Raw genomic sequence first — 121,140 nt, 5'->3', positions numbered from 1 at the left:
ACCCTTTGAACCGTATAAAAATACATTCTTCGTAGCTCTGTATCGCCATGGGAGGATAGCCCCGGAAACCTAGTTGAACACGCTTGTCCCCCATCCATAGCAGCGGCCAGCTGGGGGGATGTCTGTTCTGCTTTCGAAGGGGCTGCGGTCCTTGCGTGGGGCCTGAGCTCTGACGCTGGGCTTTGCCAAAGCACTGACTGCAGCTCGCAAAAGTACCGCGAGTCTGCAAGCGAGAAGGGCTTGTCCAGGTCACGCTGGTCGTGGGTGGCCTGTGCTACTGGAAGTGACAGGAGCGGGACAGGAGACGATGGTGTTTATTTTTGTACTAGGAAATGATTCTAACTCCACTATGCACTCTTGCACCTCAAAATCCTGACAATCAGAATAAACACTGCTAATCCCACTGTACCTTCACTATCCAGCCCAGGCTTGGGTCATACTTGGGCATGGAACTAAGGCAAACAAGGAAGTAGTTTAGCAATTGAACAAATGCCTTTTGGCAGCTCTTTACCCTCGCAAACCCTCAAAAGAAGTGCAGCACACCCCTTACAAATGAGTTGTTTTGTTGAAATATAGTGTGATTCAGGCCCTCAGGCACACCATTGCCGAGGGCTATCTCCAGGGCCCAAAACATAGCCGGGACCAGCTGGTGTGCGTCCACCCTCCCCAGTGCATGCGTGCATGCGGCTGCAGGCAGGCATCCTCTGGGACGGGCTTGCTATGCATATGGTTTTAGCCATGCAAAAAAACTTTGGGGCGACACTGTTCAGAGGCACTGGAAGAAGGCACAAGGCAGATCCCTGCGTAGTCTGGGGAGGGAGACTCGCACTGCAGGTAAGTGCATAGAGCTGCCACTTGCTGAATGGTCCCAATTTTATTAGTTCAGTTCAATTTGAGATGATTAGAGACAGATTTCAGTCAAGCTATGGTACCACCTGGCCATGTTCACATGGGGCTCAGTAAAGCACTGGGAAGTGGGCCAACACCAGGTAACTACAGCCTCAAAAAAATCCCAGGGCTGTTTTTAGAGCAATCCTATAGTCTCATGCCTAAGGCACCGGCAGTCCTGTGCACTTGGGTCTCCATCTCCATGTCATGCTAGAGAAGCATTTATTTGAGATAAATTTTTTTAAAAAGCAAGCTTTTGATTCTTCCTTATCTCATCATGGCCTGCAAGGAGCTCTTGTCCTTGCTGGCTCCTCTAGATGGCAATATTGGAAAGGACAGCAATTGTCCATCACTGTGGTGTCCCTGCAGGTCCAGGCAGTGCAGAGGCTGCCAGTCCATCCTTGCTCCAGGGACCCTCTTCATCCCCTGACGTATTTGCTATGCCTTATACACCATCCAGCTCGAGTCTTCATCTGCAGAAAGGAGAAGAGTCCCCATTGCAACACAGACTGCTTTTACACCCCAAGCCCCTTTGCAGAAGCCACCACCTTCTCAAAGGAGGTGCTTGACTTCGTGACAGCCTTGTTGCTGCCTTAGCACTGAAGAAGGGGAGGAATTTGCTAACATAGGGTGCATCTGGCTGTCTCAGCGGCATACTGGTGGGTAGGCATCAACATGGAGGAGTCTCAAGGTGGTTGAGGTGACCTTGGGCTCAGACACTGTACATCTACCCTGCATCTTGCTTTCCTCTTTAAGGCCAGCTGCTTGTTGAAGTTTTTTTCCCTGTTAGTCTTTTTTTAGCATCAGGAGTTTAATGCTAGTGGTCACAAGCTGGTTGCAGGATCGGTTTTAGACCCTCGGAGATGAGATGCAGCCCTTGCTGGGGCTCCTGACAAGTATCAGAGCTGGTTCAAATCCCACACACAGCATTGAGCCTGCAAGGGCACCTTCCTCCACGGTGCTTCTCCTTCCAGGCTCCCCAGCTCTCACGGGTAGGACATCACCTGGGCTTTAAGCCATTCCTAGCACTAGAAGTTGCTGTCATCCACAGCCAAATTGTGGTCACAATGGCTGTTTGCACTGTTGCAAGAAGACTTTTCTCTCTGCTTGGCTTCTGCTCATCACAGCCCCAACGCAGTGTTTGTCACCAGCAGTGGGAATTACTCTGGAGTAAATATGTTGGTGAGATTAGGAGAGGAGGTGGGGGTAGAAGTGCCTCTCAGATGCTAGTGGGTCCAAATATATTCTTATAATACTAAACTGCAAAAAAATCTTTTGGCCACACGTGTCTGTGGTTGGAGAATAATTGGAAGGGGAGACAAGTACAAAGGAGATGAAGAAATGGTGTCTGATGAGAGAACCCAGAGGCTGTGGGAGTATTTGTGTACTCTCTGTGTCCGGTGCAAGCATAGCAACACTGCCCAGTGCAAACACTGCAGGTGCTTGCTGCTTTCCTCCTCCTCTGCTCTCTGCTGAACTGGGAGCGACGCAGGTGTCATTTAATATAAAGGCATTTACAACTCACCTGGCCCCTTCAACTGTGTTAGCATCAGAAGATGTGTTGCACCTTGCTGGCAGGAGCAGCACTGGGGTTAGCCTGGCTGCTGGGGCCCTGGTCTCTCTACTGTTATAGTTTGGCTTAAGGGAGAGCAGTGCAGCAAAGCAGCAGGTTTGATTTCCCCGGCCCTGGAACAGGCCCAATAACGAGTAAGGCAACGCCTTGGTGGGTTGGCTGCTGCAGACGTGAGGTGTCAGGGGTGAGGCTGTGACTGGAGAGCCCGAAGCTGGGGAAAGCAGAATTCAAGTCTGCAACTGCTTGGCATTGCAGGATGGTACCAAAGCTGTGCGAAGGTCTGCTCTCAGAATGGAGCTGGGGAACCAGGGGCTCTGGAGCGTGTTACCTGGGACACACAGCTCTTGCACGGGCCATCTTGGTGCTTTTCCTTGCTCCTGTCCTTACAGTCCATGCTGGGCACTTAGAGCCTGCGTCAGATGCTACAAGAGCACTTAATGACTGCAGGACACTCTGTAAGGTTCAGGACCCTGGGGTAGCAGAGCCTTGAATTCATTGTCCAATATTTAGACACGCACATATACAAAAGGATTTGGTCTTCATTAATTGGCTTTTCATAGGAAATACCACCAGCTGTCCATCTCCAAGGGGTGCCAGCAATGCTCCAGCCCCAAGGCGTCCATATATGGTTGCAATCTCTTAACCCTGAGTGTTTCGCAGAATAGTGTGGTCATAGCTACTTTTAAGGATATGTGTGAACATTGCTCCCTTTCCTGTATGCATAAGCTCCCAGGAATTCGGACAAAGATAAAAAGTGTATAAATTAACGCTGTCAGCTTTATGCAGCGTGTCAGCTTTTCCACCTGCAGCAGCAAGGTTAGTTACGCTAGCCTTCCCACACGGGCACTGGGCTGAGCTGGGAAGGCACCGCAGTGCAAAGGATGAGTTGTGAATAGGAAAATACCAACCAGCCAAGCATCAAAGCATTTCTCAATGTAAATGTGCCTAGGCTGACACAGCAGCAGAAATATTTTCCCTTGCCCTTCCTTCCCCTATAAGCAATGCTAAACCACCTCCAAGAGCTGCAGGTACCCGGCAGCTACCCCTGAGGCCTTTTTGTTTGTAAGGGACTTCTGTATCCTGAATTCTGCTTGATCTTTCTTCCAGGGACATCTTCCCCCTCCTCCCTGTTTCTGTGACCTGGTGTCCACAGCCCATGGCTAGCTCCTGCTCTGTTCATTCTTCAAACACAGCAAGAGGGGCTATTGTCCCCTTCAGTGTTGGCAACAGCAGTGGCCCTGCAACCCACTGACTTCCTCCTCTCCCCCATACTAGCTGCAGCCCCTTTGCCTCATTTAGGATGGGCTAATCACAGAAAATCAGCGGGGGGGAGGGCTCAGTACACATATTCTGTACCTGCCTTCCATCTACAGCATCTCCCCTGCCCCTCCTGCGGCACTGGCCTGTACAAAATGCACCTTTTCTGCTTAGCAGTTATGGACATAACCCTAAAGACAGCTGATGGGAATGCATCTTCCACATCCCCACAGCATCCTCATTCTCTGCAGTGCCTTGAAGTAGCTCCTCTGCACCCTTTGGTAATGGAAGGCTAAATCTGCCCTTCTGTGATAGTGCTCACTCCTAAAACTCACAGAGGTACAAGAGGAAGGGGAACAACAGATACAGCGTTGCTCGCTTTTCCCTTTCCCCGGGCAGTTAGTACTAATCAACGGTGCTTTTGGATCCATTGTGTGAATTCTCAGTGTCTCTGACGCTTTTAAGATCTGTAATAAGAGAGAATTGGAAATGCCTCTGGATCTCAGTGACAGAAGGGCCAGATTTAATACAAACTTCTTCCCTTCACCAGGTACTTTGCCATATTTTTTAGCTTTGGAATAGGCACGAACATTTAGATAAGCTATGTCTGGTTGAGTGGTCTGAGGTCACTATTTGTATTGGTGTCCATTTTTGAGGGTACGAAATCAGGTTCCTCCGATGAGGCAGGTCAAGTGCAACACTGCAAATGCACAAGGTATGTCCTGGTTATGTTTTCTACCCTGGGACTTCAGAGCTGTGTCTGCTGCTCACATGAGAATGCCCAAATTGTTACAAAAGGCAAATGGATTTCCCTGGTGACTTTGTTTCTGCTCTGCATGGGCTGGTTCACCAGTTGGAGCTTTGTTGCTGAGATATTTGCTGTTGATAAAATGCCTTAGCTCTGGGTCAGATGCCTTAAAGGGCTGAATTCTATTGTCCCGGCAGAGAGAAGCCAGTGCCGCCTGGCACAGTTACAGGCCTAAACTCGGCTCCCGTCAGTGACTTGTTGCTTCAGCTGGAATCTATCTCTGCTTCGATGACAGAGCTGATAATAGATTGATGGCACTTGTGACAAGGGTGTAGGGGTTGAGTAAAAAATTCCCTGGAAAAAATGGATCATCCTGGCTTTACAGATGCTGAATTTGAGATTCCATAGCAAGCATCAAGCCTCAGCAATGCTTGTAAGACTCAGTTGTATTGTCCTAAGGAGGGGACCCCAGCGGGGGATCAGGCAGTCGTGCCCAGGTGGCACTGGAGCAGTTGTGTTTGCAGCAGCACGGAGCTGGCGGGGCTGTAAGGCTCTGCTGATCTGGGGAGTGGTGGGCAACTGTAATGCTGCAGGCACGCCGAAATCAGGGCAGGATGCACTGGCACCTCAGGCTGGGAAGAGGAGCATCTGTTGGCCTCCCCGCGAATGGATCTGATCCAGGATACTGAGATGGTGGGGATTATGGTCCAGCTGAAAGTCCCGGACCACAACAAGCAGGACAGTTAATACCTGGACTTCTGTGGCTGGCCACGTTCCTGATGTAGCAAAATGAGTAAAGCCGAGGAACAGCGTATAAATATTTATAGTCCAGTTACCAGGTTTCGTGTTTGGCCTGCCCCTCTTGGCTCCTACCACTTGATGTTTGTGGCTCTGAGTTGCCAAGGACACTCGCAGGGTTGCTCAAGGGGCAGAAACGTCTCTGAAGGGAGCTGGGGCATTGCTGCGGCACCTCTCCGACGCAGCAGGGCCAGCCTGGCAGCACCCAGGGCACTGGCCCACTTGTTTCAGCAGCAAGAGCTGGTTCTGGCTGCAGTGCCACATCACAGCAGCACCCACCGCACCCGCCCAGCACCTGCATCCCAGCCAGAAGCTCTGGGAAGACAGACACAAGGCACTGATGAGCCCCCAAAAGTCAGTCTAGCAGCTTTTTTTCACTGACCAGCTCAGGTGTGTGTGAGGGATGTGGGAAGAGAATGCACAGCACCCAGAGCCCTTTTCCTCTTGGGGGATGGCTCTGTCACCCCTCGCTGTAGTGCGTTGCTCTCCTGAGAGAGGCTCCTTCATCAAAATCTAAACAGCCTCTGCATAACTCTAATGTTCTTCCTCAGATCCAGAGTCTCTATTGCCAAATATTTTCCCCGCTTGAGCTGCTGAGAGGGAAAAAAATCGCAATCTGTTTTACTGAAGATATTTATTTCAGTTTGGAAGTGGCAAGAAGACAGCTTCTCTATATCCAGGCATGTATCAGAGAGCTTTCTCTTGGGTCTCTTTCAGCTTTGACTTCAAACCATCTCTAAATCTCTTTTCTTCAGCAGAATTCAGCAAAGAAGTGAGCTGTCTGATTTTCGCATAAGAGATGATTCCCAGAAAACTTGGTTTAAACCAAAGAAAACACACCCATGGTCCCTTCGTGCCAGCTAACTAAATCAGTTGAAAATCCCATCTGAACTGGAAGGAGAGCAAAAGTCCAGCACAGATAAATCTCCTTCACAGCAGGGTAACATGTCTAAAATCTTTTGGTAGAGAAAGCTGCCTGACAGCTATTTACTGCGGCTCCTTCAGCACACTGAGCTCAGGAAATTGCATTCATAATTTCCTTAATGCCAAATGGTTTGTAATTTTCCCATGACTATTCCTTTTTTTTTTGTTGTTTGTGAAACAAAGCCTTTGAAAGGCATACTCAGATTTACTTTTTGCCTAACTATGAAGCTAACACGGAGCATACAGTTTAAGGGGATACTGTTCACTTGATTTGTTTGACATAGGAAAAAAAAATAGTTTGGCATAGGGAATAAAACCCCCCAGCCTTATTTGTGACTAAGCCTTCTGTAAATAGCCTTATAATTTTAATACAATCTTTTTTAACAAAGGGAAATTTGATCTGATAGAGAAAGTAAAAATGTGTGTATAGCCAGTGCTGTCAGACACAAGGACCAAGCAGAAAAAGCAGAAAGCAGAAAGGTGTGACCTGGCTTCTCTGTGTTATCATCTGCGTAGGCTTGAGCAGTAAGTGTGATTCCCAGTGCATCCATATACAAGAAAAAGTCTTGACTCTGATTTAGCCAGAGGCCCTTGGGTCAGGTGAGCTGGGCTGGAGTTCAGCTCCCGCCCCTGGGACAGATCACATCCATGTCCTTGGACAAGCAGCTTCTTTCATCACTTTGCCCCTGGTGTAGCCATGGGCACCACGTGGGTAGTTTAGGTTGGTACCTTGGAGCACACCAAATTAAATCCTCTACATGGCTTCAGCTGCCATTAACTGTCTTACTAAATAAAACTTTCACTGGCATTAATTGTGAGTCACACAAAAGCACTATGCAAGAGCCAGCAGAACATTTATTAAGACTCCCCAGCTTGAGGCTTTGCATTCTGAGAGCCGGGGACACACTGACAGTGGGTGGCAGAGAGGGCTGGGGTGCAACTCTTGCGTCCCGTCCCATGTCTGAGCGGAGCGGACTGGAAGTGGCTGTGGCAGCAGAGGAGGCTTGTGTGAGTCCCTTGCAGTGATGCCACATCTCCAGCTCTGCCTTTTGAACCTGAATCTTCTCCACGGGGCGCTTTCGTGTCTGAAAGCTTGTCCTTTTTCTGCCTGCCTGTTGTAGCAAAGCCTGCATTTTAAACAGAAGCCAAGCCACTTACATGTCTTTGATAACACCCCTCCCTAGGAAATGCGTGGGAAGCAAAAAGTGCTATTATGTCTTTCTGTACACAGGGGAACCTGAGGCAGTGAGGCAAAGTGAACTCCTCCAGCCCGGCGATGCAACAGGGCGACGGCAGCCACAAACTAGCTAAGCCAGGGGCTGCAGGCACTGAGCACAGCTGCTCCTTTCTGGAGTATATCCATAGTGTAGCCCGCAGCCCTGGAGCCAGGCAGGTAGCGCCCGAGGGACTGATGTTATGTGACTCAGCCAAAGTCAGGCAAGAGGTTTGTACCAGGATGAGGAACTTCATTTTGGTCTCCTGAGCTGTAGGCAAATGCTCCAAGTCCCAGCCCGTGCTGTGCCTATTGCTTCTCATGTTCATTGCAATGATCTAATCCAGTTGTATGTGTTTCTTCATGGTCCTCAGCTTTCTAACTGATTTGATTTTAGCTGCAGACTCAAGCAAAATGAAATTTGTCATGCTTTGAAAACCTCCTTTGCTATTAAAAATACTTATTTTACTTACATTAGCCTGTGGGTACCTTGAATTAATTAATTTTTTTCTGAGACTAAAATGTAAAGCTAAAATTAATAAAGGAGCCTAATTTCAGCCTGATGCCTGGAAGCCATCTTTTCAAATCTGGAACATGAAACTCCTGGAGAGCCTGACACCAAGGAAAAAGACCACTGTTAGGGTAATTATGTACAGTAAGATAAAGATAAACATGTTTTAGGTGTCCATAACACATACCATCACAAATCCCTTTGCTCATTTAAAAGTAAAAGCTTATATTGCTATCACTTTACCTTATTGCTATTAGCATCCTTTGTTTGTCAAACCAATCTGGATATGTATCCACCCAGTAAATGGTAATAGATAAAGATCAAGCTGACTGAAAGATAAAGACCAAGAACCAAAGCTCATCTCAAATTTTATCTGTTTTGCTTAGGCAAATACTCAAATATTTGATGACTTTCTGTTATTGTTGAACGGCTGGCCAAAGTATTTGCTGGAAGGGCCAAACTCTGGAAACACTTAAGCAAATTGTGACCCAGAAGTTGTTGAAGTCAATGGAAACCTACTTGTCCTCAGCAGACGGTGGCTGAAAACTTTCAGTCATAGCAGTAGTTCCGCAGGAGCAAAGTTATTTGTTTGCCCGGACTATTTCCCATGCTTCAGTCCATGGGCTCTGCTGAGGATTAGACAGGGTTTACACAAACCATGAGACCATTCGAGGTTGGTGTGTGGGGATGGGGAGGCAGAGGTGTGCACGCTCGCAGGGCTGCCACGTCCCATGGGTGTGTGCCCAGGTGGAGCGATGCCCGTGGCCGCAAGCTGCCCGCTGCTCCCACATCCCTGCCTGTGATCCAGCAGGCAGCGGAAACAACACCAGGTCCCAGCGCATGAATGTGGACAGAAATGCTGAGGTCCAAATGGCCCTGGAGCAGAAAACCTCAAGCCCTACCCTTGGCAAAAAACCTGGTGTGTTTGAATAGCCCCCTGCAGGCTGCAGATAAATAGCTGTGACTGCTGCCAACATTCCTTGAAAACTTTTATTGTTGCTGGAACCATCGTTTCTGTTGCCTTTTCAAAATGTAGCCTTGCTGGGGCCGGAGAGTCAACAGATGGGTCCATTTTTGTGGGGCCCTGGTACATCATCTTTTATAAATGGGAGTCATCTTTGTAATTTTCCATGCACGAGAGGAGCAATTTGTCCTGGGAAAAGCATTTTGTCCTCTGCCAAAGGACACCAAGCGGGCTGACACTGCCGCTCCTCTTAATCTGATAGCTGAGCCATCCCTGCAGTTGCTTTTTAAAGGTGGGGACAATCTCTAGCTAGATCCTCTCTCAATGTGCAGATTCTGGTGTCAGGAAAATCTGAGTAGCAGTGGTGCCTTGAATAATGCAGTCACTGTAATTATTCACAAGCTTATTTGACAGTGGTCTTTCTGCAGGCGATTGTCCAGTTTCTGAAAATCTCTTTTGATCTGTTGATCCAGGTTGGCTGATGGTATTGTAGGGCTAAGCTGCAGACATATTTTAACACTAAATGGTGGAAAGCTGAGTAGTTTTATGCATGTCACCCAACACAGCCACAACCCTTTTTTTTTGTGTCTTATTGTTTTGCCCACTAAATTCAGAATTTACTATGTCCTTTGCTGGTTTGCACAACAACTAATGAAGATGAACCCATTGATGCCCCTCAGCAGCAATTTAACCACTCACTCCCATGTATGTATGACATTTCCAAGCCCAGAATTACAGTGGACGCAAAGACAAACAGCTGACTGATGCCTCTTTTTTGCAGAGGTGCCCTTGGCAGCCTGGCTGCTCCCCACCAAGGATCACAGCACCCCTGGCTAACAGGTCGAAATTCTCTCATTTACATCAACTTGGAAAGCAGCGTGTTATGTATTTAAACTCTGTGGAAAAAGGGGTTACATCACTGATGTTTTAACCACACCATTATAAAAACCCCTACAGCCCCACCCTTACTTGCTCCCCGAGAGGAATGACTCTGAAATGTTTCAGCTTTTCCATTACTTTGCTTGTCCGGAGACTTTTTGCTCATGGCCTGCGAGGTAGTTAGCCGGTCGCAGGTGAGCCCCAGCTGCCTGCAGGGCGGGGGTTCAATTTGGCCACAAGTTATCCCCCACGGCAACACAACGGTGGGATGGTTCGGGGAGTGGCGACTGCTGTATCTCTTTCCTTGTTTTCCTTTTTTTTCCCCACTGCTCCTTTTCTCTTGGATCTCTTGAAGCGCCTCACTGCAGGGCGCTGCGCCTGCCTCTGTGCATCTGGCTAAAAACAGCCTCTGGAGAAATCAGAGGACGGCTTGAGGAGTGAGCCATCACCGGGGCCTGAGATATCAACTTTCCAACACAACTCTTCTTTCAACTTTTCATCCAGGAGCTCTGTGTGGGCCATGGGTGCCTTATATGCCAGTGGGAAAAAAACCAGCCCAAAACAGGGCATGGCTCCGGCTTCCATGTGGAGCCATGGGCAATCAAATAGATGGCCACAGAAGCAGCATGGGAGCACCCAGCATATGTGGCTGCCTCCACTAGGAAGGTTTCCCACTCTCAGAGGCTGGTGGGAGGAGGTAGTCGTGTTTATACAAAGTTTATCAGTTAGGCAAATAACAGGGTGGTGGCTCTGGGGAGCCAGAGCAGATGAAGAGGTGAGAGGGTTTGTGATAGAGCCGTTTCCCCAGAATGGCTACATCCCTCAGGCTGCAGCATTGGAAGGAAAAAAGAGCCCTTCCAGGCTGTTTTGGACAAAGGGGCAATGTTGCTTGTGAGAAAGGAGGTCTCTCTGGAGAGGGTTAATGAGGAGCAGTGGTAATTGCCCTCACCTGCAGCTGAGGAGGGAGTGGGAGCACCTGAGGGGAAGGGCTGAGGTACCAGCCCTGCATGCTGGGGAAGGAGGGTAGAAGGTCTCTGAAGAGCTTGTTCTGTTGGTATGGAGAGCTTCTGTGACATCCCACAGAGGACAGGTGAGTGGGGTAGTGCTGTCCCCTCCCATGGGGTGGTTGATGCCATTGTCAGCTCTGGCCTGGGGCCACCATGTGTGGGGTATGTCACCCCCAGTCCTAGCCTGGCATGTGGAAACCAGGAGGACAGTGAAATCCACCCAAGGGGCTCGTGAAAGTCATTCTGCACGGATTTACCCCAAAATGCACATGGCTTCCTTCCACAGAGCATCAACTTGGAATAATGGGCCCCATTGTGTGGAAGACTTTCCTCTCCTCTGTGTCTGTGGAGTGGTTTAATGTAAACACATGGAGACCCAAAGACTGATGCAAAACACATCTCTCTTCACTGGTGTGGACAAGCCTGTGCTCTGAAGTGAGCTCTTTGCTTTGGGGTAGCATCCTGTTCCATGGGGTTTCTTGCAGAGTGCTTGGCTGTGGAGCAGCCTCCCTGCCTGGCTCTATGAGCTCCACCATTTCCAAATAAAGTTTCCTAGCAGTTAGATTTGAGTGAGTAATTCAAATGACTCCGTTTTAAGCATGTCTGCTCGTAGCTCATTTTGTTTGGATAACTAGTCAAGGCTATACTGGAGCTTTGGAGTCCTTTTTTTTGCTGTAATGGATTATCTTCCCCAGCAAGCAATGGTGATAATGTGGGGTTGACTCACAGTTGCCTCAATCCTTTGAAATGAGTTGTGTCATTCTTGCATTTTATTCTTGTTTAATCTAATGCTTTGGCAGAGATTTTTGTAACACTATATTCTAATACAGTGATGCCCAAGTGCCTTTTACTTGGCTGTATTTGCATGCTGTCTTTGCTCTCTAAATCATCTTCTGTTCTTTTCCAAACAGAATAAAGCTGCTGTTGTGATATGCATGAGGTTAAGAGTACCAAAATTCTTCTCTGTCAGGTATACTGGTCATTTTAAGTCTGCAGATTTAAGGTCTGATCCTGCAAATGCTCACTTATTGTCAGGAGCAGCGATACTGAAGGTGGGGTAGAGTAGTTGCTCTGTGCCACGTGCCTTTGGAGACCTTTATTCTGCTTCTTTTTTCTGGACATGACATTGTGCCCATGGGGGCTGGCCGGGGAAGCCAAAGGGCAACTGGAGGATGTGGCAAGTATGGGATCGGGCCTTGAGCTGTAATTCAATGAGAGCAATGAGTTACTTGGATAACAACTTGCTTTGCTGTAATTGGTGAGAGGCATGTTAAATAGATCGATTAGTTATTTAGCTGCTACACTACTAGGCTGACAGACATATTGTCTTAGAGTTGTTTTTGATGGTAGCTGCTGTTTGGGGTTTGGCAGTGAAGTCTCTAGTTTGTGTTGCATGTGGAAGGCATCTCATCTTTTAAATAAGAGGTGGAGGATCCTTGTAGCAGCTTGATTTTCCCTGCAGATACTGGATGCTTGTTATGCTGCTGGTGGGCTGCAGGTACCTGTTGTCAGGTTTATTTGCTTACTAGTGCACTTGTGCTTCTCCAGGGTGAGGAATGTGGTTGTGACCTTCCAAGATGCATCTGCAAAGGTGCAGGATCAGTCCCCAAACACTCCTCTGGTGTCAGGGGCAACAACCAGTCTCTAGTGAAGGGGTGTTAATGAAGCTCCACTGGTACAGGCGCTCCTGGAGCAGGACCCCTGCTACTCCTGTGTCCTTCTACTTCTGCTTATGGCCAGAAGCAGGAAGGCTCTTCCTTTGAAGGAAGAAACCCTGCAGGAGAGGGCTGTAGAATAACTTGTCCCAGTGACATTTTCCTACAGCTGTGCAAAACCTAGTTTGTCTTTATATCCCCAAACTCCACAACTTCAGTTTCTCCTGGAGCTCTTGGCTTGATTTATCTAATTGGGAATGTTCTGTCTGGATGTCCCGTCCTTGAGGGGTCTTAGTCTTGTGATTTCTCATGAGTCCCAAAGCTCTGCAGCTGCAATCATGTAAGCAACATCATACCTCGGGGGCAGGGGGCTTTTGCTAATGTTCTTGTTGATCTGATGGCTGGTTACAGACAGCCACTACAGAAAAGTTCTTGCTGATGGTAAATAAGTTTTCTGCTTGTTGGGAGAGCTGTTGCAAAAATGAGCTAGAAATGGATGCCTTCGAAAGCCAAACGTAAACTTCAGTCCATAATGATAAATAATGTTGGTGTCTCACATCTGTATTTTATGCATGCCTGAAGTTGCTCTTGGCAAGTGGTGCCTGTCTGAGCCTTGAACCTCAGGGCAACCAGCATGTTCTTGTCCCTGCTAGGAACGTTGTTAATACAGATGATGCAGTATTGGAAGAATCTGTGGGATTTACCTGTTGAAAGAATAGAGGTACACAGAAATGCAAATACTTTTGTAAAGAGAGTGTGTTTGCTCTTATGTAATATTTGTTTTGTTTTAGTAAACAAACACAAATTTCTTGGCCCAAGTATAATGATCTGCTTTCCAGGGATACCAGTGGAGTATTCAGCATACCCACCAGGATGCCCAGCCTCCCCTGCCGTTAGTCAGAAGCTCTGTGGCTCTCCAAGGCACCACAAAAGCTTATTTGTAGTGTAAGAGCTCCAACCCAAGCACCTCCTCTTCAAAAAACAAAATTACTTGCTGGACCACATATCTAATAGCAGAAACATGGTAGAAAGTAGGACAAACTTGGAAGACATAAAAGTAGGGAAAAAAAGGGGGGGGGATAAGGGATGGTGAAAGGAGGGGGGAAAGAAGACAGACGTGAATGTTGTCAGATTTGTCTGGTGTGGTGCAGCACAAACTGGCAGATTTGTTTAAAAATAGGAATGACTTGCTACCTGGTAGTACTTTTTCTCATGTCTGCTTTGAAGAAAATATTCTCCTTTTGGCATCATTTTTGCTGTGCTCTCTTCAGCTGGGTTTCTTCCCTCCCTGCAGGCTGCTGACTTGAAATGCATCCCTTCTGTTTGTTTTCTGTCCTGGAAACTCTGTCTTTGAATGTGAAGGTGACATATTGTAACTGAGCTGCCAGGAAATCTTTAGCTTTGAGAGAGGGTACCTTGGACAAGATGGGAAGTTGGTGACAAATCTGCCCACAAAGTTATTTGTGCCGCGTTTTCCTTGTGTGAAACGACCTGGGAGCATGACCCCTAGCACTCTGCGGGTAGCAGGGCTTTGCTCAGCCCAGTGAGTCCTGTGGGTCCCAGTAACAGCACTTTGCTGTTGTGGGCAAGCAGGGGAACGGCTGTGCTGGCAAAGTGCCATCGCTGGTTGGGTTTTCCCCCCTTGGACCATGCACAGACCCTGGGAGGAGAAGGCTGTCCCCCCCCTCCAGTGGCTCCCCAGGCAGGAACGGTGCTATTGGCTGGACTAACTTTTTATTTTTTTATTTTTTGCAACCGCCTCCCTGCTATAAGTGGCAAAGCAGCCGCTGTCCTGTCAGCTGGACACCCCAGCCCAGCCGCGCTGCCCCTGGGAGGCTCGGCCCCGGACCGAAGCGCTCCCACGTCCATCCCACTGCCGAGGTGCCGTGCGGAGCCGCACGCAGAGTTCGGTCTATCCCTTCCCTCCTCCGGGCAGCAGCCGTCTCGCAGCAGCTCCCAGGCTCTCCGGCAGCCAGTAAGCACATGCCTCTGTCTCTCCGTCTCAAGCATCATCTTGCTGGGCAGGGAGCGTTTCAGCATCCCATGCTCCACATATCTTCGGGTTTCAGGGCTTGCGCTGGGTCTTTTCTCTGCCTTGTGACTGCTCTGCTGGGGAAGGGTTTGTGACAGCAGGGCTGGGGGAAATGGGAAGTCTGTGGGTATATAATGTACTTCTAAAACACTCTTTCTAGCAAGCAGATTCTTAATGGATTGCTGAGTTAACCTCAGAAACTGCCTCTGCTTCATGGGGTGTTTTGGGGTGGAATTTATCTAAATTCTTGCTTCTGATTTCTCTTGGATCTTCTTCTTCTGATACCTGTATTCCCTCCTGGAAGGTGGTGGCTTTGAAAGTACAGGCAGCCACTGGGATATAAATATAACTTTTTCCCTAGCTTCCCAGCTGGTGGGTGTTTAGGGAGGGTTTGCAATGGTACAGAGCTGTGTAAGAGCTGTCAGCTGTGTGTTTTCCTAGGCAGGTGATCAGATGTGCCCGTTTAAAGCTTTTAATGACAGCTGGGGAGGAACTAGCTGAAGCAGTGGCTGTTCCGTGGGCTCTCAGGTGATGTGGTGCTCTCAGAAAGCGAGGACTGATACCCTCTGAATCGTGAGAGCAGGCTGGCAGTAACAGAATTGGGGAACGTGGAATTGCAAGCTTTTACCTAATAATTATCACACCTTCCTCTTTCTTTCTGTATTGTGGAATACCAGGCAGCTGCAGAGTTTCTGACTAGCCACGCTTGCAGCTGTCCCCATGTGAACGCAAACACCTTTATCTTTATACAAATACTGCACCCCTGTGTCTATCTAGATTTGTGGAATCACTTGCATGAGTGAAACTGTTTGCCCATGTGTTTGCAGGGTGGGTGTTTCTGTCACCAATCTTTTCTTTAGCAATTAGGCAAAAGATAAGTGACCCTGGTCCTGTTTGTATTGTGTAAGCAGGAGCTAGCCTTTGGTTTAGGAATGGATGTGGCTGCTTTTTAAATCACTGAAATCTAGCACGTGAAAGGGAGGAAAGTGGTTAAAACAATCCACCTACTAATTAGTCTTTTATTTTGTTTTGAGAGGAAGAGTGGTGTTTTCTTTAAAAACAACAATAAAAAACTTCTGAAAGGAAACTGATTAAATTCTTAAGCCATGATGTACGAAGCAAAGAGTTGATCAAGCAACCAAATATGGCTTTAAAATTTAAACTTTCTTTTTTAATGATAAAAGCATCCACATACTTCACTTCAGTGACAACACCCTCCTCTTTTTCTTTTTTTTTTCTTCCCCCCAAGAACAGCATACTTGAATAGAAACCAGTTCTTAATTTCTCCTTAAAGAGTTCAGCATATAAAAATTCATTCTTGACTAATACCCGCTACAAAAATGAGAGTTTGGTGTTTCAGAGCTAACACCACAAATGCAAAAAACCGAACCAACCAACCTAAAAAACCCAATGCATGCACCCCCCACCCCCCCAACCCCCCCCAACAACCAAACACATACCCAAAACCCAAGAGCTCTGTGCAAAAGGAAGTTAATTGCTCAGAGTTTGGAGTGTGGCTCTGAAGAACCAATTCAGGGCTGGGGTTTTACAGCTGCTTTCTGACTTGCACTGCTCTTGGGGAGTTCTGGCTGGCAGAAGTCTGTAGGATTGGGCTCTTGAAGTGTTTCTAACAGGAGAAGTTATTCCTTGCTGTGAATGATAGCTTGCCTCCATGTATGCTGGTATAATTCTCTGCATGGATGTAAACAATGGCAGCTGTTCAAGAGGAGACAACATTTAGGGTACTCAAACACCTGAAAATAAACACCCTCCAGACCGTCTTGGCTAGCCTCTATTTCAGAAGCAGCCTTTCTATTGAACTGTACCATGAATGGAAAATCCAGACGTATGGTATGAAGCAGCTGGTGGGAGCCCTGTCTGGTCTCTGTTCACATCCATGAATAGGGGAATGATGCTGTAGGATGCCCTTTACCTCTGATCTAGTCCTATATCCCATGAATATGACTTACAGTCCACACCTACTGCACTGGGATATAATGAAAGCTTTAAGTAACTGCCTTCCTTGCCCCCAAGAAGTGATTTACTTCCTTTTGTGTAATACTGATGTGAAGAGAGGGTAGTTCTGTGTTATGGGATATCCCATGGCCCTTTCTGTGCTTTGTGCATGCTGGTGGAAACTTGCGCTCCTTTGGTGCGGTTCGGGTACTGCAGCTGTCATCCCCTTCCCAACTCCATCTCAGAAACACGTACTTGCTGTCGGTGCATACAGCTCCTAACACTGGGTGGGAGCTGGGATGTGGCTGAAACTTCCAATGCTTCAGTGGAGAAAACTAATGACGTGAGCCAGGAATAATATTGTCCCTTCAGCAGCAGCCTGCGTGAATGATGTCCTTTTAAGTTTATTCCCGCTCCAGGGGATGCACTGAGGGGATTTAAATGTCAATTTCTTAAGAAACCTTGGAAAATTCCTTTGATCTTTGCTGATGAGATGATCCATTCAGCACTTTCCCTTTTCGTGGTGCCGCTTAGACCTGAAGTCCCGTTGGCACTAAATGCAGCAAGGTAAACCTCCACCAGCAGCGTGCAGAGTTTGCTCAGGCTTTGGGTATGCTCCTAAATCAGATTAGCCTGCTGGAGAGCAACAGGCAGGTTCTGGCTGGCCCCTCTGGGGTCACACTGGGATGCAGGTGTCACCAGATGTGTGGAGGGCTGAGCCATGCAGCCTCTCACACTTGTGGTCCTCAGCCGTTGTCATGCTGTGCTCTGCAAAGCCAAGGTGGCAAAGCTGAGATTTCAGATGCGATTCTGTAGCTTTAGCTATGTGGAATCACTTTTGCTTTAAAAGGTAATGGAAATGTCTATACAATAAACCTTCCCAGACCTGACTTGTGGTTTTTATAATAAAAAATGCATTGTAAGTCAAAATACTTCAGCTTGATTCATTGGGATCACTTCTTTTTCTTTATTATGGAAGATGCAGACAGGGAGAGTAACAAAGCAGAAATGTCTGAGATCAGTCGTTTCATGCCTTATTTTGGCAGAAGGAGTGTGGGAGGAAGAAAGAAACCTCATGTTTCATTTAGATACCCTGATTTGGAGAGGAGTTTTAAGCAGATGGCTCTTGAGACACTAGGACTCTAAAGGATTAAATGCTATTTAGATAAACGCATACTTCTACTTCTGCAGCCTGGTTTAGAATGACTGTGCCGTATATTCTGGCTTCAGTTCTTTTATCCCTGGGTCCAGTAAAAACCCTGCTTGTAGCCACTTGGCCGGGTGTAGGAGCAAAGGCACTGGGGCTTCCCCGGGGTTCAGAGACAGGATGTAGCCCAGCATATTTTGACTCTGATGTGCTTCAGCTGGGGATTGTTGTAGATAGGCAGCCCAGAGCCAGCTCTGGGGATGTCACCACAGTGGGAATGAATTGGAGCTGAGAGGCCAAGGCTGGTCTGCGATGAGCATTTCTCCCTGCCAACCATCCACCTGTGTCCAAAGGGAGCCTGCCGACTCAGCAAATACTGTGGAAACTTTGGCTTTGAAATTATGTATAAGTTGGTGGAATAAAGTCCCTTACAGAAGGATTATAAGTTGCTTGGTGCAGGGAAGTAGTCCTGCAGTGTCTAAGGCAGTCACAAAGTTGGGCTAAAATGAGGGTTATGTGCTGGGAGGGATCCCATGGTGGGTGCTGCTGAGTCCCGCAAAACAGGCAGGTAACAAAGAGGGGAAGGGTGGTGGGAAAATGGAGCCCTCTCCCAGGCTGTTACCATCAGTCCCAGGGGATGCAGGTGCTGTGTGTACCACATGCTCACCCTCCCCAGGCCCATAGCCAAAAATCTCCTTTTGCTGCCTGAAGTATTTCCTGCAAAGGCTTTGCTCTGCTCCAAGATAGTATGTGGAAAGCCACAGAAGCCTTCTTGGTGGGGCAGTGTTCACCCTCACTGCACATCCCTGCAGCCTGTACTGAAGCAGGATTTGGCCCTTGATACTTTCAGAGTGATGTAGGCGTGCAAGCTGCCAAGAATGTCGCCAGAGCAAACTCCTATTGTCACAGCAAGAGAGCGTGGTGCTGTCTAGGGAAGGGACGGACGGACGGACGGACTGAAGGGTGGATGCTCTTGTGCTTCTCCAGCTTTTTCATCTCCCTCTGAAGAGATAGCAAATAGGGTTTGTGTCCTATGATGTTTAGGGGTTTGGAACTATTTGAAAGCAGGGCAAGGATTACATTATAGCCACGCTGGCATGGGATAGACAGGTCCTGAGGAAGCGCTCTTTCACAAAAGGGCCAATTAAAAAGTGCCTTGGAAAAGGTTGGAGAGCCAGGGCAGGGTTCCCAACAGTGACAGAGCTGCAGCCCAGGGTGGAAGGGCTGGTATTTTGCTGTGTGCCTGACTGGAAACTTTAAGGCAGAGTTACAGTTTTGGTTTGGATGCTGTTACAGAATTGCATTCCTTTTGTAAATAGGAAATTCAAAACCTCTTGACTTCAGATTGGTGTTTTCAGAAGACCCATTCATTCCACAGATGTACCTGATTTTTTTTTGTTCCTTGAGTTGACCCTAGTGATCGATGTAATTTGGGATACATCTCTCTCTCCCTCCTGCTCCGCAATTAAGTAGGCAGTCAACAGCCGTTAACTGTGAGGGATTAAAAGTGGTGCGACGTGGCTGTGTTTGTGGTCTGCTGGGATCAAATGCAGAACATCAGTTGCCACCCAGACCTCTGATGAAGAACAGGAAAAAACTATTCCTGCTGGGAATAAGGACCACAGGGCGGCTGTTTGGCTTCCTTGTTTCTAATCTTTTCACCCCTGGAAAGGTGAAGCTGGAGCAGAGTGGAAAAGAGGAGACTAAAATCTGCCTCACAGGACACTGCCTGACAGGTATAGCTTGAGTTTAATAGTTTGGACCAAAATGTTTCAGAGCCAGTTTACTTGTTGAAATGCAGAACTACAGTGAAATGAATCTGTTCTGATGTTCCTACTGTCATGCAGATGGGGAGGAAGAAATAGTTTTTTAAAAAGTTTAATAGTTTAAAAAAAGCAAAGAAAGCTTTCCCTCATGGAAAATCCTTCCACTCGTCTTCAAGCCATCAGAGACCTTCATGCTTCGTGATGCTTTGAGATAGGGGGAGCTTCACATCAAGTGATGCCTGGCTCCAGTGGTGTCTGCCTACTGAAATGATGGGTTTGAGAGACCACTGTTAGCAAGCAATTGCATGTGCTAGATATGCCGAGGGACTCCTGTTGGGAGGCATGGTTGGTACAGAGATCTATAATCCACCTATTTTGCTTCAAGCTAGCTTTAATGCTGAAGCAGCTGCCCCAGTATGTGAGGGCTCTTGTGTTACACCAGTGTCTAAGCAGCAGAGGACCTAGAGGTTCGGGCAGAGCAAGAATACTTCTCCCTTCTTTTGCTTAGCCAGAGACAGCAAAAATCCACTCAATCCTCCAAAACTCTGTCTTATGAACCTGTGTGCTGGACATACCTTTCTTCCTTTGCTAGGAAAAATACAAGTGGTTCATCACTCTAAACCCATGGCTGGTCCAGCCCACAGTGGTGGTTTTTCTGCAGGGAATTGGCTCACGGCTCTCCCCCAATGCCTTCATTTGGGAATATTCAGTTTTCATGTGCTTCCCGTGGTTTCTGACCAAAGATCCCCGTAAGGGTAACTATGAAACCACCCTAAATATAGCTCCCCCACTGCTGATAGGATGCTGGGGTGGGAGAAAATAATGTACTTTCTTTTAAAGAAATGCCCCAAATTGTGGGAACCATACTGACTTGGCAGGCTACTTGCAAGGCATTTGCTATTTGTTTAACTTGGGACCGGCTGCCCCTGGCAGTTGTTACCATCAGCCGCCTTTCTTATCTGCTCTTTTCTATAATAAACATTGGAGCAAAGGTTTGGAATTAGTCACTGCCTGCCTGCCTTTCCAGCTTCTCTCTTCTAACCTCACTTTTTGAACTCTCAAGCCTTTTTCACTTCATTCTGTGCCTCTTGGTTTGCCCCTCTTCTCACTGAACTGACGTAGCAAAGAGGTCGTTAAAATACCCTGTAGATGTGTCATCCCCAGGATTGCCTGCATCCCAGAAGACATGCTGCCCTGGGACAGCTGTGTGCACTCATGCTGCTGCTGGGTACTACAGAGATTTTTCTAGCATGACTTACCTAATCCAGTGGATGGGCTGGATGAGTTGTTCTGGCTGACGTCTGTCCAGTTGAACAGCCCGTGGAGGCAGTGTTAGGATCCTGAAAGCATCCTGGGGGCCTGGCACTGTGTCCCGCTCTTTAGTACAGCATTAACCGCAAAGCAGTCGGTGGTTCGAGGGAATGCAAACACAGACAGCACCTCCAGAAGCACAGGGCTGTGTGGTCCTCATTCGGAAGTCTGAGTAATTCCTACTGATTTGCTTCTACTTAAAAATTCCCTGGTGATCTCTAAGCATTGTCTTGATGTGGTCTTGCTTCTGACAGTACCATAGGAGAGGCAGTAATGAGCAGTCCAGGGTGCAAGAATCTCTCTCTCTCTGGTCTCATCTCACTTTAAAAATACACAGAGCTATATATTTCACTCAACACATGCAAATACTGTTTCCTATCTACCCTTGCTCTGCCGACTGAAAGCCAGTCATGCTTCTCCCCTGGGACAGCCTGCCAGGTAAATGCCACTTGATGTATAACGTATTTCAGTGCTGCCTCTGGAAAAGGCCCAGGTGATGGCATCGGAGCAGGATGGGAGAGCAGCCCACGTTCACGCCGCAGCGGCACAAAGACACTCAGTGGGGATGCAAATCTGTTTAGTTCTGTCCAGATTTGCTTTGTTGGATGCATGAGCATGTCATCCACCTCTTGCCATAATCTTCCCTTCTCTCTTACACCATTATCACCATAATGATTTTTAGCTGAAGGTGGAAACTTTGACTCTGGATCTGTCTCTGTGGTGGGATGGGTTTCTTGCAGTGGGTAGGGACACAGCCTGCCTGCTTTCATTTCAGGAGGCTGGACTGGGGGCTTATCCATGGATTACCTGTCTTGACCAATGTTTCAGCTTGCTGGATTGAGCTGGTCAGGTTGGAGTTTTTCTTTTTTTTTGCAAAAACACATTAGTAAAAAAAAAAAATCTAACTGAAATCCTTTGTTAGATGTAAGAGGTGATTTGGGCCTCTTCTGAGCTGTATCTTGGCTCAGGTCTAGGTGTGACAGGAAAACAGACACCGCTGATCTCTTTCAAGTACTCTGCAGGCTGCAGATCAGAGCAGGCAAATACCCTGGGGTTAGTCCTGCTTCCTGGGCTTCTTGGTGCCCTTTGTGCTGATGCATGTGATGATGAACGGGAGGAAATTCCTGCCCAAGAGCATAAACAGGCAGCAAGTCCTAAAACTGTCCTGTGTCCTCATAGTCCTGACACGTGAAATGAAGCTGATGATGGCTGGTGTTAGTGGATATGCCCGTGTCAGACCCTCCTGATACCTGTTTCAGGGAAAGATGTTTTGATCTCTGGCCGGAGAGGATTACAGACGGTGTCTGCCTGGTTGCTGTGATGTGCTGGAGGAGGCTATAACACCTGTCTGGTGTCTGGGGTGGCAGAGGGCTACCATGCAGGGTCACCTGCGGTGTGTGGGCGCGAAGGCCATGCCTCACACCTCCTTTTCTCAGTTTTGTGTCACTGGGGTCAGGCCTGAAGTCAGCTTTCCCTCTCACCTCCAGTGCTAACGCAGCTCATCTCCATAGCAATGGCTGTAAATACCGTGTGTCCGTGTCGTGCCCCCCGCCCCCCCCGCACTCCTATACCCCAGGCTGTGTTGATGCTGTAATGTGGTGAAGCTCTCTGTGTATTTCACTAGACACTGAAACAAACAACCAATAAATCTGTTATAAACCAATGAGTAATTTGTTTTGGTTACCAGGGAGATTGCCAAGTGCAAATTCGACCTGAAATAGCGATGAGCTCATCCCCTGAGCAGCGCCGGTGCCTGAGCTGGAGCAGCCGGACGGAAAGGGAGCCAGCACCAGTAACGCTGTCTGCTCCACCGACATTTGGACGCTGTGCGAGCTGTTTTGCCAGAGAGCTTTTTGCCTTGTAAACGAGATCATGCAGGGGATCATGTGTGAGGCTGGTTGCTGAGCCTGGGCTTTTACAATTCCTGGAAGTGTGGCGAGAGTGTGGAGAGCTCCGGGGGGTGGGTTAGGTGCTGCAGAGGCGGCTTCCTCCGCCGTCTCCCCTATCTTGGAAACCTCTCCCTGCACAAGGATTGTCAGGAAAACTTAGACTCTTGACTTGTAGAAAAGGGTTAGTTTTAAACAGCTAGTTAGATAGGTGTATCTGACGGGCAAAGCCTCTCCCCTGCCACGGCTCCAGGGGCTGGAGCAAGGACTTGGAAAAACCTCACCCTCTTCTGCAACATACCTGGGGCAGGAGCTTGAAAATTTGGACTCTGCCATTATTTCACCCTGAAGCATCCCCACTTTAAGTAGATCAGGACTTGACTTTTGAAGGGCTGATGCTAGTGGCAGGGTTTGGCAGCTTTCTGTGCCTGTCCATCCCTGCAGTTGCTCCCAGGAATAAGCCTGCAGGCGACACTAGGTGTCAGGAGGACCTGCGCTTGGACAGCCACTGCGGTTGGCTCCTGCCAGAGCCGAGACCTGTGTGATGAAGGTTGGGCTTGGAGCGGGCTCTTGCAGGCCTGCTGCTGTGCCAGTCGGAAACGCAGGACAAGGAGGCTGTGCTGCGCTTGGTCTCTTTGGCAGGGCTCCGATAGCACCCTGCACCTTTTTCTGCTAAGGCAGAGATGTTTCCAGAGGTACTTGCATTCAACGAATTCACATTTTCTGAAGAAATACAATTTTTAACTAAAAAAGCCTGTCTGTAGGAAGAAGTACTGCCTGTCCCTCTGCACTAGGATGCTGCGGGGGGGAGGCTGAGAAAGGTGTGGCAGTGGTCTCTGCTGCTCCCTTTTCTTGGTTTTGCTCCCCATTGCTGAGTTATCAAATACATGAAGTGATGTAGAAATACATCAGAATATCACCTGGCAGCTGTCTTGATAAGCAGTGCATAAACCACTTACCATGACCAGTGACTGAAAAAATAATTATCAACAGCACAAATGCAGACGAAAGCTGAGCCCTTTAAACGTTCATGAACCCACTCACATGACGCAAAAATACAATGGTTTTTTGGATTAGCTTTATAGCTTTCTGGAGCAAGGGATGAAGGCTGCATCTATAAAAAGGGCATTGGTTTCAGCAGGGGTGTTTTTGTACTTTGGAAGTCTTTTATTATAATTTCACAAGATCTGTGTTCTTGCAAGCTCCTTCCAGGCCTGTGCATGGATTTCTTCCAGCTCCTTTCTGCAGCCATGTGGGAAATGCTTTGATGACACAATCAAGTCCCCCAGCATCACGGGCAGCTCTGTCGCATTCAGCCATCAGCTCTAGGGAAGGACTTCATGAAACCCTAGTACTTGGATTAGGTCAGCAACTGAAAGAAGGTGATTTTAATGTGAGGAGCTATAACTGAGATTTGTGTGAGAGAGGCAGGAGTTCACCCCATGCACCTGCCTTTTATAGCCGGCAGAAAGTCGGCAAGGCTCTCGGTGTGCCTGGGCCATCCCAAAGGCTAGTTTTGAGTCTGCGTGACTGTGCTGTGTAGTGCAGCTCCTTCCACTGTGTACCCCATATTGCCCATAACTGAGCTGTCAGGTAGCTAAAAACACTGCCCTGGTGGTGTTTTATCTTTTGTTTTCAGCACCTCTTTGGAGATGAGGCACAGCATGTCTAACGTGTGCATAAATTGTTTGTATGTGGTGCTTGGTATTCCTTTATGTTGCCTCTTTATTATGGGGCCAAGCAGTGGGCATGAATGTTTGGGAGTGGGGCAGGCATCCGTGCAGGCCTGCAATGTCTCGCTTCCTCACGTCCTCCCCCAGCAGAGTGTCCCCACCCCAGTGTTTCACCTACTTGGTATCAAGGCGTGTTTGCTTTTTGGCTGTCTCTGGGCAACTAAAAACACTACTGTACTTTCTAGATCCTGGACTTGGCCTGGTCCAAGTCTAACCTTGCTCAACACTGGCATAAAGCAGGCAAAGCTTGCTCCTGCACTTGCTCTAGCACAGCTGAGAAGACAATTTGGCTCAAGAGGTGTAACTTTATCAAAGGGACAGTAGAGTCCTTGCTATTGCAGGAATCGGTGATTTGGAAGCCTCACCCTTTCCCCATTGTCCTAGAGCATTCCCAGCGGGACATGGGTTCTTGTGGGCTCTCATGCAATGTGGCTGCACAAGCTGGTTTTAAAAGAAAGTGAGCCACTGTTTCACATCTGCTTTAGCTTTTTGACAGTTTTCTCTGGCACTTGCGTGCAATTAGTGTTGCTTTTCTGTCACATGGAGCCGATCCTCTAATAGTTTGATTTGGACGGTAGTTTGACAGCTAGCAGCGATTGTATTGAGAAGGCATGTTTCTCTTTGCAGACTGTGTTACTCATTGCCCCTGAATTTATTGTCTCGCTGCTACTTGAAAAAGAAAACAAAATCATCTTTTGGGCCTGGATCCAGCCACAGAGCAGAGGATGGCTTAATCAAACACATAAGTGGTTGTACCAACTCCAGTTAGTTTATTTCTATGTTTAAAATCAAGCACTCTTCTAAGTATCTTATTTTTCTTATTCCAAGACTTGTGTTTAATAAATGTAACAGCCCATAGGCTTTGCCCATTGCTTCAGGAGTGAGCACTGATAGAAATGCTGTAATGTGCAGTGCTGCTGTGAGCCCTCGAGTGGGAGCATGGGAGAGGGGAGGGGACCTCCTCTTGGCTCCGAACACCCTGGCCCATCCCTGTGGAGGTGGGGGGTAAAGGTATTTCTTGTTTTAGCAAATGGGAGGCAAATTAAATTTAGCAGTTCAAATAACCTTGCCTGTCCATACTGCTTTGGGCTGAACTGTCTCTTGTCAAGTATTGCAAGTATTGTCTCTTGCCTACCGATTTTAATATTTCCAAAGACACAAAAGCAACTGAAATTTTGCTCAGTTACCAAAAAACTAGAGCGGGAGGGTGTTGTGGGGAGGAGAATTCCCCTGCCTGCCACCTCTGAAACAGCCTTCATCCTGCAGATGAGGACACTCAGCTGGGATGCAGCAATCCAGGGCTGGGCTCCTGCCCATGGGCCGAGAGCCGTTCTGGGTTGGGTCTCTCTGGTTTTGGCTGAAATTGAATCTTAACTCTGATGAAAAATTTAAAGATATTTGTTCCTTTTTTTTTTCTTTAACCGACCCCTTGGTGAATGCTTTTTAGTGTAGACCTTGCCCAGCTCTGATCTGACATGATTTCCAGGGAGACCTGGGATCCTTATCACTTTATGAAAAAAGAGATTTACATACCTGTATCACACAGGCACTTTGAAAATATTATCCCTGACTCCAGAGAAATGGCTCATACATTTTAATGCCGTTATTAGAAATTGAACTGACAACACTTACCCTCAGTGGAAACTGCTGTGCAGCTCGGGGGGAAAAATATGCAGAAAGCACTGGTGGAGACTTCAGAGAGCTCTCATCACCTTGAGATGTGTATGCTTTTGATGCAGTGTTTCTGCTGAATGAAAAGAACAAGGTTTGGTATACGCCAGAGAAAGGGGGAAGCACAAGTGCGTGGGCTGGCAGCACGGGGTGAGTCAGCAGCGGGGCTCAAAGCACCAAAACAGCTTCTGGACTGAAAGGCAGAGTGCGCCCAGGCCTTGCACAGTGGTGGGGAAACGTGGGCTGCTCTGGTCTTGTGGAGATGTGGCGCGCGGGTGCTTTATTTGCCGTCTTTGTAAGTAAAGAGAAACCGGGCTGGATGAGTGCTGGCTTAAATGGGCACGAGTGAAGTGCTGTTGAGATGCTCAGAGTGGTGAAAGATGCTCTTGGGAGGAGAAGCAGCAAGGAACTGCGGAAAAAAAACAAAACCAAAGCAGGTTGCTTTTAAAATAAATTATTTTTTTTTTTGTGGTAAATGAACTTGCAAGAATCAGCTGATCTCCGCTCCTCTCAGGGCACAGGGCCTCTGAGGAGGACTTCATGTTTTCTCTGGAATTGCTGAGCTGGGAGTCCCTTGCTCCTGAGCATGGAGGGAAGAAGAGGGACATGGCTGGCAAAATGACTGGCCTTTATCAGGGCTCCAGGCTCTTCTGGAAGTCTGGCTGACTTCTGGTTTTGCCTGAGTCCTTAGTCTCTCGCAGGTCAGTTGGGGAAAGAGCAGTCAAGGCAAGTTCAGTAGGATCAGTGCGAGCGGTCTCCTAGTCTGGCAAGGGCTCCAGCTTCCCTGCAAAATGGGAGAGGCAAAGAGCCTGGCTGAGCAGGGTGATGTGTCGTCGTTAAATGAGCAGGGCTTTAACGAGAGACTTGATGGGCTGATTTGCAAAATATTAATGTGAATGGTGGCTGAAGTTAACTCTGGCCACAAACTCAGCCTGGGCAAAGGGGAAAGTTAAATGGCATCTCTTTCAGCAGAGGAAGCGTGTCATAGCGCAGGACCAGAGCAAGGGGTCTGGGAAGGCTACACCACGGCTCTGTCTTAGAAGTGAGCGGGTGCTTGTGGGCATCCTCACCCCCCTCCGGTGGGTGTCGTCTTCATGGCTTGTCCTGGAGCACATCCCCTGGCGCGGACAGCGAGTCCCCGTGTGATGCGGTGTCAAACAAGCAGTTGTGAATTTGAAGCCACTCCAAGGTGAAGGGTTTTCACTTCTCCTGCCCTTGTTGCTGTTGGTGCAATGTGGCTCAGTCTGTCTGAGCCTTCGTTGTAAGTATCAGGGTGAGAGGAAGTTGACCCCTTCCTCCATTTTTAAAACACGCTTATCTGGAGTTGGAAATGAAATTAAACCCTCCCAAAGCAGGGATTTCTGAGAATAACTTTTGTGACTAATCCCACCCCATAGGCCTCACTGGAGGGGACTTTGCAGCTTTGTTTTTCCTTGTAAAGAATGCCTCGCATATGTCCTGACAATTAGTCAGAGTGCCCAAAAATACCCGTCAGCCCTGCAAGCTGATATCCTTCGGCTCTTGGAGCTGAGACAGACACAGGGTTATGCACTGTGGGGCTTTGGGAAGGGTTATTTTTAAAATGGCCATGTAACAAGGGTGATTTGGTCTGTTCAGCCACCAGTGCTGTCTAACAACTGAAGGTGTAGATAGCCAAATGCTAATCTTGCTCGAGGCGACTCTCCCGTGCCCAGGGTAATGGGCTGGTTGTCCTGCTAAACCCATATGCCAGGGCTGGCTCCTGTCAGCTCTAAGCTGGTGCTCAGGGCACGGCCCTGGGGCCTGTGCCAAGTTCAGGCGGTGCTTTGATGGTGTGCTGGATGCCAGGGAGTCTTCCCAACCAGCACGCCAATGCTCGGAAGGGCATGTCCTTCTCATTGAAGTGGTGGCCTGTCTTCACCCTTAGCCGGGCAGTGTGCTTCTGCCCAGCCCTTTTCTGAGAAGCCTTTGCTTTACCCATCTCTGACCACCTGAGTTGAAGTTCTCTATCCTCAGAGTCTCTCATGTGCTGAATTTCTGGAGGGTGCTTTGCCAGAATTGCTGTCAGTTCACAAACAGCCCTTTCTTCTCCTCCCCTGAAAATAAAGCTCTTTAAGGGGAAACACCAAGGCTCCTTGTGTGGGGTTTTGGCTTGGGCCACTGTGCTCTGGGGGCAGAGGGAGGATGTCTGCAGAACTGTCTGCCCAGCAGCTTTCCGGGAACATGGTGTTTTGCTAGAAAACATCACACTGAAAATGTTCCCAGCCTTTGGAGGAAAAGCTCAGGCATAGCCTGCAGTGCCCACCTTGAAAGTCCTTCTTGCTGCCAGGCCTTGTGGAATGAACACAGGAGGATGGCAGGGCTGCTGGAAACCCACGTGGGAGATGCTGGAGAGCATGTGTGTTGTAGCTGCTAATTTCTGACTCGTAGTGGATAGATTTCCAGGAAAGGTGGATGACCCAGCTTTCAAGCAGTGATGCAAACTAATAGTTGAACTTCCTTCTGTGCTCTCTACAGTGAGCTGTTTAACTTCACTGAGGGAGAGCATCGCTCAGCCTGCCACAGTACTTATGGGAAGTAATTGAAAGCAATTAGGCGAGCAGAGAGTGTAATGGAGGTTGTGAAATATTATTTCAGTGGTGGCTCACTAACAGCTTGGTGAAGCCCCTACATGAGCACTTCCTGTACGGGTATGGTAAGATTATATTGCTGTGAGTTGCTCATCAGACCTCATCTTTCCTGCCATGCTGCCCGGCTGGGATCAGTGCAGTATTTATTTGACAGGGGCTTAAGCTACTTTTCTCAGATCTAAGCCAGGGCTAAGCTATGGGGGGAAAGCCATGGCGGCCAAACCTTTGCCTCGTGTTTGACTCCAAGAGTCATTCCTTCTCCACATGGCAGCATCTAAACTTGAGCAAAGACAGACCCCTGCAGTCGGCCAAGATTGCCCTATGGAGCTCTGCTGTCCTAACCATGGAGCTTTGGGGTAATAACTTGGGCAATAACTGAGTTGCAGTGCAGCTTGCTTGGCCGCAGGGAGGGCTCCTCTGAGGACCACTCCAGTCCTGGTGGAAGCGCTGTTGGTAACCGAGAGGCATCGTACCCTTGCCACTGCTGAGGGCACAGTGCTGCATAGCTGGAGCACTGCAGCCAAAGCTCTGGGCGTTGCAGTGAACAGAAACCCCAGAGCTCTTCATGGGAGCTCTGAAGGCAGGGGTCTGGCCAGTGTGGATGAGACGCTAACCTGAAGACCTTCCCACTACTCCCATGTGACTGGACACACAGGCTGCTTCCCCCATGCCTGCTGGCTCATCTTCCCTGGTAAATGATGCAGGCCTTATTCCTGTTCCCTCGGCTGCTTTGCTCAAACTGTGCAGCACTGTTGGCACTGCTGGCCGGGTCTGTGCATGTTGCAGCTGCAAGGCTGCTGGGAAGGAAGAGGCGAATGATGTGTTTGAGGCTTTTTAGCCTGGTTATGGGCTTGATGCTGTTACAAGGCATCTGAATCAGACCAATCTTGGCAGTATATGTGGATCTTTCTCCCAGGAGTAGCAAAGGAAGCCTTTGTGTCTCCTTAGGGTTGGCTGATATCCAGGCACATTTAGACCTGTTATTCCCACTTTGCAGTTCATGCAAGGGGGTTGCAGACAGCCTGCTGAGCCTCGCAGCCTGCTGCCTGCACGCTCACTGCTCCCTTCTGCAGACTGAGTCAAGGCAGAAGGACGTGAGACACAGGGCTGGAGAGAGAAATGTGGCTCATGTTTAACCTAGTGCATTTAAGACACATACATTTGTCTTTCCAAGAGATTAAAAAATAAAATAAATCTGCAGCCTTTTGGGACTGTCTGCACCCTTTTGAGCTTGTAGTGGATGTCTAAATCTAACTGTAGGGACCACAGCAGGCACTCAGCATCCTTGCTGCTGGAAGATATGGCATGTTCTCTGTAATATAAAAGAGTCACAGGGAAGAGGGAGCAGGGATGCAACGAACTGGACCTTCTTGGTGCAGCTGATTCAAAGCCATTCCTCTGCAGCACCTAATAATGCTGCAGCCTCTTCTCACCTCAGTCCTCTGGAGGCTGTATGTCCCTGGGGCTGCCGCCATGGGTCTGTATGGTGCCTGTGCTCCACCTGTGGCGTCTGTTCTCCAACCCTGACAGACCCCTGACAGGGGACAGGAGCTGAACAAAGCTTTGGGTCTACAAAGCAGTTCTTGATTTATGCACAGACGTTCCCCCCCTAAGCCTTGGTGTCACTTGGCTTTCAGCAGCAGCCGGAGGTCTGTCGTGTCAGCAACAGGTGACGGGAAGAAGTGCTAGTCGGGAGTGTGTGTGGAGGGGAGCCGCAGAGCAGATGGCAGCGGGGAAGTAAATTTGGAGCTGCCATAGGAATAGTCCTGGAAACAGTCCAGCCTGTGGATGGAGGCAGATGGGAAAAACCTGGGTTATATCTCTTCCCAGTTTTGCTATTTTTCAGATGCCTTTATTTCCAGCTCCGTTATCTCTTGACCATTCTTTCCTGTCTGTTACTACACCCTCATCCTTATTTTTTTTCTCTCTTCTTATCCTTCCTTCTTTTCCCCCTTTTGTTCCTACTCATACTATATCTGAGTTCAGGAGGGGTTACCAAGCCTGTGCCCACCTCCTTACGAATCTATTCCCAATTGCTCTATCCCTACCTCCACAGCAGATCCTAAAAGCTTCCCTTGGCACTGAAAGGCTCGGCACACAGATCTGACCCAGCTGTGGGCAGGACTTCAGCATGGAAGAAAGCAAAACACTTCGTGCGCCTTCACCATGTGCTGCCCATTTCCTTCTCCGCCATCCCCTCTGAGCTGGCTGCCTTTCGTTCATCCCGTCTGGCACCGCAGAGTGTCCTTGCTGACGCGTTCATCCCCTCTGGCACTGCCGCGATGCCCTTGCTGGCTTTGCTCTGGATGCGCGTGCATCCTGTGCGAACCATGGTGTCTCTGTCCTGTGCCCATGTAAGTGCCTGCAGGATGCTTCAGGGGTGCGGAGGCACATCCTTGCGTGCAGAATGGGGAAAATGAGTCAGGTTCTGCGTCTTCTGAAGCATTTTTGTGATACTTTAAAAAGAGACTGTTAGCTTTTGAACTGAACTGGCTCTTATCCGCTCTTTGAAAAGACTAGGTGGAAACTCCCCATTTTGGTTGATGGGTTGTGGGTTACGTGCAGGGTCCCTAACTGGGGGGGGTAGCAGGGGCCGTCCCTCAGCAGCCTTCTCCGGGATGGTCTGCAAACACTGCTCTGCAGTGCCTTTCACCAGCGTGGAGCCAGTGCTGCAAGCGGTAAACACATGGGATACTGAATGCTTGGAGAGCTGGATCAGCCCCAGGTGTCGGTCCCGGGCCCCAGACCTGCCCAGCGTTTCGGTGGCAGTGAGGCTGTTGCCTCCTCCATCCCACCGATAGACCAGAAGCAAGTGCAAAGGCGGGCGCTTTCTTGTGTCCTCTGTCCTCTTAAGCCCAACTCCTTTATTGGCTGGCTTCTTGCAAACTCTGTCTTAATATAAGTTTCAAAATAATTACTTTGTTTTGTTTCTGCCTCAGTAGAGCCAAGGGGAACTTAACTGGGGTCTGCAATAGGTTGGGCAGGAGGAGTGCTCTCTGCTGTGGGGGAATGCATGTTGCATGCAACCGAAGACAGGTTTAAAATAAAAAACATCCTGAATCTGCTGTGCTGTTACTTAAAAGGAAGGAAGTGTGTATGCAAATGGTGGGTGGGAGCAAACCTGGATGTGGAGTGCAAACCCCCATTCGGCCTGGTGCAGCCCTGGCTGATGGGACTGTGCTGGTCCTGTGCTATCGCAGCAGCAGCTTGAGCTGGAGTGAGAGTGCGGAGTGAGTCCAGTGCCTGCCTGCATGACAGGAAGGGTAGGGGGTGATATGGGACTCTCATTTTATGGGGAGCATGGTGAATGGCTACTGTGCTTTCCTATGCAGCTTTACTGCGCATTGCTAAGTAGTGTGTATGGAAGCAGAAGGTACAGCGTTACCCTAAAAGGTGGACAGGTGCTCCCCTCCTGCTCGTATTTACTGCTGCCTGCTTCTTTCTTTGATGATGGTGACTAATAGTTCATCAATGCTTGGGTTATACCGGCTCTATTTAGGACTTTCTGCCCGTTGAGTGACAGCAGGATGTGTGAGCAAACTGAGACGCCTAGACCTTTTCTGGCAGGATTGTTAGGGCAAGAAAATACTCCTGGAAACCACAATGTGAATCATTTGTCTATCCGAGTGGATGACACTATGCTCCAGCCATGCCACTTTGCAGTCAGACCTGTGTGGTGGGATCAATGTGTCTAGACCAGCCCCCTGGAGCCCTGAAAACCTACAAGACAGGTTTAATGTTAAAAACATGAAAACCCAAGTCTGCACGCACAGCTTGTGCGCTCACCAACACATCTGTAGCACTCTTTCCTCTGGGGCCTGGGGGTGCATGGTGCCTTTGTGGAGCACCCTCTTTTTCCTGGAGGTTTCTGCTCCCTGCCATGTTTCACAGGGCAACGATGTCGCTCCTCAGCACTTGTGCTATACCTTGTACCACTAGTGTGTTTAATCACCTGGGCTTGTGCAGACAAAGAGGGGCTTGGGGAGGAGATGGGGATTGTCCAAGGTCATATGGCTAAAGCCAGCCAAGAAACCAAGAGCAGTCCTGTCCTCTCAACCATGGCTGTTCCCCAGCCTGTCCCTGCTGTGGTAGCCCAGGAGGCTACAAACAAAACGGCCTTTTTATTACAGACTGCTCTGGGGAATCACCAGAGGTTTTGCAGAGTGAGATGTACCATGAAATGCTTCTCCAGGGAGTTTCATGGTGAAGCTTCATAAGCATCAGCAAAGCTGGGTCTTCCTCCTGTTTTTTGGCCAGGCTTCCTCCTTCCCACTTCCTACAGCCCATGCCTGTTGTCATGCTGCAAACACACACGCATTTGTGCGTGTGAAACATTTTGGTGGCCAAGTGTCCATCCCCGCTCTCCACATGCCTCCGTGATGCTGTCAAACCACTGCTGAATTGCAGCCGCCTCTGGGGTGGGATGTGGCAGCTGCTGACATTGCACTGCGATGCTATTCTGCCTTTTAGGATGGGGAGCAAAGGATACCGTTTCTAATTGAAATACGAGGGTATTCTGGGGGAAGTAGGAAATGACTGCCAAGCGGGAGGGTGCCAATGCTTTGTGTAGGGAAGTAGGAAGGAATGAGAATGGTTAATGGTGCAAACTCTACATGCATTGCCAAAAATGAACTCATGTCTGTAAATATTACACTGCGTGCAGCAAGATTAGCACAGGAAAATACCAGTTGTTAGGGTTCCTGTTACCATCTGAATTATGCAAACAATTTGCTTGAGTTTATAGATGAGCTGGGGCAGAGTAACATTAGGTTTTTCCTAGCCAAAGTGTTTCAGTGTGCTAGTATTTTAGCATGTTTCCCAGCCTCAATCTGTTATGCAAGTGGATCCATGCTGTGCTCTTTTGGGACAGCATGCTGTCAAGTGTGGCCTTTTCCAGGCCACACTGGAAACTCAGAGATGTCAGGATGCTGGTGAGATGCTGACCTTGCACGTGTGCTCCCTAGGAGCCCTAAGATGGGTGTGAAGGCCCAGGGAGTCACTGAGCCTGGGGCTGGAGGATATGTACACTCTACCGTGTACGTGTGGTTAAGGAGCTCTTGGGACCTCCACAAGGGGGAAGAAAAGATGTTCCCAGTTCCTGGCTGTAGCAGGGCCACTTGGGCTGAAGATGCTGATGGCTGTTCAGAGGCCAGACACCACCACGATGGGCTCTGTGGAAGGAATGATAAACATTGGCTCTTCCCAGCGGCTGTCAGGGAGGTTAGCTGACTTTCCCACGGCCATGCAGTGAGTCAGTGTCAAGGCAGGATTAGCAGCTGGGCGTCCCTGGCCTCCGGCCCTGAGTGTGTGCTGCCACCAATTGCATAACATGGAGTGAACGTGTGGCCATGGAGCTGCTGCAGCCTGCGTGACCCTGTGGGAGCAAGCCCTCAACCAGAGTTCCCTCCGCTCCCTGTCGTGAATTGGGTGGAAATAGGTTGGTTGGAGCTATGGGGCTGGAGTCCTCCAGGGAGCTTCATGGACATGAGCAAAGAGAACAGAGACACCAACCAGTGCTTTCTATAAGCCACGTGCTGGGGAATGAGTGCAGCCATAATGTAAGATGCTAGGGAAGCCCTGTAATTATGAAACCCTGCTTTCGAAGCACTGCTTTTCACAGACTTGCTCACCTTAGATTGTTAATGCTTTGAGCTTCCTTAGGACCTGGAGGAGGACCAGGTATGGTAGCTTGACTGGCAGTAAGGCTTCAGCATGACCCTCATGTTGAAAGCAAGCCTAACCCACCCATGAACATATCCTCTGGTAGTTCTGTGGGCTCTCAGCTGGGTCCCCAGGGGTACAACCCATGTTGTTTCTGGGCCCTACAGCCAGGGACCAGCCCCTTGCTGGTTCCTGGAACCACAGTCCCTCTGGCTCTCATGGGCTTGTGATCCACCTCTTCCCTTCAGCAACCGCAGCGCAGAATTAATGTTGGGTCTATAATTTAGCTCAGGACTGTTATGAGACACAATCTAGCTCTAAAGCCAAGGCCAAATAGTACTAGCATGGGGTCAAGTTCCTGAGGCACACTCTGCCTTTGGGACTAATTTGGGTGCTGAGTAGCCAGGCAGGTATTTACATGTTGCCTACAGAGACCTAGAGGTCTCTGGATCCTATTCTTCTCCCTTGGATCACCTAAAATGGTAAGAATTTTCAAGGGGGATTAAGGTTGTGATCTCTGGGGAGGGGAGTGGACATCTGGTAGGAGTCCTGTCCATATTAATAGCCTCCGTTTAAATGTATGTTATCAAACGGGGCAGCTCCTAATCGGCCAAGAGACTGTGAACTCTGTTACCTAAGGGGCTGCCGGTGACTTTGGGCTGCTAGTCATGGCTTTCCACAGGCACACAGGTAAAGTGGATGTGCTGCCGGGTGTTGTGGGAGAAGCCCTGTGTGTGCAATGCCTGGTAAATGGGGAGCAAGGTTTTGCTAACAGGCTCTTGCACCAGCAGGGTGCTTTTGAATGGGATCTTAAGCCTTGGCAATCTGCAGCTGCAGCTAATGAGGGCAAATGGGCTTATAACCAGTGTGGGGGATTGGTGCTGGGAGCGCGGTGGTGGCCTCGTCTATTTTGTAAAATGCATTGAATGGTAAGAGTTTTTGTATCTGCTGCTGTGGGGAGGCTGGGGCTCACCTGTTATTTGAGGAAGGGTAGGTGAAAGTGGGGGATGATGCTCCTCCTTGCAGGAAGCTTGCTGTGGCAGTTATTGCAGTGAGCAGGGGGAACCCGGAGCAGAGGCAAGCATGCAGGAGCCCAGCCTGTAAACCCAGATGGTTTGCTCTTCTCTGGTGGGGGGTTTGTGGCTATCCCCTCTTCTTGGTGTTTGTCTTGTACATCAAACAGGCTGCCCCTCGCCAGTAATAGGAAAACATTAACTTTTCCTTCCCATTAACACTGACAGGAATCTTGAGTGTGTTTTGCATGTCCCCCGTGGCAAGCAGATGTGTTGTGGCTTCCCATCCGTAACTAATCTTCTCTAGCCCTCCAATTACTGACAACTGAAAGCTCTTCAGGATTTTTAAAAGCTTATCTGATTCTTAGAAGCTAACCATGTTTGTGTGTGTCCAGCATGTATTTACAGCCCTAAAAGACAATGTACAGTGGCAGGACCACTGCATCTCTTGGTGAGACATAGCCCAAGGGGTGGGCATACCTGGGGAGAGGGTGTCAAGTTTGGGGCACAGCTCTTGTGGGCTGGGCATCAAACTGAGCCTGGGGACAGTGGTGCTGTGAGACTCTGTTGGGAACATAGAACCTCTTTGGAACTGGGGAGGAAAGTCACAGCATACTCTTCAACTTCATGCTCAGCCTCCCAGGGCAAGGCATGAGCATGAGGCTTCATGCATGGCATGTAACTACTTTGGATTTGCTTGTGTGATGCAGATATACATTATGCAGGGTAGCTTTCTGAGTAAAATCTGACTTCTGTGGTATAATTTTTAAACATCTCAAAGGTGTTTAAAAAGAGCAACCCATTCAATTAAAATTCAAGATGACATTTTTTAACTTCAGCCCGTAAGACTGATGCTGTGACATCTTCTCATTATACTCCCAGCTATATCTTTCTTTTCTTTCTCATCTTCCTCAGGAAGGTGTTCTCTGGGGCGAGGACCCACGGATTTGATGTTGTGCTGTAATATAAAATACTGAAGTGTCTTCTGAGCAGATGCTGTGGTTGGAGTGCTGCCACCAACAAGTTATAGCACAGCATCCATTCCTGCACCCCACAGGGAGCCCTGCTCTCCAAGACAGCTGCAGTGGGTACTGTAGTGCCTGCCCTGGGGAGGTGAATCCTGCGCAGCAGGGGAAAGCCTCACGTTTGGTTTTTGGGGGCACCCAGGCATGCGAAGGGCATCCAGCTACTGAGGTGGGGGCAGATCCATGCATAGGGGGGAACACGATTGAGGAGTCTCAAAGGTCAAAGCTTAAGGCAGCCACAGAGTGAGTCAGCTACTGAACAGGACTGTTTTGCTTTAGCTGATTTGGTTGGTTTTGAAAGGTTTGAACTTCACAGCTTAAACTCTGCCTAAGTGCTCAGGCTTACTCTAGGCAGTGATGTTTTGCACACTGGGAGCCTTATGAGCCTTAGCTGAGCTCTGTATTAACTGCAAAAGCAAGCCCTGGGGGAAGTGTTTGCAGGGCTGGAGCAGTGTGTTTTTTAATAGCACGTCCCTACTTCCCCGGGGAACTGTGAAGATTTAGCAACGATTGGGATGTGCTCAGGCATGGTGGCAATAGGACCGTAGGGAATGTTTTTGGCAACTGCCTGAGGAACTTGGAGCCGTTCTTGTTCTAAATAAAGACGCTTCCATTTTATCAACAGACTAATTTTTGAATTAGAGAGTATGAGACTCGCACGTGCCCCAGCCTGGCAATGGGAGAGCCCAGCTCTCTAACTTGTTACTGCCAGCTCTCCCAGCAAAAATGACCTCTAAGTGATTTCTTTCTTCCCTTGTTGTCCAGGGCAGCGTGCCAGTGACCTTGAGGTGCAGTCCTGTGCGTCGCTTTGCATTTTGGATTAATGGGACCCTTCTTTTAAGGGTATTCCCTGGTATTTATAGCAAACCACGTGACATTGCATAGAGAAATGCTGATAATAGTAACTCAGGTGACAGACCAGGCGATGCCAGGGGCTGAGCTGAAATAGGCAGGTGTAGCCAATGCCTGGCTGTGCGGGGGGCTGTGTGTACTCAGTCTGCTGAGAAAAAGAAACCTGATGGAAAGACAAAAAGCAATTGCTCTTTTCCTTCCATATTGCCGTAGTTTATGCAGCTGTGTGTCGGGAAGAGGGTTAACACCTTCAGCTTCATCATCTTTCCTAAGTGGTAGCCTAATCTGTAAGGTTTAAATACAGTTTCCCTTGCTGTTTTTAGAGACCACAGTTTGAGCTCTTCCTTGGTGGTTTATCACATTTAAACATATTCCCTAGAGACATTAGCACACATCCTGTGCTAAGTGCTTTGCTTATCAGCTGTGCCTCAGCTCCCTTTGCAGAGTGCTTCGGTTTCATTCATTGTGCAAAACCACTGTCATGCTGCAGTTGTGGTTGCCCGAACTGGGAGGAACCAGCCCAGGGGCCATGTGAGACAGGAACCAGCAGGAGAGGCATGGGGTTTTGTTAATGCAATAGCTTTTGTGGGGTGGCACTTCTGAGGTCTGTACCCTCCTTCCGTCCTAAAGCTTGCCATGCTGCAGGGTGCAGCCACAGCCCCGATTGTGAGCACAAGCTGGGGCAGCCCTGTGACTGCTCCACAACATGGCATCAGCATGACTTGAGCTGTGTGGGAGCTGGTGGAGCCCAAACATTTGAGATCTTTATTTGAAAGATGGAAGGCACGGTTGTCCAAGGGCTGAGGGGCTGCTTTTGAAAAGCAGCAGATGCTCTTTGGGGACAAGTGGCTAACTGGCACCTCTGTGGTCAGGTAAATGTTGGGGTTGAATTCCAGTGGGTCTTCGTGCCAAACACCCTGATACTTGAGAAGGCCACCGGTCTGGCCAGCCACCCTCGAGCTGTAGCCAAATCCATCAGGGAGCTACATTTAGACAGCACCCTGCCAGGGTTGGTGGGAGAGGGATGCCTTGCTTAAAGGGGAGATAGTTTCTGGAAGTATTGCTGGAGTTTTCTTGAGCTCTTATTTTTATTGAGGGTCCTTTAGGCTGTTTAAGGATGGGCATGTACTGCAGGTACCCCTCTCCCCAGCAGCCTGTGCTCCCTCTTCTCACCTGCTTCTCTCCAGCAGAACATCCTCTGTGCGTGGACGTCAGCCTGGGCCGGAGAATAGTTCCAGTCTGTCCATACATTTCCTCAGTTTTCTAAATCCCTTTCTGTGGCCCCAGAGTCAAGCTGAAATGGGGTTTGGATCTGTGCATGTCCTCGGGGCATGTGATTCTCCCGAGGTTAAACAGGAGACACTTGACCAGGCTGTCAGCTCAGAGATGCTGCAGTCTGTTGCAAACATACAGCCAAAGAAACTGTGTTCAGATGACTTCCAGCCTGAAACACCTGTGGATACCGCTCTTGTTCTAAGCACACCGCTGTGAAATGAAGCACAGAGGTACAGCACTTAACGGTTTTAGTGGTTAGTTTGATGAGGGCTTACCCTGAGCACCAGGTTTTGCATTGCTGCAGTGTGGATATGCCACTGGTATGAATCCTTACTGTGTGCTCAACAGCTGCTGCACAGCGTGCACTAAATAAAAGCCCCAAGGAAGAGTGAGAAGAATGCATGGTTCCAGTGTGTCTTTAGTTTCATGGCTTGCCTGTTTCCCCAGACAGCAAAGGCAGGCCAGGGTTAATATACCTGGAAGCTCTGGAAAGTTAAGCTGTGGGGCTGTAGTGCAGCTGCAGGGTGAACAGGTTATTAAGGAGATAAACATCTCCAAAATCATGATCAGCTGCCAACCAGGCTGTATAAGATGTATTTAATTTTTTTCAGACCACAACAAATATCCGTTCTGTCTACCTTCAGTGAGAGGGGACAGGACAGCTTAGGGGAGCAGCAGTAGGATACTAAATGCTTTTTCCAGAGGGAAGCAGAGCTCTTACGTCTCTGACATTTGCTCCGCTCTGAGAAAATGATCTGGTGGTCCCAGCACAACCACTACCGCCTGCTTTTGGGGCTTTTGTGCACCAGCCCCTGGGTGCGCCGCTCCTGTGGGAGGGTTGTAGGAGATGGTCTGATGAGGGCTCTCAGCATGGCACGGGTGAGCAGAGACCACGAACAGCCAGCACCTTTGCTGGGACAATGTGGTCAGTGCATCTTCATTGCGGGCAAGGGGATAGAGGTGCCTTTCCCAGGTATCAATCAGGAATGGCACTGCTGAGGACAGAAAGCTCTGGGAAAAGCTGGAAGCAAATTCATGCTCCAGCCTATGTATGAAAGGGGCTTTTTGGTCCATGAGATGGCACAAGGTAGGCAGAAGCTGGTATGTCCGCATGTACAGCCCAGCTCCTGGGGCTGCCAGGCCCAGTGTTAATTGTCTGTGGAGCTCCAGAGCTGCTGCGATAAATGCATGTCTCACATTAGCACGTGATTTGTTACATGGGAACACAGGATTATGTTACTCCCTGAGCCATATGTTCATGATTACGTGTTCTAGTTGAAAGCAACCCTAAACCTGAGATCAGGAATGTTTCGATACCATTTGCCCTGGACTCTATGCAGTTGCATTTCTTCTAAATTAAACTCACTTGCCTGATAAAGCTTTGCAGAGCTGGCCATGGCTCACATAGTTTCCACGTTTCCCAACTGTTTATTTGTTTTATTTACTTGAACCGGTACAAACACAACCCTTGGCATAGTTGTCAGCAGGACATGGCCGTGTCCTGACCTTGGCAAGGCGGCATTTCCAGATCTCAGTCCCCATAGAGTGTGAATCCTGCCAGCTCGGCCTCCACCCTGCTTCTGTTTTAGGGGAAGGGGAAGGGTGTGAACCTGGTCCCCACCTCTGCTGCAGTCTCCCTGTGTGATGCTCCTATCCGGGACTATCTGTCCTGCCTTCTGAAAGAGAAATGCTCCAGCTTGTTCTGGCCCGACGTTACTGGAAGTGTGACAAAGAGGAGATGGCGAGATGACTCTTGGATTTTAAAATCTGCAAAGTAACAGTGTGACTCCCATCTCCTGCCCCAGCATCTTCCACTGCCTGTTCAGCAGCTTCCTGAGCCCAGATATGAGGCAGAAGAAGAGCTCTGAAATAATGGCTCCCATGCCAGTGTGGGGATTTCTCATGCGGACAGGTTGGGCCATGCAGCTGATGCTAAATCTAGGGTTACTGGGGTGTGGCAAGCAACCAAGAAAAAGCTGTGTAAACGGGTCCTCACACCGTAACAACACAGCAGTCGTGACTGCACAGCATCCTGCAGCCGAGGGCGAGCCCAGAGGGGTCCTGCTGATCGTCCCTTGCTGTGAGGGCACAGCCAGGGAGACAGAACAATGTACCATCCCTACACCCCAAAAGCCCGAAGCGCTGTTTCAGTTTATAAAGGTGCTGTGCTGTGGCTTGGAGCAGAGCGGCTGCAACGAGTGGCTGTTGTGCCGCTGAGCTCCATCAGGAGCAGGCAGCAAAGCAGCCCCTAAGCTCCAGGCCTTGGTGGGGTGGTCGGAGGTGAGGCTACGCAAAGGAGGTGCTAATGGCCTCCACCACCTCACAGCAGGAAGCAGCAGCAATTTATATTGCCTGACCGCATTCTTCTCCCATTCTTGCTCTGTGCTGGCGCTGCAGCTCTATCAGGAAAAGAATAATTACATTTCCTCTTGGCAGCCCCCCTTGCCAGACCGCTGCCGCGTCGCCCGTCCGGTTGCTGATGGTGCAGAAAGTTCAAGGCTGCGTGCAGGGGAAGCGGGGCTCTGCAGTGCTGGGGGCTGCGGGGCGTGAGCAGCAGGGCCAGAGACGGAGCGGCGTTTCTGGGACTGCACGGGCTTGTGTAACCCGGCCGGAGCTTTTGCAGCCCCCTCACAGGATCGTTGCTGGCTTCCTCGGAGGAAAGGCACAGGGAAACGAAGTGGCCTGGGAGGCTGAGACCGGGCGTGCAGGCTGGGGCAGGCACCTCCGGCCAAAGTGGAAAATCCTTTCGTCACGAGCCCCCACACCCGCTGATGTGCTGGCTCCCTGGCCCTGGTGGAACATCATGCCTTGGCAGAGACCTGCTGGCATGAACTGAAGAAGTATCTTTACATGTAGGGAGAGCTTTTCTTGTTTTTACCTTATGACTTTATATGTGAAAGCCTGGTGAAGAGGCAGCTGGAAGCTGCACAACTATCCAGCACGAAAAGCCTCAGAGGGCTGCAGCTGGCTGCAGGCTTAGGCTGGAAACATGGAAATCAGTCTGCTCTGCTCATGGTTGGCCGTGATTTCAGCGCACAAATTATGCGGCACCTCAGCCAGGGCCTTGCCGAGGCCTGTGGTGGGCCTGGCCGTAACGAACTAAGTGGCTCTCAGTGAGTGATTAGGTATCATTATTCTTGCTTGATGTGAAATATGTAAGTGAAACAGCCTCGTATCCTTCCTCTTAAGAAGGTGATGGGGAAAGGCTGGTGTGGGGCTCTGCTCTCCTTGCCAGCAGCTGTGCTCCCAGGGCGAGCAGACTTCGCCGCGGCGGGCTGGACCTCAGGAGGCAGAGCGCTGCGCCTTTTGTGTTTGGCCAGAGCCCATCCTGCCTCTCTGTAGGCAGAAATCTAGCATTTGTATCTCGGATGGCTATTAAGGGAACTGAAAATATTTGTGTTACTAACGCATTGCTCATGTTAACTGCAGCGGCAAGCACAGCGCTTCCAGGAGGCAGGGCGGCCCCTGCCCTTGCTGAGCGCCGCAGCGCAGCCAGGAGCTGGCCCACGTGGCCTTTCTCCATAGCCCACATTTTCTGAGGCTTCATGGTGTTTCTCTCTTTGTGTCCTAATGGTAATTTGTGACCTGGGAGGGGACATCCAAGCTGCCTTCTTTAGCAGGTGTACGAGTTTGTGATTGCTGTGACCGAACCCGGGTTGTCTACTGTACCCAGCCTCCCTGAGCACGATGGTTCATTAGCCTAAACTAGACCCTAAAGGCAAAGCTGGGGGCACCTGGAAAATGCCAGTGCAGTTGGTAGAGAAGCTGTTGTGTTTTATAAACCACTGAGCTGTCTGATGATAGCAAAATTGCCCTAATAGTGCTGGCACAGAAGCTGCTTATTCTACCAACAAGCCCTGGAGGAGTGTGACACCACCACATGCTCATTGCTGAGCCGTCCTCCTGGTACCTGCTCATTTGCACAGACCAAAGAAGCTGGAGCAATTATCAGGCTTCAGTGCCCTAACTTCACCCGCGTTCCTCTTGCAGGGCCTGGCAGTTACACTGTGGGCACCATGTCGGAGCGCTTTGACTGCCACTACTGCCGTGACCCTCTGCAGGGGAAGAAGTACGTGCAGAAAGAGGGCCGCCACTGCTGCGTCAAGTGCTTTGAGAAGTTCTGTGCCAACACCTGCATTGAGTGCAAGAAACCCATTGGGGCTGACTCCAAGGTGAGTGCTTAACAGTTAAGCGGGCGAGGAGAAGACAGGCAGATGCTGATAAACCTCCCGTTTGTTTTCCTGGCTCTGGTCTGTTTGTGAGCTTCTGTGTGAAATCACGTTCTCTTGCGAGTCCTCTGGCTGATAGGCCATGTGCTCCTTGGGCAAAGAGCCAGAGGCTTGGGGGCACTGCACGAGGGATGCTCACCACGGGCTGCTTTTGCACAGGAACTAATTGCAGGATTTAGATTCAGCCACGTGAACTGCTGAAAATGCTGAATCGTCCTGAAGAGAGTACTGCAGGTAATCCAGCCTGCGCAGGGCATGCAGAACACTCATCTTCTGGGGAAACCACTTGGGAACCTAGGGTCTGATTTCAGTCAGTTTGACAAATGTTTATTGCTTCATGTTTATGGCAATAAACACATGCAATTGAGCTGGAGGGAACTTGACAACCACAGAAGCCCATGCTTACAGAACCTCAAAACCAAAGCTGTTGGTTTGAAGCATCTTCTGCTACCCTGAAAGTCCAAAATGAATGTGATTCTAATTAAGCCCCTTGTATTAACGAGTTTGGTTAACTGCCCTTTCCTTAACTGCTTGCAGATGAGCTGCATCTCCAACCACCAAATGCAGACATGCTTAGGAACTAACATGCCTGTTCTTTACTGCCGAGGCTGGTGAGACTGTAGCTTGGTTTTAGGGCTGCTCGGTGGGAGAGAGGGGCTCATTTCTCATGCCATTTCTGTTCGTTCCAGGAGCTGCATTTCAAGAACCGTTACTGGCATGACAACTGCTTCCGCTGCTTCAAGTGCTACACGTCCTTGGTCAATGAGCCCTTCATGCTAAGGGAGAACAACAAGGTTTGGTGTAGCAACTGCACTGCCACCGAGGATGCACCCAGGTGTAAGGGCTGCTTCAAGCATATTATTGCAGGTACTGGTGCCAGTGATACGGGTACAACTGCTGAGTTCTGCTCTAGGGCAAAACCACAGAGGTTTATCAAGCTGCGGAGGCTGCAGTTAGGGCGGTAAGGGCTGGAGCACCACAAAGTGCGTAGGTTTTGACTGTTGCTCTCAGCTGTCCATTTTATGCAAGTGTTGAAAGGCCGCTTTGCAGTTAACGCTCACGTGGATAGTTCACCGTAGTAGTCTTAAACCATTTCTACCAAAAGCTTTGCTGTCAATCAAGGTTGTCTTCTCAGAAAGGCTCAGGCACCTGCCTGACAAATATTTTAAGAAAGATTTATAAGGTCCTGGCTAAAGCCAGCTACAGAAATTAACACCTCATCCCTTGTCCGTGTTATAATTGAATCCTGGGCATAGGTATGGACAGGTCTTGCCTACAGGCATGTTATATTGCACAGGGTGGGGAGTTTGTCACAAGCCTGAAATCCCACATAACAAGTTATTTCTGTCTGTTGTAGGAGACCAAAATGTTGAGTACAAGAAGATGGTCTGGCATAAGGACTGTTTCACTTGCAGCCAGTGCAAGCAAGTGATTGGATCTGGGAGCTTCTTCCCCAAGGGTGATGACTTCTACTGCGTCTCCTGCCATGAGCATAAGTTTGCCAAGACCTGTGCTAAATGCAAGAATGTAAGTCCTTCTGCTTTGCAAAGGCAGCAGCCAGAACTAGCCCTCACGTGTCTTTTGGAAGCTAGGACAGTAAACCAGTAGACAGATCATGCTAGAGCTGTACCAATACTTATTATCTTTCCTTGAGAGACTGGTACACACAGCTGGTGGTGTAATAACGTGAGCACCAATGGTTCCTGCAAGTTTCAGTACCTGAGCAGGGGCTGTAGAGTCATCTGATGGCCACTCTGCTGAAACTAAGTGGGCACCAGCCTTGCATGTGCTTTGGGGCTGGTTTAAGCTCTCTAGGAGGTATATTGCATATTCAAACAGTAAAACAGCATTTTATAAAATTGCTGCTTTACAACTTTGCAACTGATTAGTGTAGAACTGCAGCATCAATGCAGGTAAAAAAAACTATTACGAAAGCTCCGGGCATGCAGGATTGCAGGCTAGGGCAACTCAAAGTGTGCTGCACTGTTTAATTTTCATGAAAACATTCAAGAGATCTTATCCTTGACAAAGCCTTCCCACCCTGTGCCCTGTGCCTGCGTCACCTCCCCGCCTCCCTTTTGATCCTGAGACGCATCTCTGCTCTTTGCCTCCTAGCCCATCACTTCTGGAGGCCTCACTTACCAGGAACAGCCTTGGCATTCAGAGTGTTTCATTTGCTCCAACTGCAAGAAGCAACTGGGCGGGAAGCGCTTCACAGCTGTAGAGGATCAGTTTTACTGCGTTGAATGCTACAAGGAGTGTGTTGCTAAGAAGTGCGCTGGCTGCAAGAATCCTATTACAGGTATGTTGGATTAAATGCTTCAGGGCAGTGTGTACTTAAGGTCAGAACAGCGCTCCCCAAAGACACGCGGCTCAGAGGCTGCTAACACCAGGAGCAGGTCTAGTCTCCCAGTCCCAGCAATTTATATGCGATCTAACTATAAGCCACGTGCTCTTGCTGGACGGAGTCTGAGTTAGTAACTGAGCTCTTCACCCTCAAATTTACCTCCTTCAAAGCTTCCCCAACTAGAACTGTTCCCACCTATATCTTATTCTGGGAACCTGAAGTCTAAAAAGAGCAGTGTTTTATAGCTCCAAGTGACACTTGCTTCGCTTCTGATGCATTTAACGTGTAACAGTTACTGAATTGCAAAGCTCTGCCATGAACTGTGGGCACTATCCTGCCAGTCCTATGGGTTTCAGGCCATTCTGCATTTTAGAGCAGGGGCCTGAGCCTGTAACAACCAGGTTGGGCATTTAGTCCAACCTGTCCTTGCCCTACATCTTGATCTTTCATTCAGCTTCCCTGGAGAAAGAATCCGAGGGGAAAAAAAGCTTACTGCAGAGGCAAGCCACACAAGCCTTATGTTAATCTGCCTGCTTCTCTAAGAGCAGTGATACTGAGCAGCAGTGTAGTTCAGCTGCAGTTTTGGCTAGAATTTTAAGATACAGGTATGGTCCGTGAGACTGCAGAAGTGCAGGAGGCAGTAAGAATGGGATCTGCTGTTTGGTGGGCTAGCCCAGCCAAGGGAAAAGCTACTATCGCCGTCCTATAATTGTTTTCTCTCCTAGCAGGATTTGGAAGAGGAACCAGTGTGGTTAACTACGAAGATGAATCCTGGCACGATTATTGTTTCAAATGCACAAAGTGTGCCCGTGGTCTGGCCAACAAGCGCTTTGTTTGCCATAATGGAAAAATTTACTGTGCTGAGTGTCCCAAACGACTGTAAGAAGCAGACAGCAACTGCTGTAAAATGGATTTTAGAGCCCTGTTTTCCAAAACAGTCCTGGTAAAGGAGCAGGTTTTTGCATGTTAAGAATTTAATTTTTTTTTGTTTTTTTTTGTTTGTTTTTTTTTCCATTTTAGTATAAACTAGAGTAACTTCAATATACTGGGTTTGACTTTTGACGCTCCTGCAGTATAAACGCATGTAGCGTTGCAAAAATCTAACTTTGCTTCCAAGTAACTCTTAGTGTAGAGGTTTGAAATGCCGTTAAGATTTAGCATTAGAGCTCCACATACTACGTAATCTGCGTGTGGCTTAAACTAAAACAAAGCTAGTTTTAAACTCATCTGGTATACGTTTAAGCTTGGCACTTAAATGAAGTAGGTTTGACAAGGCATGCACCTCAGAAACAGAGATGCAAAGATTGCACCTGGGATCAGAGAGATCCATTATTATGCTTTTTACAAGTATCACACCATTAACAGCAGCACAATAATACAGACCTTCGCTTACCCTACCATTCCAAGTTGCAGCAAGTGTATGGAATGGCTTCATCTTACATATAACAATCTTTTGGCAGTACTATTTAGCTTTAGTTAAGCTTCCATAAACTTGTTTTAGTCTTGATTTCTGCATGGTTTGCCCAAAAGTTTTGCTCATCAGCTTTTTTTACATCATCGTTAAAATGTGGCTGTCTATATACAATTATTAAACCATTAACAAAAAGTAAATCTTTCAACTACAACAAAATGCACACACATTTAGAAGTGCCTTAAAAAAATAGCTCAGACAACACTAGCTCTCCTACCGTGTCAGTGTATGTTTTATGATTTAATAAAAATGAGACTAGTGCCTTGCTTGGAGTCCTATAGTCTGGAAAACTGTTTTCATTTTGCCCTTTTACATGATTGACACCTCTTACGGCTGAGCTACGGAAATCAGGGCTGATACATTGATACTGGCGAAGTAGAGTCAGCTGTTCTGCCATAGCACCTTTAAATATCTGAGGACCAAAGCAACACTTTCCATAAACTAAGTAATTTTTTAATGTATAACTGACACTAGACCATCTGCCAAGAACAGCCTGTGTGAAAAAGCCCTTTGGAGAACATATGTGTAGCCACTGTCCACACACAGCTCTACCACTACCCTTCAGCAACCCAAACGCTTTTTTCTTCCCCACAGCAGTGGCTGCTACCATACAGAAATATTTATTAACTGGATGCTGCTCTGGTCACTCCCTTTTGTTCACCAGCACCTACCAGAAACAAAGAACACTCACAAGAAAAAGGCAGCATCTCCCTGTATTCTTGACAGTCACTGCTCCAGTGTGGCCACGGAGCACTTTTAGATTCACTGTTAGAGCATAAAGCTGCTGGTGGTGCTACAAGTAAGAAGCAAATGCTTATGCTGAAAAGCGAGTTAAAGGATTCAACAGTTACGACCACATCATCGGCACGTACAAACACAGCAAAAGCCGAAGGCGTTAGTACAAATACCTTCCCAACCACACAAATGCAGTTGCCAAAGAGGCTACAAGCTTTGGGAATCTGCAGTGTGGAGCAGTTAGCGCAGTACCAGAGTGCATCTCAAGGCAGGTCAGCACGGCAAAGGGTTGGAGACTCCTAGTAGGGTGATGTTTAGCATTACAGAAATAAAGCATTGTTCAACTGCAAAGTTTATTTAACAGTGCGCATGTATTTACAAAGAGCTGTAACAGACCATTCAACAAATAATATCAGCACAGAAAAAATACCAGCATCTTTTTTGTTAGAATGATTGTCTCTGCCAGAATGAAACAACTATCATACAAAAATACATTTTTCTTTTTACCTAAGGCACTGCTCTAAAGTCTAAAACAGTTCTACCGTATTCTGACTAGCAAACAGTGAGAGTAAGAAAGCTCAGGGTTTCCTACTGTAACTGCTATGTCAAGGAAAGAACACATTTAGTTCCAGCAAAACCATTTGCATTTAACCACTGAAAACACAGCTGCCATTTGGATGATTCATTTGAGTTACAGTATCAGCCAATGGTTCATAGCAGGATTTGAGACAGCTATTCTTTACAGTCATCACTTACCCAGTATGTCTGTTACAGGAGACATAAGAACAAGTCTGCATTATTACTTTTAGTAGCAATTTTCAGAAGATGCTTATAGTTAATCTCTTCATGCTGTAAAAAGCAGGCAAGTTTAGGTTAAATAGATTACTTAATGCAGGCTTTAGGGGAAGGGAAAAAATAAGATGTAGCTTGCAGCCACTGTTATAAAGCTAGAACGGGAACACTTAGAATAATTAACATGAACAAAACATGATTTCAGTGGTCTAATACTGTTATGTACACAATAAAATAATACTTCCATGAGTGTAGATAAACTTAAATATGTAATTCAAAAGGAAAACATTTTTAAAAGCATGACATGTTAAACTGCACTATGACAGTCACATCTAGGTACTTGACATTTTTGTAACATAGTAGTGCATATGTAAAATGTTTTTATGTTTTCCAACAGATTAAAAAACATTAGCTGTGCTACAATACTGCGTTTTGAAACTGCCAATATTTTCACAGTAGAGAATAAGAAATTTTTCTTCTCCATTCAAAACTGAAGATATTAAATTTTGTGGTTTTAAATAGTATGTGAGCCACCAAGTAACAGCATTTTTCTAGAACATTACAAAAGGAGTTCACCTTTAACACACACTGAATGACTCTTATTTCATCAAGTGCCATTTTTAGGAATATGCAAAATCTGGCCAGTAGCTCACTGGAGAGCCTCCAGTGGCATGTTGCTGTACACGATACTGATGGCGGGGAGAAAAAAAGACTCAAACAGGTTAAAGTCTGTAAAAGGGAAACAAGTGATATTTAAACTAGGAACTCTTATCTAATGATCAGCTAAACAAATGGAAAAGGAACATCAGCTCAATAGTTTCTCTGAAATGTTTCAAGGTGCAAATCTAGAAGTTTGTCATCCCTCCCCTGCTGTTTTTTGTTTTCTGCAAACTTGAAGATGGACAAGGGTAAACAAGCAGCTTTTCAAAACAAGGCCTTCGGTACTTGATAAAGCACTGGATTACTTGAGTGCAATCAGATTATTTCCAGGTCTCTAGTGTTCACAGTTCTGTCCAGAGAGCAAAGAGAAGAAAACATTTAACCATCATAGCTGCGTGTGTGCCACATACGTCTATTACCACAGTCAGTCTACGTCCAGGGAGCGAGCACAGAACCACTTGGTTACTTACGGTCCAAATCAGCGCAGTAGCTTTTTTTCTATACTTATATTAGTTTTCAAAGTTAGGTACATAATTCTTAAACCATATTACATCTAAACATTTTCAAGGTCAAAATTAAAAGGCAATGCTTTCTTCGCTAAAAAGTTAATTATTTTGATCAGAACAAAGTGTGATCAGCAGTATCACATTACATCCATCTATTCCCAGGGCCCAGTTAGTCATGGCTTCAAGGAAAGTCTCGCTAACACTATGTCCACGGGACTAAAATTCACAAGACGCAGTGTGACAGAGGAGACTCAGGAAACAGTTCAGTCTAGAAAAGTGCTACACTTTAATCAAAAAAAGTGCTACACATCACTTAAGGAAAATGTGGATAGCAAGTCTTGTTTTTTCCACTACCATTCATTTCAACTGTTCACACAGTCATTTATCTCATGGAAAGAGACCTCCTGCTGTGAGTAGGTCCATTTGGGGTTTAGCTCCAACACCAGAGAAGTGTAACCTTACATAAACTAGCCTGCTGAAGCCTCTCTGACAGGCTACGCAGTACTGCATCAGGGTTTGGCTTCTCAAGTACATGTGGCTTCAGATGCAGCCCTGCTTCTTCCAGAAAATTCAGAATATTACGTGAGCAGCTTTATTACTCCTCCCAGAATGTAACACAAACATGTATGGAACTTAAGGTTGGTGTCACCCCCCTCAGTGAAGTGGAAGACTATTCTACAGTAAGTAGAGAAGACAGCTAATACCTTGCCAGAGCCTGAAAAGGCCTTGTAAGACCATGCAGCTCAGCATCAGAAAGTTACAGAACATGCCTAGGAGTGGAAAATTCTTGTCTGTATAGTTACATCAGACACCTTTTAAACTGTTAGTATCTTCAAAAGTAACATGTGCCATTCAAGTTATCGTAGAAGCAGCTTAAAATACAACAGATGGGCTTGAGTGCTGGTAGGAGGTACATGAGCTTCACGGGGCTCAGCTGTGTCTTTGGAAGAGCCTTAATGTCGGGCCTTAGCTGCTGTCAGGAGCAAGTCCCTAAAAAGGCATCAGTTGGTGACTCCTTTTGACAGAACGCAAGCTACGAGCACTAAAGAGCGAGCTTTCCCTCTGGTCTACACATTGGAAAAAGTGCCTTGTAAATAAGAAGCTTTAGTTAAGGCAAGGAGAGTAAAATGCAAGGAAGTTAATTACCTAGCCAGAGGAAGAGACAGATAGGGAAATCAGCTTGGATTACCTGAGGAAGCATTTATAGGTTTGGTCAATGAATTCACTGCACCATCTTCTTCAAAAGCCAGTTTGGGACTAGAAGGTATTGTAGCAGCATCATTCAAGTTTTGATTACAGTTACCAGCAGAGATGCTGTCTGAGCTCAGTTTGCTTGACTTGGAATGTACTCCAACGTCAATAAACTCCTCAAAAGTCCACGAACCAGATTTTCCATTAAGATTCTGAGTAAGTCCAACTGTACGATCAGCTTCGTTAACACCCAACTTCACTGAGTCACTGATAACCATTTCTTTTGCAGGATGGCTAGAAAGAAAAGAACGGATACTGGTGTTACAATTTCTGCATGTTTAACCTTTAGATTTATTACAGGCCAGCCAATTAGCAGTCTGCATACTTTGCAAAGCACTGAACATGCTGAAGGACATTCCCAGACAAACTCCTCCAGCTGTCATGCAGCATCTACCCTCCAGGAGCCAATGGGGAAGAATGACTCACCAACATATGGCTGCTTTTTATTATACTAATAGCCCTCAGGTAAGATCTGGCTCCAGAAATTTAATCTAAGCAAACAACAAGTTTAAAACCCTGCACAATTAAAACCATATTTTAGTAGTGGGCATGTGTCCTTTTCTCTCCAGTTAAGACTTTTTAAACAAAACTGAGCCTCAAAACACTAGCAATATTTAAAACAGATTTAAAATCTAAACCCAAATCAGAGCAATCAGTTGCCATTCATTCTTAAGATCGTGAAAATGTCTTTATATTCCATCACTGAAAGAATGAAATTAATTTATCATCACTTAATTAAAAAAAAAAAAGAGTTCACAACATCATTTCTAAATCATTAGCATTTAGATGAGCAAATGGAACAAGCATCAGAGGACAGATTTTCCAGTAGTAGATGGAAATGCTTTAATGTTCAAGAAGATAAAATTTGAAAAACTAAAAAAAAAAAAAATCCCCATTAAAGGGAGGCTTTTGTGCTGTATCTGATGTTTTAGTGCAACTGAAACTGTTCTAGAGCTTTCTGTAGGTTGTTCTTCCTTTCCAGTGTCATCCCCCTCCCTCTTGTTTAATGTTTTGTTAATGAAAAGAACTGCTAGCCGTTTCAAGGGAAAAGATTTCAAGCCAATGGCATTCTTTATGAGTAACACTGCCACGTTGCTGGCTGTGTGTCTCACTTCTTAGCAAAGCCAGTACTGTTAACATGGTGCCATCCAAACAAACAATTACCCTGAACTAACTGCCTCTGCATGAAGCAGTAAACTGACAGCACGCACACACCACATGCCTGGAGCAAGCCAGAGAAATACCACAAAGCTAGCAGGGTGCAAAATTTGAGGCAATGCTACATACAGTACTAGATTTAATTTAAAGACAGAGAGAGATTTCTAGTGTGACGGATAACTGCTCTGACAGTAAAGCAGCTGCCTACACAGACTCACCTGCAATCCTTTAATTCAGTAACAAGTAGAGACCCCTCATTCAAATTGCCTCCATTCATAAACACTTCAGTGGCCTTCAATTCTGACACATCTTGTTCCTCAGATTCTGTAGAGATCAAGCTATGAGCAGTCTCTGAAGAAACCTCTGCCTCCCCCTTGACTTCCTGGGCTAAGTCAATACCATTTAGCTTTCCTGAAAGTGGGGGGAAAAAAGAAAGAAAGGAAAAAAAAAAAAAAAAAGAGCTTCAGTAACAGAATTGCTATTTTAAATGAATAAAATACGAAGTGCCAAGACGACCTTTCCTAACAAACACTCGAGGCACTTGGCTTCAATAGATTAATTTCTCTATAGACAAGCTGCCTTTCATGTTGTTATCAACACGGAATTTGTTTTCCATCTTTAAAAATACACTTTATGAAATGAAACATACTGCCTGCATTTCACTCAAATCATTTTTGCATTTAATCATTTTGACTGTCCCTTGTGGCACGGAACAGGCAATGCTCTACCCTCTGTTCAAGCAGGGAGCCTCCCTGGCATTTCTGGGGCTTGCGTCTCAGACCATCACAATGCTATTACGTGAATGACCTTTTAAACAAGGCTTAAACATCACTGAGGCACTGACTGACACTTAGACCTGACTCATCAAGTTTCCTTACCTGGTTGATCAGCCTTCTCAAGACCCAACTCTTCCTCCTCTTCAATATCCTCTCCCTCCATAGCCTCAGAGGCAGACTTCCCTTCATTCTGCAACTGAATTGCCGGAGTGTTATTCAGAGTAACTCACTACCCTCTAGCGTTTCACAAATGGTTCAGCCACAGCTCCCACGCAGGACTGTTCTGCGCCCAGCAGTAAGGCCACACTAGTCCAAAGGCCAACAGACAATCAAGTCACCCAGCAACACATGCTCTGCTAAGCCAGAGCCTGTAAAAGAATGTGTGGGACCCACTTCCATCTCCTACCTATGAACTATTACCGAGTTCCTCTTCCCCTCATTTCTCCAAGGTGTATGCTAAATATTTATTGACTTACAGCTATATCAAGACTTGGGTCTTTGGATGTTCAGAGAACAACTACTCCTCCTCAATACAACAGGCATAATTTACCACAAACCTTAGGTCACTACATTAAGAAAAATACATCCAGTTTACTGTAGCAATCCAAGGGACATCCAAGATTTGCTTAAAGCAAATAGATGAAACCAGGAATTTCAGTTTTCTGGGCAAAAATAGCCCTAACAGAATGCATACAGTTAAAAAAAATAATCCATTACTAACCAGTGGTTTTTTTAACCAATCTGCAAGTGGTTTCTATATGCCTTGGAGGAAAAGGCATTTTGTCAGAACAAGCAAAGCAGAAGAATGTGTGCAATGGGAAGCTACTGAAAATTATTCTGGTACACCAGAACTTTGCACTTCACATGGAAGCCAGTTTGTGCAAGAGGAAGACGGGACACAACACAAAGGCTTCTCTGGGAAGGGTCTGTTCTGCCCTTATACAGATCCAAACAAAAAAGTACCTTGGATTCGTTTTGATCTGATTTTCGTGTTCTTCTCATTATTTCTTCAATTCTCTGTTAAAACAGGGAAAATATTTACAATGACAGAGAGAACTTTATATTTCAGCATTCTTGTTTAAGTTTTCATCAGCCATAATATGTTTTCATATTTAGTAAATTGACTACTTTATTCACTGTTTTTAAAGCTTACAAGCCAGAGTTGGCTTTTTAAAAAAAACCACACTACTTCTATTTAAACACATCTGAGACAGTTTACCTGTTCAGTTTAACACCTCAACCACTATTTTAGGCTAAGAAACCTCTCTCCTTTCAAAATAGTATACCTTTTTTCTTTCAAGCCTTTCCTGCAAATTTTGCTGCATAATTCTCTCTCTTTCCAGCCGCTGTCTTTCAGCCTCTTCTTGAGCTTTTGCTTCAGCTTCTTCTCTCTGAAAATAAAACAAAAAGAAGAGAGCATGCAGTGCACAACTCATTACCAAGAGTCAAAAGCAGAGCTGTTACAGAGATTCTGGTTCAACACAGACAGGAACATCAGACAATCACAATTTAGTATTACCATACATTGCAGCTAAATGCCAATTACCCAGCTACTGACATGAAATAGATATTACTATGACATTCAGAAACTGATCTGAAAAGAAAAACAATGTGCATGGTTATATTGTGATTATGCAAATGTTCTGAATGTTGTTGAGCTACTCAGTGTTCAAAGTATACTTCAGAACGAAGATTTGTCCAAGAAGGGTAATTTATAAAGTAACAAGACAGCAATTAAATTCTAAACATGGCAAGGTTGACTTAAAAATCTCGGCAGTCAGGTACTACTACCAAGATACTTGGTGCTGAACATCATCTGTTCCTTCTACACTGGAAAAATCTTTTCCAGTATGACTGGAAAGAAGACAGAAGCATTATAACAATTATTCTGAGTGTTACTAACTTAAACAAGCTTTCAAAAGAAACATACAGACACATGTCAATGCTATCCATGAGATACAGCTCTTTAAACAAAGAATTTCATTGTAACACTGCTTTAATTTTCAAAATTAATCTCATTTAAAGAAAGTCCACTTTCTGCAAAACAGCTTCCTTCAGTTAGAAGGATGCCTTTGTAAAGGTACACAGATACTAGCCATGGAAGACTTTTTAGCAACCGGAAAAGCAGACTTGGAAACACTACCAATCTTTCTTTTAAAGGAATCAGAGCCAGCTGGATAACTTTCCAGACAGACCACCTCCTTATAATCTGTACCAGTAAGCTGGTAAAGTGGGCTCAGTACAACTATTTTATGTGTGCAAAATAGCATCCCAGATGGCTAAAAAGAATTCAAAAATATCTGCTTCTGCCCCACACTTGAATTTATCAAATGTTGAGGGGTGGGGGGAGGGGAAAATCACATCAACTAGGGCAAGGAAAGGACTTAAAGACATTCTCAATCCATCTCAGGCAGGATGAACTCTGCTTTACATCATTCCTGACACAGATTTGTCAAAACTGTTCTGTAAAAGAAAATCAAAGGCAACCCCCTTGAAAACACATCAGCAGTTTGTAGGAGGAACACAGTCAGAGCCTACAGAAAAGCAGACCTGGTGTTGAAGCTCTGCAAGTTTTTCCTGTTCTTCCTGTTCTCGGCGGATCCTCTCCTCTTCAGCTTGCCTTTGTTGTTCTTCATAAGCCAGTCTCTTTTCTTCCTCCTGCTTGCGGAGCTCCTCCTCCCGTTGTGCTTCTTCCTCAGTTGCTCTCTTGGCTATTTCTTCTTCTCTGATTCTAGTGTTTCCAAGACACCGGTTACTGACTGGATATTTATCTCTTTAAAAGTGTGCATGAACATGAGACAGACTAGGAAAGCAGGAAAGGTCTAAGTTATCCAATCACAAAATAATGGCATAAAGATACTTTTTGCTATGGATTTACAAATGCCACCATCCAGATCAGTCAAAGGAAAAAGCAGAATAACTTGCAAGAACCTATCTATGAGCACATAAATGTTCTTTGCTGATTAAGTTAAGGCCAAGCCAGGTTGCTCCGATAATGGAATGTTTGACTGAGAACTGGATTAAGTGACAACTATGCAATAAATACCACCTGCATCCACCACATGAATGAAGCTTTTAATCACTGTCAAACATAAATTTAGTTGCATTATCTAAAAGACAGGTTCATCTCTAGTACCATTTCCAGAGATATTCTGGAGGTGTTCTCTGCCAGATCATGCAGATGTACACAACAGATCTGATGACATATTTCTGATAAAACATCTATAGCAAACAATATGCAAGTTTTTGACAGCTTTATAACCGTGAGGGGAAAAGAGACAAAATCTGATGTTCCATCATGTTCACAGAAGCACAGACAGGTGACCCCTGATCTGGAATCAAGTTAGTCAGCACAAAGTTAATTATTTATTTTTAAGAACTTCTATGCAGCGAAGCACATGCACACTGGTTGGTTTATCACTTCAAATTACTTGGCTGCAACATTGCTGATACAGATTTCTGATCACTAACATGAGATTTAATGTACCATCAAACCACTCCCTGAGTTCATCAAGAGTTTAATACAGAGAGGTTGCGTATTCAAAAGACACACAAACAAAACAAAAACAAGTGGTGTACAAAGCTCATGCTAGTCTTGAAATAAAAGCATCACTGGTGGCTGGAAAGAAAAAGCAGCAGTGATTTGCACAGGAACTATGCGTTACGTATATACTGAGATACAGAATAATGATTCACACTGCAGCCTATCCTGTCTCAAACAGTGCTAGCACCTGTCTCTGCTTCAGGAACTGCATTAAGATTTACAGGACCTCAAAGCTTAGGAAACATACACTGCCAGAGTGTCTACTCCAACCATACACCGCCACTGAAATCATCCCTTCCTCCTCCTGAATTGTTACCTTTCCTCTTCCTGTCTCTGAATTCGTTCTTGGTCTTCACGCTCTCTTTGTTCCCGTGCTAGACGTCGTTTCTCTGCCAAGATTTTAGCAGCTTCTTCAGCTGTGGTGGTCCCTGCTACTGTTTTGCTACCTGATTCTGCAAAGGTCAAAAGAAACTGCTGTTAAAAAGCCCCAGTAACTTAAAATTAAGAAAGACGTTATAACTGTGAGATTTTTCTTTTGGCCAACTGACCCCCTATCTTTTCGATCAGTGCTCATCACTCAGCAAGTATACCCTGCATCTAAAGGCCCACAATAGCCAAAGCGCCTAAAGAGATGTTGATGCAGAGCCACAGCATCTCACTGACACTGAAATAATAACAACTCATTCCGACTACGCCGATCCAGCCGTATTCCAGATGATACAGTTAAAGCCATTCTCCAATTACCATAGTACTTAAAAAAGCATGTTTCTGAAAAGACAGGCTTATTCTGTAACTCTTACAAACACTTCAAAGAAAACAAACAAAAAAACCCCCTGCTTTAGGAAATACACTGAACTTCCTTCTAATAAAACTGAGTACACATGACCCTAAAGAGGAAATACTGGGTTTTTTTTTTAATTATTTCTCTTGTTTCGTAACACTTAACATTCATGCCTTTATATTTATAGAGTATCTTAGGGCACAAATAATCACCATTTTATATGGCCCAGAAGGCACATACGAATGACTTCAGTAATGCTATATCTCTACACATTTTAGCAACAAATCAATTTCCAGTTTAGATGGAGATCAAAACAGCTCCAACCACCAGGTCAGCAGATACTTGTACAGTCCTGCAGTTTGTATTTCTTCATGTCCTGCCTGGTGTTACGGTGTCCAAACATCAGAGATACTAGTATAAATTATCATGAGGGGAAAAAAACCCAACAAACCAAAACCAAACAAAGACCCCACCCTTGCCATCCAGTTGCTCTCAATATATATTGAAAGGACTGATTTTTATCAGTTATTCCCACACTCTAGAAATATTACTGTCTGAACATGACTTAAGGACTCATCATCTGAATATTCAGAGAATCAGCTCTTGGTCTCAGCAGAGCAATAGCATCATAATGTTGATGAGGACCTACCTTTCTTCTTTTTAATATTTCACAGATCAGGACATATATGTTTGCTTAACATTTATAAAGCCTTCAAGTCAAGGTAATTTTAATGAACACTGACATCAGGGTTTGATCAGTTATTTTGCTTCTGAACTAAAGACAAATCATTCAAAACACAATGCCATCATTAGGAACTTTAATACCTGAAAAGCTGCTTAAACCCCATGGACACGTAATCACTACTTGCAGCTGTAGGGCATAATTGCAGAGAGTAAACCCTCAGCAGCTGAATCATGGCAGTTTTGTGCATAAAAATTGTTCTGGTGGTACTAGGAAAAGCATTCCAGCACTGATGAAGTCCAGCCACAGAGATTTCTCCTATTTAGGTTTATCCAGTGCTGAAGAAGAAGCACTTTTCCATAACACACTTTGCTTCTGATTTGGGCAAAAATGCAGCCATGGTGGTACAAACAAGAATCAGCCATGACAGTTCCAAATTTGAACCCAGTCAAAAGCAGTCCTCCTCCTCCCTGAGCAGGAAAGACCAGTCTTTTGCAGTTATAAGAACCATTAACAGGATCAGCCTGCTCAAGACTTGTATGTGCTTTTCTTCCTATATTCTGCAACTTTTATATTAAAAGAAAAGGAGGGAGGTTTCATTTAGTGTTGCCAATATGCAACAACGAAGAAACCAAAACACCTCTCGGCTCCTTTACCACTTGAGTGTCTTGCCAGTTTAGACTAGTCTGAAATCTCAGTTATATAAGAAATGGTTGACATTTAATGCCAGGTTTAACCTGTTTTTCCCCCTCAAAACTGAACCTAAATAAGGTAACTTATTCCTCAGCAAGAAGCCTAAATGTTGTAGGCTTTTCGGTTATAGGATTCTAACACGATAATGATAGCTGGAAATATGATTAATATCTGGTATTGAAAATTATAGAAGAAAATGAGTCACAATGATCCAGAACACCACATATATGGAAAGAACGAAAGGGTAGGAGACCTCAAGTCTATGGGGGACCTTCTCATTGCATTTTCACTTCTGAAGCTTTACTGATGTTTTCCAAATGGTTACCACAATAGTGTTTCCATCTCCATGCACCCCTCATACAGTCTGTTTTCACAGGGCAGGACATGGGACTTCCCAACATCATTGCTAACATGCCTTAAGAAGATTCTTCCAGTGTTTTATACTCAGCTCCATTTTCCTTGTATTCCCACTGTCACTTCTGATAAGAACTGTCTTTTTCTCAAAGGACCTTTTTGTGATGGAAGGGGGAAGAGGGAAATAGGCAAGAGAAATGTCTCAGAACAACTGTAAAATGTACTGTTAGTTGGATGGAGGGAAGATTCCAACACATTTCAAGGCAAGTCGTTTATTCAAAATCACTCTAGGAATCATATTCCAAAGCCTTCACTACCCAGACACAAAAAGGTGAGGCTCCATGATAGTTTATTACCTATCATGATGCATAAGGTGAGAGGTCATGAAGGAGCACTTCTTATGCTTTAAGTTGAAAGAAGCCTTTTAACTCTCAGAGAAGCTGTGAAAGGCTGCTGCTAGAAATGACAACTGCTCCAAGTCACTGAAAAATAAAGGCATTCTACTACAGAACAGTATATTTTAGTAGGAAGACACAAAAAACAAGACAAGAACTTGGCTGCTGTCTGTCAGCAACAGGCAATCAAGTTTAGTTTGAAGGAAAAGAGATGTTATGAAGATACAAGTGCACAAAACTCGAATTAGGTTGAACCTAGAAGGCCTAAAGACTGATTTGCCAAATGTCATCCATTGGTGCACTCTGACTTCAGAAACCATCTGGAATATAGTATTGCACCAATCCACAGGGTGAACTGCCTACACAGGCATGTAAAATGAAAATTGTCTTTAAAACTGAAAGCAACTTTTTCTTTTTAAGAGCAAAGATTTTGCCTCACTTAGAAATATTGCAGTATACCAAACCATTCAGAAAGATTAACAAAATCATCTCTATGTTGAAGACCATGTCCACTATTTCCTTATCGCCTATGCGTCAAAGAAAAAGAGCTTCACCCAGCCCCAGTAGGAATCGCTACAAAGATGACTAGCTGGGAGATCAGCAATTATGTAAAATGGAAGCAGATAAACTGGGTTAATACAGTCCAAGGAACAAGGACATGTGTTCTTGTTCCAGAACAACTGGAAGATGCATAAATAGGACATATTGTTACGGAGGTTTGAACTAACCAATGCTATTGATCACAACTGATTATGCACCCTCCGAGGCATCCAAGACATTTATCACAATAATGTAGCACATTGAGGGATGGGCATTCTGACTGCAAAGATAAATGACGTAACACTGAAGGTGGATGTGCAACTTCATACAAACATCCACATTTGACTATGACATCCAGGCTTCCTTCTAGTAGGCTGTGCCTACTTGACGCAATGAAGCGGATTAGACTAATTGCTTATGTGATATATGGCTCTCCTTGATCTACCACGATAATTTCTCAGTGTGACCTGTGAACTGACCGCTTTTTTCTGAAGCAGCAATGACTGTATGTTCACTGGAATTGAGACTGAGGCAGGCTTCTAGTTTTGTGAAAACTGGCTGTCAACTTGTGATGCACCAGTAGCTGATTTCATCCTCCAAGCAGGTCTCTCTAAACAAGCAATTTTAAGAACTACCAACTGGACTTAAAGACCTTTGCAGAGTTTAACTATTGACTTTGCAAACCTAAGCTAGTAGATCCCTCAGCTAGTGTGGCTGAAGTCCAAAAGGCAACCAGGATTTCTGCTTTTCTTAAAATTATAGTACAAGCAGTAATATTGAAAGCTTCTGACTTAAATCTCCAAGTCAAATAAACCAACTACTGCACTAAAATCCACACCCAAAAGTCATACCATGTAAAATTGTTGTATAAATAATCACCAATGAACAACTTCTGTCTTAAAGCATCTTACCCTCCAGTGGTCTACCTCACGAATGAATTATTTCACTAGGCCTAGCATACACTGGAGATGTCTTGAATACGAGCGTGTCAGTCACTGAGACTCACTTACCTTCTTTGGTCTTTGTGCTAGCTGCTACCGCATCCCTGTCCAAGGCTGGTGAAGCACCTTGCTCTTGTCCTGTTCCTTCAGTGCTCTTATCCTTTGGTTTGCTCTCTGCTTCAGCCTTCTTTTTGGTAATGTTTATAACACCTGGCGTGAGGGGTGGACGTTGTATGGGTGCCGGTTTAGAGGCTGGAGTAGGAGATGGTGGCCTTTGTTTTGACACACTAGGTGAAGGTGGGCGAGTCTTTTGTCTGTTGAAATAAAGAAAATTTTTCAGGGCTAACACTGAAAACTTCAAACACACAATTGAGGACAGCAGTCTACTTTTGTTACTTTACATTATGTACCTCACTTTTAAAAATAAATCCACTCATGAGCTACTGGTGCTTTCCTCAAAAAAGTCAAATAGAGGATTCCAAAATACCCTGGGCACCTGTGCTACTGGGCTACTTGTGGGCTAACAGCAAAACAGGGCTGCTAGCATGACCTTCACTTACTCCACATCAAAGCTGAACCCTGTGATTCCAGTCCAAGAAATTTCTTACACTAGTACAGGCAGATTAGCTTGTTCAGGAGCTCACATGCTTCCTATTGGCTTGAGCACACAGACTACAGAAAACCAGAGCGCATTCTGTCTGCACAAAAGAGACAAAGGTTCAAGTAAAAGCTGCACCCCTACTGTGGAAAAGAGAAACGGGACCAAAAATGAAGTCCTTATGTGTGTTAACATGCCATAGCATAGGTCATCCAAATTCTAACAGCACAGCTGTCTTGAGACAGGAAGCACCCTTCATTTTGTTCTGAATAAAAGAAGATATTTAGCCTGGACACATACCTAACTGTAGAAGGTGATGGAGGACGCTTCACCAAATTAGCAGGAGAGGGGGATCTTCTACGGGCAGACACAGATGGCGAGGGAGGACGTCTTAAACCAGAACCTGGGGATGGTTTTTCTGTCTCTGATTTCTAAGAGAATACATAAAAACAAAATAATGCTCTCTCTCTAGAATACATTACAGAGAAGCTGCTACCCCAACAAACATACACCTTCTCAACAAGATGTATTACATTTCCTCTATGTTTCAAAACACAGCCCCAGTCAATATGTTACCTAAATTAAACTTTAGGAACCATAAACAGCAAACAATATGCCTTGAAGACACCAGAGAGATCAAGGACCATAAAAGCCCAATTTGATTTCAATACTGTGGCTTTTTAAGCAAATGCTATTGAACGCTTTGATAAGCAAGCAAAATGCTGAAACAGGATCCCATCCTGAGCTGTTCCAAATTCCCTGATTAATAAAAACCCAATTCCTGTGGATTTTCAACAAACCTGGGTTGGTTCTGGTGAACTTGCATCAGATGAAGATACAGAGGACTTCAATCTGTCGATGCTACGACTGCGCACGGGCACTTTAGGAGTTGGGACTGGGGAATTGATGGAACTGGCTGAAGCTGAACGAGGACAGAGGTGAGATTCTATAAAAGTTAGGAATTTGACAAGACAAAACGAGAACCAAGTGCACAGCATAAGAATAGGAGAAAAGGAAGAGGGAGAAAGAGAGAAAGAAAGATTGTGTGTGTTAGAAACTGTACAGAAAAACAGGCAGGCAGTGCACATTGCAGTGGGTCACGGACACAGGCACCACCACCACCACATGATTAGTACTTTAGAAGCAACAGCACCAAGAATAAAACCATTCTGAAAGCAGCAGTCTGGAGTAGATAAAAATAAAATGCTTTTCCAAACAATGTCTAAATTTGAAATACACCAGTGTTACTTTAATTTTAGTCGAGCTGTATTTAATCACAAATACTTCAGCTTTAATGGCTTAGCATCTATCTTTACAAGTTCTTCATGACAGGTTCAAATTTTAAGCATGTTTCCCCCATACTCAAGGAGGAAATCATCCTTCTTTTCGAAGAGTATTTATAAAGCAGCATTACATTAGGAATCTGAGCATTACTTTACAAACTTTTCTTGTGAAATAAGCATTTGTGCAACATTATGTTATTCTACTTTCCCTCTCTGACCCCTTTATAACTATATATGTGTGCCCTTTATCCACGTTAACAAATCAAAATAGATGGTGTAAAAGAAACCTATCAAGAGAAAAAGGTCAACTGTTAAACTAAAATACCTTTTCCTACTTGACGTGTCAATCTCTTCACAAATAAGATATTGAAAGAAATAGCATCTTCCAATTGCTTTTTTCACTAACATAATCACAGATTGATAAACATACATAGATGTAAAAATCTACTTCTGAAACTAGATATTGGATTTTTCTATAGCCTGAATAAACTGTGATAGATGCCGGCACTTAATTTTGTATCTTTATGGAAAAGACATTTTATTTTTATATTTACAGCATTTGTGCAAGGAGAACTGCATTCTGTTTGTGCATAGTTTGTGCTAAAGCACAGGTACGTTTCTACTGAAATGAAGAAAGTACCTCTAAGTAAACTGATAAAAATGTAAAAGTTATCTTTAATTTGGCAATAGTGAATAAGTCACATGCTGTCAGTAACAGTGAAAAAGATGGTATTTTCCCACATGACATGAACGGAAATATTCATGGTAAAATAAAAGCGGCACATAGGTGTGCAAAAATATGACTGTTGACTACAAACCAAAAAAGTAAAAACCGATTATGACAAAATGGGAGCAGTGTACAAGTGTCACCAATTCCAACAAGGACCAAGTGGTATAAGATAAAAAATAAAGGCAGAATAACATACTTAAGAGGAAACAAGCAAAACTGGGAATGCAAGTTGTAAGGTAAGAGAGGAGAAAGGACTCCACATTGGTTCCAGATACGGGGCATTATTATAACAAATAACAGTTGTAAGACACACGAGATGCAGCTAGGGCTCGCCCACAATGCAGAGATGCCTGCACCAATACTAAATTGAGCCACAGTGTGGGCTTATCAGCTCAGTCTGGAGCAACATAAAATTGCTCGAGCCAGCCAGGGTTTCTCTACAGTATCTTCTCCTTCTAGTATGCCTCTACCACTACAGTCAGCCTGAGCAACGCCAGCTCAGAGCTCCCTGTACTTATGTTAAGATAATCCCTTTGTCATGTTCCTGTGAGAACTTCTCCCCCTAAAGAAATTCAGACTTTGCACTAACTCCTTTCAGCCTCCTTTGAAATTATATGTTTGTTTGGTTTTTTTTTCCCCTTTCATTTCCTAGCACTGTTCTCTGACCAGCGTGCCTCAGATTCATTTGAGGGTACACCCAAATGCAGATCTCTGCCAGTTTAAAAAAAAAAACCCAACAAAAAAACCCCACACCAAAAACCACAAACAAAAGCCAAAACACCAGTCTCTGGTTGTGACTCTGCAGAGCAAGTAAACTGTCACTGGAGTTTTAAAGCCAGTATTGTTCTATGGTTTTGTAAAGTAAACATGCAACGTAGCATATGAATTAGTTATTACTAACCAAAGAAAATACTGGATAAGTATTATACATAACCATATATTAACTGTCTGATTCATACGGAGGTGTAGCACAGTTAGCGACTATCATATAACTTCTTGCTTGAAGAGCAACTGCATAAGACTTCCAGGCTTTGCTGCCCTCCTGTTACCTGAGGGATCTTGTCCATCAGCCGATAATGTAGCAGCACTTTTACTCCTAGCTAAGGAGGCCTGTGTGGGGGCGAGGAGGCGACTGATTACGCTACTGTCCAAAGGACTGAGCTGGGAGCGACGAGCTAAATGATGGGAACAAATCAAAAAGGATCCAACATGAAATCATATAATGAAAAAGACAAGCAACACAAAGCAAAGGACGACTGTGAGCATTGTTGCAAATCATAACAGTTTTCGAAGAAAAATACTGAAGTCATGGAGAGGGAAATCCAAACTAAAAGCACAGAAGGGTTAAACACTGCAATCTCTTATGTTGCACTTCTTGTCCTCAGCTTGCTTAATACTAATAATTTTAATGTGCGAAGTCTGGCACACGTACAACAGAGATAAATGCTGAAGTCAGTCAAAGTATGAGAAGTTTTTGACCCAGCTCTTCAGACCTATATTCTCTAGATTGCAGGAAAGGCTGTTCTGACATAATAAACAGAACACTTGCAAGTCAAAGCGAATAGTTATTGTCAGGCATCATTTGCACACACAAATTCACACGGACAGCACCCATCATCCTCCCACACAGGAAAGATTCTGAAGCAGAACATTATTTCCACTGCTGGCAATAGCTGCTAAAAAGGAAAGTTTCTGAATTGTTCACTCAAAGGGAAAGATGTGTTAGAAAAGTTGCTAGTCTTCAGCTTTAGGAAGAACTCCTAGAAAAGAGGTTATTTGTAACCTAGTGGGGAATACACAGACCAAGATAAACTGAAGTGAGAGTGGGTTTCTTCCTTCATTTGCATGCACAGAGTTTAGGCCAGCAGCAGGAACCGAGAAGTTGCTTTTAAACTGAATAATGAAAGGGAGCTTAAAAAGCAAAGGTAAGATTTAACTAAGAAGTGAACATACCAGTGATGTATTTACTATATCTTACATTTAAACTGACCAGCTTTCAAATAAGCCTCTCTCTTGCACAGAGAGACATTTTGCTGTCTACTTACAGTGCCATTTAACAAAGTCAAAGTCCTTCTTACAGGATATTTTTTTTTGTCCAAAGGGAGAAATTTAACCTTTACCATTTACAATTTTATCTTTACCGCTGGATAACTAAAAAGTCATCAAAAAGTCCTAAAAATTTAAGAACCAAGGAAACTAGTGAAAGTAAGCCTATCCAAAGTTTACTGTGAATGGCTTTAGAAAGAAATATTCAGCTTTATGAAACAACCACCTGGTTTTTCTTCCTTTTTCACTTTTTCTAGTTCTGGAGAGGATTGGGGTTTACTACTCATTCTATTCAAAGATGTGCTCCTCCTCTTCTCTGTTCCTCCTAGAGACCAAGCGTAAGGAAGATTATTTTTAACAAAATACTTATATATATGATTTTCTAAACTGCCATTCCCATGCTTTGCTTTTGCCAATCAGCTAAAACCACTGATCTATCATTATGAAGCCCTATTTTCTCATGAGCTAAGTGGTTTGGCTACCATTTGTCTGCTCTCCCCCACCCTTCCACTTTTCAGAGGAATAAGCTGATTTATAGACACAGTTACCCAATATCTGGCACTGCAATGTGCATAACGATATTTATGCCAGAGTGCATAGACTACATGCACAGCAGTGAAAGTCTGAGTAAAAACATTTATAATGAAACTGGGACATGGTTTAAAGCCAACATCAAATATCCCATTTATTGCCTCCCAATTCTCAAAACAAACTGGTTTCTAGCACCTTTCTGTTCCACCTGCGAACCTTTGAGTGCTGACTGCTGAGAATGTAGAGGAACTTTGTTATTCAGTCTGTTTAATGAGGCACTTCTCTTTGTGGTACCTGGAAGTGAAAGCGCATGGATTAATCTTGTTGAAATGCCTAAAAGTCCCCTCCAACACTTGCCCCACTTCCCTAAGATACAGAGGAGTAATTAAGTCACTTCATAGTACGAATCCTTCAGAAGCAGGAAAACTGGATCAGGGAAGAATTATAAAGCATGATTTCTTATATTCCTGTATGTTACTGATCATAGCAGCAGGACGCTAGTCTCAGCAGACCTCTTGTTTGACCTACCAAGACCATCCTTGTACGCCTTTTAAAATAAATAATTGGATAAGGCCATTGCTCACATTCCGTAAGAGTAAGAGCAAGAAACAAAGTGCTCAGCTTAGAATTAACAAAGAACACAGCTGATTAAATACTCCGTTCAACCAGGACAAGCATCTTCCTCTCAATTCTGCATTCTGCGGCTCCACCTTCTCAGGCAGATACACATGGCAGAAGCAAACTGGTTAATTCTGTGACTGTATTCCCTGTTGTTTGAATTTAGCAATTATTTCCCAAACAGACCTTTTTTCTCAAGTGCCAAATCGAGAGCATAGAACGGCTCTAACTTGCTGTGGTGATCTAAACCAGTCAGTTAGTCAGCCTCTATATTGTTGGAGTCCTGTTCAGATTTCTTATATTTCAGGCCACCTGAGAATTTGTCCTCCAAAGCGAACAAGGATTCACAAAGGATTTCAAGGTATGACAGTGAGTTTGAAAGCAATCCCAATTAATTGATAATTAGTGACTTCCTTTGTTAGTGGCTTAATTTGTACTTTACAGCCTTGTTTCTGACTCACATCCAGAGCTGAACCCTGCAGACACATTATATGTAAATATCATTTTAAAATCACAATCAGTCTCCAGTGACTCAGAGCCCCTGCAGCTATGCCAGTATAGATATATTCACTGATTCTCCTAGGAGACATCCAGTGTACAAGCACAAGTCTTTCTGGTGCATCACCTTCCAACATGAACTAGCAAAATCACTGTTAGCTGTGTCCGTGTTAGGGATTCTTCTAGCACAGCTCATCTGATCTAAGGTTACAGATTGACAGAACACTGCAGTGCAGACCTAGTTGAATTTGTTTTCGTATTAAATAGCTCTTAGCTTATTAATGCTTTTCATCATTTTGGGAAAAAAAACCACAACATTTGGCATACAGCCAGCCTCCTGTGAAGCACTGGGAAGATTCCCCACAAGGAAACTGCAGGTTAAAACAATCTGGTACGTGCTCATGCAAATAATTTTTATTTTTCTTAACAAGCAGATTAGGACAATTCCTTGTGTTTCATCTTTTTTTTTTTTCTTTTTTTTTTTTTTTTTTTGATTCAGAGATGGTAGACTGCCATGATTTACAGAATGACCTTGACTTAACATGCTGTAAGGTCTGTTTCACAGTCCCTCTCTATAAGTAGCTTACATGTATCGGGACAGGGCAGAGGGGAGGAGGCAGAGAGAGGACTCACACATATAGGTTTACCAGAGATCCATCCCATCCCCTGCATCCCTGTTAAGAATAGCTGGGTGGTGCACATTTTAAACACGACACGCTGCACTCGGGAGCTTCATCCACCCCAAAGCTGCAATTCTAAATGAGACTGAAAGCCACAGAAATTGGCAGACATTTTTCTAGAGTGCAAACGCTCTCAGAAACCCTTAAAAAAAGAAATCAAAGAAATAGTTGGCTTCCAGGCCGTTTCTATTCCTTGATAGTCATTGGCACAGTAAGTAACCCAGAATGCTTGCAATCAGTGGTGTGCGCTAACAGTTTAAGAAATGCATAATTTGAGAATCAGTACCAAGATTACACTAATTTACTGGGCAAGGAAATGGTGTCAGAACTGCACACTATGGTTATAATCATGCTAGAACTCCAGGTCAAAACAATCCCCTCCCACCCAAAAAATTCCCACAGGTGCCACAGTTTTTCATGCATCTTTCTCTATTTGGTTAAAGCAGAATTCTAATATTAAAAGTGTGTGCTATAGAGTACAGAACTGGCACAACAGAAAGATGTCAAAACTAACTGGATTTTTCCCTTCCCACAGGCAATCAAATGACTGGAGCTGTCTAACAGAACAAGGCAAACTTTATTTTTGTACTATTTCTATTTTGCTGAAATTTTAAGGTGTGATTTGAGGCATGCAAACCCCTAAAGATGATGTGAAATGATTTGTGAATCACTCATTCACCAAGATTTCACTTTAGTAAAACAATTACAGAAATAATAAATAAAAAAACAGCAATCTTTACCGTTACTCTTCTCCTCTAACAGAGATCACATCAACTGGGTCAAAGCCCTGAACAGTCAAGCTGGATTAACAAATTGCATGAAATGCATTTGAGATCAAAATATGAAGTGAATTACACAGCAAGGGAGGAAGAGGAGTATCATTCTACCTCCTGTCTCCTCCCAAACAACAGTTAAGCAGTACACCTGCTACCAGCAGACACACAAACACTTACTTCGATCAGAAGTATTTAAAAGCGCTGCAGATGATGACAACCGTTTATTCACGACAGCTTCTGTCTGTTTGAGGTTTGCTGTGGAGGTGGACCGCTTGCTGGCTGTGTAAAGAAGCGTTTACTTTAGAATCCACCTTCATACCTGAGGAAGAACCTTTCACAGATTGCTGAGAGCTAACTTTGGAAGTATTGCATCCTGAAAGCTATTTCCAGTTTTGCTTATGGAGAAACAGAGGGTTTTTTCTCCCCGCTTTGAACAGACTCAATACAATTAGCACCAGTTTTAAGTGCACAAAAAAGGCTATTTAGTTTTAGTGGAGTAATGACAGGATTTTAGGCATATGTATGGAAACAGGTGATTTTTAAAACCTGTGCACCTAACATGTAAAGACAAAAGCTACTGAGGTTGTGTGTTGTTAGCAGACTGGCAAGACAGAGAAAGTAAAAAAACACCCCCGAATAACAATAATTTCTTCACAAAGGTACGTCAAAACAGTTTTTCAACAACTAGTTAACAAAACCAAACCAAAACAAATGCTTTTAGAGGGATAAAAGCAATTCCTGAGGAAAGGCAGGAAAGCATTCCTATTTCTGATTACTTCCCAAATGCTGCTCTATTCTAGAAACTGGTATTTTTCAAAAAAGCTAGTCCTTAAATTCATGTTTCCCAACAATTTTGCAACTCATCAGACAAAAAACTTCCATAAGGCATTATTTTTTTTGTAAATGTATACACACACGCACATACATATACACACTTAAAAATCACATCTCATATGGCAGAATTTCAAGTTTACTACAAGCCAAATAGACACCCACTTTTTAATTTCAAATAATGTACTTTCAGGATGAACACTAGTCCAAAGTGTGAAAGCCTTGGAAAAGCAGGTACCTGTTGCTATGGAAACTCAATAAGCAGAAAACAGTAATGCACACAAAGTAATGCAGACTAGCATAATAAACACAAGAAATTCTATACAAACACAAGTAATTGATTTTGCTGGCATACCAGACAGCAAAGATGATTAACGCAAACTCATTAGTGCATAAGTACCAAAGGAAAAAGCAGCTCTACTCACCACAGAGGCTATAGCAGCTCCTTATAGAAAGAGCCAGGACATAAGGATTCCTACAGACAGCCCTGCCTCTCCATTGTACTTTTGACGCATGTACTCAACCCAGGCTTCCTGAGATAGGGGCTTCCCACAAAACCATTTCACATGAAGATCAGACTTTGGAGCTGAAGCTACAGAAGTGTCAAGCTCTTGCCACAGTGAACAAGAACAAAGTCTCCACGGGGTAAAAGGGGGATCTACTGACTCCAGTTAAGAAATTAAGACCTGAGCTTAGTGGAACCTTCCCAGCACAACAACAAAACAAGGTGTTCTGTGAATGAAGTGAGAGTACTGGGATAACTAAGACAGCCTTGAGAGGCTTTATATATGAAAAATCAGGAAACTCATAATTCATGTATTTGGGTGTTTTCAAAGGAAAAGACTACCCTCTAGCGTCTGCTCTTAAAAAGAAAGCCTGGCTCCTGCCAGAGCTCAAGCATGTGAGTCAAGGACCTCCAAACATCCTGGAGATGCTTCATACAAATTTCTCTTTGTTCAAATCAGCACTTGCATGAAATCTGAAATTTGGTCCATCGCCTACTAAGACCCAGAGGGCAGAAAATTAAATCTTGCCTTGAGGAAAACTACACTCAGAGAAGTAATTCTTACCCAGCAAGTTTATAAGTTTTGGACACGGGCTGTGCTGTTTAGCAGAGACAAGGGATGAAACTTCTACTAGAAGATTAAAAAGAAAAAATGACAGCCTGTATATGACTATTTAAACAATAAACAAATAACAGGTTCTATTTTACAGGGAAACAGAGAGCAGTGGTGAGGGCAGGGGCTAATATCCCCTTTGATACCTTGACTGAAAAAATCTAATTGGTAAAGGGTATTCATACAGATATTTGAGTTTTCTTTTTCCAGAAAATTTTAAGATCTTAAGAAGTTAATGCTTTTTTGACCAATACCATTGCAAATCTATGATCAGGTGGCCTCAATTCTTTCCCTACCTCAACCATGAGATAGCTTCTGCAAACCTGAAAGCTTTGGACAATTCACTAGGAAAAAATCTTTAGAAGACAGCCAGGTCATACAGGTAAGACAGCCAGGTTATACAGGTAAATTACTCTTCTGTATTTTGGGGGAAAGTTAAATTAATCACATCAAGGGATTCTAAATGGGAGAAACATATAGCACAGTCCCACGCAATACCAAGCACCTGTACTGCTTTTAACAGAAGGGGGAAAACAAACTGTAGTGGTAAAGCCAAGTCAAGCAGATGACTGCCATGCAGCAAGGCCTGCAACTGGGTAAGGAGCTGGGAAACACAGCATCTTAAGAAAATCATTATCAGACAGAGCAGCTCAGCTTAGCTTCTGAGTTTCACTGAGAGAGGGTGCTGGAGCACTGCCTATCTGAGGGGGGATAAAATTAGGCTAAATAAAATAAGGTTATCTGTCTCTTAGTACCCTCCAAATTTCTACTAGGACAAGGAAGCTTTCTATTTAGAAAGCAGAGATGCTGGCAGCCCAATTTCTATTCTAATAGCATGTCTCCACTACAGATGCACCTGAATGTCAGTCATCACTAAACCCCCCTCATTTACAAGGGCTCTGTCATCGAGGATGCTTTATTACACAGCCGTGCCACTTCTCCTGGCAGACCCACACCCTGCGTGTTTCATCTTAGCACTGACAGCAATGTCATTAACGTAACATTTGACTCTGGGGCTTCCATCAATTTTTTAAATTTCAGGCCATCAGCGGGGTACTTGGTGCAGTCTCAGTGAATCACATTCTGTACATAACACAGAATGGCTGATAGTTGAAGTGTTCAATTACATGGAGTTTACTTTCCAGAGCACACCACCTCTATCACCCACAAATGCTGCTTTACCTGCCAATGTTCCTAAATATTACCGTTGACACAGCCAGTTCATGGAAGAACGTGTCTGATTTTCTACTTTTTTTTTTGTACAGAAATACAATAGACAAGAAAGCCTTTAGTCTAAAATAATGTGAAGAATATTTGAAATCTGTTCCCCCCAACAGTTTTCATTTTAAGAAATGGAGCCTTTAGTCCCAAATCTGCCACAGAAACTGACAGTGGAAAAACAGTGCTGTATTGAATCTTGCTCTTGATGTGCTGTTAGAGAAGGTGCACTACTTGGCCACAATGATGTAATGTAGCAGAACTCATATGGTGTTATTTTTCAGAAATCTCAAAGTAACTGTTGTCTTTCCAGCAATTCTGCAAATATAAGGTGAAAGGGACCAAATAAGGATTTTTTAGAAAGCCGGCTAGACTTAGGCATCCTACATGGTTTGGGTATATTTTAAGTAACAATTAGGTGAGGAGCTTCCAGAAAGTTAAAAAGCTAATGACGACCCTGAAATAGGAATAAATATGAGAAGCATTAATCCAATCATGATTCCACATTATCCAGTCCAGGTAAGACAGCTGTACCTTTGAAATCTCAACGTAAAGATGAACACAAATTTAGAACAGTGTGGATGCACAAGTGTCTTGGTCAAATGCTGCATTATCTGTTTGTCTCCACAGTCAAATTTTTCAAATTTGGTGCCAGGTTATTCAAACTGACTGACAGTAGCTGGACTTACCTGCTCCTCCTGTTGTTACTTTATCATGCATAAGGTACAGCTTAAGTGCCTATTTTTACATCAGGAGCATGTTTGTTGGAAGACGCTTTATTTTTAATGTGCTTCAGCAGCACTGTGGTTCAAGTCTTCCTCCATGGACAGTCAAGACTCATTTCCTCGCATAAATCAGGAGAGAGCAAAGAATCATAGAATCAAAGGACATTATTTTATGTTTGCTATAAAGTTTAGGTAGAGAATAATAGAGGAGAAAAAAAAAGTGGTCTCCTAAACATTTAAAGCAAATGTGATTTCCTAGTTTCAAGGTTAAATGGCATTTGGTAATGTGGAATACAGTAATTGAATTTATATATGTATCCGACAAACACATGTTAAACAGGTAAAGCAATCCAGACAAACTGGCTAATTTTGAGGAAAATTAGGGATTCATGCTATGCAGAGAAAGGGAAGAGAGATGTTAAATAAAACGCACATGCTTCTGCTGTGTTGCCAGAATAAGCCACAGTAGTAAAATCACACTCAGTCAGACTTTCATTGCATTTTCAAGTCTCTCATTGTCAGCATTACAAGACAGCTGTATTGAATTAGTAATGCTGTGAGCATGCACAGATTTTCAGAATTCAGATTTAGCTGGGTCTCAGCAGAGAGCTATCATCTTAAACTAGCTACAAGAAAAAATTTTGCTTATTAAACATATAGCCTTGACAAATATATCAGTGATCCAAAGCATTTCTATGAATGGCTCAGTCTGTGGACTGTAAAGTGCCAGAAATCCAATGAAAACACATTTAATATATAGAATGATGTTTAGATAATTGTACAGACCCGGTTTTGCAGAACTCTTCTTGGAAAAAGTATCAAACTGCACAAAGGATCCACTCCCTTTCACAAAGTTTCAGCAAAATATAATTTGATTTTGCAAATGTTACTTCAATTGCTGGTAAAACAAGGGAAAAAGAAAACAAACCAAGCCCTACCAGGTATTTTTTGCAAATTAGGAAACAATGAAAGGGTTTGAAACTGCCTTTTAAAAAAAAAAAAGCTTAGACTACTGAGCTAATTTATATTCAAATACATACCACTAAGAATTTCTCTTCTCCTCCCCCACGCTGTACCCAGTCATCTTTAAAAACCCAAATGCACACATATCCTTTCCCTGAAAACTCCCTCAGGATGCAATGACTTAAGCCGCAGTTTAATTAGCTGGGAGGGATAGTTAAAACCATAGAGGGCTGCTTTCTACTTAGGGATCACATTTGTTGCACAGCTGGCCAAGATCCAGGGAAAGATCTATAAGATGACGTTTTTCCTTACTTTCAGAGAAACAAGAACTCAAGTTTAAAAGGTTAGTAGTGAGTGTGAAACAACAGAAAAAGAACATTTTAGAAATCAATACCACCAGTTCCACCTTCATCTGCAGTCTGTTGTTCTGTAGAGGAAGAAGGTTTGTAAGCTAAGTCACAAGGTCAAATAGCAAACAATGCAACTTAACCAAAAAATGGGGGAGCTGGATATCATAATCTAATTTATATCAAAGCACTTTCAAACATGTTATAAATAAGCACTTAAAAGTCAACACTCAAGCTGACAGAAGACACTACTAAAACACACCTAGTACAATTCGACCAATTCAGAAGATTGGCTGAATTGAAGCATTTTTTATTTTATTTTATTTCTTTTAATTCCTGGACAATAACTTATGTTAAGTTACTTATTGGCGGGGTCTTCCAGTTAGGGAGTGCATAAAAAGATCCCTTCTACTGCAATCCTGATTTCCTGGTCTCATTCCAGAATGTATACAAGGACAAATGGTTAATTGTGTGAAATAGGAAACAATCTCAGCCCAAATTAAACAGCATTAAAATGCATCACCTAGTCTAGAACAGAACCTATTCTCCAAGAAGCTTGGACACTGCCCACTGCATCTCCTTACCCATTACTGGTCATTCAAATAATCAGTTAGCATTCTGTAACTCTAAAGGTGTGTCTAAATGTTTTAGATGTAATACTACTGTACAACTGTTTTTTTTGTTTTGTTCTGTTTATCATGAGTCTTAGCACACATGTACTGCATTTGAAGGAATCGGAATTATTTTAACATTACACATTACAATTCCCCTTATCTGATGCCTGGGGGCTGGCAATGCAGTGCTGCCAGGTGTATTTCCCATGTGGCTTCTCTCTAGTTCTTTCCAAAGTCAAAAATAGCTCTAAGTCTGAGCAGCTTTTCAGGGCAAGTACAGATATGAATCTTTCTGCAAGAGCTACCCGTAGATCCTGTTGTAAGAGCCAAGACAGGAAAGGATGCCCAAGTCCCTATGAATAGCGCTGCACCTGCCAGTGTTCGTACATAATATTCTGTGATTTTAGCCATGCTAGAAAAGGTGCTACTTACCTGTTTTGCTCTCTGAATCTGGAGTTACCGACCCTCCCCATGACCATCTCTTCTGTCGTGTTTCCAGTCGCTGACTCCGTTCCAAGGTGCGATGCATAACTGCTTCATATCGCTCCTATCATCAAACAACACCTCTATGAAGCTATAGAACTATAAAGCACAGCCATGCCAGAAGACAAAATATTTTTCCCCCATTATGATTTAAAATCTGTTTTACTGCATAATAACAAGCTTTATTTTATTTATTTATTTATTATTTTGTTATTATATTATAAAAACTATCATGTGAAGAATTTTAAAGGCAATTAATTGTTTCAAAACACTGCAAACATGATTAGGTTGAGCTAAAGCACAGATAATCTATTCTATTCTTTACTTAAAACAGCCACCAAACAGATTTCCTATTCAGTAAACAGCATTACTTATTTTCTAAATAGGGATGAACCCCAAAGTGAGCAAAAATCATTGCTTACCCTTTAAACTATTTATTTTCTGAAGTTATTTCTAAATGTTGCTAAAAATTCTCCATTATAAAATACCAAGTATAAGGTTATTTGTATTTTCATAGAACCACACAAACACTGACCCAAGTCTTAACAGATTCTGGCATTAATAGAGATATGATGAAACCAGAAATAGCAAGACATGAAGGCAGAACTGCAAAAAAGACCAATCAACTCCAGGCCTCAGCAACCACTGCTGACAGGACAAAGAGGACTGAAAGAAGCTTTCTCTTCTGTCTCCAGGACTAGTAACTGCTAATGTGGGAACTTTATCTCTTGTGCATAAAGATGAACTGTAACCACGCTAGACTGTTTCTTCTTCATAATCAGCTAGGTTTCCATACATGCGTCAACAACAGATTTCTGTTCTGGAATAGTCATATCCCAAGTGATCTTTTGAAGCAGTATTTACTGCCGATACGCTGCAGTAAGATACCAAAGAGACTCGTTATCCAAACATTTCTCCCTCTTGGAGACACAAAGACTTTCACCTTCTTTCAACATCATTTCACAACACAAACTGAAAAAGTCGCAGTGCATAACAAAGTAAACTTGGAAGAACGGGAGGAAGGATTCCATTCACTGACAGCAGATAAAATTGAAAGTTTTTGTTTGAAATATAAAGCTTAGTTTTCCCTCTGTTAAAGACACCTGAACTAGAGTTTACCTAAGGCGCCAAAGTACCCAGACATTATGTATTATGGAGGTATCTGCAGTGTGGTAATTCTGCAAAGTCATAGTTAAAACCATAGGCTTCACTTCACAAACAATCGAAAATTAGTTATCAGCTCAAGACATCAACATAAGTTACACAGCTGTACTGGATAACTGAGTAACTGTGAGAAGACAGGTATCTCAACCCTAGCCACAGCTAGTTGTCTTCAGGACTTTCTTAGGCAGAAAACCACTTATTTTTCCACAGTGTTTGCTACTGTGCTTCTTATTCTACTTTATCTAAGGAAGGTGATTAACTAAATGAGACTTGACTGAAGTACCAAACAAGAATGATGGAGACTATCTTTTTCATGAACTTCTATCTGCTATATTTACAAGAGTAGATGACATCTTGCTGGCAAATATTGCCGTACAATGGCTTAGCTTCTTTAAAAGTGATTTATTTTCTAATGTCAGACTACAAAAGTCAAGATCTGTTTTCACTTTCTGGTTGAAAGCAAGGTTTACAGGTCAAGTGCACACCATTTTCCCATGTGCTGGATTCTTCATGTATAACTCTCTATGTACAAAGCCATCTTCCTCCAGAGACCAAGTAAAAGACAAGGTTAACACCAATAATTCATTGGCTGGTCCTTGTCTTCCTTGATTATTCACCCCAGTGGCCATTTAAAACATATCCACCATCCTCAGAATTATATGTACACATGTACTACAGGCTTAGGCGCAACACCTCTTGAAGCATAAGGGACGCTTTTTGCTTAAAGGAGTTGCTTAAAGAGATCACACTGCACTGGACTGCAGTCAAGGCCCACCCAAACATTTCTGCTTGTTCTTCAGCGATGTAAACTATTCCATGAAGTTCAAATGGAATATCTATCTGAACACACCCAGAAGCCAATTACAGATAACCAAACACCAGTGTACAATGCTGCCAGTCAAAAGGGGTAAAAAAGATGTATGGCTAGAACAACTGGGGGACTCCAAGGGAACCGCCAGCCAGGCTTACATGCTCTTCACCAATGAGCCACAGCAAGTTCTTACAACTAGCTTATGAAAGGACATGTGCATGTCGTGCTTTTGCTGCAACCACAGCTCCTAAAGTCCTGAGTGCCTCGGGGATAGTTAAAGCTAGGCCTGGGATGGGGAAGGAGGATGTGTGTCTACATAGCCCACTATACAGATGTGGAAAATATTTTTATGTTCTAATACATTCACCATTTCTCTTTCTATTTCACACCACATCAGAGCACAGTAATGTAGGAAAATAATTTAGGAATTTCTTTAAAATTATAGAACTTTGACACAAAGTACCTTTTCCTCCTCTATTTTTTGTTTTCTCTTTTCTTCTACTGCTGCCCTCCGTTGTTCCTCTTTCTGCTTCTGTTCTTTTAGCCTTCTCTGCCTTTCTTCTAATTGTTTTTCATACTGGAGTTTTGCTTTTCTCTCCTTTTCAAGGATTTGCGTCTCTTTGGCAGCTGTAAATTTTTAAGTAAAAATTAAAATCAAACTTAACTATTCATTGATATTACAATGCAACTTACAGTCAAAACACTGCCAAGCAAAATTATTGCCACTTAAAGCTACAACATACAGCAAGATTAGCTTGCAGTGCTGGATGACACTGCACATGATGACAGAGGTGTCTTCAATTCTATCCCCTGGCTGGGCAGGAATTGGAACCTTTCCTGCCATTAGACTTTACTGTCTAGACAGGAATGTCAGGATATGCATATATCCTATATGTTAAGCTTATACTTTTCTTGTCATCCTAATAGTGAAGTCTTTATAAGTAAGTAGTAAGTTGAATATCAAAGGGCAGACCTTTCTATGTTGCGATTTTCATTTTTTTAGAACAAGATATAATGAAATGATTCAAAGCACCGAGTGACAAGATGGGAAAACCCCACAGTTATTGCATCCGAGTTCAAAATAGTTATGTCACTATCCTCTGCAGCCTCCACCTAGGAGCAGCTGTGCACAGTTTAGCAGGAAGCTTCAAGTCCTGTGACACAAAAGTTGAATACACAGTGGAGGTATTTTCTGTGGCTAGACAGATGAAACAAACCGAGACACCAGATAATTATATCAACAATGTACAGGCAGTATCTACACAAGGCCCCCAAAATACTTCTGAATTTTTGTGTCCTAGTCCTATCCTCTCCATGTTATCCTAACGCAATCACTCCTGCTCCTGTGTGGTTTTGCTTTTATGTTAAGAAGCAAACATACAGGCCAGAGAGACACAACTCCTCACAAGCTGGGAGACCAAGAGCCAGCACTGCAGGGCATACTGTGACCCTTTCATCTCTTGCTGCACTTATATGCACTGATTCACGTCACAAATGGCATAAAGCTGGGCAAGGCTTTTATGCACTTCTCTAGGTCTCAGATTCTTTGCTAAGATAAAGCATATACTGCTGACACTTCAATCTAGGAGTCTTTTCAGTGTGCTAAGAAACAAGGGAAGCAGTGTTCAAGGCAATCATTTTACTAACTAAATCTTTTTTGGTTTTCTCTGAATCAGTGTTCCCCAAACCTCAGTCTTCAGGGCTACGGGAAGCAGTTCTAAGCTAAAAGTCACCATTGCTGAAGTGGTTTTGTTAAGGCTTTCGGTAATAAATTGGCTAAATTTGCTTGGTGGTCACTGAGAAAAGGAAGGTCAGAAGTGACACAGAGCTTCAAGAAGCTAAAAATCTCTGGAATGTTTTCCTCTCGAATCTAATACTTCTCCATTCAGGTTCACAGACGGTCACTGATGCACTACCAAAAGCAGACCTTGTCTCTTGTCCTCAGCAGGCCGAAAAAAGTGACTCAACAAGGAGTAAGAGAATAAATTATTCCTTCATCACAAATATTTTAGGAAACTGTATTTTAAATGAAACATGAAAATACCATGTTGCTTTTCCCGCTCTTCTCTACGCTCCCTTGCCAGTCTTTGTCTTTCTTCTGTTCTCAGAGTAGAACCATCTATCACTGTCAAAAGGAAAATTGAAGACACTTAATTGTCAGTTATGTTGAATATTCAAATTTAAATAAAAAAGTTGAAAGTTTCTACTATCAAAAGGGTAATGGAACTTCCTGAGAGAGACACATACCACCAAAGCACTGCACATTCTATATAGAGGTTAAAGATGTCATCTGAAAAATGCATAGGAAGCTGAATATCTTCCTGTTTCTTCTCCTTTCTATTCCCTCACAACAACCAACCCACTATTTTTAATAGATGCAGCAGAAAGCAGAGACAAGATTAAAAGTACAGTCAAAAGCCTGAGCAGAAGTCAGATATGTGAGGAACATACCCTTATTCCAAATTCAGCTCTGATCCTCATTCTTGTACATATTAAGTCCTATGATCAAGAATTACAGGAAGCTAGGAAAACTCAGTCTGAGAGCAGATAGTTCACCCATCATGATAAATTCAAAATGCTGTAGGATAGCTAGTTTGCAGGCTAAGCAGGACCAAGACTGTTTAAGTCTCTGCTGGTATAAAAATTTGAATTTCAGCAAGAAGTGAACTGGCATTCTGACCAGACCACAAAAGAAAATTATCTTTGTTGTTATGCCCCGCTGAAACGATAGGAAACTTCACCAACTGAACTCTGAACGAATCAAGAGCAAAAGTCTGTCATCAAAACCAGACCTTCAATGAACCTACGAACCATCTACCAGGTGCTTTATGCTCTGATGACTACTGAAGAGAATCAAACTCATTTTTAAAAAGATGTTTTATTCAGTCCCTACTAACTCTCCCTTGTGAACCCAGTACTTCATTAAGAACAATGACCAGTAATTATACCTGGTTTAGTTGCTGTCTTTATATTTATTGAGGTCTGGACTGCAATAGGGCAAATGCCGCTTTGGTTTCTTCTTTCTTCTGCTATGGCTTGGGCTGCAGCAACTGCGAGAAAGAATCATACCATATTAAGAAAAGCTCTACAACCAAAACTAATAAAATAAATATCTAAAATAAATACATAAGTTTCTATCTGAGGTTGCAGATCCTTTTATTAAATAACTAACTTGGGACTGCTCAACTTGCAAGAAGAAAAAATGTGTCGACTGAGGCTTCCGATCTGGCACAGCTTTTGCTTGTAAAAACAACAGTTACCAAACCTTATATTTTAACATGTGTAGCAATGGACTCCAGAGTTTAAGAAAAAAAAAAATTTAAAGATCAAACTTAAAGAACTTTTCTAAGAAGAAAAATATTATTTACCAAAATTATGAGCCTGACTTGCCCTTAATAATAAAACTCTGCTACCACATGTGTATTTGCAGGCTGAATACGTATAAGTAACAGTCGATTAGCACTGGTAGAATCATATTCTGATGAGACCCAAGCAGTGAAAGGTTTATGAAGGTCTTTCATTATTTCATGACATGAAACAAAGCGGATTAGCTGCATAAAGTAAACCATTAAGGGATGCTTACAATGTACTTCTAAAACTGGATCTTCAAAAATAAACGTTAATTATAAATTAGACTCCAAAACAGTAATTTGAGCATTTGTGCAGAGACCCATTCACCTTACATGAGTTTCACCAAGGTGAGTACAGTGAACTGCAGGGCTACGAGTCCCACTTAACCATACAGAAATTAAATGCTAGCAATATTAATTTCGCTAAATAGTGAAACCCATTAAGTAGTGAGGGAGACTAAATTTACTGTATCACTTCCACAGATTTGCTTTATTTTGGTATCAACTTTTACTAATCACCTTTTAGGGTGCAAAGGTGAGGTGTTACAGAGAAAGCAGGCAGGGAAACCTGTAGCACAGCGTTACCCCATTTTAGCACACAGCTTCGAACAGGAGTGCCCTTACAGCAGTGACACCTTGTTCTCACGCTGGCTGACAGACACAGGGAGATCAGCTTGGTTCTTAGAGAAAAGCCCAACTTCTGGGGAAGCAAGAGAATATACCACACAATCAACCAAACATGAGAAAGCAGAAGTCTACACCTGTTTTAAACCAAAAAGGCAACCCACAAAAACAACGCATAACGTGCTGCAATTGCAACCATAATATGAAGGACGAGCAGCAGAATTTGGTGTTACATTTAAAAAAAACCAAGACAACAGCTTTGCTGATGATCTCAGGCTTCCCTTTAATAGAGTAGTGCAGAACGCAAAGGAGGAAGGAAGAGCCTCCCTCTTCTCTGCGCACTGCCATGACAACTAGTTGTGTCATGGTAATAACCCTCCCAAAGGCTGTGCCCAAGAACAATCACCTCAAAGTATGTAATCCCATGTGATGTCAGTGATAAATGCTGATTACAATACTTATTCAGCAACTCTAAATTGTCACCCGCAGCTGTTGCCATGTCTTGAATTAATTTTCATTGCAGCATCAAACAAAAGTCTTCCTTAGTTCCATCCCTCAGTACATCTCTGAGGCTCTTTTCAAACAAGTCAGAGACCAGATATGGTGTGACATGGTAAGATTATCAACTGGCAAAGAGAACACTTAAAAAGGGCTCACTGTAATTTCACTATATAGACCAAAGTCAGTCAAAAAGCTGATTTTGTACACTGTTGCATGTCACATGGATGGAGAATTTTTGGACTAGATTCCCAAGTGGAGAACAACAAAATTATATATTTTTAACACAATTAGATGTGAAAACAGCCTGAGGAAAACCAGCCTACTGCAGGTTTTTCTGAGAGCAAAAATATACAGCCTGGGCATTTATATCCAATGACACCTTTGTAGATCACAAAGACTGAAAGGACATAAGCTTCAAATACCATTTAAAGTTAAGACAAATACCGAAACCCAGTTGCCTCTTTTCTTCAGTCTCCATCAGCAATGGAGAAGAGACAGGAGGGGTACAAGCAGACTGAGCCAGTTCCGCTCAGCCCAGCTGGGAAACGAGCCCAACAGAATAAATTCACCCTACACCTGCACCAGGTTTAGTTAAGACCAACACTGGAATTTCACCTCAACTCTCAAAAGTTTAAGCATCCACATTTCTGTAACAAAGTTACAGCAGGAAGCAAGCTTCAATTTAAACAGCTCCAATATTAACTTTATTTTACTTGCAAAAGTATTTTATTATTAGAAATCTTCCTGAACAAACCAGTCATAATGGATGTAGGGGATTATGCATTTATTTATTAATTTTAAAAAATAAACACTTGAATAATGTTCATGATGAGAAGGCACTCATTTAAAAAAGTGTGTCTTATCTGCAAAACAATTAGTCAGTCCATCCTAACTAATTAATTAAGTTTGCAAAAAGTACTTGAGGTTCTATAGAACAGGAAAGTGGGTTACAGAAACAGTACAGCTTGCAAAGGACACAGAGGTGAAAAAAGTCTAGAAATACTTAGCCAAAGGATTTCGTATGTCAGGGGTTTTTTTATGTCAGTTGAAATATTTATGTTCTCTGCTTCAGTGCTTCATTATCTGCATACAAACGATGTGCTTACAAATCTGAAAGTAGCAGATTTAAAGGCACTAGGAGTGCCCCTTCGTGTTACACAGAAGCAATCCTTTTAACTAACAGCAAGTTAGAATTAGAAGCGAACTGGGGATTTGAACAAAAGTTTAAGAGGGGAACAGCCATCATTACATACATCCCCAAGATGTGTGAGCTCAGTTTCATCAAGTGTCAGGTCAACAGATTTTACAACCCTTGTCAATTTTATGGTGAATTTACACTATTTAAACTGTGATTTACAGTAAAAGAAAATAAATTGCATACTGTTGTACCCTGCAACCATTTTAAAAACTACAGATATTATTTTCCTTTAATATGATAAAAGATATCCTAATTTTAATACATTTAAATATTCTTTGGCACAGACTTCTGTAATTTTTTTTCCTAGTCCTCCATGATGAATATAGCAGTCTGCTATGGAGCAAAGCTTCACTGAAAAGAATTTTCCACAAAATCTAATATCTCTGTAAAATAAGCCTAATACCTCTGTAATTAATCAGGATACCCCAGAACGGGAAACCAGTTAACAACCATTTCACCACAACCTGTGTCATGTGCTGTGTTACTGGGGGGTGCCTTCATGGACATAGCCAGCCAGTTTCCTGAACAAGAAAAATTGTCTTAGAGGCAAATTAAATCTCAGCTCTATTCTGATCTCCCCCTCCCACAGCAGTCACTAAAGGCTTTCACAACTATAATCTATCAGCATAATGTGTGTGCTTATTTTACAGTAGTTTACCTTTGAATACTTCAGATAAAACTAATAAAAGTACAAGCCACACGTGTGGACAATAATAATATTTGCATTCATGTATCACAAACAGGGCTATTTGGAACATAACACAGTTAATTTGGGAAACAGTTTTTCTTCTTCATCCTCATCACTGTTTAGCACTTCATGTCTGGTCAAGCGTATCATGAATAAACCAAACCAACGGAAGCACCAGGAACCGGCCGCTGCAGGAGGCAACATGCCAGATAAAACTGACTCCCCAGTTTCACCTTCCAGCTCACTGTAACGCTGACTGCGCAGGTACGGCGACACCTCCCTTGCACCAAGCACGACAGCACGTCCCTTCACTGATCAGGTTCCCGATATGCCCTGAAAAGACCGGTGCTAAAAATAACAACTTTATTTCTATTTCAATCCTTGCACTGAGTTAATACCCTTGGTCCTTGCCAGGACTGTCAAAGGACCCACATAGTTGCTCTTCTTAGCAAACCTCATTAGGGACTGAACTGGCTCTGTCCCTTTACCTAGCGAGGTTTAGGGCTTCCATCCCATCGCCTCTCCCGCTATCCGTGACCCAGTCGGACGCTGCCCCACTCGCTCATCCCTTCCCACGCCGAACCAGAAAGAGAGCAGAAAGTGGTGACCGTCACAGAAATCCTTCTGGTTCTTATGATTTAATGACTCATTATGCAAACCAAACAAAAAAATCAGACTAAGCCTTTGAAATTGGAAGTTAGGAGGTCTCCTGAATGTTAAGCTTTGTTATAAATCAAAGCATTTTCAAGTAAGCTTAAAGCAGGTAACAAGCCAATAAGCAATCCATAAAACAAAACTAATCTGAACTTCCCAACAAATATCTGATTTTATAGAAAACTGTGTCAAATCTGCAGGATGTCATTTTTGTCTTGCTCCACTACAGGCAGCTACTGTTTGTCTAGCTGATAGCAATCCTGTTCAGTAATGGTGCTCAGATCCTATTTCTTTTAATAATTTTTGTGCTTGCTTTCAGGAATGCAGGGGGAAGTCAGCATTCAAATTTAAGTCTTCTGCATATTGTTAATTAAAACAGGTTAAGGCAAATGGACACAAGATCATATAGTTAGATGCTTTCAAAACTGGGTATTGGTTTCATACTATTACTCCTTGTTTAAAGGAAAAGGATGCTCGCTCACACAAACAGGTGGACAACACAGAAAGCTTCTACCGAGGAACAGAAGAGCCCTCTCTGTATGCAATCCTCTTTCCCCTTCTTTCTATCTTTCCCTGTTCATCCTCGCGTCCCATCTTTGGGCTGCAAGGACTGACAGGCTCCACAACCAAATACATGAGCCAGCAGGTACCTTCTGACAGACCAGCTGGGAGGCAGATGGTTCTCCTGTTTTGTCTGGACAGTCACCAGATGGGAAGCACACAGATCTCCAGAAAGCAGTGCAGGCTGTCTCTCAGCTTCAGCAGGCCAGAAGAGCTTCCTGTTGTCTTATCCTTATTCCAGACTCTATTTGCACACTTCCATTATGTATTTTACCCTGCATGAGATACCTATTCTACTGCCTTTATGTGCTTTCCTGCCCTTAAGCCCATTTCTGCAGCTAATTCTGTACAACAATCTGTTTTCTTCCCAATGTTCAAGGCAGTTTAGGATGATTTCTTTAGTTCATCACAAGTACCGATCCCACTGGAAAACTGCTTGACACAAGCATTCCTTTGCAGTATATGAATTAGCAGCTCCACAAGTAAGTATTTGAGGCATATTTGCAAGAATATAGTTTTTACTTAACCTTAAACGTCCGTACATAGATTAAGAGCTAGAAACATTAAAAAAAATTTTAACAAATATTTCTTGTAAGGAAACCTCCAAAAATAATGGCTGAAGCAATCTCAGAGACGTGTTACCATATTTGTTCAGCCTAGGGCATGCTCGGAAAAGCACCAGGAAGGTTGCTAGAGTAATTTGTGTGTTAATCTCTGTGCACTTTTCCCCAGGGGAAACACACAATCTAAATCAAACTTGAATGTAATATGAGCACAGACCAAGGAATCAAAATTTCTCCTTAAAAGAATTGGCAGCCATCTCCCAAAATGTCCTACAGTCAGAGGTGCTACACCCTTGTCTGACAGCCACATCAGATGAGTACCATCCTTAGTCCCAACACTACTGGTATATACTGTGAACGTGTCTCCTGTGGAGGCCTCACTCACTCCTGCTGTTGCTCATACTCTCTTATTTTAGCCTTGCTCACGCTGCTCAGCCAAGAGTTATGCTTTTCTCTAATGGGAAAAGCAACTGCCAGCACAACGCTGAAAGAAAACAAAGAGATGTCACCAATTCTTACACAAGCCATCGTAAAGTTGGTAAGAAGCATTGCCTGTCCTGTGTACGTGGGGCTGGCAAGCTAGATCTACCCCTTCCTTTGGAAAAGGCACCCAACTTCACAATTTGGGGTTATTAATAAGGTATGTTATTACCACTTGAAAGAAATGAAACTGAACCTGATACTCTCTCACTGGCCTTCTGCTGCCTTCACTTTCCCCTTTGCCACTGTCTTCTTCCCCACAGTTCTTCCTCATCTTCCCAAAGTAATGTCAAAAAGTTTGCATTCAGCATGATCCATTTGTTACTTTTTTTTTAAAAAAAAAGAACACAGTATAGAATCACAGAGTGTCCTGAGTTGGAGAGGACCCACAAGGATCATCAAGTCCAGCTCCTGTCCCTGCACAGGACAGCCCCAAAATTCATACCATGTGTCTGAGGACATCGTCCAAATGCTTCTTGAATATCGCCAGGCTGGTGCCGTGATGCCTCCCTGGGGAGCCTGTTCCAGGGCTCCACCGCCCTCTGGGGGAAGAACCTTTTCTTAATATCCAAACTAAACCTCCCCGGCGCATCTTATTGCCATTCCCTTTTGATATGATAACATGATTTGTACAAAAAGGCCCTCCAAAGGGGGCACTTCAGTTAGTATACTCCCAACTCCCTGCACGCTTTAACGCAAGTAGATCTTTTCCCTGCTCTACCTGGCATTAGTTATTAGTCAGTTTATTGCATTGTGCTTACCAAGCTTATCTACACAACCTCTCTTCAGAGCTGATGCTTCCTATATAAAGGATATACAAACATTACAGTCCCAATTGTGTTCTTTAGCAAATGGCCACGCATTGCTGTTCTTTGCTGTCTAGAAGCACAGTCTTAATAAGATACAGCCACAGGGAAGCCAGAGGTTTGAAAGGTTGGAACGCTCATTATGCTTCCCAGTGAAAGAGCAAGGCACTAAGGTATTTATACTCTCTGTAAAATTCTCCACCAGAATACATTAACGTTGTATTTTAGATGTAAAGAGAATACTTCTGCACAAAGTTTCTGTGGGATGGCAACTACAAACTCTTCTCACCAACTGCAAAACAAAATAAATTGCTTTCATCCACCTTGAGTGATTTCTTTTAAGGATATATTAGACACTGACTGTAATGCTGATGCAATGAAGTATGACTAAAAGTCCCTTGTGAACCTTCCCAAGTGTAACAGAAATCAGTATTTACCTGTTTCTGCATAGTGGGAATTCCAAAATATCCCAACACACTGGACTAAAATGAAAGCAGCTTATGTAATAAACACACCCTTACATCATTTCAAGTGGATTCACTGTGAAATGGAGTAGTTATGTGACATAACTTAAATTCTTATATATAGGTGTGTACAGATTAAACACTCCAAACCTGACAGAATTCGACAAAGGTTTTACAGCTACAGGATGAAAAAGGTAAAATGGTGGAGTTTTAAACACAGTGGAAGACTGTAAGTACCCATTCTGCTGTACAGATAATTTTCTTTCATTACCTAGACTTTCCAATGCCTCAGGCTCCTGGACTACATTAGGGGAAAAATTTTTTTAACATGTTTGTCCCTCACATTTGACTGGCTTAACAGATGTCAGAGCAGTCCCACTTCTAACATGCACGAGCAGTTTAGTTCCTACTGCAGTTCTAGCTCAAGCATCAGCAAAAGCTAGAGATACAGAAATCAGCAAGCTCTGCTTTACTGCTCCATCTCTGGCAGCCTCCTTGAATTGACTCCTGTTCACACTCCCGCATAGCCACTGCAAAAAGTAACTTCAAGACAAACTTTTGCTCTCTTCTCTTTCACATCTGTTTTCCCCATTGTATTCTTTCTTTCTTTTATATTGCACTATCCCCAACGCTGGAAATCAGTTAAGTTCTATCCACTACTTCCCCCTTTCCTGAGCAGTCTGGTTTCTTTTGCTTGCTGGAAGAACGTTCATGTAAATGCTTGTCCTCTTGTTTGCAGGCTGGCTATTGTTTAATATACCCAGCCCAAACAATGCCAGCAAAGAACACTGCCTAGCACCACAAGTCACAACTAACTTGAGACAAACCCTGTGAAAACACCATTTCGAGCTTTCTTTAGATGGAAGGATAATAGCTCCTTTACGTGACAGCAGTGAAAAGTACCGCTTTTGCCCTTTACACTTGATGAATTTCTTATGGCAACTTCAGAGCTCATTCAAACACTCTCTACTTCAGAAGAAGGGGGACCGTGTTGGTATTTACTACCAAGAGACCAGCCTCCAAACTCAAACCAAATCATTCAATACAACAGTGCTGCAAGACACTAACAGGTCCAGTACGTTTAATGGAGCGAACCCACCAGCTAAAGCAGAACTCAGTGGTACAAAATGTAAGAGGAACTACACTGCAAGTTTTCTTCAAACTGCGTGCTAAACCTAACCATCAAAAAAACCCCGAAAGCTCTGAGGCATTCCACTACAAGTAATGTAGGACCCCAGAAAAATAACCACACATCAGTCCCTGACCCAAGGAGCTTAACGAATGGGTAAGTGAAAAGTGACAAATGGGTGTAAAAAACCCAAGCAGGATAAAAGGGCAAAAGAGACCAATAAAAAGACTATATTTTTGCTTAGTTCATTAGCCAGTGGCAGAAAGTCTTTCAGAGAAATCTGAAAGCGAGTAAGGTGACGCTGATTGGTCTGGAGACAACCGTCCTTAGTTTTGAATGTCCAGAACACAACTTACATATCATTGATCAACACTGTGCTGCAGAAAGATGTTCCTTTATGAAATTCTCTTGGCAAAACTAAGCAGAGGATAAACATTCATATGAATAAACATGTGCTATTAAATTATGTTAAGTATAAAGATCTCCACAGGATTTCTATATTCTTGTAGCCAATCCCTCTCGGACTTGGGAGAGGATTTTTAACACTTGGAAGCTTTAAAACACTTGCCCAGAGAAAGCAATTCACAGGCCATCACAGTATCTTTGCTCTCTCCCAAGATTCAGGTCAGCGCATTTAAACAGCAGAGGATGTCTGTAAATTAAAAGCCAGTTAAGTACTCATAAACCAGTATTTTAAAAGTTCCCTATGAATTATGATGGCAACAAAACGCTATGAGGAAAGACAGAGCTATTCTGAGCATGACTGGCAGTAACTGTTTTCTTCAAAGGCAACTTCAGCTGTGGATCCTTCACCTAGAAAGCAGAAGTTCAACACTGACTGGAAAATGAGAATAGTTTAGAAGAAAACAAAGGTCAAGCAACCTCGCCAGTCTTCCTTGAAAGCAGATGCTTGTGTCCATGTCAGTACACTGTGAACACCACAAGCATACAGGGTGGATGGCTGAAGTGTTATGCAAGACATTTGAAGGAGGCTTCTCTTTCAAATGAAAACACATTGAGCAACATTTGATTTTTCTTCCATGAATCCCACACTCCAAACAAGTTAATTACCAGCATCCAGAACAGTTTTAATTATTGGACAGGCATGTGCAAACACATCGAAAGCATATCATCAATTACTAATTACCTGGTTGTAAGCTGCATAATTGGAAGCTAAATGGTGCTAATTTATTTGCAGCAGACCAGGAATTTGAAGTCCCTAGTTTATTTTTAAAATATGGCAAGTCATCTGATAAGTTATATTCAAAGAAGTCATTAAAATTGCATGCTCAGAGTTTTATTTCACAGAATCACAGGTTGGAAGGGACCTCAGGATTCATCTAGTATTTGCCAGGGTATCCTTTCACAACAGGACTGCAAACATCTCCAATGATTTAATCAAGTTTAGAGAGACAGCAGCATTTGATACCCCTACAATTATTACTAACCCAGAGTATTTCTTCCATTTATCTCATAGTAACCCAGTGCTTTTCTTCTTAACTCTCTTTATTGCTTTTAAGAACTGAGAATTAATAACAGTATATGAGTACTTTAAATATTCCTGTTTTCTTTTTGAAAAATCCAAGTGTGTAAAGAAGCAGCCATCCTAAATCCTAGTCACATTTTAAGGCTATGCACAGTAAAGGATAGTACAAGCCACAGCATCTCCAGGCTGTCACCATTAGAGTTGTGATCCTTGCAAGTCATTATTTGTTAAATACTTCCATCTGAACTGATGCATGGAATCCAAATTAATATTTTGTAATTTTAACACATGAAGAAATATGTAGAGAATGGAACATTCCGTACACGAAATTTCAAAAAATATGTTGTATATGCACATGATTTTGAGAAATATTTTTTTTTTGCTTTACAGCAAGGAGGATATCTTTCTTGAATGCATTTGGAGAAATCTTAAGAATTTAAAGTTTTAAATTAGAATAAAATGTTTTTAATAAACCACTTACAACTGGATGTAACCTTCAAAACATTAAGCACCTAATACGTAGCATACATCTTTATGAATCAGCATGAAATTATCCCTACTCCATACTATTGCATTTCCATGAACACAAAATGAAATTAAGACTCATAGCCATTACAATTACATTAAGTTCTTAGCCTGACTTGGGAATGTTCTTTCTCACCACTGGGCTCTACGTGAAATCCCATTTCTGTGCAGTTCTTTGCATTTATGACCTTGGCACTCTGCAAAGCAGTGTAAATACTACTTCCATGCAGGGAAAAAAGACGAAGCGCAGAAAAACCTTAAAGACCTTCTCCAAAGTTATTAGGAGTTTAACAAAACAAGACACTGAAGCCAGACCTACTGCACACCAGCTGAATGTCCCAGTCACTGGGCCACCTTTGCTCCACACATGGAACATGTATGAGCCATTTGTACAAACAACCAAATAAGACAACAACTGAATGCTGAAGATGCTTTTACTGCAACACCCCCATGCTATCACAAACCTGGCAAACGAATAGTTTCCTTGTCTTGCAGCTTCCCAGACAAGTTTTGAACCCCACCTCTACTCCTAACTACCCTGTAAAACCCAAAGGCTTTTAAGGATCCAAATTCAGAAGTAAATTCTTTCTCTCTTCCAGCAAGCAGCTCTGATGCAGAGGTCAATTCATCAGTTGCCTGACTGACAGAGGCTCCCGGAGACCAAATCATTTTCTCTAGACAGCAGCTTCTGTTATGGGACTTTGCCACAAAGACTCTGCCAAGGAGTCCTCTAGTACTTCCATAGGTGTTGGTACAAACCTGTGTTCTTAAGTTACATTTTATAACTATTACCTAGAGAACAGACAAATCTGCGTGTGTTCCTGACTACCTGCTTGAGCAATGAAGTTTCACTATCAGTTATTCATCCAACCTTCTTTTCATGCCAGTTCCATGTATATGTGTTTGGTAAAGAAGTTACCAGGAACTGTGCTCCAGGCAAGATGGACAAAGCCAGACAGTGTCACTTACACAGGGAGAAACAACTGAGTAGATGGAATGGAGCTGTTCGTGATTAGACAACTTCTGACCAAGCTGGGCTTGGCCATACAGGTCATGGGAATTATGCCTGCAGCTAGATTTGTTGAAAAAGGCACTTTATTTCTGTCCCATGTCCTGAGACAACTATCCCAAAAGACCATGCAGGTCTTGGAAAGGAAAATGTACATACAGCATTTTAATATACTGTTTTGAACAACCCTTACAACAGTAATTCAATACACTAGTGGAAATCCTAACAACATCGCAGCCAAGCTCCGGCAAAAGCAAATACACATTCTCTACCATTGACAGTACAAAAGACAGGATAGGAGATTTTAGTATTTCAGTGAAAATTAAGATAAAACAATATATGTAGGCTAAAACAGCTTAAATTATATGTATTTTTATTCTGATTATCCATACCACTCGAGAAAAACCTCACTTACTGGGTAAACCATAAGTAACTGACTCTTCCCCTCTTCTCAAATCTTAAGAAGCTCAGCAGTGTTTACAGTTTTAGAATAGGAGCAAAAATCCATCCCTCAAGGATGACAGAAGCAAGAATAGATCACAAGAATGGAGTAAGCAACTGCCATTTATGCACTGCTGTTTCACAGTGTTCACATGTTCATGCATCACTGACAGAAATGTTAACTGGCTTCTAGTTGTAGTAGCAAATTCTGCTTTTTGTCATCCACCTAAAGGAAATAAGATTGGACAAGTGTGTAAGGGCAGAAAATTATTGCAAAGGAATTGTAGAACTGACACAGCAGGCATGACTTGGCCTGCAGAATCTTAATTGCAGTTGATAGTCAAAGAAATAGAAACACCTTTTCTTTACCTCAATACTACCTTGAATTGATAAGAAAAAGATTCTCCTTAAACTTACCATATTAGTACAGAAGTTAGTAACAAGCGGCACCATGGGATTCTATACTTTCAAGGCCTAAAATAATTACCAAGCACCAATCAGCCACATATCAAACCAGTATCCAGAGGCTGGTGACAGAGAGCAGAAGCAGGGAACAAGAACCCAGCAGTGTCCTATAATAAGGACCCACAAAAGGAACCTATGCAAAAGGTAACTATACAAAAGGCATATGGACACCACCTAGTCAGACTACCAAAGAGCCGTGGTTTCTCAGCAAGACGCTGCAAATTTATATTGTCTTTAAACATGAGATTCCCAACCAGAAGTTCACTGGCAAATGACTGAAGGCGCAGAGCACTATATTTGTTTTACATAGATGTTTGTTCGCCCTATTAAGACCGCAAAGTACAAAACTGCCCACAGACCAGCAGAAACTGGGTGCAAGTATCCTAGCAAGCAGGTGTTTTGGAACCGTGAAGCTCCCCACAGAGCCAACCGAGCTTAGAAAGGCAGAATGTTAAGTCCCTCCCTAAACCTGCTGAACAGTAGCGTAGGACCGAACAAGGTTCCTCCTGCTGCCTTTTTTTTCCCTCCACATCATCTCCAAACAGCTGCGGTATCAGGGTTGGTTGCTGCTCACAACTTCTCCAAACAGCAGCAAATACAGTGGCAATTATCTTGCAAATTCCACTGTTAACCACTGGATTGCAAGGATGATTTCTAAACATCATTTGCTTTCCCTAGAGTGAGGGAGTGCTACTGACAAGAAGGAAGAAGCAGAACTGCAGTGGCCTGTACACTCACAGACAGTGTTGCTTCAATTCACATTAGCAACGCGTTCATCTTCTAGCACAGTAACTGCTAGAAATGCACTCTATGTAAATTGAAGTCTAGATTCTGGTTCAGTGACTTCTACCCCCTCAGGGAAAAAAAAACTCAAGGTCTAGCCTTTCCAGGATCTAGTGAGGGTTTTGTTTGTTGTTTTTTTTTTTAACATGATGCGCATACTAGAACATGTGCACGTCTAAAGGGAGATGGAGCTGCCTGGTTAAAGGAACATTTCGCCTCTGGTTTTTGGACTAAATCTAGGCCCTGACAGCTGTCAGCAAATGTGGGTACCCATCTTTAGAAAAGCTTAGGAGCCACAGCGTAAGTGCATCAATACACTAAAGAAAATTCAGCCGTTCTAGCAGGGAGGATAAGGATCATACAGACATGGTCCGTGCAGGTGAGAAGCGCTACCTTTTGGAAGACTGTTATCCTTCTGGAGCACTAGATTGTCTTAATTTTGAAAGAGAAATAAAAAGCAATTAAATAATATTTCTGACACACAACACACTGAAGAAGACTGCCAGATGACAGCTCTGCATTCAGGACCTTTTGCCAGCACTCTTCTTTATGTAATTACTCAGGTACGTTGAAAACAACCAAACGAGAGGCTGTCAGGTTAGTTTTTGTACATAGCCCAGGTTAGGTAGTTTAGATCAAGCCACAATTCTCTCTTTCTTTTTTTTTTTTTTTTTTTTTAGTCTGGGATAAGAAAATGTTTACCATTTCTGATGGCTTGCCCACAAAGCTAACCTGCAGAGGTAAGCCATGAAATTATGCTTGGAACATACAGCACGCGCAACAATACCCGTTTCAGAGTATGACATTACAAAGGGCCTCCAGTATAAACAGGCACATAAACACACTCGGGGACAAAACGAAGCAGGGTTTCGTTAGTGCTCTTAAGACACCACTTCAAAAAAGTAAAAAAAAAAGAAAAAAAAAAGATATTAACAACTCTTTGGTTAGGAATCAATGTCACTGACTGTCCCTGCCTTCTGCGCTCGGGGCTCGGAGCAATCACCAGTCACATCACTGGGACAAACCATCTGCAGTAGCTGCCAGCCTGAACACAAGAGCCCCCACAGACACCGAGAAGTTCAGCCCGTCAAGAAGAGGTGAAAAATAAGCGATTCGTGCAAGGCGGCAGTCCCGCAGCCGCCCCCGCTGCAGCCCGCAGCCTGCGAGGGGTCCCGAGTCAGCGATTACCGCCGCGGGGGGGACGGGGACCCGCCGCCTCACAGACCCGACCAGGCGGGGAGAGGGGCCGGGGCCGGGCGGCGGGAGGCGCGCCTCGCCCCTTGCCAGCCGGACACAAAGCCCGGCGCCCCCGGATCCCGCTGCCGGCGTCCGGCGCCGCGTCCCCCCCACCCTGGGAAGGCGGCCGGGCGCACTGCGGGGCGGAAGGCGAGCGGGTCGGGGCGGGGGCACCCGGCCCCAGCAGTGGGCCGTGCCCTTGGGCCGCCGGAGCGCAGTGGGTCCTCAGCCCGGCCCCCGCCTCCCCTTCCTCCCCCTCCCGGCCCGGCGCCGCGCTGCCCGCTCTCACCCATCTGCTCCCGCAGCCCCTTCAAGGAGGAGGAGGAAGAGCTGGAGGGGGGGGCCGCGCCACTGCCACCACCACCCTCCGCCATCTTCAGCGCCGGGACGCGCGAGTGCCGGCCGGGCAGAAGGGGGACGCGGGAGCGCAGTGCGCAGGCTCCGTGCCGCCCGCCAGCGCCGCCGCGGGGGAGGGCCGGGCCCCGCCGGGCCCCGCCGCTCCGCGCCGCCCGCCCGCCCGGCGCCGGCCCCTCACACCGCCCGCCTGGCCTGGCCGGGCCGGTGGCGAAGCCCTGGGGCTGCCCCGCCACGGGCCTCAAGGAGCGGCGGCGCAAAAGGCGCTGTTCCTCCCCCTCGCTCCATCCCGCCCGAGGCGGCGGGCGGCCGCCGAAAGGGACGTCGAAGCCGTTAGAAGTGGAGCTGCCGTGGTCTCCCGTGGGCCTGGCTCCGAGGAGGACTCAGCACCCCGGGCCACCCCCCAGCGGGACACCCGCCCTGCCGCTGTGGCCTGTGTGCAGGGCAGGGGGTGACAGCCCAACCACCCGCAGGCCCCGTGCCTGGGGGGTGGTTTGTGGCCCCGCAACAGCTGCAAAGGTTACCCCGCCATTGACGATGGATGATGAATCGCCTTCCGGTAGAGAGCCCTCAAAGAGGGCCCTGTGGGCCAGGTCTCCGGTATAGCGAGCTGTTCCGAACAGTCAGTCCCTAAACTCACTTTTCCAACAAAGAGGCTCAAGCAAAGGCAAAGTGGGCTAAATTTTGATGGTGCACCAAGTTTTAGACTTGACTTGGATGGCTGAGAGATGGAGATGGCTCAGCGGAGTTACCTTGCTGTAGCAAACGCAACGTTGGCCTGAAGCAATGGGAAATACGCACAGCCAGACAAGCTCGCAAGTGTTCCTGCTGCTGGGTGCCGCAGACAGTTTGCTAGGCTTGCGAGGCCCGTGGTCCAGAGGTGAAGCACATCCCAGGATGTATCGCTCTTACGGAAATGTAGGTTCACTGGTCTTGGAAAGAAACAGCCACAAATGTACGAGTTCAGGTGCACCCGCTGTGTAACTGAGCGCTCACAGGCTTGCGACAGGGCCAGGGGTGAAGTCCTGTGTTTCAAGCACCACTGTTCCTGTACATGCTTCCAAAAGAAGAGTGGGGTAAGGGTGAGGTGGTCCTGCCAGTCAGGAAAAAAATTACTCAAACCCCATTGAATGAATTTCCAGATATTGTTCTATGTTAACTTTAATTTGTCACCTAGTTGTTATTTTGCTGCCTGCTTGGTTATCAATGAACTCTGGGACAGTCTCTTCTCATGTTGTGCCTGGGTTTATGCTCTGGGTTGAGTGAGGGTACAACAGCATCTGTGGCTGTATTAAAGGGTAGGTTCTTTGGGCCTTGTGCAGAAAACTCCCTTTGAAATCATAAATGGAAGGTTTACCTGTCAGAGGGCCACAGAATTAGCCCATAAATGGGGAGAATGCAGAAAAAGTAGCAGTAGATCATGTGGAGTTTCAAGAAAGTAAAAAGGAACCTTACAAAAATTCAGAGCAGAGCTCCATTTTAACTTGAATATTCAGACCACAGACTTGCCCTGTTCCTTGTTGCTTGTTTGTTATATCAGCTTTCTGCACTTTAGCGTGTGTGTACAGAGAATCCTTTGTCTGTTGTTTCCTCTCCGTGTTAATAGAATGGCAATTATTATTATTATTTAAAACAAAAGGGCAGCTACAGGGGGAAAAAACCCTAAACGTCCTGTGCCAAATTTCCTAAGTTTGTGTTTATAATATGTAGTAATAATACCTTGCCACTTAGCAATCTCAATGTGCTTTATACATGTGCTGAAGTTAAATTTCACCTTGTTACTGAGAGACATTCAGATGTTATCCTCATTTTACAGATGAGAAAACGGAGTCACTGAAATAATTCTCCAGTTATGTCATAAACAAAGGAGCATAGCAAAAAAACCCAGCTCAGATTTTTTACTCCCTTTTCTGTATCCATGTCTTTTTGCATCTTCCTTTGTCAACAACTGTCAGAAAATACCACCAAAATGGTTTATGTTGGTTCTCTACAGCATAAAGTACAATAGGCATGGTACAAAAAAAAGGGTGAAACTACCTGCTAGAAGGGATTTTTTATGTTTTTGCAAGCTCCATAAGGAATGTGTAGTTACAAGGCTGTACTTTCCATATCTGTAAAAAGAAAGTGCTCATGAATGTTTTGGGGTGCCTTTGGATTTTGATTAGGTTACATATGTTTTCCTTAAGTTACAGAATTTCTTTAACACATTGTGCAATAAAAAGGGTTAGTGTCTATTTATCCATTTTTGTTCCACTGAGAAAAATGTGACAACTGGCATGGGAGGAATCACTCTGCTGAAGGGAACACTTACAAATGGAATGGGCAGCTAAAATTAATTTTCAAATGAGATGGTATTTTCTATCTTTTCCGTTTCAACAGACACATATACAAGTGGTCTCAGTGCTTGCAATTTAACACATCTGACATTCTGCACATGCAGAGCTTCAGAGTAGAAGGTATAAATTACTGGAAAGGAAATAAACCGAGTGTTGCACACTCAGGATATTTGTGGTGGGACAATGGAGACTATAAAATTAAAATAGAAAGGCCAGGCACATACAAATTAATGAGAGATGAAAGGACTCTTGAGGTGGAAGTGGGGCATTGTCCCTTCCTGTTCTCCATACATATACATGCTGCTTGATATGCATATCTTTTATCTTTAGGCAGCCAGGAACTGAGCTGAGAAAATCTTCCCCAATGTGGAAAATGTGTTATAGTTGACTCTGATGAGTAGTTTAGGGATGTTTGAGCTAATGCTTCAGCAGCTGTAACTTCCATCTTCGTGTTTAACCTTGTTCCTCAGATTCTCAGTTCGGTCATGCAATTACTGCTTATGCATTTTTAGTGGAACTTCATTAAAATTGTGACCTTGTGTGGCTTCAGCAGCACTTGCAATCATCTTCCAATTTTGCAGCATTTGCAGATTTGATTGCAGTAGCTGATTATTCTAAACCTTTAAAGACTGTCCTTTTTTCCATTCTCCCTATGGAAAAGTGAATAATTTAATCTCACAGTCATTTCTTCTGTCCTTTTAGTTTTCGTGTGATAGTTTCTGACAAATCTTTCAAAAATGTTTCAGGCCAAATCACTGATGGGTGCATATTGGCATTATGAAACAAAAATCAATAGAGCCCTGGCACTGCATGTAATTTGAGGTTCCAGGGCTTTTATACTATGCATTTCAGTTTAAGAAATACCGAAATTATTCGAAATAATAATAGCTGAAATTAGTCAAGTAGAATCTTGCACATGTGATGACCCAGATGCAAAAAAAAAAGCTAGCTTAGAAAATACTTAAGCCATTGGTAGATCCAGGGAAGGTGTTAGAGGAAGGAGCACCCACCCATTATTCTGTTTCTTACCCTGTTTCCCAAAGTACCCAGTGTTACACAGTATTAGATGTTGTGTTTGACTAGACTTAGTACGAAATCTGGTAAACACTTTTAAAATTCGAGTTCATAAAACCAGCCCCCAGATTTTCTGTGAGCCTACAGATCCTAATCGCTTTGATCATTGAAGCATCTAATAGTAAAACGTTCATGTGTATTCAACTTCATTATGTGGGAGTCTCACGGAGTAGGAGCTGAAACAAGAAACCAGGAAAAATGGATGCATCTATATATTTATATCCATGCTTAAGATTTTGAAAAATGATGAAAAAGTATTTCAAAATGTTCTAAATCCAAAAGTTTAAGGCATATATTGTGACAGATTATAGTGGGTTTCCTGTGGTAAGTGTAACTGCCACGGCTGATGGAAAGAAAATCGGTGGCATGAAAATTACTGTTGCCATCCAATCTTCTTTCCAAATGGGCTTTAACTGCACATTCTTGTTTATTACTCTCCTGCTGGGACAAGCACCTGCAACAGTCTGTGTTACTAATACAACTATAGTCTAAGGACCTAATTTCTCAGTCTTGGCTCAAGTTGACTTGTATTTATCTGGGTGAATAATTCCTTAGACGTAAAGTTATCAGACAATATAGCTTAATATAAGTGATAAAAAATCAAGCCTGTAGTTTGTCCTTGGTCCAGTATGTTCATTAGTTACCTGGATGACGGAATGGAATGCACGCCTATAACATTTGTATGCACTGCTGATATGTTAGAGGACAAGCTTAGAATTCAAAATTATCTTGAAAGTTAGAAATATCATCCAGGAAAAAATGAGAATAAATAGGGACTGATGCAAGATAAAACATAGAGACAGGAATAATTAATTGCAGAAAGACAAGACAGAGAACAGCTTGCTAAATAACAGCTAGAGCAGAAAATAATCTGGGATGTCACAAGCTGAGCATGAGTCAACAGTGCCATGGTATTGTGAAAAGGGAAGCACCCTGCCGGAGAGCACGGACGGAAGGGACGTACAGCAGTCCTCCACTCAGCTCAGCAGTGGTGAGGCATCAGCAGGACTATTGTTGGGGCACTGCCCTAGAAGATACAAGCCAATTGGAGGAGATCTAGAGGAGGTCAACAAAAATAATGAGAAGATAAATGAGGAAAGTTAAAGAATTGGGATTTTTTTTTAGTCTCAAAAAGAGGCAAATGAGGGTGATAATCTGCTTTCTTTGACTGAAGCAGAGAGGATAAAAGACAATAGACCTGATTTTAATCAGGGAACATTAATGCTTCATTTTAAGGAAAACATTATGAGGTAGTGATAGGGAAGCATAGTGGGATGGATTGCCAGGGAAGCAGTAAAGCTCCAACATGGGAGATCTGTGGCTGGATGAGCATCAGCCCAGAAAGGCATCTCTGATCAGAGGGCAGGAGGAGGGACTGCATGACCTCTTGAGGTCTCTTACAGCTCTGTGTTTCTGTGATTCTACAATTCCTGCTTGTGCGTTTTGGGACTGTTGGCCAGAACAAGTATTATTCAACGCAGGGGTTGCAGAACTGCCTTCTAAAGATAGATAGAGCATACTAAGCAGTATGACAAAGGATGAAAGAGTTCAAGGGAAGGCACTGTGATCATGTGGCTGCTTTGGGTGGCTGGCAGAAAAGGTTTGACGCTTCAGTGCATGACACCAGTTCTGTATCTTAGATCATTCTTTGCTGTGTAACGGTGTTGTAAGGACAGGAGACCAATTTATACAGAAAGGAATAAAGTGAGAAAGAACATGCACATGTAATACATGTGGAAACAGGTCTGTTCCTTTCCTGTCTGTAATCCTCTGCACGCCCACCAGTTCTCATTTCATTGAAGAACACCTATGTGTTGCCTTAACATACATATTCCCCATGAAATCCAAATTCTAGTTATTACTGGGGTCAAAATAAGGCTATAGAAGTCTCTTCTCACCAATCTCTTGTCTTTTCAGCATTTATGTGTCTGCTCATTTATTCTATGGCTTTCCATCAAGCAGAAGCTCTCTCTGAAGTTGACAGTTACTGTATTTATGTGTATATGTGTGTGTGTGGTAGGTTGAGCACACTGAAGATAGTAAACAAAGTAAATAATGAAAGTTAAGCTCTTGGGCCAATTTTGTGAAAGTGGCTGCCTGAACAGTGTGTGTAAAAGCTTTCTCTGTTCAACTAAACGGAGATACTCTGTGCTCAAGTGCTCACCGCATGTTTAAGCACCTAATGCCGTCGTCGCTAGCTGTTTGCATTGCCAGTGTGTAGGAGCCTGCAGTAAGAGCAGCTCTCCAGAGATGGCAGTAGGCTACTCCCTGCCCCAAAGAGCCCAAATCTGGTCCAGAATTGTTGCTGGATTTGTAGAGTAGCCGGCTAGTTTTGCAAATAGTTTTCTTATATTTGCTTCTGTCTTGTCCTGCTCTGATTTGGAGCAGTATGCTTCCCAAAGAACAGATTAAGGTGAATCAGCTCAGTCAATTTTCTTAAGGTACAAATCCCTCCGTACTGGGTCATTGTACAGATGCTGCACTGGCTGTGCAGATTCCAGCATTTCCCTTTGCCTACAGCACGATCTGGTAATTACTACTGAATCATTTGAAATTACCCAGAATTCTGATGTGATTACTATCAATGGCACTAAGTAATACAATTCCAACAAGCTAAACACTGATATGGTAATCCTTATCACTTCTAACACCAAACAATCTTATCATCATGTGCTGATGAGATAATATATTCCAGCCGTGGATTTTTATGAATATTGTATTGTTCCAAGTGGTGTTGAGATAAAACAGCATTGTGGAGAGTTACTGTATTATGCTAACAGTGCTGTGCATCTGACCAAGAGGACATTTTTTGAAAACTCTTAGATGACTCCTCAAATCTATGTAATGATCTAAAAGTCATTCTGACTGATCCCTGCCTAGAAGTGAGTACTTACGGGAAATTTGAGAATACAGAATAATTTTTCAGTTATCGGCGCGTGAAAATATTTCCCAGTAACTCAACGCTGTTTAGATGGTTTTTTTTCTAACAGCTCAAAGGTGACTTCTTTTGAAAGATCAGTTTTCAAAGAAGTCTCCTTGGACAAAAAAGAAGAGCAGTCAGTCATGCTAATTTTATTACATGCAAAGCTCCTTGGCAGAGTGGAGGAGAGTCCCTGACAACTGCCTCATGCTCTTAGAACAAGCAAAACTAAAAAGCAGGTTGTAGTGATAATGAGGAAGATTCTTAGCACAAGGATAGAAGCTCTGTCTGAAGTCTTTGCTTTCCTAAGCTGATGTTGGCTTGGAGTTTGAAGCATGGCTCTGTCTGTGATAAGAATGAGATTTTTCAGGAACAGCTCCCACTTCCCAAACTCCATGTAGACCTTTTGCTTCATATTTGCACCTGCCCTGCCTAGATTTCTTGGCAGATTTAATAGCCTCATTACACTCTCTTGGTGCCCTGTGCAGCTTTGGTGTAGGCAACATGCAGCCTTTTGCCTGGTCATTCCCGTGCCAAAGGAAAGGGAACTCCAGGCAAGGAGAACCCTGGCAGTGGCAGTTACACTACCCTGCTCACAAAGGGGAAGAGGAGGAATAAACTGCTTTTCAGCAGCAACAAAAAAAATCCACCAAAACTCAAAAATCCAATAATTATTTTATTAATGCACTCAATAGCTGGAGCTACTTTAATCTGAATTTCGACTTGCTGCAGTATTTTAGGATTTACCTACCTGAAAACCCCTCCTTTATCTCAATGGCATCTAGCTGTCGTTCCAACCACCTTGTAAGGTGACCCTTCCCCTGCACATGGGAGTGGGCACTAACAAGTTGTGGTTTAGGATGACAGCGTCCAATCTGCTTTCCTCTCTGTCAGAGGCCAAAGATGCTCTTGGTGTTAGATGGATACTGTTAGGGCTGCACAATAAAAGAGCGTATGTGGTTCTGGCACACACAGGTGCTGGCTGCATTCACAGTGTCAAGGAGCTGTGGTTCCACTTCTAACCTGGGAGTTACAGTCTGTTAATTCTGCTGCTGGATCTGCCTCTCCCCATTCAGATAATCCAACGTTACCAAGTCTGATATGGTATAAAAGCTATGGGGCTATGTGTCCTATTTAGCAGTTTCAAGGAAGATTTTAGCTCTTGGATTACTTAATCTGTTTTTAAAGACCAATTTCATACTGAAATAATGCTTGGGCAAACACAGAGTAGTTCCTTTTTGTAAGAAGAGTATTTAGAGAAGAGGCTTGAGCAGTGTTGTTATTACTGAAATCTCCGGTGTTCCTTCCTGTTTTGGCTTGGACATTGCTGCTTTGGCAATTCCCACTGTCTTCTTGCATGGCTTGGAAAAACCCTGGTCTCACAGGCTGCTTTTCCATAGACCCTACCTTGTCCTCCCATGAAATGAGCCCTCTACTCCTGACCAGCTGAACGGACTGAAGTGGGATTTTGCTGATGAAGTCGGCAGGGACAGCGGGAGGCCCCTGCCTTGGTTTTAGACTGTAACACTGTGAAGCTCCTGTATTCCGGCACAAAAAGAGGGCAAGGAGATAAATGACTCCAGTGTTTGTTTGTTTGTTTTGCCTAAAGAAGCTTCTTTGTAAGCGTATTCCACATGAGTATTCTTCTGTCCACGTAAAATAGATCCCTTGTGTCTGAATTTAAGTCTCTGTATATTGTTACTTGTGCAATGGCTTAGAAATACTTTAGAGGCATTATCTAGGAGCTTTTATGACTTTGCTTGCATATTTCCTCTGCCTTCCTGCACCCACACATCCATACACGCATAGTGAGAGATGCAGGGTCAGATTCTGATCAGACTTCTCATTTTACACAAACAAATCTCTCTTTTTTACACATTTTTTTCCCCTGAATTTAATCCAAAAGTCATTTTGGACCCACTATACAGCTCTTGATAAACACTAACCCAGCAAGGCCTGTACTACTGAGAAAATCAGGACCTTAGATTCTGGAAGGAGTGATAAGCAGCTAGAGTTGGAGCTGACAGCCTTAAAACACAAGCATCGGCCCATCTGTGGCTGGTTTTCCTGCCTGGTAGGGTTGTTTTGTGAAGTTGTTGCTACAGAGTCACAGCAGCGCTATTTATTCTTGAAACTGTGGATTGCATTGCAAGGACAGCCGTAACAAATCGCTAGCATCTGTCATAAGCAGGTTTCCTGCTTCCCCATTTGCATTACTCTTCATTTAAAGCTCTGAATGGTGGCATGAAGCAGGAAGAGAAAGGCCAGATGTTTTTCCTTGAGCATTTTCTAATTGTCCCTTCCCCAAAAGTTAGCCATTCCATGATTCCTTTGGCTTCACATCTATATTTTACTTCAGTTTTGGGAAATCTTCAAGATTAAAATCCAAAGAAAGCCTTTCATCTTCAGAGCAATAAACCAAGGAGAGCTTTGCTGTTTGGGAGAATCAGCAAGCACTAGGGAATGTGCACGCAGCGTTTTCCTAGCAGAACTAATTTTCAAAATACAGCTGTGAGCTGCAACACATGTAGGCTTTCCACCACAGAAAAAGGACGTGCTCAATTTATGAAAAAGGAAATTAATTATGCAAAATTACTATTACAAAATAATTGTTATTTAACAGGCAGGTAACAAGATGTCCCTGACTGGACTATGCGAAGGTAGTACATGTGAGCTTGTTTTCTAAATGAGAGATACAAATTATGCAGATGCTAAAAGTATGCCAGTTCTACTTTGCACGCACAGCCAATCAGTTATTACACCCCCCTCTAAAGTAATCAGTGATATACTCTGCAATTAGGCCTCCAGGATAGCTGTCTGTAATGAGCACTGGCTCAGTTCTTCATAGCATTGCAAGTGTAAAATAATAGGTAAGTTCATCATGATGAGTAAATTGATGCTGTGGGCCATGGATTCAGCAACGTGCAGGACTGTAGACCCCCCCAAGAAATCCACTCTGTCCAATCTGTTACCTTCTAGCTTTGCATTTATCTACATCTTTTCAAATGACAGCCTTTCTCCTTTCTTCTAGAAACTTAAGTGCCAAACTAGCAAGACTTTTAAATACTTCCGAAATAAATGAGACGTAGGAGTTACATGTGGCAATCCTTTAGATACATTTTGTGGCAATGCTGGGTGATCATATAAATGATATTAACTCCAGAAGAACCCTCAAGAGTACCCGCTGTAATTCTCTCCCTTGCCCATGCCCAGCGAGCCATGCACAAAGCCACCAGCCATCTGAACGCGCAGTAGCCAGCGAGACAGCTTCAGTAAAGCACTGAGCATGTACTCTAGTGAGCTTGTCAAGGCAAACTCTTCAGGTGTGGTATTCTCCAACCCTCTTACCCTGATAGCAGAAACCTCTAGGGCTCTCTCAGTATGACTGCTATTAGCACAGGTCATAGAATTGCTAATAGAGTTTCTACTAGCTTATTTGTCATGACTTCTGCTTTCACATGTGAACAGCGTGAGCCCTAAGTGGTTTGAAATCCTGTGGTAAGTGGCCTAGTATAAATTACTGTGAACACAGTGTGATAATACCCATATGTGTATAAACTCGGCTGCAAGTGTGTTATTGAGGTTGCATGGTTTGTCCAGTGAAGAAGAGAAAGGGAGAGAAGTTTGAAAAGCCTTGAAGATTCTCCTTTGCCTTACTGTGGTAATGCAGCACCTGCTTTGGTATCTGAGATTCCCAGTTTCAAGCTGTTTTAGCACTGGATCAAAGCAGGCAGCTCCCGCAGAGCCCCTTTGAAGGTTGCTCTGCTATAGGAAATAAAAAAGAAAGAAGCACCCAGTGCCTTGGTAGGTCTGAGCGTGAGGTGTTTGCTTACCACCAGCAATACTAGTTTTTCTTCTTAGTATGACAACAACCCGCTCAGCCTACCAGGTCTGTAGCCTCGTCTTTTCTCAGGGGATTCCCGGGGGCATGATTTTCAGAGAGCCTGCACCCCACTGACTCGCGGCAGTATTGGGGCTGCATAACTTGTGCGAAAAGAAGTTGTGACAAGTCTTCAGATGGTAGCACTTTAGCTGTGCAGCCTTTCCTGGTGAGTGGGTGGAAGAGTGGATGCGGGTGGGGGGTTTCCATCTGAAGTTTCCATTTAAATACTGACATTTGCCAGTTGTTACTGTACAGTGGCATCTGAGCAAACTCAATTATTTTGCTGTTCCACACCTGGAAAAATAACTACTGTAGTTCAGACCTCAGGGTAAAAAGTGTTGGCTGCTCTTTCTTTTCAGTGGTAGTTCCTTATCTGCTTAAAGGCGGTGCCATGAACCTCAATTAGTTAGTGGTTATACAGTGCTTTGAAATTATAAGACATTATCTACCTTTTAAGTATTATAATGTTTGTATAACATATTGTAACAAGTACATGCTTCAGTACACAGCAGTGCACTCAGCTGTAGGCCAGAAATACTATGTATGTGAAATAATCCAGTACGTTGTGTCTCAATGACACAAGGAAATCAAGGAAAACCTTCCATCAGTTCCCAATTTACTGTGTATGTACCTTGAGTACTTGGATAGCCCAGCTGAGAAAATCAAGCACAGTACAAATAGCTGTCACATATAACAGTGATGGACGTAGTGCAAAAACCTATGTATGGTCCAGTCAAAGAGCAGAATGCTTTGTATAGCGGGACTGGGAGGAGGGTAGGACGGGTATAGCAACATCTATTTCCAGGGATTTCCTTCAATGTCCAGCCCTGGAGCTCATGGTTGCTCTGAGCATGACTGTGCAGTGCTATAGATGGGTTCATTTATTTTGAAACATGGGAGTCAAGGATGAATCTGACTTCCCCATTTTGCTCTTTGGCCTGTGCTGCCAGTGGTGAATAAAATGCATTGCTAAATTAATAAGTCACAATGATTTGGGCTTGGGCCACTAATCTGTCTCTCTCTGCTTTGCATGTGAGTATGGGAGATATGTTACCCTGGGGATAGAATAACAGCTCCAAAAGGCTGCAGTGAAATGCAATCTGGTTCTGACACAATGCAGCCAGTCAGGCCATCTGTGTGAAGGAGCACCCAAAAAGGTAACTGGCAAAGACTGATAATCCCCAACTGAGCCTCGAAAACTCAAAGCACCCGGCCTAGCTGTGGGGGAGCTTATGCAAATTTGAGAGTTGTCACTGTGGCACTGAAGTTGTACAGTGATGGCAAGTAGTTAGGAATAAGGATACTCGGTTTATATTTCTTGACCAGGGTCCACTTTTAGTCCTGGGTCTTTCCCAGGTTCACCAAGTTGCGTGCTGGTTAGCCAGAGCTGTCATGGAGCAGGATGCTCTGGTGTGGTCTGAGCACCCAGCTGTGCAGAGCTCTACTGCTCAAAGGAAACGGTGCCCTGGGTGTGCGGCACCAGCCCTTCACTGTCTCTGCCTCTGCAGGATTGAATCAGCAGAAAACTGGCCCTGCGGAAGCAGTCTGAGGGCACAGCTTCCCGCAGCAGCTCGCGCAAGGCTGGGTGGATGGGCTGGGGATGGGGGACTGGTTAGTGATACCCTCTCCCTGAGCACAGCGAGATGTTGGCTTGCCTCAGCTGTAATCCCACACTCACTCATGCCACTGGCTTCTGTCCAGTCTTCCCCCTGGCTGGGGCTATCTATGCCTCACACCTCGGTTCCCACTGCAGTCCCAGAGACAAAAAGGATCAATGGGTGAACCACTGACCAGCTGAGCCTGGCACGTGGGGTCCCAGAGCTGGAGAGAGGCCATGTGCTGTGCAGACGAGCAGGATATTTAGCTACAAGAGGGTCTGTGCAGTGCAGCACAACAGTCTTGCCTCTGAATGTCCTTATAATGTGGTTTCTCTACCTCTACATCCCTTCACTCTGGATGGAGAAGCTACGGCAAAGCAGGTTTCACCATGAGACTTTTCCACGTGCTCGCTGACACATCCCAGCCATGCATGCTGTGGTGTTCATCGGTGAGGGAGCACCTTTTGTGGAGATCAGCTCACAGGAGTGCAGCAGAGGAATGAGGGCCTGAAACCAACAAAAACTTGAGATTTTGAAAAATTAAATAAGGTTTATGAGGTTGTAAAAAAAATCCTGCAGACAGGAGGACTAGCACTGAACAGAGAGATGGGACTCAGGGCTGGTGGAATAAGTGCTGCATCACTTCAGTGGGATGTAGCTAATGCCACCACCATCTAGGGATGAGGATCAAAACGGACCCTACTGCCTTGTCTATGCATCATTCTAGTATATAGGTTGTCATATGGGGTGGAGCTTCTTTTAGATATTCAAAATAGCTTTAAAAGTACAAATATGTCTCAGAACTAAATGCCTGGTGCCACCTGCAGAAATAAAGAGAGAACTACTCATGCCTGTTTGCTGCTTTTCTGACAAATACCTCACTTCCAGAGAGAAGTGGTACAAGCACAAAGCTGTATTCTGCATTCAGGTTTCATCCTGCTTTCATGGGACAATTTTCCTTAAGAGCCTTTGATGCAGTACAGCCCTTAAGAAACGATTCACTTGAACACACTGCATGGTTTAACACCAGAAATGAAATAAGGTGCATGCCTGTGCCGAGTGACTAAATGTAGGACACAGCACAGAAGGATGCTATGTAACATCTGATCTGGAATTTATCTCCAGCAGGCTGTGGCAGAACAGAATAAATCAGGAGTTATGAATGCTTCATGTGTGGTGGAGGGTAGAACAACTGCAGACTTGGTTAAAGCTGATGCTTCACTTACCACTGTACTCTTGGAAACTGAATAGAGAGACCAATTACCACCTATTTCTGTAATGACGGCTAAGAGTCCACGTTTTCTTTGGTTTTCCAGTCAAAGCATTGCCTGCATGTCAAAGCTTGTACTTGCAAAGGTAAAGGATAGAGGATTCAAGGCACGCTGGACGGTTTGTGTGCCAGTGAGAAAAGGAGTCATCTAATGGACTCCTGAAATAAGCGGAGGACAGACTGTCTTGGGCGTAGGCCATGCTAATGTCCCTGATTTGGAAACAGTGAATAGGAGAAGCCCTGCTTGGTTTTCTTCTGTCTTCAAAGAAACAAGGCTCAGTATTGTAGATATCTGACTTGTGTCTTTAGCTTCTCATCCCAATGGGAACAATCCAGTGAGGCCCTGGTTATCACCTGCTGTAAATCAGCTAAACACACACACTTCTGACTCAAGCAGGGTCCCCTCCCCTTCAATTATTACTCCTTCTCATCTACAAACGTTAAAGCAAAATTCAATTAGAAGTGAGCTGTGCAATTAGAAGCCAGCTCCGGCTCCCAAATGCCCCGAGCAGAGCAGATGTAACGTTCTGAGGGGCTGCAAAAGTACATCCCTTTTGCAGAGTTCAGGTCGAGGTTTAGATTTAAGCATCTCCTGGGCCCCAGGAGTTTCAGAGACACTTTTGGCTGTGGCTCATCTCTGCCCAGAGCAGTGACAGGCTGAATGGGCTTCTCCTGGAAGAGATGTTTCTTTGGCCGTTCCTGGAGGACGGGTTAGACCCAGGAGAGGCGCAGGCTGGGGTTCCGCGGCATGAGTGACAATCACATAAAGATCACTAGATGTCAGTCATGACTTTTCTGGTTTCAGAAAGGACATTTTAGTGAACGTGCAGTGAAGTCTCAGATTTAAGCCTGAGCAAGGCCCTTGCCCTAAAATGGGTATGGGGTCACCTTTAGGAATGCAGATCATCACATGCTGTATGTAGCAGAGACTGTGTGCATTGTGAGCATACAGCCCCTTGCACACTGACATGTCCATAGTAAGTGTAATCATTAATAAATAATAACTGCTATTTTCAACTTTCTTTTCCTTCAAGCAGCACTACTACAGCTGGTAAATCCCAAACTCCTTCTTTACCTAAAACCAGGGCTTATTTTTTTTGCTGAAATGATCTTTATTGACACAGCACAGCTTGCTCCACTCAGTAGTTACAGGATTTGGGCTTTCATGTATTAGAATTTTGATATCTCTTTACAGCAAAAAATTAAGTCTGTATTAGGACAGTTCTAGGTGATGAATAATGTAAACTAGTGTAGAAGAGTGCATTGAAAACCACTATATCCTCTAGGCATCTGGGGAAAATACAAAGATGGCAAAAAGCTTTCATCCCTTAAATCTGTTTTTCCTACTTTGGTGAGATTGTTAATATTACTTCAGAAGTATTTCAAACCATAGATCTGAATTATATTGAACAAGTTTAAATGTTCATAAAAATTTTTTTTAAACTACTAAAATGCATCCTTTTTCTTGCCTCAAGACTTAACAGTAATTATACAACTGAAAATGGAATGATTCTGAGAAAGGGCTTGAGAAGATCTCTGGGGTGGTAGTATTGATTTTACAAACACACAGTGCAATCTGTTGCTAATTTTAACGGCTTACCTCAGTTAAAAAAGGAAAAATATCAGAAGATGTAGAAAATGTGAAGAGGAAGTACTGCTGAGTGAACCCAGGGGACTGCTCAGAGAGGAAATGAGTCAAGCACTCACTAAGTAAAGGCAGTTGCCTCTTTACAGAGGAATTAAAAGAGTTAAAGGGGTCTCTTATGAAATTTCCAGTCAAACTTTTCTGAACACGGCATGAGGATGCACTTAGAATAAACACATCTGAATCAAACCACTGAATTGCCTGAGGTTTGCCCTGTGCTAGCAGAGATAAAACAGACGGTCAGCCAGGGTCATGGGCTGGAGTCAGAAGCCACAGGACAAACCTATTTCTACCCTCAGCAAACACTGGTGACACGAGCACTGTTTTGACCATGGTCTGGCCACTGTGGGCAGGGAAGGAAGCCCTCTGGCAGCCAGGACATCAGCCCTCCTGCTGACCACCCTCTTGGCACCTGTTTCCCTGTGTGGTGGTGAGGGTGGGTTGAGATTTAGCCGAAGAACAGCCAGGCCCGCTGGCTTCCATCCATCCTACAACAGGGCACCATCTTCCTCTTCTCCCTTTGCAGATCACTTGCAGCCCCAGCCTGGAGGAACTTCTGGTGGGAAAAGATAGGCATGGATCATTTTTTCAGCTCGTGAATTGGGGAGTCACTGGGATCTGCTGGCACAGTTTGTATGTTTGATGCACACTCTCTGCTAAAATCACCAGCATCAAGGCCACAGAGCAACGTGGCTCTACCTCTGCATGACTGCTTTTCCTTCTCACCAGCTACATGCGGTTAACTAGCTGGAACAGAGAAAACAAAAGCTCTTCCTCCCACTCACATCTAGTACCCATAATTAATGGACAAAATACATTTCTTTTTGGTAAGCAAGAAACTAAGTAAAAAGACTCCTGGAATTGCTTGGTAATAAAAATAAAACCTAGTAATAAATCCTAGCCTATAAGACATGTTACAGAGATGGCTGTTGCCTCTTAGCAGCTCAGTCTGTCCTGGGGGAACCAAAGCCTGACGTGACAGTGGGCTGTGCCGTTAGCTGGTAACAGCCCCTGTGCTTTGGTGTAAGCGCTAACCAGCTCCAGTGTAAGCAGAGGGAGAAATTTATAGACACTTATGTGAGAGGTGTATCTTACCCTATTGTGTTTAACTGCGAAGCTTTTATAGGGTTTTCGTTCATGTCTAGTGAAAATGTTATTATCACTTTAAGAAATTCCCCAGCTGCAGGGAGTGAGAAAAGCAGCGATGATGTGACACATTGAATTCAGGCTGTGGAAAAAATCTTGGCTATGACACTTATCTGTTTGAGTTTCTGTGTCATCTGTACTTTCCTAGCAGAATAGTTCACATAGTTCAGTGACTCCCCAGTTGGATACAGTGGCTACAGAGGAAATCCTGCCACTGATGTGCTGCTTTCTTCCACATCTGCAGCCATATGTCCTTGGGCTATTATGGAACAAGATTTCTTCCTATTGCTTTGGACTGTTTTTGGCCCCAGCTGACTGTCTGAAATATTTAATCTGTTATTACTAATGAACCACCCAGTTTTGGTGGCTCTCAGAGTTAACTGGAGCTTTCATATTTTTGACCAGCAGCATCATAACCGTGTAGAAATCCTTGAGTTATGAACAGTAAGTTTCTAACCTTTAGGTAACTTCTAAATGTAGCTGCATGTACCAGGAAACTTGGGATCAGGGTTTTCCTCTGTTCACATGCATTGAGGGAAGCTGCAAATGTGGGAGAATTTAGGAATCCCAGCAGGAACCCTGTTTGGGAATACCACTGGTCAGACAAAAAGGGCAAGAGGGAAAGTCCCATTGCACATGGGGAGGAACAGCCAGAGCGTGGGTCCAGGGCACGTTTCCAATGGAAATGGTCCAATGCAAAACTCAGAGCAGGGGCTTGATTTTCCTGAAACCACAACCACCAGGCAGGAAAAACTCAAAGAGAAGAATCAGACCTCAGTAACTTGAAAGAAGCTCCTTCTACAGACTATTGTGGAGGTCTGTCCCCATCTTTCTGAACTTCTGCCGGGGCAGTGGTGTTGGCTCAGACAAGAGCCACTACTCCACTGTATTTACATGAATATCACTAAGATTTTACGAAGGAAGGGGGGACTTGAAGTGTAACCTGGCACAAATTAAAGGCACAGGGCCAAACCTCCAGTCCGTAATTTAGTGGTCTCGTACAAGAGGGACTTCGTCTTACTGACACAAACGATTTTGAAGTTAACTTAAGAAATACCTGAGCCCAGCTTCTGGTTCTTACTTTTCTTCCAGAAGGTGTTTCTGGCTTGTGGAAGAATGGTAGTGGAAGTTATTATCCACTGGACAGTATTATTGTTATGTTTGTTTTTCTATTTTTGTCCCTGCACTGTACCTGTGCCCAGGATTGGGACAGGAGCATATTTCAAAGGAGCTGAAGGAGAGGCGGAGGACTCACTGATGCTGCAGATCAGCTCTCCTGTTCCGCAGGTGGATTACAGTGTACCGTGAGCCGTGCTTAACAGCCTTTCAGTCTCTCCGGCTCATACATTAAGCAGTAATGCGTAGCTGACAGGGACGCCAGCCGCGTCTCGTTCCAGCATGTGCCAGCTTGGCACATGTTACTTTCTGCAGGGCTGTGTGCGGGTGTCTGGCTGGGCTCTGAGCTCACGCTGCTGCAAAGCCCAAGGAGATGAGCTTACGTCACCCTCGGAGGACAGCAATGAACGCTGAGCAAAATTCACTCCCTGTTTCTTGCAATTCTTCTCTTTCTTTTTAATGCTGCTTTTGAAAAATAAGCAGCTTGGATCTTTTTATGCTGCTTTTACTCTTGCTTCAATGACTGCATTTTCTTTGCAAGAGCCACCTGCTGTGTGCCCAGGAAAAGGCTCAGCAGCTACACTTGTGTGGGGCAACAGTGACATCCAGTGGTCGTAACAAAGGCAGCCGTGATTTGCAAACCTCTGCGTGCCTCAGTCTGCCGGGGTTCAGCCCTTACTGGGGCTCCGCTGAAGCCAATGGATGTTTGTCACTTCTTTAATGGGGTCGTTAAATTAGTTATATTTCACCCAGTTTAATTAAGGCTTTGCATGCCTTGTCCTGGTGTAACATGATTATATCTTTGACGAGGGAAGGACAAGGACTTGCTCAGAAGATATAAATGAAATTCCATAAGAAATATTTCCTCCTATGCATCACAAATACCTTATAAAAGAAAAGCTGTATTGGTGTCTTATCTGCATAACCATTACAGTATGTGACTGTAGGCCCTTCTGCTATTTGTTGTATGTTTTTGCTGTGCTGACCTACTAGGCGGTCCAGCCAGGCTGAACCCTTACTCTAATGACCCACTCTTCATGCTTCTGAAGCCAAAGTTTAAAGTCACAGAGGTCTGCAGGTACTTAAGTTTCTTTTGCAGCAGAAGGAACCATTGCTTCTCCTTACTGCCTGGTGGGCAGATGCCAGGGATTGAAGAATTCCGGGAAAGCGGGGACTATTGCCTCCATCTCACCAAGTCCAAAGCCCTGTGCCTGTCAGTCCGCTCCCCAGGCCAATCTGTGCATGTGTGCCTGCGAGCAGCCCCTTCTCCTGTGAAGATGGAGGAAGCACCTGAGGCAAAGCTGCCTTCATCAAGGGCAGCTAAATGCAATCAAGTACTTCACAGTGGTGAAAACTGCTGTGACAGAGGTGGGGGTATTTGATCAGAGTCCCTATTATGGACTCACATTAGTCATTTGGATAGGCTTGGGACTTCTGATCTGTCCTTTGCTCCAGTTTGAAAGTGTGGTAAATAGCTTGTGCGGAGCAGTGCTTCTGCTCTTTCAGAGCACACCAGGTGTCTTTAATCATATGACATTATGGAGACAAGTCCGGTTTAAACAGGTCATTTTAGAATTTCATGCAAGTTTTGATACAAATCACTCTCTCAATCTTTTAAACTCCCACCACAGCCACCCATATCTACCTCACCTTTCCTTCTCTTTCCTTTTTCATTACTTAAATGTTCCACTGTGTGAGTCTAATACGAAATTAACCACTGAAGCCATAAAAGTCCTGTTCCAAAGTCTCATAACATCAAATTACTTTCAGGGCAATTTTCATAATCCATAATTCCAGAGGACTAGGAGGTGACACTACTAATAAAATCAGTTATGAGATTGACATTGTAATTTGTGTCCATCTCCGTGCTGCAGTCACTCTGGGGCCATTAAGCCAGGGAGTGGAGTGTAGGTGTGTTGCATGGAAGTAGCACTTTCCATCCCAGTAATTATGTGTTGTGGCTGTAACAGCAGTAGCAGACTGGATCGATGAACCACCTGCTAGGCGCTGCAGAGAGATTAATGAGTCATGCGGAAGGTTCTCCACTTAATTTGCTGTGAGAAGTGTTGTTGGGGCTTGAACCTTGGGGGTAATGCAATATTTTTGACAGGAAAAAGGCCAGGGCCAAGCCACTTGGGAACCTCACATGACACACAGTGTGCTGTGGTCATGCTTCTGGCACTGATGTCTGGAAAGGTGCTTGGCTGGAGGGAGAGGAATAGCCCTGGGCTTAGTGCCTGGACACCAGCTGGGGATCCCCTGGCCTGGGGGACCTGTGACGACTTCAGAGGTGGAGCGAGACCAACAATCTGGTCCTTATAGCTGCAAAACAGGTGTCCAGGTGTACTTCTTACAGATATGTCTTTTGTGGTCATAGAGAAAAAATTAAGGGGTGCTAAGAGCAGATTAAGGACTGCCAAGAGTGAACAGATACTGCTCACGTGTGGGTATGTGAGACGGTATATGTAGGCAGCTGCACACCGCGACTACTACTCCAGCTGTAATACCTGGTGAGTGAAGTGATAGTAGCATCTCAGCAATTGCAGCGCTGAGCTCAATGCAAGTGGATAAACACCTCCCCTGTGAGGGCTGCACAGGTAGGCATTCAAAAGCCCATGCCCAGGGAACTCTGCCGAGACGGCGGCACTGCATCACAGCGGGAAGTGAAAGAGTGCGGCCGTGATCCTGTTGAACGTCATGTTCTCGAGGCTCACCCAGCACTTCTGCCATGTCAAAAGGCAAGGTGAGGTGATGGCACAGCAGACTGCAATAAACAAGGTGTGAAATGTTCACTGACACTAGGCTTCTTTCAGGAACCATTAATAACTACTCTAGGGGGGAACAGGATTTTGATTTCATTCAGATTTTTACTTCTTCTTGTGTTGAAACATAACTAAGAAAGAAAGAGGAAAACATGTTTCAGAATACATTCTTTTGGGTCACTCAAAATCCTTGTTCCAATTTGAGTATTAATAGTATAATTTAAAAAAAATTAATATAGAAAATTTTAATTTTTTCTTTCTAAAAATAGCTACTTGGGATATTTTGACAGAACGAAACATATGCTATTCTAGAATCAGCCTGTAGCAAAGGACCCGAGTAAATCTAAAGGTGTGGTTGTATTCTTAAAGTTGTATTTCTTAAACACCTACAGCTTCATAAGGATTTTACCCAGTTAATACCTACTACAGGATTCAATAAATCATTGTCAACAAGAATTTCTCCTAGCTTTAAAATTAAAAAGGACTGAAAAAAAGACAGTTTTGTTTTAAAATCAGTTTGTAACCTAGAGGTTTGTATGGGCTAGCTGTTAGCGCTTTCCAAAGATACTCTGCATTATTTACATCCTTGAAGGTTTTTGAAAGAGAAGATTAACATCCTGCTAATATTTTCCTGCCCTTACTTAGTGAACTAATCTAATATTTTACAATAAAATTTGCAGGATTATGGTTTATGATCAAGCATGTTATTTACAGATCAGTGTTCAGAGGGCAGTTCCCGCCCTCCCCCTGCTTGGCCAGCCGCCCCTGCAGCCAGCTCTCTGTGCTGTGTGGCCGTGCAAGGCGCCCTGAAGCTTCAGTTTTGAAGAAAAAGAATAACTGTCGGTTGAAATTTAACACAGGATCCTGTTGCTGTTAAATATTTTGTACCATTTATTTTGACCAACAGTGGTCTGAATGTTTCTGATTCAAAGGATTTGTATTTTGGGTTTTAACTCTTAATGGCATGTTATTTCAGGGGAGCTGTGCAGAACTGGGTAGACCTGTAGGCTAGAAGACATGGGTAATATTTGCACAGCCTCTGTGCTTTCAGCACTCAGTCAGTGACAACTGACGTAAATAACAAAAGCTGAGGAACTATGAAAATACTCCCGTCATTATGCACGCTTTAGTTTAGGGACCAGATTTAAATGTCCAGTGGTATAAAGAAAGCTCAGACTAACTGGGAGCTAAACATCCTCTAAATAACCTTCGCTGATGCATAATGCAGGACTGAGGTGTTCTGAATAGGGAGCCTTTTATTTAAAAATTATTAAAGAAGATCTTGGGAGGATGGCAGCCACGGAGGCCAGAAGGTTTCGTAGACTTTGTAAGCAGCTGTTAAAGGCACAAGTATATGAATCTTTTTGTTTTGTTTTAGAATAAAAATGGCTGGTTGAAAAACATCCTGAAGAGCCAGCCACCCACATTCTTCCTCCAAAGAATCAAAGATTCCCAGCTCACAGGCTTTGAGATGTAATTACAGTACCAGGAGGTTTGGGAGAGCTGAAAAGTCACCATAGCAACATCCCGGCAAAAATCTTCGCACATCCAAAGTAAAGCAAAATGTCTTTTTATCTGAACGGCCCCAGTGAGTCTGAATGTTTTCTGTCTTCATTTCCTGCTTCTCTTCATTTCATTGTACTCCTTAATCACAGAGTTTTTCCCTGCTTTGAGTCCTAAGTGTCCCCTTCTAAAACTTCCCAGGAAAGTTTTGACCAGAAATGGATGCAGGATGCTGGTTATTAGATCAGGCTCTGCTGTGACTTAGTGTTAACGAGGAGATGCCCTCACGTGGCGTTCCAGACCCTTTGCAATAATCTCTAGGGAAGCTGGTAAACAAATTGTGTTGAATAATTAAAAACACCAAACTAAACTGAAAAACAGCGAAACAGAGAGAAAAAGATGGAGGAAGTAGAGAACGGGGACAGCTAGACCTCAATAGTTGCTCTGGGACTGCAGTAAAAACTCCTTCGTATGGAGGGTGATACTGGTTTAACATGTACAAAAAGTTGATGGGTACAAAAAGATTAGTTCTGAAGCACTCATCCTTGAAAAGTCCTGTTCAGTCCCACGCTTGAAGAAAGGCTCTTCATGCAAGAGTTTATGTGCATACTAGAAATTATGCAGCAAGGGTTTGACAAGACAAACACTGCATGCCTAGCAATTTCCATTAATATGAGCCGCCCATAAGGGAAAGAAAACAAAACATGCCAGCTGAGGCTGGTGGGTGGCAGGAGGGTGCTCAGCCATGGCTGCTTGGCTGTGAGAGGGTCTGTGCTGGTGCACAGTGAGAAGACAAGGCAGGAGAGGAGTTCCTGGGGATGGGGCAGTTTGGCTAAGGGATGCTGTAGTAGCCTTCAGGAGAGAAACCTGAAGTCTGGGGTCTTTATACAGGGGTAATGGAGAGGAGGAGACAGATTTGTCAGGAAGAAGGTGAATATGGATGACTAGATTATTTAGGGAAGAGAGGGACACTTCCATCCTGTTTGGAAAGTAGAGTGTCTGGAGGAGCAGGGTGAACTGCAGTGTTAAGCAGCCATGGGAGGTTCAGGCTCTCTCCAGTTCCTCTTATGTGCGTAACCAGATCCAGTGAGGGAGCTGAAATGCTGGGAGCCACTGCCAAAACATTTAAGATCACACTCCTGCAGGAGACAGGAGCAAACCCTCCAGGGCCCTATGCAAACCATTTGTCCCTCCGGAGCTAACTCACAAAATGCAAGACTTGGCCTCCAGCTAAGCTATAGCCAGGGCCGTCCCTTCCTGGTGCCACTCACTCCTTGGTCTCAACTCACAAAGTCTTTCTCAGTAGCAAGCAGTATTTAATATTTTTATAACTTGTCAGTGATTGATTAACATCTTGCAAGAGGGAAGAAAATACTGGTTGATCTTTACATTATAGTGCTAAATACTACAAATAGAGGCCAGACAGCTGTTGTGGGAAAATTACAACTAATGTTCTTCAGTGCCATCACTTTTGAATCAGAAACAAGGGGAAGTCTTCAGTTTAGTTTCTTTCTAATTCATGTTTTATAATGTTCCATGTTCTGGACTTTGCTCTAGGCAAAACTTAACACAACCCTGTGATGTACCACAGCCTGGGAGCATAATGATTTGTTTCTTAAATGCTATTGCAAAAGTCAGCAAATCATGGCTGGAGTAATAAAGGAGAAGCTTGGGAGCAGAGATTTGTCATCATGGGAGGTTTTCCAGGACCCAAGAAGCGTGGGTTTGGAACAGAAATTGCTTGCTCTTCATTGCCTGACCCACTGAAAGCATCACAACTTTCTACCTGATTTTCTCTTCATACTTCTTTTCACTGGTCTTTTGGCATCTGAGAGAAGAAACAGTGAGGAGCACTTGGCAAAAATCTACCTCGATTTCTGTGCTACACAGGGAGGTGAGTTTTTGAGCAGCACCTTTTAATGGCTATGATGTTTTTAAGAGAAAGTATGAATCACCTGAAATATGTAAGAAGTCCTGTTTAGGTACCACAGGCTGGGACCATAATGACTTGTTCTTTAAATGTTACTGCAAAAGTCAGTAAATCATTGCTGGAGTAATAAAGGAGAAGGCTGAGAGAAGAGATTTGTCATAGCAGTAAATGGAAAACTGGATGACATTTCCTAACTTCGTAAGTTTTGTAAAGTGCAGTTTTAAAAGGAAATGGAGAGAGTTATTAGCTCAGGTTTTTATAATTTCTAATGCTTATTTTACACATCTGGACACAAAGGGACAATTTGCATTTTGCCAGTGGTCAGAGTGTAGTAACCCTTAGTGAGGAGCCCCAGGCAAGGGATGCATCTGATGTGAAGCCAGGCAACTCCACTGAATGGAGCTTGGCCAGCTTAGACGATCTGAGGATCTAGTCTATCCCTTACAGCCATTTTATATACCTCATCAGTAGCTGAAGATTTAATCCAGCATGGACCTAAACCAAGGCCTTTGATGCCTGGCGAAGTGAGCAGAGAAAGCAGAGCACCACAGGGGAGCATGCAGGGCACTGGGAGTGAGTCCAGGGCTCTTGGGCATCGATGCTGTCTGTCCACTCAGTTGCTCTGGTTTAACTACAGTCATCTTTGAAGCAACCTTAGTCCAACTAAAGCACAAAATTGGACAAACTCCTTCCAATTTAGAGTGCCATATCTGGATTTTGCTTTAAGTGTCCAGTGTATGCTTATACCTTGGAACTAGCCCTTCCCCAATTACGAGTATATTCCCAGGCCTTAATTAACCTGATGGAAGTTTATTTGTAGACAAAGCCCAGCAGTGAGAACAAATAATTTTTGTCTGTACTGTCTGTAAGCAGCCTTGTGCCTCTTGCCCTGTCTGCTGCCCTGTGGTCTCCCATCCCACGAGAGCCTGTGGGGTATAACTGTGGGTCAGCACATCCAGCTTAACCTCACTGGTAGGGCTTTCTCTGCTTGTTGTCCCTACATTTGTAGGAACTTCACCACTTCATATGTGGACTCCTTTTGTCAGAGCAGGTTGAAAGTTTCTAACAGGTTTGCAGAGTTGTGACAGAGTAATTGCGTAAACCTCATCTCTTATAGAAACCAGCAGAAGCCAGAGGGTTTGTATAGCTGTGACCTTTACGGAGACTACTGATCTAGTGACTCAGCTTGGTCACAGGGAGTGAGGACTTCTGAGCTCCTGTGCTGTGAATGCCATTTCAGCAAATTGCAGGAGCAGTTTGAATTTCTCAGCCAAGTGTGTGGTAAGGGAGTGCTCACCAACATCTTTCAGAACATGCCTAAAGAATGAAGAGGTTCACGTGTGGCCCTGGACAGCATTCTTCTGCCAAGGCTCTTTGCATCTTGATGGTTGCTGCTCATCTTTTCCTCCTGGCAGGTACAGTGATTGCCCTCAGGATTAACCATAACCATAGGGATGGTGCTGCCAGTGGGGTCTGGGCATCCCCCAGCCCAGGGGATGTCTGCTGGTTTCCTGGTTTGTGCACACACAGTGTATCTATATAGGAGCCCACTTTCCTCTTGTTCTGCCCAGAGGTCTTGCTATGGACCTCTCCCTTCTCACTGCAACTGGTACTGGGGTCCTTGTCTATCCCTAAGCATATGCTGACCTGCAGACCTACAGGTCTGGGCATGATGCATGCCCTCTCCTGGGATGCTGGTTCAGTCTGGGCTGCAGATGAGTTGGTACAAACAAGAAAATATGGCAAGGAGCAAAATGGCAGGTTTGGGTTGCTGTACAGCTGTTGTCCATGTTTGGAGGTGAAAAGCCTCTTGGTTTTATCATCATTCACTTGTTTCCTTCCTGGGTATCTTCCTGCATTTCTATATGTTTTTTTCTAGTTTTACTTTGGTCACTGGAAAAGAAGAGCTGTGCATTTACTCACTTCGTGGTGTTCTGGAAAAGCACGAAGCTACTTGCAGAACCAAATTCCCCAGTAATAATTCAGGCACTGAGTCAAAGACAGTAAGCTGTGCTTCATGAACATACTCAACACCCTTTCACTCCACCGTAAATCCCAGCAAGACAATAATTAGTTCTATGTTGGGTTTTGTCTTTCTTTCTTTGACTTCTTCTCAAGAACAATGCAGGGCACAGAGATAATTCATGCTTCTAAAGTGCACCCTGTAGCACTGGGGTCACTTCCAGCACACAGTGCAGTAAAGGAAAAAATGAGCTTTTTCCAAGTAAAGCCTCCATAATAAAAAGATTGAATTAATGTCTAGGTCTTGCCAAATTTACCCACTTTCTCTCAGCTTTGTCCAGAGGCTCCTAATCTGTCTGCTATAAGACACTGGAAGGCCTCATCCCTGAGGGTGATTTCTCAGCATGTGTCTGCTGGGTGCAATGGTGCTCTGGTCACTTGTGGAATGGGTGCCAGTTCTGCCAGTCATACATTCCACAGGTTTTCCCACCTCTTGGAGAAACCCATGGAAACTGGCTTCTTACCCTTTTGGGCCCTGCAGCTGCTGGAAAGTAGAGCTGAAGATGGCTGTTGCATTTTCTTGTGCTATAATGAATTGCTCACTGCTTGAGCTGTAGCTACACCTACCTCTCTACATCCCCTAAAGCTCCACCACGGATATTCTCCTGCAGTCCCAGCACTGGCCATGTGATTTCATGTGCAAGAGCTTGCTCCTACTAAGGCAGAGGCTGGCATATTAGTGGAGAGGTGCTAAACTCCCATCCCACCCAGGGGCCGCCACTGAATGGATGTTACACACTGCTGTTCTGAGTCCTATGTACTCCCACTCAAGGGGAAATAATTATCTTGGGTACAAACCACCATCTTAGCAGAGTTGCAGTGGTGGAAGCTTGACCAGGATGTGGGCGCATGCTCCACAACACACTGAGGTGTTCAGTGGAGGTGATTTTAGAGCTGAGGCAGACATGAAAGATAGCAGAGTGTGGTTTTGTGTCATAGAAATGTTCTCTTTATGCTTCGAGTGCACCAGGTTGCGCTAGGACAGCAATGCACCATTTCTGATCACCTACAGATAATTAGACTCTGTGGATGGACAATTTCCTACTTGCCTCCAGTTTGTAGCATGGGAAGCAGATGGGGAGAAGTGCCAGCTGCTTTTGCAGTCCATGACGTGTATAGCCTTTATTAGAAGTGCAAATAGTCACCGGAGATTTTTTGGTCAGGTTAGACTTGGGGGACTCATAATACCTGATTTGCATGGCTGGCAATCAGGTTTGGAAAAATGTGAATTTATTTGAGGAGAATGCTGTAACAACAGCCCCTAGATACGCTTATAAAAGACTCAGCGGAATGGCAGTTCTTATCTAGAAGAAATATATCCTGAACTAGTGAAACACATGTAAACATGTGAGCGTAATGGCAGGTTAGAGATGCAGATCACCTGTACAGGAGGGGCCTGGGTTACAGTTTGAGTCTGACTAACTACCACTCTGATGGTGCACATGGGGCCACCTCACCCCCTACAGAAACGCTGTGTTGGTGGCAGATGGAGCTGGTGGAAAGATCAGCTCCCACCTTCGGTGACTGCGTGCTGCTGTCTAAACGTGTTGGCTGTGGACCGGTGCTGCTCTGAGGCTTTGTGCATGTTCACAAAGATTCATGCCTGGGGAAAGGATTTTGTCGTGGCTGTCAGTGACTGCAGTGGGACTCGCTGAGTAAGAGACCATGGCAAATCCAGGAGCCAGAATGGGGATATGTGTCTTAGCATTGCACCGGGCTGCCTCCTGTCCAGGTATACAACAGATGCTTAACGTGGAGTGCAAAACCCAGATAAGCAGAGCGAAAGACCCTCCACAGCTTGCTGGTGCCACTGCCAAACTGCTCCAGGGAGCGAGGCTGGCTGAGTTACTACTCTGCTACTCAGCGGTCAGAGCTGGGGCCACACGTAGGCAAGTTACTCACTGCCTGTGTAGGTCTGCGGTTAGTATTAGTCAGGGAGGTTGCCTCTGTCAGCAAAACTTTTTGAGTAGGTTGAAAAGAGATCATTTAAAGTAATGAAGAAAAAAGGTGACCAAACAAATTCTCCCGAGCCTGAGAAAAGGACAATCCTTATGATTTTTATTTTTAGCAGAAACCTTGGCCTAAAAACTGAAGGCTGGGGGTGTGATATGTTACCTGGGAGCCAAACCTGCAAACAGCTCTTTATCCAGAGTGTGCTGAACCAAGACCTTTGCACTGGACACCCATGCTGGTACCGGATCAGGTAGACCCTAGACCTGAATTCTGTACTGATTCCTATTTGGCATGTCTTCAGGACTTCAACTTTTCCTTTGCGGAATTAAAAGAATCTTCTCTTTGTTGGTGGTGTGGGTGGTCTCCATTGGCAGTGCTGAGTGCCTGAAACCCAACGGTAGCCTGGTGCTGGGTCATCTGCA

General features: G+C 44.3%; 2 protein-coding genes across 6 annotated transcripts; one reads left to right on the top strand and one right to left on the bottom strand.

The window, feature by feature from the left end:
- Positions 1–14,174: 14,174 nt before the first annotated feature.
- On the top strand, positions 14,175–46,673 carry FHL1 (four and a half LIM domains 1). Of its 5 annotated transcripts, none has more exons than XM_064462944.1 (6): positions 14,175–14,392; positions 42,345–42,526; positions 43,273–43,450; positions 43,941–44,110; positions 44,699–44,885; positions 45,656–46,673. In XM_064462944.1, exons 2-6 carry the CDS (start codon positions 42,371–42,373, stop codon positions 45,811–45,813), a joined length of 849 nt encoding a protein of 282 aa, XP_064319014.1. In that variant the 5' UTR covers positions 14,175–14,392; positions 42,345–42,370; the 3' UTR covers positions 45,814–46,673. The 5 variants fall into 5 exon arrangements, with proteins under 5 accessions (XP_064319014.1, XP_009510756.2, XP_009510755.2 ...); XM_009512461.2 differs by lacking the exon at positions 14,175–14,392 and adding an exon at positions 34,789–34,879 and having other exon boundaries at positions 45,659–46,673; XM_009512460.2 differs by lacking the exon at positions 14,175–14,392 and adding an exon at positions 34,789–34,879.
- Positions 46,674–47,470: 797 nt separating this feature from the next.
- Positions 47,471–93,647, bottom strand: MAP7D3 (MAP7 domain containing 3). The gene is made up of 20 exons (XM_064462940.1): positions 93,496–93,647; positions 79,192–79,293; positions 78,288–78,368; positions 76,707–76,870; positions 74,218–74,332; positions 73,219–73,251; positions 68,147–68,248; positions 65,593–65,691; positions 65,093–65,191; positions 63,870–63,995; positions 61,608–61,753; positions 61,108–61,238; positions 60,279–60,523; positions 56,140–56,275; positions 54,830–55,010; positions 53,566–53,670; positions 53,243–53,296; positions 52,382–52,475; positions 51,722–51,914; positions 47,471–50,579 (listed from the first exon to the last, which is right to left on the bottom strand). The coding sequence occupies exons 1-20, from the start codon at positions 93,578–93,580 to the stop codon at positions 50,270–50,272; spliced, it is 2,601 nt and encodes an 866-aa protein (XP_064319010.1). The 5' UTR covers positions 93,581–93,647; the 3' UTR covers positions 47,471–50,269.
- Between the last annotated feature and the right edge of the window lie 27,493 nt (positions 93,648–121,140).

Source organism: Phalacrocorax carbo, chromosome 11 (genome assembly GCF_963921805.1).
Source record: "Phalacrocorax carbo chromosome 11, bPhaCar2.1, whole genome shotgun sequence".
In the NCBI taxonomy this organism is placed as follows: Eukaryota; Metazoa; Chordata; class Aves; order Suliformes; family Phalacrocoracidae; genus Phalacrocorax; species Phalacrocorax carbo.
Note: the sequence above shows the minus strand (reverse complement) of the source record. Positions and strands in the feature narration are given on the sequence as shown.

Excerpts from the sequence above, each read along its gene's own strand:
- MAP7D3 (XM_064462940.1), bottom strand. The coding sequence starts at position 93,580 with ATGGCGGAGGGTGGTGGTGGCAGTGGCGCGGCCCCCCCCTCCAGCTCT. Across the intron at positions 65,192-65,592 it reads TTCGCAGGTGGAACAGAAAG|GAGGAACAGAGAAGAGGAGG; the intron begins GTGCTAGAAACC and ends CTTGGTCTCTAG. Across the intron at positions 56,276-60,278 it reads TAGCACAAAGACCAAAGAAG|AATCAGGTAGCAAAACAGTA; the intron begins GTAAGTGAGTCT and ends TGACCTTTGCAG.
- FHL1 (XM_009512460.2), top strand. The coding sequence starts at position 34,858 with ATGGCTTTCCACAGGCACACAG. Across the intron at positions 34,880-42,344 it reads GGCTTTCCACAGGCACACAG|GGCCTGGCAGTTACACTGTG; the intron begins GTAAAGTGGATG and ends TTCCTCTTGCAG. Across the intron at positions 44,886-45,655 it reads CTGCAAGAATCCTATTACAG|CAGGATTTGGAAGAGGAACC; the intron begins GTATGTTGGATT and ends TTTCTCTCCTAG.